General features: G+C 42.1%; 1 protein-coding gene across 1 annotated transcript; it reads right to left on the bottom strand.

Moving 5' to 3' along the window:
- Positions 1–3,519: 3,519 nt before the first annotated feature.
- LOC110489724 (heparan-sulfate 6-O-sulfotransferase 1-B) lies at positions 3,520–105,806 on the bottom strand. The gene is made up of 2 exons (XM_021562515.2): positions 104,742–105,806; positions 3,520–6,483 (listed from the first exon to the last, which is right to left on the bottom strand). The coding sequence occupies exons 1-2, from the start codon at positions 105,257–105,259 to the stop codon at positions 5,772–5,774; spliced, it is 1,230 nt and encodes a 409-aa protein (XP_021418190.1). The 5' UTR covers positions 105,260–105,806; the 3' UTR covers positions 3,520–5,771.
- Between the last annotated feature and the right edge of the window lie 12,387 nt (positions 105,807–118,193).

Below are 118,193 nucleotides of genomic sequence, written 5' to 3'. Positions count from 1 at the left end.
TTCCAAATGGATAATGCATACTTCCAAACTTGTGGCAAAATGGCTTAAAGACAAGAAAGTCAAGGTATTGGAGTGGCCATCACAAAGCCCTGACCTCAATCCTATAGAAAATGTGCGTGTGCGAGCAAGGAGGCCTACTAACCTGACTCAGTTACACCAGCTCTGTCAGGAGGAATGGGCCAAAATCCACCCAACTTATTGTGGGAAGCTTGTGGAAGGCTACACAACACGTTTGACCCAAGTTAAACAATGTAAAGGCAATGCTATCAAATACTAATTGAGTGTTTGTAAACTTCTGAGCCACTGGGAATGTGATGAAAGAAATAAAATCTGAAATAAATCACTCTCTACTATTATTCTGAGATTTCACATTCTTAAACTAAAGTGGTGATCCTAACTGACCTAAGACAGGACATTTTTACTAGGATTAAATGTCAGGAATTGTGAAATGTATTTGGCTAAGGTGTATGTAAGGTGTATGTAAACTTCCAACTTCAACTGTATGTGGTTATATAATGCAATTGTATATGTTGTAAGACTTGAAAATGTACAGCATCGATAAATAATATAATATAAAGCTATTATAAATGTGTATACTGCTTATACATGCTTATTACATGTTTTCTCTAAGTTAATCTTTCACTCAAACAATAAATGGGGACATGTCCAGCTAACATGAGCAGGAATTGTTGTTGACAGGCAGCATATAGCCAGCAGATGGAGACAGAGCCTAATCTTTGTTAAACAGTTCAATATTCAATCAACATCCACTCAAGGCTCAGTGAAAAGTTTTGGTGCAGTCACCCTATGTCACCTCACATAAACGATTTTGTTATGTCAATAAATACTTTGCTCAATGATATAAATACCGCCCAGAGTTGGAATGCTGTTGTGTTTGATTCAATTAATGTAACAGTTAGAATCACTCATCAAGGGAGACCAAATACACAAATAGTCTGAATCATTGAGACCATAACAAAAGCAGTCTTAGTTTTGAGGCAGTCTTTTTTTTATTTAACTAGACAAGTCAGTTAAGAATAAGTTATTATTTACAATGACAGCCTACTGGGGAGCAGTGGGTTAACTGCCTTGTTCAGGGGCAGAACGACAGATTTGTACCTTGTCAACTTGGGGATTCGATCCAGCAACCTTTCGGTTACTGGCCCAACACTCAAACCTCTGGGCTACATGCCTCCCCCTTTTGATCTTTTGGCATATATAGCTTTCTACGAAGTAAACCTGTTTTATCTCACATACACTAATACCTCTGCTAATTCAATTCTGTCCCCACTAACACCATTTGAATGTGATGAGAAGTATAAGGAAAATGGCATTTCTGGAGCAAACCGAAAAATGCACAATACTACATGGGTTATCTTCCTGCTATATCCTCAGCCTCTCTCTTTCTCTGCCAAATCCACAGATTTTTTTCAATGCAGTGTTTTGATGATATCTTTCTTTGGAGTTCTCTCCAGACACAGCCACCAGTTGGAGTTCTCTCCAGACACAGCCACCAGTTGGAGTTCTCTCCAGACACAGCCACCAGTTGGAGGTCTCTCCAGACACAGCCACCAGTTGGAGGTCTCTCCAGACACAGCCACCAGTTGGAGTTCTCTCCAGACACAGCCACCAGTTGGAGTTCTCTCCAGACACAGCCACCAGTTGGAGTTCTCTCCAGACACAGCCACCAGTTGGAGGTCTCTCCAGACACAGCCACCAGTTGGAGTTCTCTCCAGACACAGCCACCAGTTGGAGTTCTCTCCAGACACAGCCACCAGTTGGAGTTCTCTCCAGACACAGCCACCAGTTGGAGTTCTCTCCAGACACAGCCACCAGTTGGAGTTCTCTCCAGACACAGCCACCAGTTGAGCTGACTTATTCATTGTGATTCATACATGAAACAACATGTATATCTATATCAGTATAAAGACTAGTTATTCAGTTCATTCAGGATGTCTGGGGTTGAGGTCAGATATAGTAACAAGTGCACCTAGTTGTGTTTGTGGACACATGTTCATTTTAAACACAGTGGGAAATTGAGACACACACATTTGAAAGAAAACTGTAAAAATGGAACTGAAAGGTAGGTAAGTGGGAAACAAATTCAAGTAATGTTTCAACAGTCAAATTGAAGAAAAAAACAACAGAACCCTTAAAGATGGAATCTTTAATGGTGAAACAGACATGTCAGTTTGCAATATTACACCAACTAAGATGTTACTGCAAACAATAAACAGAGTTCTCCACCACAGACATCAGCAATAGAAGAGCACAATCATGTATTTCTTCTTTTGTTTCGCTGGGCGAGCAGCGCAACGCTCCTCAGCTCTGCTACAAAAACAATAACGTAGTGGGGCAGCCAGTGGCACTGTTTCCCTGTACTGCGGAGTCCATCTTTATGTTGATGTTCTCTCCGCATAGCATTCACAAGCACTACATATGACAACAAATGTAGGTTTACATTGTTTATCAAAATCATGCTTACACTAGAAAATACTAAAGCGTTTATGACTAACTTCACCTATAAATGACCCAATTTCCCATCAAGCGGTTTGCTCTACTGTATGTTCTGATAAGTTAAAACATGAACACAGTACCAGTATTCCAAGAGAACAGCTGTGGTGCTGTCGTGTGTTTTGTGGCAGTGCTTTTATACATTGTTAATGCAATGTTTTTCTGGAGAGAATAATTATACATAATGGGTGATTGAATGTGACCTCGGTATGCCCTCAGCTATGCCTCATGTGGAGCTCAACTCGAGCAGATTTCCCCCCGGGTTAAACCTGGCCAGCTGTTGCCATTTGTTTGCCTGGCTCTGCAGGGACAGGGAGGGCATGATAGTCCACAAACCCTCTCCGTTTCCACTGCCGCTTGTTCAAACCCTACACAACTGTACACAATCTCAAAACGTTTCCTGATTTCCGTTTCCTGACTTTGTGCAGACGACACTGGGTTGAGAACAAGTCCCTGTTCTCAACCCAAAGCAACTCATTCATCTGCGGATTATTAATTTAAGCCTAAGCGTCAACTTACCTTGGCAATGAGTCTGCCTGACAAAATGGTAAAAGGCCAGAGTGATTGTCTGCTATGTCTCTTACTTGGAAGATGTTTTATCTGATTTTTTTTCTCCATCTGGCCACAATGTGGCTGGACATTATTCATAAAGGGAATTACTTCTGTGTTGATCAAATGAAATGGGCTATGTTACTTATGAAAACATTTCATAGAGACGCTACCATGATATGTATTAGCGGCCTCATCCTTTTCATTGTGGGTCATTGATGAGGTAATTTGTGTGTGAACTGAAACAACCAATACTTACTTACTCTACCCTCTTCATCCCCTATGGGACATGACCACAATGTGCTCCCATGTCTTTGAGTCCTTGGCAACATGCTGTAGCTCGCTCCAAGAGAGGTTATCTCAGAGCTGTTTTTAGGATTCTGCCCGGTCCACTCTGAGTACAAATGATGCTGCCCGGTCCACTCTGAGTACAAGGAATAGGAGCAGAGACTGAAATACAAAGGAATATCTTTTTTTTATTTATTATTGTTGAATAGAAGATTCAATCTGCATGAAGAACAGAAATACTCACAGCAATAATACAATATGGGTAAAACCAGACCAGACCAGACTGGAGACTGTTTACAAATGCCCTACATCACTCAATTCTCACTCACAATCTTGTTTAACTAACCTTGTGGGGACACACAATTGATTACCTTTTAAAATCTTATTTTCCCTAACCCTAAACTTCACCCTAATCTTAACCGTAACTCGTAACAGTAACCTTTAACCCCTAATTTGAACCTTAACTACCTAGAAATATAAATTTTTCTTGTGGGGACTAACAAAATGTCACTAGTTGGCCAAAATGTTGTTTATTTACTATTCTTGTGGGGACTTCTAGTCCCCACAAGTATAGTTAAACATGTCCACACACACACACCTTTCCCAAATAAGATAAAACATTCTTTGCATCAGCGAAATCTTCTGGAACCCATTGTTTGACCTCTGCTCTGGAGACTGTCAAATCAAATCAAATGTTATTTTGTCACATGCACTGAATACAACTGGTGTAGACTTTACCATGAAATGGTTGCTTATGAGCCCTGGGACATAAGTAGAAGTCACTCAAACAAACATTCTGCTATTGATGACAAGACTATGAGTGATTTGCAGGATCTGCACACACTGGTCCACATTTCCTTAATAATAATAATAATCCCTTAGCATCTTAACACTCCCAAAACATTCAGATGTTTTTAGTACTGGCCATGCCTGTGGGGTCACAGTATTTGCTGTTGGATTGGAGACTTTGTGAGGAGAATTATAAATAGGATAAATATGGAGGTTCCATATACAACAGTATTTAATGATAATGGTTATATCATGTCCATACCCATTGTGTTTGAATTTTAATTAAACACACCGTTCTCCAGGGGATCATTCTATTTAGAAATGTTTTAAAAAAAAGATTATTAACAAAAAAAGAGTGTGGTTGGAAAGAGGCTGTCCAATCTTCAACTTTAATATTTTACCTGTTGCACTTTTAGACATTTAAATATGCATTATTAAAAATAAAACACATCTTGGGGAGCATGGCAACCTTGACTAATAATCCATCCATTACACATGTTCATTGTATTCTGGTTTTAAATGACACACTTGATCCCAAACAGAGAAGGGACAGCACAGAAACAAAAGCGCGCGCGCACACACACACACACACACACACACACAACTTTGTACAAGTAATAAGAACGACAGTGTTTCCTGTTTTTAGTGTCTCCCTTCAGTATGAGACCCCCAGTCCGTCTCCTGGTGAGCATCCATTGTTGTATCTAGATTCTGTGGTCGAAAATGTTCCTAGACAATCGCATAACAAACCTTCATGTCAATCATTTACCTTCTCATTCATGTACATCTCCTTTAGTGTACAGATCACAATCCAACGGGTGAATTAAAATACATCGGAACCAAAGAGACTGGCCTCTTCATAGACATTCAGACAAAATGGTAAAAACATACAAGTGTAAAAAAAAAATCTGTTTATCCGTCATTTATATTAAGATATATCTCTAAACTTTGATACATGTTAGTAAACTTTCAGCAAATTGATGGGTATGTTATGACAATCATGACTTTATATCACTTGCAAGTGCCATACTGTATATCAAGGTGGGCCAAATAGTCTCTCACATTGGAAAAATATCTATTTCAAATGATCAGAAGCAATTGAATAAATAAAAAGATAGCTTGTCGGAAATGTCCTTCGCTTAGACACTATTGAAATGCTTTTGGCCCAAAGTACAGGTCATTTCTCATCTCACTGCTTTGAAACTCCTCAAACAACTTATTAAGCACATAGGTTATTCTTGTGGGCTAAGACATAGAACGGCAAGTAAAACAAGTTTGTTTACTTTGTAAAGGAAAATCTGAGGAGTGTAGAGACAGTTGCTGCTTCTAGAACTCCAGAGGGTGACTCAGGTTTATCATGGGCTTCAAATCACAAATATCTGACCTCTCCTCATAGTCTAAGAAAACCAAAACGTTTATGTCATCCAGGAGCTAGAAGGGATATCATCTGGTCCGCAACCCACAGCTTGGCTCATACAAAGTCCATAGGTAAGTCACCCAATCCTCTGCAACAGTCTCCTTCCCAGACCACAAGTGCCAAATTTCAATGTTCCTAAACAATCACTCTGATGCAACCTCACCATGAAAGACAATGGGGAGGTCAGGAAAGTGGGTGTCTAGGTGGGTGGGGGCTACCACCTGTTGATGATGTGGTTCATGTAGTCCTCTGTGGGCAGCCTGGCTGTCCCTTCGCCCCCCATACCGCCCTCATCTCTGAGAAAATCCCGGGGGTCGAGACCGCGACCCCGAAGTGCCAAGCGGTGCGCGCGTCTCTCCAGCTGCCGAGTGTACTGATAGCGCTGCTGGAAGAGGTCGCGAGCGTAGTCATACAGCTGCATGTCCAGGTCGTTGAGCTCCTCGATGCGCGCCACCGTGTCATTGTCCAGGTCCACGCCAGCCGCCCGCGTGCTGTTGTACTGCACAAAGGGGCGGATGAATCGCAGTCGGAAGGTGCGCTCAAACAGGAACTGCGTCTTGCGCTGATACTCAGTCAGACCGAAGAAGGCCATGTCGCGCAGGTTCTTCTTGGCTGACTCGAGGAGAAGTTGCGAGCGCCGCTTATCGGGCACGGTGGAGAGGTTGTAGCAGCCCACCAGGCTGAGGTCGGCGAGCATGCGCACCTGTCGGTTGTTGGCCAGGTTGTAGGGGCAGTCCATGAACTGCTGCAGGGTGCAGCCGGACCAGTCTGTACCCTCATAGCAGGGCGGCAGCTCCTCGGGCGTGGGCGTGCGCCCGTCGCACATGTGGAGGGACGTCTTCCAGGTGGCACCGCGCTGCACATGGCGCCACTCGCTCAGGTACCGTGACACAGGGTCCCTCAGCAGGGTGATGTAGTAGAACTTCCTGCAAAACACAACAGATCAAATCACAGTGACTGAAAACTAAATCAACACAGTGGTATTTCAAGAAACACGAATGAGCGACGACTGACTAAGTCAGCAGGATCAAATCTGGTTTCGCTATGGTCTCCTCAACATGAGATGAACTACGGAAGCCTTCAAGGATCAACAGTGACCATATAAAGATTTCCATGCACATTCTACCGACCACTTGGAAGTTTTGTCAAAAACTGAAGTGAATTATGACGAGCACACCTGTGAAACGTATAAATGTACTCAAATGGGGGGGAGGCAGTCTGAAGAATCAGGGGTGCTTCGTGTCATCACAAATCACTGCAGTGAATGTTGACATTGACTTCAGTTTTGATATATTGGGGAAATTATTGTTGGCGCTTAACCAGATAGCAAAAATTCCAGACCTCAGGGGCTACGGGGTCCAGACCAGAGACCTGGAGTGACGCACATCTTGAAACAATCATCTCCAGAGGATAAAAGATGGGGAGAGCGAGAGAGAAAACAGGGGCGGAACATTCCTCTGCATCTGTGTAATCACAAATACCTGTCGTGCAATGGCAAGAGGCCTGACCTTGGTGTGGTATTCTACTGCTCTGCAGCGGCAGCCAGACATTCACAGACACCGAGACAACAGTAAATACATTCCAACTCCGGGGGGCAGTGTGTGTGTGTGTGTGTGTGTGTGTATTGTTGTTGACCAACCCTGACCCCAACATCCATAGCCCCCGCCTACACAACCCTGTTCTCCTTTACACGCCAGATGAACAAACTGTTCGCTATTCTTCCCATTAAACTCCACTGTCTGGCCTGTACTTATGTCATAACGACATTAAGATTCAATCTGACTAGAGAAACAGCCAAGGGTCACTGCCTTGGCAAAACAGACAGACCTTGGTAATAGGATTTGGGTTAGAGAGCTGGAGACAGGGTCTGATAATGATTCAGAGTGATCCCTATACTCTTATCTACATTTGCCGGGTCATAACACAACCTTTAAAACAGAGACAGTGGGCACAGTAATGCCAAGTTCAATTCAATCAACAATAGAGCCAACTGCTACTTAGTTTACACCCCTGGCTGGAAAAGAGAGACAGTGACGCAACAAGGCGGCCATTTTGTGCCAGGTAACAGATGGGGGGAAAGAGGAGCCCCTTGTTTTGGCAGGTGCAGGTGAAAAGGTCAGACTTTCAGGTCTTCGAAGGGGTACACAGGGGATGACAACTACTCTTCTTATCGTCTCTCATTCCGTGTCCAATCGCGCCCACCTCTGTCTAGTATCAGTGGAGTAGTCAAGGTTCAATACTTTTAGAGTTTGGAATTCTAGGCCTTTGGGGTTTCCGTGATTCTCAGGAAAATTCCAGGGGACTTGACCGCATTAGCGAGTTTTGTATAATTGGAGTGGATTGGGTGTGGAAAAAAATTGCACTTTCTCACGTTGAGAAACAAAAGAACTGTTAACTTTTTAAAAGTAGTTTATCCCCTTTAGCAAACAGATGCACAAAACAAAAGTAGAATAGAGTATCACACCTCAATTCCCTGCCATGCCCCCTGGTATGACTAGAGAAGATAAGAGGGGGAACTAATGCAAGAGAGGGGAAAAAATGAGCATTTCTTGATGAATGGCTGAGCTGTATTGGGGAGAACTGGAGTCTGGAGGTGGGTTTCAAGTGGGAGTTCTGATCTCATTACAAATTAGCGCTCTGCTCAGTCAACATTACGAGTGAATCATAGTGTACGACACGGCAGGATTTCCCCCCCCCCCCCCCCGGGGGGGCCTTCACTACACCAGCACACCTGGTAGAATGAGATATGATGGGGTTGGAATTGAGACACAGAGACTTTGTGTCTCTGCTCTCTCTCAGAGTTTTTGCTAGACACCACGCTGTTGTATTTGAGTGTGTGTCTTTCTCTTGCATACACACACAGACCATCTAGTTCACACTCACATTCACGCACAAGCAACCACACAGCAGGCGATAAAGTCGCACTCCCACACCCACCCACAGCGGAGCAACTCTGCATCACTGTTGATGGATGGGCCCAATACTGGTAGTATCTATCAGCCACAAATGCTGACTGCGCTGTTCTAATGGGATAGCAATAATGATGACAATTTGCCATAAGATGGGTATTTCAGAAACAGGACAGCGTCTCACAAGATGGAACGAGTGTTATAACACACACATGTTCTTTGTGTAGGAGACCAGCCATGACTGATTTTGGATTTGATTAGGATCCCCATTAGGCAACGCCAATGTTGACAGCTAGTCTTACTGGGGTCCGACACATAAAGAAAAAGACATTACATACAAAATACTTTACATACATTTAAAAACAGACACTTGGAGGCAGCACAGTATTAGTTAGGATGTAATTCATAACAATGCCACTTGATGGCAGTATGCACAAAATATTCCTTGAATCACTGAGAACATGTTGATTTACAATTACTGTATAGTAAATTAAGTCACACGGATTAAGGCGGCACAATTAATTGAAATCACATTCCAATATCCATATCGCAAGAGATATCCATACCACAATATTTTGACAAGCCCCTCAGCCGGTGTGACGTCCGTTTTTACAGTGTTCTCTAAAAAGATAAGTGAGGCCATGTTTTCTTATGTTCACAACATTGAGTGAGATAGATGGACAGAGTAGTGTTTCTCAAACAATTAGGTAACACTAAACTCAATAGATTCTCAAGTGCTAGTTTAAAAATCAACCAGTTCTCCAACTAACAACATAAAGACTATAGGTCGGCCGCCTTTGGTTGAAAAGATGAAAGACAAACCCGAGATTAAGAGAAGTAGAACAAACAATGTTGACGTTAAGATATGCACAGTAGGACGCAACAGCTACACGAAGGGGAAGTTAAAGAGAAAGAGTGGGAAGAGAACCGAGAGAGAGCGAGAAAGGGGGTGGGGGGGTAAATAGAGGACAGCTTCAGAAAAGGAAAGAGAAAACGTTAAATATAACCATGACAAAAGAGACAGAGGAGAATGAGAGAATGAAAAGGGAAATTAAACGGCACGAGGTGAAATGAGAAAGATTGAAAATGGCAAAGAGGAGGAAGGAGAGTGACCGGGGCCGGTGCTGTGCTGTGCTGTGCTGCTGCTGCTGCTGCTGTGCTGTGCTGTGCTGTGCTGCTGCTGCTGTGCTGTGCTGTGCTGTGCTGTGCTGTGCTGCTGCTGCTGCTGCTGTGCTGTGCTGCGCTGCGCTGTGCTGTGCTGCTGCTGCTGCTGCGCTGTGCTGTTGCTGTGCTGTGCTGCTGTGCTGTGGAAGCCTCTGAATAACGCTTGCATAGGCACCCTTTTACAATGGTGCCTGTTCCTCACACGGCGTGACACCACATTACACAGAGCCATTACGATGACATATCCTCCCATTCACCTGCCATCCGCGCAGGCACACACACTCCACCGCCCCGGCCATATCTGGACCAGAACCAAAGGCACTTCAGCCAAAGTCCCAATGCAGGGAGGGCGGGAGCGGAGCACTGCAGTGATACAGAGGAGCGAAGAGGGAGAATTAGGAGTATTTTCCTTCTAACCCGTCTCACTTCCAGAATCTCTCTCTCTTTCTTCTTCTCTATTTTTTGTCTGTCGCCCAAATGTTTTCTTCGCCTTCCCCCCAAATCGTTCACACTCCGTTCACACTCCTCTCCTTTGTCCACTTACCACCAATCTTCCCTCTCTCTCTCTTTCTCTCATTCTTTTCTAATCTCACTCTGTCACCCCTCTTTCTCCATCTCCTGCTTATCTTCCCATCTCTCTTGCTGCCAAGGGGAGAGGCCTTGTTCCATTCCGCTCTCCTATGAGGTCATTATGGTGTTGCAGGCCCCTGGAGCCCATTGGTGCGAGGCCGAGTCCTGACTACTGATAGACCCCCCCTCCCTTTTTAATCACCCATCTCCCCCTGTTTCCACAGTGATTAAACTGGGCAGCCGTGTGCATGCCCCGACAGCATTAGAGGGTGGCTGCATGAGCCAATAACCTGGTAATTACCTACCTGCCCGCTTTACGCGCGGCCAGTCAATACTAATACTGGCCAAGGCTTTAGCCTTATTACTGAGGCGTAGCAGGCTGGTCATACGGCTCAGGATTTAGCTCTGTTGACTGACACTTTGCTGAAGTAGTGCTGCTTCATTATCTCTCTAGAAGTCACCATTTTGCTCTCTCTCTCGAGCACTTTGGCGTGTGGCTCAAATGGGTGAAAAGTATAAGATCCTGCAGGTAAACATGGGGTTAGGAGAGAGGGCTGGGGGAAAGTCGAGACTCAGTGGCATCCTGCTAGCATTAGCTTGGAAGATGTGTGTCCCTTCTATGGCCATGTGACTTTTTTTAGGCTAGTGGCAAGGCTGTGATACCCCTACCTGAGGTAGAACAAAACACAACCATCTTTTCCCACCTCTAATGTCTCCCCTTTATGAAATGGATGGTTGTGTACAAATATTTCACTGCAAAAGTGGGTAAATTGATAGATATATTTTAGAAGGGTTTCATACGTCTCTTGGTATGAGAACTGTGAGTGGCACTGTCATGCCTCCGCTGTGTATGAAAAGCTGAAGCCAACTAGATGGTGTTCATGTCTTTCACAACACAAGTACATAGTAGCATAACCAAGTAACAGGAAAGCAACCTGTAATACAACAGTCAGCCACTCTAGTAGCGTATAGGTGGATTCAACGTCTTTGGTGGATTCAACGTCTTTGAGGTTACAGGACATGAGTGTGTCCTAACAGGGTTAGTAGACAAAGTAGCCAGTAGTGGTTGTAGTTCTGGGGCCTGACCAGCTTGCACAGCTAACTGACTCTGGGCAAGCTGCAGCGACAAGGCCAGTATCCTTCCTGTATGGCTGGCAGGATATTCAGGGCTGCGAGGTGATCAGTTTCCATTTCTACAACAGTTGGATTCAGGCAGATGCCGCTTCAATGCCAACGAGACCCATTAACAAACTGGAATGTTATCTCAGCCTGAATGTATAACAGTAATGTCTGTATTGGGGCGGCAGGTAGCCTAGTGGTTAGAGTGTTGGACTAGTAACTGAAAGGTTGCTAGATCGAATCCCCTAGCTAACAAGGTAAAAATCTGTCGTTCTGCCCCAGAACAAAGCAGTTAACCCACTGTTCCTAGACCGTCATTGTAAATAAGAATTTGTTCTTAACTGACTTGCCTAGTTAAATAAAGGTTAAAAAAAATAACTATACGTGTAAGTCTAATGTCTTTGTTAATGTTTTTAAAATGTAAATTGTGAAGTATTCTTTTCTGTATTGTCTTTTTCGTTATGTTAACTACTAATGTTAACATAATGTTATGTTAACATCATGTTAACATTAGAAGCTTTCTCCCTAAGTTTGTTTTATTCACTGCTTTAGCACACTCTGCCAACCCGGATGTTCCAGCCGTGTCTGAATCCTGGCTTAGGAAGACCACCAAAAATGTATCCCTAACTACAACATTTTCAGACAAGATAGAACGGCCAAAGGGGCGGGGTTGCAATCTACTGCAAATATAGCCTGCAGAGTTCTGTCCTGCTATCCAGGTCTGTACCCAAACAATTTGAACTTGTACTTTTAAAAATCCACCTCTCTAAAAACAAGTCTCTCACCGTTGCTGCCTGCTATAGACCACCCTCTGCCCCCAGCTGTGCTCTGGACACCATATGTGAACTGATTGCCCCCCATCTATCTTCAGAGCTCGTGCTGCTAGGCGACCTAAACTGGAACATGCTTAACACCCCAGCCATCCTACAATCTAAGCTTGATGTCCTCAATCTCACACAAATTATCAATGAACCTACCAGGTACCACCCCAAAGCCGTAAACATGGGCACCCTCATAGATATTATCCTAACCAACTTTCCCTCTAAATACACCTCTGCTGTTTTCAACCAAGATCTCAGCGATCACTGCCTCATTGCCTGCATCCGTAGTGGGTCAGCGATCAAGCGACCTCCACTCATCACTGTCAAACGCTCCCTGAAACACTTCAGCGAGCAGGCCTTTTTAATCAACCTGGCCGGGGTATCCTGGAAGGATATTGACCTCATCCCATCAGTAGAGGATGCCTGTTTTTTTTATTTAAATGCCTTCCTCACCATCTTAAATAACAATGCCCCATTCAAGAAATTTAGAACCAGGAACATATATAGCCCTTGGTTCTCTCCAGACCTGACTCCCCTTAACCAACACAAAAACATCCTATGGCGTTCTGCATTAGCATCGAACAGCCCCCGTGATATGCAACTTTTCAGGGAAGCTAGAAACCAATATACACAGGCAGGTAGAAAAGCCAAGGCTAGCTTTTTCAAGCAGAAATTTGCTTCCTGCAACACAAACTCAAAAAGGTTCTGGGACACTGTAAAGTCCATGGAGAATAAGAACACCTCCTCCCAGCTGCCCACTGCACTGAGGATAGGAAACACTGTCACCACCGATAAACCACTATAATTGAGAATTTCAATAAGCATTTTTCTATGGATGGCCATGCTTTCCACCTGGCTACCCCTACCCCGGTCAACAGCACTGCACCCCCCACAGCAACTCGCCCAAGCCTTCCCCATTTCTCCTTCTCCCAAATCCAGTCAACTGATGTTCTGAAAGATCTGCAAAATCTGGCCCCCTACAAATCAGCCGGGCAATCTGGACCCTTTCTTTCTAAAAGTATTTGCCGAAATTGTTGCAACCCCTATTACTAGCCTGTTCAACCTCTCTTTTGTGTCGTCTGAGATTCCCAAAGATTGGAAAGCAGCTGCGGTCATCCCCCTCTTCAAAGGGGGACACACACTCTTGTCCCAAACTGCTACAGACCAATATCTATTCTACCCTGCCTTTCTAAGGTCTTCGAAAGCCAAGTCATCAAACAGATTACCGACCATTCCGAATCCCACCATACCTTCTCCGCTATGCAATCTGGTTTCAGAGCTGGTCATGGGTGCACCTCAGCCATGCTCAAGGTCCTAAACGATATCTTAACCGCCATCGATAAGAAACAATACGGTGCATTCATTGACCTGGCCAAGGCGTTCGACTCTGTCAATCACCACATCCTCATCTGCAGACTCGATAGCCTTGGTTTCTCAAATGATTACCTCGCCTGGTTCACCAACTACTTGTCTGATAGAGTTCAGTGTGTAAAATTGGAAGGCCTGTTGTCCGGGCCTCTGGCAGTCTCTGTTGGGGTGCCACATGGCTCAATTCTTGGACCGACTCTCTTCTCTGTATACATCAATGATGTTGCTCTTGCTGCTGGTGAGTCTCTGATCCACCTCTACGCAGACGACACCATTCTGTATACTTCTGGCCCTTCTTTGGACACTGTGTTAACAACCCTCCAGATGAGCTTCAATGCCATACAACTCACCTTCCGTGGCCTTTACCTCCCTTATCTCACCTCATTTGCTCACATTGTATATATACTTACTTTTCTACTGTATTATTGACTGTATGTTTGTTTAACTCCATGTGTAACTCTGTGTTGTTGTATATGTCGAACTGCTTTGCTTTATCTTGGCCAGGTCGCAATTGTAAATTAGAACATGTTCTCAACTTGCCTACCTGGTTAAATAAAGGTGAAATAAAAGAAATAAAATAAAGAATGTGTCGGACCCCAGGAAAACTAGCTGTAGTCATTGGTGTCAGTTAATGGGGATCCCAGTAACATCTTAATCTACTCCAGTAGTGGAATGGTTGGTTGTCCACTTGTTAAAGAGAGAGTCTGTGACAGAGCTGTCAGAAACAGACCTTCCCTTAGATCTTTCCAACACCTAACTGACATGTGGTTGGAGTGTTGGTAACAGTTTATTTGGTTAGTCCATCTGTAGATGCTCTACAGACTAATCAGAAACATTTAAACTAACCATCTACTAACCCTAGCTCTAACCTTAACCTTATTCTGAACCTAACCCTAACCTTAGCATGCAGTTGCAGATAGTATGACCATCTGTAGAGCAGATGGGACTATCCAAATAAAGTGTGACCAGAGTTTGTTATGTTGAATGTGGCAAAAAGTCCTGCAGGTAAAGTCCTACATTTTCCTTTATATTCATTTGGAAGTCATGTAGGATGATTATTTGGCCAATATTTACTCTGGGTAGTTGGTTGTGATTAGGGTCTGGGGGCAGGATCAGCAGGACATGAGTAGAGTGACAGAACCTGAGGGTGACCTCAGGTTTCCTAGAGGTTACTTAGAGTGTAGGTCATAGACTATGAAGCGTTGGTTGTGAGGCGTTGGTTATGAGCACAGCCCCAGTCACATATATATTTGAAAATAATTCCTTTGCCAAGTATGCCATTATGTCCTTATAGAGGTGTTGGGATTAGTGCACAGTTTCCCAGATCAATGCATGAGTCACCCCAGCATGAGAGCTCATTCTTCAGGTGTCACATGGGCTGGCCAGCCATTGGTGGTAACAAAATAGGTACATATAAGGGCAATGCACAGCAGCACTATCCAGATGGCATCTTGGCTGGTGAATGGCCTCCTGACATGTCTCTGTCTCTAGTAACTGCCAGAGGGGAGGACTGATGGTGGCATGGGCCTATCGAGGACAGGGCAGACAGCTCAACCCAAACAGCATAAGAGTGCACGACAACGTCCCAATGCGCATCACAAATGCAGCGAGCCACCGGGAAGGTCATGTTGGATTCAGGCAGCCTTTTCGGACTAGCAATGAATCAAAGCTTACTTCTTAATAATAAGGAGGTGACTTAAGAGCCCAATCCTGGAGGTACAGGTTATAACACAGTTGGTACCAAGCAGTCAGCTGCCTTTTCTATATCCAGACGATGGTGTTTGAGTGTCATTATGGCAGGCCTACTGGATACCCAACATAGCTGTATTGGACAAAAATGTTATTGCGTACAGGTCATAAGTAGAGTACACAAATTTGAAAGATGTCTCATTTAAAACATGTAAATACAGCTGATTAAACCACCATTTAACGTTATCGTGGCAGTCAAATCTAGGGGGTCCCCTAACGTAATTGCAAGAAGCTTAACATAACATCTATAGAGGACCTTTTGACTGAAAATAAATGACAGTTTTCATTGTTTCAGCCCACTTGTTTTCCTTCAAGCCCATTAGATTACAATAACTACATCATCAAAAAACATGTAACTATGTGTATTTTTGTCTAGCAGGACCAACAAGCACTGAATGTCAGCACGTTTGACTTGGAAAGTTGTCTATTTATCAGCGACCTAAAAGTAAAGCTTACATTCATCATAAATAATTTGTAGTTGATATTTCCACCTATTCCATCTCTGTGTTTACAGGTCTATAATACCAAGAAGCATTAAGATCTCCTAATGCTGTTTGTTTGTGTATGTAGGGCAGACAACTGACTACTTGTATTCCAATTTTTGCTATATTAGAGCTTGCAATATTAGGTTACATGATCTTATGTGGCCCATCCCCGTCCAGCCAGACATTATACTGCATGTTTTGAGTTTAGGGGGTGGTCACAATATCTGTCAATTTAACCACTTTTGCAGTAAAATATTTTCCCACAACCATCCATTTCACAAAATGGGAAACATTAAAGATGTAAAATTGTTGTGTTTGTTATCAAAAACAAAATGCAAAAACTACAGCTATCAAAAACTAAAGGCAAAAACTACAGCTATCAAAAACTAAAGGCAAAAACTACAGCTATCAAAAACTAAAGGCAAAAATTACAGCTATCAAAAACTAAAGGCAAAAACTACAGCTATCAAAAACTAAAGGCAAAAACTACAGCTATCAAAAACTAAAGGCAAAAACTACAGCTATCAAAAACTAAAGGCAAAAACTACAGCTATCAAAAACTAAAGGCAAAAACTACAGCTATCAAAAACTAAAGGCAAAAACTACAGCTATCAAAAACTAAAGGCAAAAACTACAGCTATCAAAAACTAAAGGCAAAAACTACAGCTATCAAAAACAAAATGCAAAAACTACAGCTATCAAAAACTAAAGGCAAAAACTACAGCTATCAAAAACTAAAGGCAAAAACTACAGCTATCAAAAACTAAAGGCAAAAACTACAGCTATCAAAAACTAAAGGCAAAAACTACAGCTATCAAAAACTAAAGGCAAAAACTACAGCTATCAAAAACTAAAGGCAAAAACTACAGCTATCAAAAACTAAAGGCAAAAACTACAGCTATCAAAAACTAAAGGCAAAAACTACGGGTATCAAAAACTAAAGGCCTTTTTGAGGATTGGCCACTAGCCTATTTGATGTGTAGTGAAAATGTATGACTATGGTTTCAGTATGTTGTTTAAAGCATCTGTGTGTGTAAATCTGTGGATATAAATGTATGCGTGTGTTTCTCAAAGAGTAGGTCATTGACAGACTATATTATTGTTATTATTATTGGAATGTCTCTTAAGACTCCCATCTGATATTTAGAAGTCACTCCTCACGTCAGTAGTCACTCCTCACGTCAGTAGGCACTCCTCACGTCAGTAGGCACTCCTCACGTCAGTAGTCACTCCTCACGTCAGTAGGCACTCCTCACGTCAGTAGGCACTCCTCACGTCAGTAGTCACTCCTCACGTCAGTAGGCACTCCTCACGTCAGTAGGCACTCCTCACGTCAGTAGGCACTCCTCACGTCAGTAGGCACTCCTCACGTCAGTAGTCACTCCTCACGTCAGTAGTCACTCCTCACGTCAGTAGGCACTCCTCACGTCAGTAGGCACTCCTCACGTCAGTAGGCACTCCTCACGTCAGTAGGCACTCCTCACGTCAGTAGGCACTCCTCACGTCAGTAGTCACTCCTCACGTCAGTAGGCACTCCTCACGTCAGTAGGCACTCCTCACGTCAGTAGGCACTCCTCACGTCAGTAGGCACTCCTCACGTCAGTAGTCACTCCTCACGTCAGTAGTCACTCCTCACGTCAGTAGGCACTCCTCACGTCAGTAGGCACTCCTCACGTCAGTAGGCACTCCTCACGTCAGTAGTCACTCCTCACTTCTTTTCTTTCTCTGCAGAAAAACTAGCTCTCTCTGGGTGAGGAGGATTACCCATTCTCCACTCCCGATTCCATAGGGACTAGATTTTAAACTAATTATTTTCTACACAACAAACAGGAAACAGGGGAAGCCATTTCTAAGCGGGACGTCAGCGCCAAAAGGGACAGCAAGAAAGTGATGAAGTCCTTGGTTGTCCGCCTTGAATTGACTTGATGTCATCTTCAATTGGCATGGCGTCAACACCTGAATATACTGTTCCCGGGGTAAAGAGTTTGGCGGGTACAACGGCAAGGGAACAAAATTAATGCACCTACTACAACGTCCAAATGAAGTTGCTTCCTATTTAGTGTGACACCTTTGACTAACCTCAGCATCACCCAGCTGCAGTCTTATCCCCAGTTAATTTCTCCAGGCCACATGCAAAGGCCTCTGAGGCAACATCCTCTGACACCAACAGTCCAATCCTTTAGGTGGGGGGCAAGAGATCCAGCAGGGGAGCCCGCCCTGCCTATACAATGGCAGAGGAAACACTGTCCAGCAGGTAATATTCTCAGAAGGGTGGGCAGGTGAGAGAGGTCTGTGGGGCTGTGGCTAGTAAAGTCCTAGAGCAAGTGTGTATCTCAATAGTTTCCTCTCCTCTATCTTCTTTCATCTGCAGTGATCTGGAAACTGTCACTGAGTGGACAAAACATTAGGAACACCTGCTCTTTCCATGACATAGACTGAACAGATGAAAGCTATGATCCCTGATGTTACCCTGATGTTAAATCCACTTCAATCAGTGTAAAGGAGGGGGAGGAGACAGGTTAAATAAGGATTTTTAAGCCTTGAGACAATTGAGACATGGATTGTGTATGAGTGTCATGTCATTTCCTCTGTCAGGTTCTTCCACATCCGTGCAGATGGAAGAGCGGAGATGAGCCAGCTTAGACTATTGAGATGAACCCGCAGAGAGAGAGAAAGAGAGAAAGAGGCCCTGTCATGCTGATAGGAGAGACGACAGTCTACGGGATTTGAGAGGGGCTTCAGTGCTGAAGAGGACTCTGGGGGCCCGGGGCCAGATGTTAAAGGCACTCAACACACATTTCAGATTGAAGAACGAAAGAAAGAAAGAAAGGAGAAAGGAAAAACAGATGAACAGACAGGAGGTAGACTAGATTCGGACTGGTTCTGGACACGTAGCCTCCTCCAATCCACACGTGCACTTTCTTTGTATTTGCTGGGGCTTCATGGTTTTTCAATTAGTATGCAGCCTAGTGTCGCCAGACAGGGACTTAGTGGTGTACTACTTGGTTGAAGAAGGCCACCTCATAGGCACATATGCAGGCAGTGAGGCACACCCACACACAATTCTCCATCTCTATTCGTCTTCCACTAAGAACACCCCGCTGGCATTCTCAAACTGTGAAAATAGAGCGACGCTGAATAATTCAACACTGGGGGAAGAGACACTTCGTGGAGCACCACTGGGTTAGTTACACCTAAACCTGCCACCGCCGCAACAGTGAGGCGTCTAATTCCAACGTCACATTAAAACCCATTAAAGACCCTTTGAAGATTCCCGGGAACACAGGATTTCAAAGGAAAACACATCAATAACACTGGTAGTGGGAACACGGCAAGCAACACCGTCGTTTTTAGGCTACAGCGAGAGGCTGCACAGACTGGCTTCAGGGCGTCTAACCAAGCATTCAGCCGCAACAGCAAACAACTCAGAACGCAGTCTCTTTTCAGCTTTTCGGGGGCCAGAAGTACTTGACTTGAACGTGGGGGATATAGAGCAAGGATTTACATAGCCTTTCAGAGGCCTTGTCGAACACAACAGCGCTGTTGACTCTCAACGGAAAGTTTCTCTCAAAGAAAGCGCTTTAGATTTCCGGAGTGCATTAAGTAAGTGAGAGGGAGTTAAGTGTCTGTATCCCGAGGCCATTTGAATTACTATTGCTTCATCAGTGTCCATTTTGAGAAAGAGATTTAAAAAAAAGGCATCTATAGGAATTGAAGACAATGGTATTGGACGTACATTTGAAGTAGATACCTAAAAGATGGCTCATCTCTGGGATTATCAGTGTGAACAGCGGAACTTGACTCGTCTTGAACATTGCAATTATTTTTTATTCCGTGTTTATCAATGATAATACCATTGTGAGGTATTTGGACAGCAACATCTCAACACAGAAATGCGATACGACACCAAATAATCTTCATTAGAACATCAATAAGCCCATACCCTAAATAATGATATAATGGGTTGGGTGATACCGATATCACGGAGACCACTAATACATTTACAGCAAATTGCCTGTGCACTTCACCAAGATGGCCGCATATCATTAGCACTGTAACATCTTCCAGGTTGCTGTTCTTTCTACTCTGCGTTCCAGTGGAACATGTCATCTTAGATTAGTCTCAAATGAGCCTCCTCTACAGCCATAATATAATACTGTAGATATGGAGATGCAGAGGGGCACTATGACAGATAGGGAGTGGAGTATTTCCGTTAAATAGTATTTCCTGATCATAGATAATAAATAGGGAATGAACATTAACATTCAAAGATAAATACAAAATAGAAATGATAATCCTTCCCTACAGCCTTAATACTGTAGATATGAAGGGGAAGTACTTCCTTTAAATAGACACTATTGATCTTTGATTCTAAATAGACAAGAGATTGAACATGTAGCCTGGGGTTTGGAATTACACTTCTACTTAGAAACTATATTGAGTCATTGACTTAATCACAAAAGATGCTGTTATGTTCAGTGCCTTTCTCGATTCATGCTATTTTTGCATGTTGTGCATATTTGCATTTTTGAGTGTTGTGACATGCTAGTTATTATAAAAATACAAATAAATAATGTACTGTTTACAATTCAGTTTGTTGAGAAAACTGTTAATTCTATGGTATACAGCATAAGCAAATTATAAATATATTTAAGTGCCTGAAACAGGGGACGACTGTTGCCTCCGTTTTTGTAATTATACTTTCATTCTAAACCTACACTGAACAAAAATATTTTAAAAAACGCAACACGCAACAATTTCAAAGATTTCACTGAGTTACAGTTCATGTAAGGAAATCAGTCAATTGAAATAAATTCATTAGGCCCTAATCTATGGATTTCACATGACTGGGAATACAGATATGCATCGGTTGGTTACAGACACCTTACAAAAAAAAGGTAGAGGCGTGGATCAGAAGACCACTGTGCCTCGTGCAGCATGACACCTCCTTCATATAGAGTTGATCAGGGAGTGAATTGTAGCCTGTGGAATGCTGTCCAACTCCTCTTCAATGGCTGTGCGAAGTTCCTGGATATTGGCGGAACTGGAAGGCGCGGTTGTACATGTTGATCCAGAGCATCCCAAGCATGCTCAATGGGTGGCATGTCTGGTGAGTATGCAAGCCATGGAAGAACTGGGATATTTTCAGCTTCCAGGAATTGTGTAGAGTTCCTTGCGACATCGGGTCGTGCATTATCATACTGAAACGGGAGGTGATGGCGACGGATGACTGGCACGACAATGGGCCTCAAGATCTCGACACGGTATCTATGTGCATTCAAATTGACATCGATAAAATGCAGTTGTGTTCATTGTCCGTAGCTTATGCCTACCCATACCATAACCCCACCACCACCATTGGGCACTATGTTCACAACTTTGACATCGGCAAACCACTTGCCCACACGACGCCATCTGCCCAGCACAGTTGAAACAGGAATTAATCTCTGAAGAGCACACTTCTCCAGTGTGCCAGTGGCCATCAAAGGTGAGCATTTGCCAATTGAAGTCGGTTACGATGCCGAACTGCAGTCAGGTCAAGACCCTGGTGAGGACGAGGAGCATGCAGATGAGGTTCCCTGAGACGGTTTGTGACAGTTTGTGCAAACTAGGCTTGTGTGGTATACCTTATACACTATATACCGGGGTATTTAGAAAAAGCCACAGGATGGTTTTTCAATACCGTTGAAAGTCTTAATAAATGTGAATATTTGTGTCTACTTTTTAAGTAGATACCTGCAGTCAAATTGAGCAATACGTTAGGAGATAAAGAACATCGCATTCTTCATTTCACCTGTCACATTGTTATGTAGTTTACGGTAGTCCCCCTGTCACGTGGTGATTGTTTACAGGCACACAATGATGAGACCGGATTATTGAGTCACTTACTGTCGTGCAGCATACGCCGGGTGATATAATTACAGTATGGAATTCACAACTAAATGTTTGCCAGCTAGATATCTTATAAGCTAACAGTCTAATGTGATAGATGTTCTTCAGTTGTGCATTTGGTTTGCTAATTTAGTAGCTAGTTAGCTTCTTCCAAAAGCAGGCATTTGCTTGGTAACCGCAGATAATCAATCCTCTCCTGGATCAAGAGCCTTGCTGGCTAATATTTGTTTTGTGCGCGCAGCAAACCCTGTAGCATTCTTTAGTTAATTGTATACTTTAGGTCACAAAATGTTCGCAATGCACTCGTTAGCATTTAGTTATCAGTTCTCTGAGGATTCCTTAGTACTTGTTAAAATGTTGTTAGCATTCTGGTAAGTGACATTTTCTGGGCTTTGAATACTAGTACTTTTTAAATAACCACCTCCAGTCAACTTGTGCACTAGGTAATAGATAAAGCTGATCGCGTTCATTTCACCCATTAGATCATTTTTCAGTATGAAGCTTTCCAGTACTAGTTTCCCAAAACAGCGGTTTGAGACAGCTATGTGTGTTTGTTTACAAAGAAGTGCAACAAGCAAAATGTGAGCTTCATGAGGTGAGTTACTCCTGCAGCGCAAACTTAAGTGAGGTGATCAAGTTACACTTGTATGACATTCACTACTTATGTTTGTAAGGTATATATCTAAATTCTCTCCAGCTGGGTTTAGCTAATTGCTAACATTAGCTTGCAAGATCAAGCTACTTGGTAACAATTCCCTCCTGGATTAAGATCCCTGCTGACTAATATTTGTTTTGTGCGTGCTGCAAACTGCATTTTGAGATACTTGCATAACTTTGAGGTGGGTTGTCTGTCGTAGTAGTAAAAGTTTGCAAGCGGGGATCACGTGACCCTTGAACGAGATGGCCGCATGAACTAAGAGCTCCTCACAAGTAGTTTCCCATTCCTAATCTTACCTCCACTTCAGGTTTAAACTCCTTTAGCTTTAGTCAAAAAGTCATGGCAGCTACAAAAGGCAACATTTTTACCTGGACTCGAGCATTAGCGACAGAAAAGGCCTCCAAGAAGCCCCCCTCTATTATTACTTGTGGTTCCCTGTGGGGGAGGTATATGTAGGCTGGGCTATTGATTTTATTTTCTCCCTCTTTTAATGTGGTCTGGACGGGGCTACGTTGTCATTTACTCAATGCGGGGTGGAGAGGAGAGAATGAGGCATTTCTTTGGTGGGGAGGGGGAGACGTTCCCGTTTTTTAATTTTTTTTCGGAACACAGAATTGAGACTGAGCGGGGGGTAATAGATCTAACGGGATATGTCTAGTTGTTTGGGAACTCGGCTGGGGTGTTCAGAAATTGTTATTTTATGTACACCATTTATTTTCCTTTTATGTGAACGCAGCTGTAATTACTATCCACTTTTACCCAGAGATGACTTGCACTAAAGTTCAATTACTGTTCGATGACGATGACTAGCACCTTAAATCTATTGACATGGAACTGCCATGGTCTAGGTCATGCAGTAAAACGGAAAAATATACTATGTGCTCTAAAAAAGGAAAAAGCAGACATCTCGCTATTACAAGAGACACACCTCTGTGATGCCGAACATGCCAAACTCCGCAGAGCTTGGGTGGGACAGGTGTATTTCTCATCTTTCAAATCAAACAGTAGAGGCACAGCCATACTTATCCATACGAATGTTCCATTCATAATTGACAAAAAACATATCTGATCCAGAGGGGAGATTTATTTTGATAACTGGGTCACTGTATGGTCAACCAATTACTATCTTAAACATATACGCCCCTAACACAGATAGTCCTGCTTTCATGTCAAAAATGATAACCCTGTTCAATGAGCATTGTGTTTCCTTTGGCGTGGTAGCCAGAGATTTTAATTGTACCCTTAACCCAACCCTAGACAAATCATCTCAAGTCCCCACCACAAATCCTAGATCTGCAAAGATGTTGAACTCTCTTACTAAAGAGATGGGACTGATAGATATCTGGAGAGAGACCAATAGCTCATCTATGGACTATACATACTACTCTAATGTCCATAACACCTACTCCCGTATAGATTACATTTTTATCCCAAAGATTTTCATAAATTCAGCCACATGTTCAATCGGACCCATAGCACTTTCAGATCACGCCTTTGTCCTCCTTCGATTTGACCTCTGCAAAAACATCCCGAGGTCAAAGAGCTGGAAATTCAACACCTCCATGTTATCAAACGAAGCGTTCCATACATTGGTAACTACATGGATAGACAACAACACACACGGCAACAAAGATTCTCCTGTTTCTCCGGCCACAATGTGGGATGCTGCTAAAGCCACACTAAGAGGTCATCTAATTGCATATGCTACCTCTAAGGAAAAAGCAATGGAAGCACACAGGCTAGATCTCGAGAGGGAGCTGGAATGCTGTGAATAGTACATAAACAATCCCCAGACAGCACCTCCTGGAGTCAACTTAAAGCAGCCAAAGCCGAACTGAATTTGGACTGAAAAATGTTTCTTTACTAAACAGAAATACCATGAGTATAGCAATAGGCCTAGTAGATTGCTTGCTTACCAATTAAAAAAAGAGCTGTCAGAACGTACATTCATGGCTATCCGAACAGCAGAGGACGAGGTCACATATGATGCAAAAAAGATCCAATTGAACTTTTCATGATTTTTACTGCAAACTATATACCTCAGAGAAAACACACAGAGGCAGAACTCCACTCTTTCCTAGAGGGAATCTCTCTACCTAAACTATCAGAGACCGACCAAGAAGATCTCAACTCCCCCTTTACTCCTGAGGAGATCCTGGAGGCAATTACCTCCATGCCCCCTAATAAGTCCCCAGGCCCAGATCGATTCCCCAGAGAGTTCAACAAAGCTTTTTGGCCCCAGCTCAGCCCTATCTTCATGCCAATGCTGGAGGATTTTTGCAAAAACTGAGTTCTCCCAGACTCCATGCACACAGCTCGCATTACAGTGTTGCTCAAAAAAGACAAGGACCCTCTATCCTGCTCATCCTCCCGGCCCATAAGCTTGTTGGATTTCGACTACAAGATAATTACCAAATTGCTCGCCAAAAGACTAAACACTCTTCTTCCCAAAATAATAAAAGCGGGCCAAACTGGATTTATTAGAGACAGATTCTCTTCTGATAACATTCACCGTCTTTTTGATATTATTGATCAAGTAAACGCACAGAAGATCCCTGTCTGGGGTCCTGCTGGCTTCAATGGATGCTAAGAAGGAGCTTTCTGTTCCCAGTCTTAGAAAAGTTCAATATGGGCCCAAGGTTTATTAAATGGATCAAATCACTATACTCTCATCCAAATGCCATGGTGACTACTAACGGACTGAACTCTGACAGATTCCCTTTGGGTCGGGGCACAAGACAAGGGTGCGCGCTGTCCCCGCTGCTCTACTTGTTGGGGACGGAGCCTCTGGCAGAGTTGATAAGGAGCAATCCAGGTATTATGGGTGTTTCTGCAGGCGGCCTGCAGCACAAGATTTCGCTTTACACGGATGATGTCTTGCTCTACATATCCAACCCTGAGAAATCCCTCCCATTTTAGACACAATTGCTCAGTATGGCAAGTTTTCAGGTTATAAGATACATTTTAACAAATCCACTGTCTGCCCTCTCAATATTACACTCACCAGCTCTATGAAGACACTATGTCCATTCCAATGGAAGACACAGGGGTTTCAATACCTTGGGATCTTCATAACACCAGATCTGAATAACCTTTTCAAGGAAAATGATCTTCCACTCCTGGATCGAATCAAGAATGATCTCCAAACCTGGATCTCCCTCCCAATTAGCTTACTATTAATGTCATCCGTATGAACATCCTCCCTAGACTGAACTATTTATTTCAGATGCTCCCATGCTATCTCCCAGTTTCCTTTTTCAAAACAACTAACCAAAGCATCACCAAATTTATATGGGGCAATAAAAGACCTAGGACCAAGTTCTCCACTCTATCGAAACCTGAATCTAAGGGTGGTCTTGCCCTTCCCTCCCTTCAATTGTACTACTGGTCTGCCCAAATCCGCAACATGCTAACATGGATCACAAACAGACAAGAGTCAAAGTGGATTCAGATAGAAGCCCAATCCTGTGGTTCATTGCCCCTAAGCTGAATTATATTCATTAATAACTTTAGTGAAGTGGGCAACATAGCCTAAACCTTTGATTTACAGCATCCTACTAGCGTGGAGGGACTGTAAGAAATACCTGGGCATTTTCTCCCAAATATGTTCTCACTCGCCTATAGTAGGCAACCCAGACTTGCCAAAAGCCCTGAGTGATGCCAACTTTAATCTTTGGCATACTCTAGGAATCAGGACCTTTTCAGACCTATTTCATCAGAAAACCACTACACTGAAATCCTTTCAAGAGCTCTGCAGTGAATTCAATGTGCCAAGATCCCATTAAAAAAAATATATCTCTTCAAATTAGACATGTCATTTCCTCATTTACTTTCAAGAGGAGGTTTAGAACTCAGTTGAATGAAGTTGAAACCCTTCTTGTCACAGCACAATCCATTAAAGGCAAAATATATTTTATTAATATATATATATATATATATATATATATATATATATATATATATATATATATATATATATATATATATATATATATATATATATATATAGACTCCTTTATGAGAAAGGAGGCTCCTCCTTTACTCCTTTGAAAATAATCTGGGAAAAGGACCTTGGTCTGACTATCAGTGATGAGAAATGGGCGGAGGTTTGCAAAAGGGTATACTGCTCCTCTACTAATGTAAAAATTAAAGAATCTAATTACAAATGTTTGTACACATTGTATTACACTCCTTTGAGACTCCATAGAATGAAAACAGACATTTCTCCTAACTGTAAAAGATGTACCTCTGAAAGCGGAACCTATATGCATGTATTTTGGAGCTGTAGGGAGATTGCCAGAATCTGGCAATCTGTACATACTGCTGCACAGAAAATACTAGATGTACAGTTTGATATGACCCCGTGTATCTATCTTCTTAATGTCCAGCAGGACTTTGTTCTTGATCCTGACAGACAAAATGTGCTTATGACTATTACATACTTTGCTAAGAAATGTATTCTTCTATTGTGGGCCTTTAAGACCTCTCCTAAATTTTAAATGTGGATTGACCAGATTGTTGACATTCTCCCTCTTGAAACGCTCACTTATGACATCCGCAAGAGACAGCCCAAGTTTGATAGACTCTGGTCTCCACTACTCAACTATATTTCAAATTGGACAGAGTGAATGGGGTGATTAGGGAAATGTAAGGTGCTGTAAAATCTAAAAACTAATTATTTGCTCATTGTCTCAGCTAAGGCTGGAAATAGCTAATAAGAACCTTGATAGTGCTGCTGCAAGTTTGATATATATGTATATATATTTATTTTTTAATAATGGTTCTTTGTGTGTATGTACAGTGGGGCAAAAAAGTATTTAGTCAGCCACCAATTGTGCAAGTTCTCCCACTTAAAAAGAGAGAGGCCTGTAATTTTCATTATAGGTACACTTCAACTATGACAGTCAAAATTAGAAAAAAAAATCCAGGAAATCACATTTTAGAATTTATAATGAATTTATTTGCAAATTATGGTGGAAAATAAGTATTTGGTCAATAACAAAAGTTTCTCAATACTTTGTTATATACCCTTTGTTGGCAATGACAGAGGTCAAACGTTTTCTGTAAGTCTTCACAAGTTTTTCACACACTGTTGCTGGTATTTTGGCCCATTCCTCCATGCAGATCTCCTCTAGAGCAGTGATGTTTTGGGGCTGTTGCTGGGCAACACGGACTTTCAACTCCCTCCAAAGATTTTCTATGGGGTTGAGATCTGGAGACTGGCTAGGCCACTCCAGGACCTTGAAATGCTTCTTACGAAGCCACTCCTTCGTTGCCTGGGCAGTGTGTTTGGGATCATTGTCATGCTGAAAGACCCAGCCACGTTTCATCTTCAATGCCCTTGCTGATGGAAGGAGGTTTTCACTCAAAATCTCACGATACATGGCCCTATTCATTCTTTCCTTTACACGGATCAGTCGTCCTGGTCCCTTTGCAGAAAAACAGCCCCAAAGCATGATGTTTCCACCCCCCATGCTTCACAGTAGGTATGGTGTTCTTTGGATGCAACTCAGCATTCTTTGTCCTCCAACCACGACGAGTTGAGTTTTTACCAAAAAGTTATATTTTGGTTTCATCTGACCATATGACATTCTCCCAATCTTCTTCTGGATCATCCAAATGCTCTCTAGCAAACTTCAGACAGGCCTGGACATGTACTGGCTTAAGCAGGGGGACACGTCTGGCACTGCAGGATTTGAGTCCCTGGCGGCATAGTGTGTTACTGATGGTAGGCTTTGTTACTTTGGTCCCAGCTCTCTGCAGATCATTCACTAGGTCCCCCCGTGTGGTTCTGGGATTTTTGCTCACCGTTCTTGTGATCATTTTGACCCCACGGCGTGAGATCTTGCGTGGAGCCCCAGATCGAGGGAGATTATCAGTGGTCTTGTATGTCTTCCATTTCCTAATAATTGCTCCCACAGTTGATTTCTTCAAACCAAGATTCAGTCTTCCCAGCCTGGTGCAGGTCTACAATTTTGTTTCTCGTGTCCTTTGACAGCTCTTTGGTCTTGGCCATAGTGGAGTTTGGAGTGTGACTGTTTGAGGTTGTGGACAGGTGTCTTTTATACTGACAACAAGTTCAAACAGGTGCCATTAATACAGGTAACGAGTGGAGGACAGAGGAGCCTCTTAAAGAAGAAGTTACAGGTCTGTGAGAGCCAGAAATCTTGCTTGTTTGTAGGTGACCAAATACTTATTTTCCACCAGAATTTGCAAATAAATTCATTAAAAATCCTACAATGTGATTTTCTTGATTTTTTTTCTCATTTTGTCTGTTATAGTTGAAGTGTACCTATGATGAAAATTACAGACCTCTCTCATCTTTTTAAGTGGGAGAACTTGCACAATTGGTGGCTGACTAAATACTTTTTTTGCCCCACTGTATATATGTGCGTGTATGTATGTATGTATGTATGTATGTATGTATGTATGTATGTATATATATATATAAAACAAACAAAAAACAAATGTAAGTTAAAAATATATTATTATTTAAAAAAATATATATATTTTTTTTTAAAGTCTGTCACATCTGTGAATGTGGAATGTGTTTTGTTGGTTGATTGAGAAACAAGAAAACTTAATCAATAAAACTTTAAATTGAAAAAAAAAGAAGTTTGCAAGCACTCATTAGTATTTACCTAGCATCCACTATGAGAATTCCTTAGTACTTACTTGTTAGCATTCTGGTAAATTATGTTTTGGGGCTTTTTTAGCCCCTTGTGTGCACTACCGGTAATACCATATATATCCTGGGATACCACAGGTACGAAGGTGTGCAAATCTGCATACTGCCCAACCTTAGTGCAAACCCACAGTTTCAAACCCACTTGATATGCCACACCTGCCATGTGGATGGATTATCTAGGCAAAGGAGAAATGCTCACTAACAGGAATGTAAAGAAATGTGTGCGCAAAATTTGAGAGGAATAAGCTTTTTGTGCATATGGGAAATTTCTAGGATCTTTTATTTCAGCTCAAGAAACATGGGACCAACACTTTGCATGTTGTGTTTTAGATTTTTGTTCAGTGTACACTACTGTTCAAAAGTTTGGTGTCACTTAGAAATGTCCTTGTTTTTGAAAGAAAAACAAACAATTTTGTCCATTAAAATAACATCAAATTGATCAGAAATACAGTGTAGACATTGTTAATGTTGTAAATTACTATTGTAGCTGGAAACACACAGAACAGTGCAAACTGCCTCTAACCAGAATAGAAAGAGGAGTGGGAGGCCCCGGTGCACAACTTCTAGGCAGTTGCAAAGAAAATGCCATTAAAAGAAAAGATTAAGACAGACAAAAAAACACAGACACTGAACAGAGGAACTCTGCCTAGAAGGCCAGCATCCTGGAGTCGCCTCTTCACTGTTGATGTTGAGACTGGTGTTTGTGGGTACTATTTAATGAAGCTGCCAGTTGAGGACATGTGAGGCATCTGTTTCTCAAACTAGACACTAATGTACTTGTACTCTTTCTCAGTTGTGCACCGGGGCCTCCCACTCCTCTTTCTATTCTGGTTAGTGCCAGTTTGTCCTGTTCTGCGAAGGGAGTAGTACACAGCGTTGTAGGAGATCTTCAGTTTCTTGGCAATTTCTCACATGGAATCCCCTTAATTTCTCAGAACAAGAATAGACTGACGAGTTTCAGAAGAAAGTTCTTTGTTTCTGTACATTTCCAAATAATCAACTAGTCTAAAGAAGGTCAGTTTTATTGCTTCTTTAATCACAACAACAGTTTTCAGCTGTGCTAACACAATTGCAAAAGGGTTTTCTAATGATCAATTAGCCTTTGAAAATTATAAACTTGGATTAGCTAACTCAACATGCCATAGTAACACAGGAGTGATGGTTGCTGATAATGGGCCTCTGTACGCCTATGTAGATATTCCATAAAAAATCTGCCGTTTCCAGCTACAATAGTCATTTACAACATTAACAATGTCTACAATGTATTTCTGATCAATTTGATGTTATTTTAAAAATGGACAAAAAATGTGCTTTTCTTTAAAAAACAAGGATATTTCTAAGGGACCCCAAACTGAACGGTAGTGTATATTGAGTCATTATTACTGACAGTACACCTTTTATTGTTTAGCACTTAAATTATTCCCAGAAGGCACCTGTGCGTGTCCACAGGGAAAGAAAATAGCTTTTGATGTTGATGTGATTCCTACTTGGCTGTGTTATTGTGTTTGGAGAACTAATACAAGATAAAGTTCTTTACCCGTTGTCACTGTGAGTTATTTATTGTAAGACCCACAAGTCCTCGGGAGGAGATTGAATATAATAACCATAATCAAGAAATGAAGGTTACAAACACACATCCACAGAGATAAATATAATACAGAAGTCGCCCAGGATCATAACATCCATTTCTATATTAAATAGAAACAACTGGATGGTTGTGCAGGTGGGTGTTTCACTTAGATGAGAAATATTCACAGTGATAAAGACACAGTGGCATTTTAGGAGAAGCTGTAATCCCCCCACGCGGTTACATGGATAGCGGACGGTGTGCTCTGCTCTCCCACTGAACCGCTCAAAGAGTGGGTGCAGAGTTGGTAGCGGTGGCAGCAGTAGGCGGAAATTTCACAGTGTCAGCAGCGAGGCAGTAAAGTGGGTGAAATAAAAAGAGGGAGAGGCGAGAGAGAAAGAAAGGCAGGGAGCAGAATTTCAATTAGGTTTCCCTCTACTATCAAAGAAGCTCAGAACATTTTCTTTTTTGGGAGCCAGAATAATTTATCAGTTCAGGCTTTTCTTGGAACTGTGAACATGTCCAGGGTTTTTTCTGGTTTAAAAAAACGGCTTAATTGGTGGGTGTGGAAGGGGCGTGGCAATGGGCGCTGTCGGCGTGGCTGAATTTTAGAGACCATTTTAGAAGCCCCCAACATGTTGGGTTTTTGTGAAATGTTTGCTTTTTTAAGCCACATTTCCTGTAATTCTCTGAATTTGTTCATAAAGCTAAGATTGTTTTCTTACAAATTTAGATGACATTTCCTGCAAAAGAAATAAGGTTTTTCCGACATGTTTAATACGGCCAGGGTTTCCAGTACTGGGACCATTGGTAGATAAATAACCTTAAAAGGATAAAAAGGATTGGCTTCTGTCACACCGGGGTCTCATAAACACCAGCCATGTCCGATACTGGCAGATGCCCCCTTGATGCCAGAGAACCCAGTGTGGTGAAATAAAAGATTATCCATTTTTTTGTGCAGATAGGTGTGCCGAATAGAACTGCATGATAAATCCGGACACTGGTGGAATTCAAGATCGGCTCCCTGTCACTCAAGGGGGAGGAAAGGGGGGGGGGGGGGTCGTTAAATGGCCAACGATGCTCGACAGTGGCAGGTGTTCTGCAAGAGAGAGAGTAGGTCATAAATAACGAGGCAAAAAAACAAATCAGGTCTCAGTCTTCCAGCCCGAAATTGTGTCGAACAACAATTGTCATAAAATCAGTGGATGACTTTGGTTGTATTGATCATCTTAGTCTATCCAATATACAGGGAAACCAGCCCCAAATCATCCAGTACATGCTAGACACATTTGATAATGGCCAGTATACAAAAGCTCTGACTGCAGTACAGAAGGACCAGAGTACTTTTTTTTTTTTTTACGTAACCAAATACCCAACCCAGCAGTCGCCATCTTGACACAACTGCATAATGACTGGCTATTAGCATTAGCAATTAAGGCTTACACTTAGCTAGATACAGCCTTCAGGGTGAGTGCAAAAGTACAAAAAGGACAGATAAAGGCTACTTGGTATGAGCATTAGGTCTACCTTCATTTACATTACACCATTGCCAATATACAAGGCCAGGGGAGAGAACAGCTAACTAAACTGCATTACACAGCCTATTACTTAAAGTAACTGTTCGGCGTTTCCAGATTTCTATGAAATATGACCTATAATTAATTACAATATGAGTGAAATAGTTTTCCTTCCAAAATGTTTTAATTAAGTATGTTAAAAAGCAGCTTTTCTGTGTTTGAATGGTGTGGAGGATGACATGTTCAATTAGGAAAGAGCAAACATTTCTGAAACTGTCTGAGGTACAAGTTTGAGGTGTGTTTTTGAAGCGTTTTTTTCTCCAATGTATGCTGTGGCCACAAGTATGACTATAGGACGAGTCAACATTATTTGTGTATGCATTAATAGAATATGAACGTTTAAAAGTGAGATTTTCACTTGACAGTTTGTTTAAAGAAATGTATAGTCTTTCCTTCCTTTCTTCTTTTGATCTTTGCACTTACAAAAGCTACCTATCTGTAGTAATACCAGTGATTATCTAGAGTTCACAGCAAAGTATAGGTCATATCTAACCTTTCTAGCAGTTTCTGAAAGCTAAGGGCAACATACTTGGCAACAGGTGCCGTTTAACTCTCCTTTTTGGCCACTTATTGGAGATTGCCATTTTAACTGGGTACAGTTGGGGGTCCATGTGAGATTGCCATTTCAACTGGGGAAAGCTGGTGGAGGGTGCCTGGAGGAGCTAGGGAAAGTGCCGAGCTCGAGTCAAGCAGAGATATAAATGTGCACTAAACTGAACCATTCTGTCGAGACGACGTGAGTAGGTGTCATGGCGGTGAATCATGTCCAGAGCCCCGCAGAATAATATCTCCAAACTAATGAACAGGAACGCAGTAGGGAATGTACATGGGAGAGAACGAGAAGACATGGGGGGGGGGGGGGGGGGGGAGAACAGAACAGAGGGAGGGGGCTTGGAATTACAGTCAGACTTGATATACTGCAGAGGTATGGCTACTTAATAAAGACATTTGTTATTCTTCAAACTCGACAGACCCCGAGTGATATACAGAGAGCTTCATGGTTAACATTATGGTTATTTATGACTAACTCCTGCCAGGTGGAGCCTGGCGGAATAATAAAGGATAGGAAAATGAAACACTTCCATAAATCCAGGAGATAATAAGAGCGGTGGTGGGACACCTCTCGGCAACCTTTGACCCGCAATCCATGAACTTCAAGGTTTTTCATTTCGGAGATCCTGCTTGTCATGCAGGGAGAGGTGTGTGTTCTAAACAAGCTTGCAGGAAGAGACACGAGAGGAAAAGAGAAAAAAGGAAAGCCTTGGATCTCAAACGTCATATTTTACACGCATATTACCTCAGAGGTTTCTTGCAGAAGCAAAGGGATTTTGGCTTTGTACATTTTTTAAGATTACACGCTTTAGAGGCGTGCTGGCTAGCCGGCTGTGTGGAACTTTTCAGAGCCAGAATGCGTGTGCTTGTGTCTACAGCAAGTGTGTGTCTGTTTTTAAAGGGGGAAAGTGAATGAATGAATGCAAGTGAGGCATAATAGTTTAAGTATTGATGCTGTGTTACTTTGCTTGAGATCTGTAGAAGGGTGAAAAACAAGAAGCTATTGCCTGAAGAGCACAGTGAGTGTCTTTGTGGGTGCAAACTGCTGTGGTTTGCTGGTTCAAATTCAGGGCAGGGCTGATTCACAACACATAGAGACAGCGATACGGTTGAGAAAAACATAGTCGGGGACTTACATGACCGAAAATATTTCCTGAATTTCTACATGAAGAGGTCGGGAGATGTACCTAACACGATTATATCTATCTACAGATGCAGGACTTACATTTGAGTCCCTTTGCTACAGCAGCAAAATAAAATGTGAGTTATTATGTGGATTATAATTAATGGACATTTATGTAGGGGTTGATGCATTTGTCGTAAGGTAAAATCAAGTCAAGTGATGAAGTGGAAATGACAACTTCAGAAGCCTTTTTAAACCTCAAATACAGTTCAAGTTTCAATGGAAAGTTGTCCTGCAACAGGGTGATCAAATTAAGATCCAACATGTGTAGGGGTTTCCACCCTCCTTTCTCTGTAATAACCTTCTCCGTACCCTGGCCTATACCATCTGTCACAGTCAACCATCTTTGCCCCAGCGTTTGGCATTCCCCTTTCACCCTTAGGTCCCTTTCTATTGGCTTTCTAATAGGGTTGCCATGGAAATGTACCTCCATGTGAGGTAGCAGGCAGTTGATAGCAGCCGTGCTGCTCCCCTTCCATCTGAAAGGAACGTGGCTCCTTTTCCCCTATTTTTTTTGAGAATCGATGAAGCGAGAAGCAGATGCCTTTCCCCTGCTTTTTCTCCCCCCTCTCGCCGTCCTCCATTCTCCTTACTAGCTCTCCTTATTCTTGCCTTCTTTGGAGAACTGCCAATTTCTTTTCTCCCTCTCCTTTTCCTGGCTTGCTCAGTCGCTTAGCTCCTGTCTTGTCAGCCTAAACAATATGGAGAGAGTGGGTGGGCTGCACATGAAGAGAAGTGTGGGAGTAAAGAGGGGAAGGGGGGAAAACATTTGCTGTCAAAATGCTGTCATTTTCTTGGGGGCCAGGGCTTTCAAGCTTTAGGGTTGGTTGGGTGGTTTTGGCAGAGCTCAGCCGTGAGGGTGAGCGACAGGCACAACGGGGAGCCCGCCATAGCTTTTACCACGCCTAAGGTTTCTCTCAGACAGCCTCTCTCCCTCTCTCTCTGTCCATTTCACTTTCACCATCTCGGAGTCCCTCTCTATCAGTCGTCTATTCTTTCTCTCCCGCTCTGTCTCCCCCTCTCTCTCTCTGTCTGGCTGACAACAGCGTACTCTTGATGAATGACACTAATATCTCATAAGCTTCTGAGCCAAATTAGATTCTCAAACTCCGCAATAACAACAAAATTAGGAAAAATGATTATTCTAGCAGTCGACCACAGTTCCTGCATATCCATGTGTATTATGGAACTAGCTAGCTTCGTGCAACGCTCGGAATGACTCCCAAGTGGAGTCAGGGTAAAGCAGCCGCCTGCCGCACAGGCGAGTTATCACATAAGATGAATGTATGGTGGGTTATGTGCTTATGAGCGAATAAACTCTGTTAGGACAAGGAGCATCAGATGCACACTGCCTCTTTGACACCTCAGAGACAAATGCTAAGGCACATACTGTACACATGTGTAAACAAACACTCAGGAGGAGTGCTGAGATCCCAGCCCGCGGGGAGCCTGTCACAGTAACACAGTGATAATTGGAAGCACCAAGTCTTGCTGGGGAAAACATGATTTTTTTCCCCCGAGCTCATTATGCGGCAGGTTTGTTTATTGTTTCGCTCCTTGGGTAAGGTGAGAAATCTGCTAACAGAATCATTGGAGTGCTCACGTCCAGAAATAAAGGAGATTTGCATACAGAGCCAATAGATATAGATGGGTACTGAATCAATGTAGTGTGCACACACACACCATGAGGGGCATAAAAAAAGGTGTTAAAAGGCTTTTGAGTTTGATCAATGAGCGGCCTGGGGCATGTTATGGTGGGGGAGGCCTTGGTGTGGAGGGCCAGGTGAGATGAGCAGCGAGGCCTTACCGACTGGCCTAATGATACGTGACATAGCAAAGTAAACAGTTGGAGCTCTGCCCTCCGACATCCTCATACTTCACATCCCTTAAACATCGCCACTGGCCTTCATTGACGGGAGAGTCCAAAAGAGCAGGCCTTTTGACATTTTAATACTATACGGCTCAAATCGCACAGAGAGAGAGAGGAGGGAGCAAGGTAAGGAGGGATGGAGCAATGGAGGGATAGATGGATGGACAGGGGGAAAGGAGAATGGGAGAGCAATAATGACGGTGGTGTATTATTTAGTGACTACTGACTGAATTGGCAACATTATGATCCTAAAAAAGAAAATGAGGGTGATGGGAGAAGGTAGTAGAAATGGGTAGGTAGTAAAAAATGACTTGAGAGAGAATGACAGTATATGACAATATAGAACATCTTGAACATCAAATCTGGTTGTGTGTACATCCTTCAGTAACATTTGGCTCCTACATTGCCTCACATCTTGGCTCATACATTGTCATCCCACATACTGCGGGTGGATGAATGACGGTGTTTTAGTGCTGTACGCACCACAGCTGTAGAGCTCACTCTCCCACTAGCTGTACTCTGGCTTTGAGATGATTATCAGTTCATCTGCACATTAACTTGGGTCTTCGCATTTTGTCAGCCCTCCCTCCTCTCTAAAATCGACTTTGTTCTGCCCATTTCCTCCTGGGCGTCAGGCTTGGCTGAGCACGTCTCCCACTATCACACGGTCAGGTGCGGGGGGGGGGGGGGGGGGTAGAGGAAGGAGGACAGACAGATTTGGGCTTTGGATCGATAAGAGACTGTCCCTTTCAAAGAGAGGTAGTTTGTGGCTGAGTATAATAGCAATGCCTGCATTGAGAGAGAGAGAGAGAGAGACCATTATGGGCCGAGCCAAGCACTAATGTTGACATTAATTACATTGATAAGGCAGACACCACCATCACATAGATGCAGTGTGTGTGTGTGTGTGTGTGTGTGTGTCTTTTCTCTGCAGAACAGTTTTCCATTTCCCCCTATAACACTCTACCAGCCTGCCTTTCCCCAGATGTTCCCGCAAACACTCCTTCAGACCGGGAAGAAGCCAGGGGCATTTTCTCAGAAAGATGGAGCTGCCGGAGATGTGTTCCCTTTCGACGCAAGTGTCTGAGTCAGAGCCAGGAAATGAACAGCTGTCACTTCCCCGCAGAGGGAGGCAGCGTGGGGCCAAACATGTGTAATTAGAAACGTAATTAAGCCAAATATATTATTATTAATGTCTAAATACAGGGGGTAAACACATTAGATACACACACAAGACAGTCATACAGACGCACGTAACACACTGTACTACGCAGAAATCAACACTCGCGAGGCCGCAGGGACAGACGGATTACTAGGACGTGTACTGCGAGCATGCGCTGACCAACTAGCAAGTGTCTTCACTGACATTTTCAACCTGTCCCCGTCTGTAATACCTACATGTTTCAAGCAGACCACCATAGTCCCTGTGCCCAAGAACACTAAGGTAACCTGCCTAAATGACTACCGAGCCGTAGCACTCGCGTCTGTAGCCATGAAGTGCTTTGAAAGGCTGGTCATGGCTCACATCAATACCATTATCACAGAAATCCTAGACCCACTCCAATTTGCATACCGCCCCAACAGATCCACAGATGCAATATCTATTGCACTCCACACGGCCCTTTCCTATGTGAGAATGCTATTCATTGACTACAGTTCAGCATTCAACACCATAGTGCCCTCAAAGCTAAGGACCCCGGGACTAAACACCTCCCTCTGCAACTGGATCCTCGACTTCCTGACGGGCCGTCCCCAGGTGAGGGTAGGTAACAACACAGCGCATGCGTCTAATCAAATTTGATTTGAAATGTGGACAGACACACACGGACGTACAGACCGTTACGTTCCTCAATCATTCCCTCTCCCATACCGTTGTGGCCGGTGTGTATAAAGCGGCCTATTTATTTGACAGAAGCCAGAGATAAGTCAATCCCAGAGAAACCTATTTGCACACGTGATAAGATCAACTAGCACAGGGACCTCTGGTGGCGCTGCCCAGTCTGTACCATGGCTCTCATGGCTGTTTTCATAGATTAATATCAGGGAACATGCTGTGCGTTTGGGAAAGAGAGATACCTAGTCAGTTGAACAACGTACAACTAAATGCCTTCAACTGAAATGTGTCTTCCGCATTTAGTTTGTGTGTGTGTGTGTGTGTGTGTGTGTACATGCGTGTGTTGCCCAATACCAGGAAGGATTCCGATCAAGCGGCCTAGCACTTAGAAACAACTGCCTCTCACTGCCTCGCTGCTCGCTCATCTGTGGCAATAGATGACATCCTGACTTCTCTGAAAAACTCATTCCATTCATTCAACGCTGCTTATTCACCATTTCCATTCCCCTCATATTTCAGAGCATGTGAAGTTTAAAGTACAGTGTAGGGCCCCAGCTGCACTATGTGCCAACACATACCATGGTTGGGAAAAAGTTGCTTGGCCCGGGGCATTGACAGTCTTGTTCCTATAATACAGGGCATGTGTTGGGACATGAGGGAGTCGGTGCACGACCCTTACTTTAGATATCCACCTTGAGCTTGTCTCCCTAGCAATTATACTGAATATGAAATTATACTGAAAATGACCACAAACACATTTTCAAATGACTTTTGACCCCAGGTCTGTACAGGTTTGATATATCCCGTGGCCGTGCTGCGTGGTGCACTTGTAGAGGTGTTGGAATATGGCCCCGGGAAGGAGTGTAGAGGTGGTGAGTCACCACTTCCTGAATGGCGGTCATATACACACACACATACACGCACAAAGGCTAGAATGGCATTAACAGAGGTGTCAAAGAGAATGTCAGCAGGACAAATGAGAAATTCACAGTTCCTTGACGTATTGCATTAGCCTTGTCTCAGAGCTCTACATAGCAAACTCCTATGGTCGTTGTCATGCCAACGCAATGACCATGGCAAGACAGCACAAACAGAACTGGGAAGACTTTCTGACTAGTACTGTACGGGGCAAATCTGTCAAAAGGGACTGCCGTGGCCAAAGACAACGACAATGTCATCTGACGATGGGAATGTGATGCAAGACGTATTCAATGGTACAGCTACTTCACACAGGTCTCAGAAAATGTTGTCAAATCTCACAGTTCAGACCTCACTGAGGAAATAAACACTGAAACTGAACGTAATTCCTTTCACCCAGCATCCGAACCGTATCTCTCACACAACTATTGTAGGAGCCACTTGTTCTAGATGGGCTCCAACACCGTCAATAACCGGACTTTCCCTGACAGCCGATAGCCCCCACAGTCTACCAACCTTTTGCTTATTTTTCATAATACAGTCACCTTGGAAACGCCAGATGGCTGCGGCAGGCAGGTATAGTATATCATGCCTTTCTATTCCACGGAAGATTCCAGATTCCCATTGTTGTGATCCATCAAAACAAGAGACGGCGTTACTAACAATTTTCAAGCCGAGGAAAATATAGCGAGGTGGCAAGACATTTTTCCCTCCTCTTAAAACAGTCAGTAAGTTATAAACATCCCCCCTATTGGAAAGCCTGGAGTGGGTACCTGTCAAGTGTGACAGCCCTTTCTGTCTTCATTTACACACACACACTGGCTGTGGATTAACAGGTCATTATTTTGTCCTTGGGCAGCATTGACTTACTTCAGCACACTTCTCCGTGATGTCAGCAAACACACCAAGCCTGTATGAACTTTTATGGGAATGATATAACGCCTGCCACTTTCACACACACGCCAGACGTAGTAACTGTGGCGGTATAACGTCACGGTGCACGGTCATAACTGTTCTATGCGTTATAACAGGGTTGCGTCATGTGACTTTAGGGCAAGGTTCCGTCAACACGAGTAATGACCTGTCTAAGCAGACGTTGTCTTACGGCAGTATACAGTCTACCGCAGGTACCATTGACATAACTCTAATCAGAACTTCTCACAAAAAAAAACACCACTCCATAAACATTATTATCTTTACATGTATAAGAGCACGCGTACCAATAAAATATCATTATAAGCAACTCCCAATATAGCCTATAGCTACCAACGCCCTGGGGAAAAATGCCTTGCACACACAAACCCATAAAAAAAAATTAAAAACTATTTTTACACAAGTCTTCTTAAAATGATAGCAATACAAATTGACGCTATTAGATGAATCTGCATTATTGCTACCCGGGTTCCTTTTCTTAAGAGCAGCCCAGCAATTAAACACCTTTTAGTGGTGGCGGATTAAACTTAATGAAAGTCGTCGGGAAATAAATCATCAGGCATTTGATGTCGCTTAATGCACTAAATGCCAGTTAGCGCTGGCAAAATGAGCTGTTGGCTATTTATTTACGCACCGCCACGATGGGGTACACCATCTGGTAGTAATGTGTTGGTCTGTTTGGTTCTCTTTTGTTGTGTGTCATTAGACACATGTGAACAGGATGCTATATGCCTTGTTGATAGAAATATTCTGCCATTACTTTAGCAGCCTTGTTGATAGAAATATTCTGCCATTACTTTAGCAGCCTTGTTGATAGAAATATTCTGCCATTACTTTAGCAGCCTTGTTGATAATACTATTCTGCCATTACTTTAGCAGCCTTGTTGATAATACTATTCTGCTATTACTTTAGCAGCCTTGTTGATAACACTATTCTACCATTACTTTAGCAGCCTTGTTGATAACACTATTCTGCCATTACTTTAGCAGCCTTGTTGATAATACTATTCTGCCATTACTTTAGCAGCCTTGTTGATAACACTATTCTGCCATTACTTTAGCAGCCTTGTTGATAGAAATATTCTGCCATTACTTTAGCAGCCTTGTTGATAACACTATTCTACCATTACTTTAGCAGCCTTGTTGATAACACTATTCTGCCATTACTTTAGCAGCCTTGTTGATAATACTATTCTGCCATTACTTTAGCAGCCTTGTTGATAACACTATTCTGCCATTACTTTAGCAGCCTTGTTGATAATACTATTCTGCCATTACTTTAGCAGCCTTGTTGATAGAAATATTCTGCCATTACTTTAGCAGCCTTGTTGATAACACTATTCTACCATTACTTTAGCAGCCTTGTTGATAACACTATTCTGCCATTACTTTAGCAGCCTTGTTGATAATACTATTCTACCATTACTTTAGCAGCCTTGTTGATAACACTATTCTACCATTACTTTAGCAGCCTTGTTGATAACACTATTCTACCATTACTTTAGCAGCCTTGTTGATAACACTATTCTGCCATTACTTTAGCAGCCTTGTTGATAATACTATTCTGCCATTACTTTAGCAGCCTTGTTGATAACACTATTCTGCCATTACTTTAGCAGCCTTGTTGATAACACTATTCTGCCATTACTTTAGCAGCCTTGTTGATAATACTATTCTGCCATTACTTTAGCAGCCTTGTTGATAGTACTATTCTGCCATTACTTTAGCAGCCTTGTTGATAATACTATTCTGCCATTACTTTAGCAGCCTTGTTGATAATACTATTCTACCATTACTTTAGCAGCCTTGTTGATAACACTATTCTACCATTACTTTAGCAGCCTTGTTGATAACACTATTCTGTCATTGCTTTAGCAGCTGTTTGCTAAAGCAATTCAGTCTAGTCTATGCAGGTCTGTTTCAAATCAAACTTTTACAATTAGAAAACAAGTTAGGTGGAATTTTATTAAATCAATCCAGGATTCTTTTGATGGGATTTTAGATATTTTCAGTAGTGCCAAATGCCAACTGCTAAAGAAGTCTAGATTTGGCACACACACACTATACTGTATATAATGGCGGTATGCAAGAAAAACCTCTTTCTCCTATTTTAATTAAAGGAACAATCAGCTTTCTGTTCAATGGTCATTTCAATGAACGATATAGCTTATGAATGATATACCCATTGGTTTTACAATTCACCAGCCCCATCCCTCAGCTTCCCGAACAAAGTGGCAGGGCTAGGATGTTGAAATTACAATGAACATCTATTGCCAGTAGTGGCCACTGTTGCAACGACAGGACGAAAACGAGTGCCATATTTCATCACAGTAGCTGGCTTTATGAGAGGCAGGAGATTAACAAGTGACTTACCTACAGCAAACCAGGGCCAAGGACAAGGCCAGCGAGGGTGTGACATCATCCAGCAGAAAGCACACAGAAAAACAGCAAAAAATTATAAAATATTACAATTGTGTTAATTGCTGCAGTGCAAATGATACTAGGGCTGGGAATTGCCAGCGACTTCAGGATACAATATGATCACGTTACTTAGGTGCCGATATGCATTGCGATTCTCACGATTCTATACTGAACCATAATATAAACACAACATGTAAAGTGGTCCCATGTTTCATGAGCTGAAATAAAAGATGCCAGAAAGGTTCCACACTCTCAAAAAGCTTACAGAGTGCCCCATGCTGGAGGTGGGGTTATGATATGGGTAGGCATAAGCTACAGACAACGAACACTATTGCATTTTATCGATGGCAATTTGAATGCATAGAGATACCGTGACCCGATTCTGAGTCCCGTTGTCGTGCCATTCATCAGCCGACATCACCTCATGTTTCAGCATGATAAAGCACAAACCTCATGTCCCAAGGATCTGTACACAATTCCTGGAAGCTGAAAATGGTCCACTTCTTCCATGACCTGTATAGTCACCACACGTCACCCATTGCGCATGTTTGGGATGCTCTGGAATGGATTGAGGTGTACGACAGCGTGTTCCAGTTCCCGCCAATATCCAGCAACTTCGCACAAACATTGAAAAGGAGTGGGACAACATTCCACAGGCCACAATCAACAGCCTGAAATGCTCTGTGAAGGAGATGTGTCGCGCTGCATGGGGCAAATGGTGGTCACACCAGATACTGACTGGTTTTATGATCCAACCCTTTCCTTCTTTGGTATCTGTGACCAACAGATGCATATCTGTATTCCCAGTCATGTGAAATCCATAGATTAGGGCCTATTGACGGATTTCCTTATATGAACTGTAATTCAGTCAAATCTTTGAAATTCTTGCATAATGCATTAACATTTTTGTTCAGTGTGATCTGATACTGCGATTTGACAATCTAAACATATTGCTCTCTATACATATTCTGTAGATAGACAAAAGAGACCATGAGAAAATGAGTTTCAGTCAGGGAAATAAAAGTGCTGAAAACACGTTGGCTCACTATTTAAAAATAAGATGGAGAACAAGCTGTAGTGTAAGATGAAAAATACTAGTTTTGGGGCAGGTACAGCCAACTAGCACAAGCTAACGCTAAATGCAGTAGCAAAAATACACATACACACAAATATACTACCATCCAAAAATAGTATTGCAATTTGTTACTATGGATTTTTTTCCACCAGAAATCAACAAAAGCTGCATGAACTTAAGGATTAAAATCATGAAGCAGCCTTGCTATAGAAATTAATTTTCTTTCTTTCACTACCACTGACAAAAGACGGAGAGTGAACTAGATACATAGGTATTTAGAGAGAAAAGGCCTGGGTATTGCGGTCTCCCGTCAAGTGCAATCAAATCAGTGGTTGTGTAGGACAGGAAGCTAAGAGATGCTCTTTTACAACCCAGTGGGAGAGAAGAGGCACAGACCTGTGTGAGTTCTGGAGGGAGAGGCCAGCACCTCAGAGAGACCAAGATGAGTGGATTACCATTACACAATTACAGTGCGGCACTGAACACTGCACCAAACAAGAGGCCTGTCGTGACGTGTGTGTGTGTGTGTGTGTGTGTGTGTGTGTGTGTGTGTGTGTGTGTGTGTGTGTGTGTCAGAGAAGTGACAATCAGCCACGGGGTAACTAAGTGCTAGTTAATGGGGCTAATGATGAAACAGATGGTGCAGTCAGAGCTCCAAACGACCGTCACTCTCAAGGCCTTGTGCTGTGGATTATGGGAAAAGACAGTCTTTTGATTGGTGGGCGTGCGTTATGAAAGTGGCCTGCTCCGATAAGGCTTCTAAAGACTCGCTAACACAACCTGGAGATTTAAAACCTTCAAAACCAGCCGAGGCAGATCCAGAGACAGAAGCCTGGGCATAAACATACAGTGGGGCAAAAAAGTATTTAGTCAACCACCAATTGTGCACCACTGGATCTGTGGCTGACTAAATACTTTTTTGCCCCACTGTATCATGGCCGGACTGAACAACAAAACGCCCCTGCCAAGTACACTGTACGCCTCGAGCGCCGACAAGACTCTTACGACGACTGAAAAAAAATCTTTACATTTGTTCCTTCAATCCCATTCAGCGTTCTCTTTTCTTTCCCTAAGGGATTGCAGCTGTGTTTCTGATCTTGAGTACCCGGTGGATTAAAAACATCTCGAACAACTCCTAATCTCCAGACATCACAGAAACATCCAAATAACACCACCAAAAGCGTGTTTTAACTTGAGCGATGTATGAAAAGCTCAGACTACGTCATCATCTGCTGCTCCCACTGTAATCGAGCTATTGTCCTTCACTTGTCATCTACGTGCTTATCCGTTTGCACAGTGATCACCTATCGCCCTGCCTAGGGAAACACAGGCTGTTGGGGGGAACATGATTTGATCTGAGAAACCCTCGAAGATTCTCCAACCCAAACTCAACATGCCACCTCAGCTAAAGAGAGTTAATGAGACGATGGTGAGGCGTGCTCTTTGAAATTCTCTAAAAATGCTCCCGCTCTCGCTGGCTCTCCTCCCCAACCCTCCATCTCTCCTTCCCTCCTTCTCCCCTGCTCAGTATGCTAATAGGTCTCATTTTTCAGTTTTACCTCCCTGTGAAGCTTTGACACAATTACCTTCCATAGCTTATGTTTAATTCAAATGTGTGTGTGTGTGTGTGTGAGTGAGTGAGTGAGAGAGTGCGACTGTTTGTGCATGTGAGGATTAAATCCCATCTCATGACACACAAAAATACATGTTTTTCAGGATGCGTGGCAGGATGCTACTGCACACTGTAAGCCAGTCAAGATGAGGTAGGGGGTAGAGAGCGAAGAAGGTTGGGGGGAGCAAGACACAGCAGGAGCACTGGGGCCCAACAAGCAGCCGGGCCCCCAGGATATGGAGGCTCCTTACTGAGGCAACGCCGGATGGGTTTATGGGAGAAGATGTGTACCTAATGAGAGAATGAATCTGACAAATCGCCCTGGAAAACTCCTGGGATGAATCCACTATAGGAATGGAAAAGAAAAAAGCTCTAAAACTAAAAACTAGAATGCACACAAAAGAGATGGGGGGGGGGTGTCTGAGCAAGAAAACCCCTAGTCTCACGGAGGCATCCGTGAAAGATTGGATGACTCAACCACACAGCCCTGTATCGATCGAGATGGATGCCGGCGTTCATTTGCAGGGGAGTACTCTCCCAAATTGCAATAGCAATCCTATAAATGACCGTTTTGGCCTTTAACGACTCAATTATGTTGCAGCGGTCTTGTGTTTTGATTTATGAGCATATCGAAGAGGAGAAAAGATCACCCCCCCGAAAAAAAAGATACAAGAAATATCACTATTCCTGGGGGAAGAGCGAGACAGACATACAGAGAATATAGTCTCTATCCTTTCTTTGCTTATTGTTGAGTCTCATGGGGTGACTTCAGCGGGGGCCATATTAACATGCAAATCAAAGTGTTGTGATATTGAACAAGATGCAGTCGAGCGTGTACGGCAAAAATCCCCCGACGTGGCCCTATTCTCATGGTAAATCTGCAAAGCCCTGTAAACATAGACTTGAGGCGCAATAGGATAAGCCGTGAAAACGCCAGAATAAAGGAATGTTGTGGCAGGTTAAAGATCCCCTGCCCTCTGCATCGCCCCTCTTTAGGGGAAGAATGGGTCCAGCAGAATGGAAATACTGTTGAATGTAAGATGGCTGACTGTGGAGAGTTTTCCTCTGGGCTCATTCAGACTGTGGCCCTGACACAATCACCCATTTCCTGATTGGTTCTTATTCAAGGAAGTATAAAACCTTAGCAATAGGCTATAACAGGACTTCATGTCCAACTCTCTACACCAGATTTAATTTGGATATTGCTGTGCTAAGAAAGTCGGCTCTAAGACGCATTCTTCGACAAAGGAAATCGCAATCATCTCGAAATTGTTAGGTGTTAGTACTCTTCATTATGGAATGGCCTTGCAAATAAGAGAAAACAACACTAAAATCAATTGACAACCTAAAGTGCTTTTAAGTAGGCTAATTCCCCACAGCAGAAAGAATTCCAAAAAGTAAATAGTTTCAGTAGGTTCAAATAAATGATTTAAAAAAAAAACACTGCTTCAAGGCACTCAGTCAGTCGCGTCCTTTGGGTATTATTAGGGAGCGATTTGTGTGTTTACTCACTCTAAACAGCTTCAACATTTCCATAACAGACCATTAGTGTAAAGTAGTGGGCCATAAACTTGGAAATGTATTATCAATTCCATACTAAAATCCTTTCAATCCTCAAGGATGTTCGGAAGTGTCCATTTATTAAAAATATTCTAATAAATGATTCTGTCATAAGAAGGAGAGCGTGTGGGGATGCGTAAGAAAGGGCAGTTGGATAGAAATGGTCCGAGGCCTTTGTTCCAATATGCAGTGCACGCTGCAGCGGAGACCTTGCACCATCTAGCCTACTTCTGCACACATACACTCTGTAGCAGCAGAGGGTACAGGTGGAGAAAATCACTGTGGGGAGGCTTTACTCAAAACACATTTCCAAGAGAATCTAGAACTGTGTCCATAAGGAATGATCACCTTGATACAGCAAACATTCCCAGACAGAAGAAAGTATGCTTCCCATACCAGTATTAAAATAACAGCTGTGTGCTACTGTAGTACAGCCAGCTCACTTTTCTTAGAATGTCAATATGGAAAGAGGTTTTCGTCACAGGGGAATGTGCATGTCGGTCTCTTTCACTTACAGAGAAAATAATTACGGGGAAAGAGCGGGGCGTAATAGATCTAGTTCCATTCCGTTGCCACTCTGTTGGCTGTGTCGTCATTCCTGGTATCCGGGGAATGCCACCATGCCTGTCTGGCGCAGTGGATGACAGCTGGGAATGAGGGTGGAGCAGCGGGTGGAGCAACCTGCTGGGGCTGACCCTGCTCCCGTCATGTCAGTCCGTCACCTCAGCTAATGGGCAACACTTACAATGGCCAGAAGATATCTCCAGGATGGTAAAACAGCTTAGACTACTCCCACCTACCAGGCTAGTAAATCATCTTACAGAACCACTCACCATATAGAACAAGGTTATTTCAAGGAGGCCTAACTAACAACTGAAAATAAAACTACTTAAAAGTAGTTAGTCGGGCCTCCCGGGTGGCACAGTGGTTAAGGGCCCTGTACTGCAGCGCCAGCTGTGCCACCAGAGACTGGGTTCGTGCCCAGGCTCTGTCGTAACCGGCCGCGACCGGGAGGTCCGTGGGGTGATGCACAATTGGCATAGTGTCGTCTGGGTTAGGGAGGGTTTGGCCGGTAGGGATATCCTTGTCTCATCGTGCACCTGTGGCGGGCCGGACGCAGTGCACACTAACCATGGTTGCCAGTTGCACGGTGTTTCCGGGTTGGATGCGCACTGTGTTAAGAAGCAGTGCGGCTTGATTGGGTTGTGTATCGGAGGACGCATGACTTTCAACCTTCGTCTCTCCCGACCCCGTACGGGAGTTGTAGCGATGACACAAGATAGTAGCTACTAACAATTGGATACCACGAAATTGGGGAGAAAAAAGGGGTAAGAATTCAACAACAAAGAAAGCAGTTAGTCATTTCAGTTATGTGAAAGTTCAACTAATTGACTAAGCCAAATAACCTCTAACCCTAGCAATTTGACTGGTAAACTCATGGGTGCCTGGTATTGTGATGCAATAATTTCCATGGTAATTTTTTATTTATTTTGCCTTTATTTAATTAGTTAAGAACAAATAGTGGGTACTAGTCCAACGCTCTAACCACTAGGCTACCCTGCCTCCCCATAATGTAGAATGTTAATTGAAATGATGTGTGCTCATGCAATTGAATGTATTTCTTGTAATGTCAGTTGAGTTTAATCATTATCGGGCTTCGGAATCAGTGAAATAAGGCCCCGGGGCCGGATTCACAAACATTACTTACGAAAAAAAATTAAGAAGCTGCTTAAGACAAAAAATAAGAAGTTCATAAGATAGTTCGTAAATGCAATTCCTCAAAATGTTCTTAGGAATTCGTTGTTTTCTTAGGAACTTCGTAAATATCTTCTTATGTGGCATTGACATTAGTGACACACTTGAAACGAATAAATAAGCCTATGTGACAGGGATGATGGGATTTGGCCCACTATAATAAAAAGTGTTGATTTACATTTCATTACATTCATTTTTTTGCTTTGTCTTGAGAATAAAAATGTTGTAGTTGGCTCGCAACACACACAAAAAAAACATTATTTTTCACACATTACAGTTAGACTAAACGTTAGCTACAGTACATCAAAATCAAAAATAGATAACCAAGGAAAGCGCAATAAAAACTTCAGCAAACAAGAGCGTGAAGTGATGATGGAGGAAATAGCAACCAGGAGAAGGTTGCTGTTGGGGAGACTTGATAACTGCGGGGTCACTGCAGACACCAAAAAGAGAGGGTGGGCCAAGTCTGTCTCTGCCGTCGGGGGTATGGCAAAGGACAGTGACGCCGTAAAAAAAAGAAGTGGTCCGACATCAAGTCGGCTGCTAAGAAGAAGGGAGCTGAGAGACCATTCATGTGGACCAGCTAGAGGAGAAGGTGTCGTCCATGATAGGAGAGATGGTGGTAGAGGGACTGCACAACCGGTAATTTAGGTAGCTACCTTAGCTAGCCAACGCGTCCCGACATTATAGCCAACAACATAGCTAACAACGATAACTAAGTTAACCAAGTTCTTCTTTGCAAATTGACGAGCTAATGCTAGCTATTTAACACTTCTCAAATATTGTTAATTACTAGCTAGCTAGATAATGCATGTTTAATTTGTTTTCTTGCTGTATTTAAATATCTGGTAGGCAACTGTGTCTGTGATGCAAGAACATTTTCATGTTTCCAAAAGTATCCATTCGTCTCAAGACAAGGGTTTAGCCGTCATAAAGTTAAGTACATTTCCAAGAAGAAATCCTAAAGCATTATTTTCAAGAATCCCATTTATTTTTCATTCCAACTTTTTTCTTAGGAAGAAACTGAGGAAAAACCCTAAGAACATTTCCAATAACTTTATTGAGGAATGGCAACTTTGCTTAACTTTCTTCTTAAGTCTACAGTTAAGGAAAAGATGGCAGTTAAGAAAAAATGTAGTCTTAAGAAGGTTTGGTGAATCTGGCCCCAGTTTCATAGTGGAGACCATTTCCCCATTTTTAATGCAATCTTGAAACATTAAAAATAGGGTCTTCTGGTAACTCAAACTGTCTATAGAATTTCATTGAATTCAGGGCCTCTAATTTCTTCAATCGACACAGGTGAATCGCAAACTGAGTGGAATACATCCTCAATTACAGGGACATAATTCTGAATGTGGCAAATGTAGCTTTCACAGCCATCTTCCTGAAATTGTGAGTTGTAAAGGTTTTCATAAAAGGAATGTTGATATGTGTTGATATTGTAATGGGATCTTTGCCTAACACATCATTAATTTTGAGTGCAGTCTTTTGTAGTTTCTCTTTTCAAGTGCAAAAAAGTAACTAGTGTTTCTTTCCCCCTCTTCAATCCATTTTGCTCTTGATCTTTGCCAGATCTGTGTAAAGCTGTTCTAATTCTATCTGTAAAGATGTAAATGCAGACTTGAGATAGATGATCTTTTCTTTAGAAAACTGTCAAGCTATCTCATCAACCATTATTCTTTAAGGTTCTTTAAGTGCATCAGCTCTTTGGCACAATATAATGGCTACAACTCTGATTTTATATTTTGAAAAATTCCCATCTATTTCCATGACCCAAGTCTTTTCTTGCAAAAATATATTTGGCTAATAATTTGATGTTTCAATTTCGCCATTTTTATTCATTTTGGTTGTGGAACTTCTATCTCTAGATATTCTGAATAATGCAAATCTGCATGGCGTAACCATTTTTAACAAAGAAATACACATTTCCCAACTGGCTGATGATACTACTCTTTTTTTAAGAGACAAAGACCAGGTCGCTCATGCCCTTAAAGCGATCACTGCATTCTCTATTGCATCAGGATTCAAACGGAATGATTCTAAATGTTAAATCTTATGTTTATATGACTGATGATAAAGAAATAGAAGATATTCATGTAAAGGACTGTGCTAAATATTTAGGAATACATCTGTCAAAAAAACACTTAGTCAAACAACATGTGCATTTCTCTCCTAAAATTAAGAAAACCGGGAATATATTTAATAATTGGCAATAAAGGGATCTTTCTATACTCTATGGGAGAGTGCTTCTGTCCAAGGCAGAGGGACTGTCTCGCTTTGTGTACCCCTCATTATTTGTATTTGTAAATCCCTCTACTTGTAAAGAGATCAACAAGACCTTCATCTGGAAAAATAAGTCAAACTAAAAAAGTCGGTCCTCTCTAACTGAAAGAGGTCTGGAAGTGTTGGATTTTGTTGACATGAATAACACTTTCAAGAAGATGTTTGATCAATACTGAATCAATTTGGTATTTCATTCCAAATCATGTGTTTAATAAGTTGGGAGGTCTTCAATTTTTACTGAAATTTAATTATATTCCTGAAAGATTACCTACTAAATTGGCTAGGTTTCACCAACAAGCTTTAATGGCCTGGAAAATGTGTTTCCTGCACAATTCTTCCCCACATAAGGCTATTTTGTGGAATAATTCAGACATAACTGTAAGGAATAAGTCATTGTTCTACCCCAGCAGGCATGAGAGGAATATTGACTTTGTTCTTGATGTTTTTGACAACAGGGGTAATATTCTTACATATGAACAACTTATAACATTGAATGAGTTTCCAATACCTTTCAGATAATTTATTTCTGTGATCAAAGCCATTCCCAATGGTCTAACTACACTAATAAACTCATCTTAGCTTTGGTGATGATCACAAAGCGTATCCAGAACTCAGTTTGGAAGGCGTGGGCTTACTCGAGAAATCTTGTTGTAATAAATATATAAGACAAATTCTCCATTCACGGAACCAACTTACGCCTAGAGGAACATTTTTCTGGAACATGGTTAATCCTGACATTGTCTGAAAAAAAGCTTGGTTAAAGCCTTACAGATATTGTATACAAAACAAATGTAAGATATATCCATGTAATTCTACATTGTCCAAATTTGTGGCTATTGATGATATGAGTTTTTTTTTGTGAAAAGGGTGAGAATATGACTCACTTGTTCTTTGAATGTAAATTTGTCAGAATTTTGTGAAAACCTTGCAGAATACTTATTTACCATTATGAACACTACCCATGTTTTTGACATGAAGGATATTATATGTTACTATTGCAATGATAACAAGACCATTGAAATTATTGTGATTTTTTTATTTAATTCTTGTTGCCAAATACTTCATACAAAAAACTAAATTCTGGAATTCTATACCAAAATGACACATTTTTGATTGAATTTAGTTATCTGGTTAAGACATTATCCCTAGTGAATAACAACAAGAATAACATGTTCCTGAATCATTATAACAAGATCTTTTCAGAGTGAATACAATTGCACTAGAAATGTTTATTCTTATTTGTATTCATATTTTTTGTACGTTTTAGTATTTTCTTGTTAATACCTTTGTTTTGTTAGACATGTTTGATGTAGCAATGTTAAGTTGTTTTTTTGTTATTTGAATTAAAAATATATAAAAACAACAAAACAGTTGAGTTGAATCAACAAATCACAGCACATATTTTACTTCCTGCTTTGCTCCTATTGGCAAACTCGCCTAGGTCAAAAATATACAGGTTAAGACAACATCGTCACAAATCTGGGATCAGCACCGTAGCCAATTTGTATTTATTTATTTCACCTTTATTTAACCAGGTAGGCCAGTTGAGAACAAGTTCTCATTTACAACTGCGACCTGGCCAAGATAAAGCAAAGCAGTGCAACAAAAAACACAGAGTTACATTTGGGATAAACAAAGGTACAGTCAATAACACAATAGAAAAATCTATATACAGTGTGTGCAAATAGAGTAAGGAAGTAAGGCAATAAATAGACCATAGTAGCGAAGTATTTACAATTTAGCAAATTAACACTGGAGTGATATGTGCAGATGATGATGTGCAAGTAGAAATACTGGTGTGCAAAAGAGCAAAAAAGTATATAAAAACAATATGGGGATGAGGTAGGTAGTTGGATGGGCTATTTACAGATGGGCTGTGTTCAGCTGCAGTAAATTGGTAAGCTGCTCAGATAGCTGATGCTTAAAGTTAGTGAGGGAGATATGAGTCTCCAACTTCAGCAATTTTTGAAATTCGTTCCAGTTATTGGCAGCAGAGAACTGGAAGGAAAGGCTTTGGGGATGACCAGTGAGATATACCTGCTGGAGCGCGTGCTATGGGCGGGTGTTGTTATCGTGACCAGTGAGCTGAGATAAGGCGGAGCTTTACCTAGCAAAGACTTATAGATGACCTGGAGCCAGTAGGTCTGGCGATGAATATGTAGCGAGGGCCAGCAGACAAGAGCATACAGGTCGCAGTGGTGGGTGGTATATGGGTCTTTGATGACAAAACGGATGGCACTGTGATAGACTGCATCCAGTTTGCTGAGTAGAGTGTTGGAGGCTATTTTGTTGAGGCTCAGTAAGATAGTCAGTTATACGAGGGTGTTTGGCAGCGTGAGTAAAGGAGACACGTTGCGAAATAGGAAGCCAATTCTAGATTTTATTTTGGATTGGAGATGCTTAATATGAGTCTGGAAGGAGAGTTTATAGTCTAGCCAGACACCTAGGTATTTGTAGTTGTCCACATATTCTGTAGTTGTCCACAAGTCAGAACCGTCGAGAGTAGTGATGCTAGTCGGGCAGACAGCGATCAGTTGAAGAGCATGCATTTAGTTTTACTAGCGTTTAAGAGCAATTGGAGGCCACAGAAGGAGTGTTGTATGGCATAGAAACTCGTTTGGAGGTTTGTTAACACAGTGTCCAAAGAAGGGCCAGATGTATACATAATGGTGTCATCTGCGTAGAGGTGGATCAAGCAGCATGAACGACATCATTGATATATACAGAGAAAAGAGTTGGCCCAAGAACTGAACCCTGTGGTACCCCCATAGAGACTACCAGAGGTCCGGACAACAGGCCCTCCGATTTGACACACTGAACTCTATCTGAGAAGTAGTTGGTGAACCAGGCGAGGCATTCATTTGAGAAACCAAGGCTGTTGAGTCTGATGATAAGAATACAGTGATTGACAGAGTTGAAAGCCTTGGCCAGGTCGATGAATACGGCTGCACAGTACTGTCTTTTATCAATGGCGGTTATGATATCGTTTAGTAACTTGAGCGTGGCTGAGGTGCACCCCTGACCAGCTCTGAAACCGGATTGCACAGAGGAGAATGTACGTGGGATTCGAAATGGGCGGTGATATGTTTGTTAACGTGGCTTTCGAAGACTTTAGAAAGGCAGGGCAGGATGGATATAGGTCTGTAACAGTTTGGGTCTAAAGTGTCACCCCCTTTGAAGAGGGGGATGACCACGGCAGCTTTCTAATCTTTAGGAATCTCGGACGATACGAAAGAGGGCTTTGACAGACTAGTAACAGGGGTTGTAACAATGGCGGCGGATGATTTTAGAGAAAGAGAGGGTCCAGATTGTCTAGCCCGGCTGATTTGTACAGGTCCAGGTTTTGCAGCTCTTTCAGAACATCTATCTCGATTTGGGTGAAGGAGAAGCTGGGGAGGCTTGGGCAAGTAGCTGCGGGGGGTGCGGAGCTGTTGGCCGGGTTTGGGGTAGCCAGGAGGAAAGCATGGCCAGCCGTAGAGAAATGCTTATTGAAATGCTCGGTTATCGTGGATTTATCGGTGATTACAGTGTTTCCTAGCCTCAGTGCAGTGGGCAGCTAGGAGGAGGTGCTCTTATTCTCCATGGATTTTAGTGTCCCAGAACATTTTGGAGTTAGAGCTACAGGATGCAAATTTCTGTTTGAAAAAGTTAGCCTTTGCTTTCCTAACTGACTGTGTGTATTGGTTCCTGACTTCCCTGAAAAGTTGTATATTGCGGGGACTATTTGATGGTAGTGCAGTATGCCACAGGATGTTTTTGTGCTGGTCGAGGGCAGTCAGGTCTGGAGTGAACCAAAGGCTATATCAGTGAGGTCAATATCCTTCCAGGATTCCCGGGCCAGGTCGATTAGAAAGGCCTGCTCGCAGAAGTGTTTTAGGGAGCGTTTGACAGTGATGAGGGGTGGTCGTTTGACAGCGGACCCATAACGGATGCAGGCAGTGAGTGCTGAGATCCTGATTGAAAACAGCAGAGGTGTATTTGGAGGGCAAGTTGGTAAGGATAATATCTATGAGGGTGTCCATGTTTACAGATTTAGGGTTGTACCTGGTGAGTTCCTTGATGAGTTGTGTGAGATTGAGGGCATCTAGCTTAGATTGTAGGACGACCGGCGTGTTAAGCATATCCCAGTTTAGGTCACCTAACAGAACGAACTCTGAAGATAGATGGGAGCAATCAATTCACATATGGTGTCCAGGGCACAGCTGGGAGCTGAGGGGGGTCTATAACCGGCGGCAACAGTGAGAGACTTATTTCCAGGGCCATTGCAAACTAGCATAGCTGGTTCCATTGTTGCAAAGAGTTATGGGATATTGTTGTCCTGTTGTCTTAAAGATGCACTATGCAGAGATCGCGTTGCCATTTCCTGTTTACCAAAATGATAGTTTACCTCATTTCGATTTATGTAACAAAACAGGCAAGTATAGAGAATCATTGTACCATCTAAACCGCTGTGAAATATCTTCTCCATAACCAAAAATATTGTATTTTCAGCTGTTTTAAGCTGGTGTACAAAACCGAAAGTAATACACAAAAACAAAAAACTTAGAAACGGGAAACATAGAAATAGCGCACATAGAACATATCTACCACTTTTTAAACTTGCTTTCAGTGAGAATGACAGATCTATAACTCACATGTGAATTTGGTCGGGTCGTCAAAAAGTTACATATTGCAGCTTTAACCTTTGTCATCTACAACGTAGACACTCGCAATGGCTGCCAGTACAACCATTATGCTATCATTGACTTGAATGGGGACGCATGTTCAACTTATATGGCAGCACGTAGTCAGGAGCGGTGAGAGAAGAACATTTTCATTAAAAAATAACACTTAATTGTTTATTTTGAACTATTATTACGGTGACCGCGGTCATTTGGCTGGCCAAAATACTGTCTTCCCAAATTCCATGACTGTCACAGCCCTACTACATTATTATGAACCCCAGCCGCCTCCTCCCCCTCTCTTATATATCTCCCAAGTAGAATCACCTAGCAAAAAAGGAAAGAGACAATCCCCAGTGGGGCTGTATTTCACTAAAGGTGCTGATAGGATTCAATAGTTGGTTACAGTATGTTATTACGTGAGAAAAGGGTGGGCCTGACTGTCACGCTTCAGAGTGAATAACCTCAGAAGATAAAGTCTCTTTATTCCCCATGCACAGCTCATCCCTCGGGGACAGGGACAATTCCGGTTTAATTCCGCATGCCGATAATTAATATGCCAAAGGAGTACATTATTTTCATTCCAGTTCATACAGGGACAGGGAGAGAGATAGAGGGAGATATCCAATCCAAAGAAGCATACATTGATTAGGAATGCTCCTTTAGAGGAGGAAAGAGGCCCGTATTGATATTGGGCATAGCTGCATGAGGGTTTGTGCCTGGCAATTGTTTGTGTAAGTCGATACAAATAGCACTCTGTATTTCTGGGGTGATACTATTGCTCGGACTCAAGCAACCGAGGCTGCTCGGACATACAGTACCAGTCAAACGTTTGAACACAACTACTCATTCAAGGGTTTTTCTTTATTTTTACTATTTTCTATAATATAACAGTGAAGATATCAAAACTGCGAAATAAAACAAATGGAATCATGTAGTAACCACAAAAGTGTTAAATAAAGTAGCCACCCTTTACCTTGACAGCTTTGCACACTCTTTCCATTCTCTCAACCAGCTCCACCTGGAATGCTTTTCCAACAGTCTTGGAGTTCCCACATATATTAAGCACTTGTTGGCTGCTTTTCCTTCACTCTGCGGTCCAACTCATCCCAAACCATCTCAATTGGGTTGAGGTCAGGTGATTGTGGAGGCCAGGTCATCTGATGCAGCACTCCATCACTCTCCTTGGTCAAATAGCCCTTACACAGCCTGGAGGTGTATTGAGTCATTGTCCTGTTGAAAACCAGATGATAGCCCCACAAAAGCGCAAAAAATATGTGATGGCGTAGAGTTGCAGAATGCTGTGGTAGACATGCTGGTTAAAGTGTGCCATGAATTCTAAATAAATCACTGGCAGTGTCACCAGCAAAGCACCCCCACACTATCACACCTCCTCCGTTATGCTTCACGATGGGTACCACACATGCGGAGATCATCCGTTCACCTACTCTGCATCTCACAAAGACACAACAGTTGGAACCAAAAATCTCAAATTTGGACTCATCAGACCAAAGTACAGATTTTCACCAGTCTAATGTCCATTGCTTGTGTTTCTTGGCCCAAGCAAGTCTTTTCTTCTTGGTGTCCTTTAGTAGTGGTTTCTATGCAGCAATTCAACCATGAAGGACTCCTCTGAACAGTTGATGTTGAGATGTGTCTGTTGAACTCTGAAGCATTTATTTGCGGGGCTGTTAACTCTAATGAACTTATCCTCTGCAGCAGAGGTAACTCTGGGTATTCCTTTCCTGTGGCGGTCCTCATGAGAGCCAGTTTCATTACAGCACTCGATGGTTTTTGCAACTGCACATGAAGAAACTGTCTAAGTTCTTGAAATGTTCCAGATTGATTGACCTTCATGTCTTAAAGTCATGATGGACTGTCGTTTCTCTGTGCTTATTTGAGCTGTTCTTGCCATAATATGGACTTGGGCCATCTTCTGTATTACACCCCCCCCCACACACACACACACACCACCATGTCACAACACAAGTCATTGGCTCAAACGCATTAAGAAGGAAAGAAATCCCACAAATTAACTTTAAACAACACATACCTGTTAATTGAAATGCATTCCAGGTGACTACCTCATGACGCTGGATGAGATAATGCCAAAAGTGTGCAAAGCTGTGGCTACTTTGAAGAATCTCAAATATATTTAGATTTGTTGAACACTTTCTTGGTTACTACATGATTCCATGTGTTATTTCATAGTATTGATACCTTCACTATTATTCTACAATGTAGAAAATAAAAATAAAGAAAAACCCTGGAATGAGTAGGTGTGTCCAAACTTTTGACTGATACTGTATTTCAGGAGGCTTAAGGCAGTTGAAACATTTATGAACAATATACGCTTTGGGTGAGTTGTTAGACACCCTCGTTGACAAGTGCTTACTCGCACATTGTGGTTAGGCAGTCGGATGGAGGAGAGTTCGGGTTGGTTATACTCCGGCAGGAGCGGCATGGAGCTTCAAAGGAAAGCCTGCAGCCTGTAGTCCCGTTTACAGAACGAGGTGCCACATTCCCCGAGGTTAGACAGCCCTTGCCGTTCCTGAACGGGGGATGGGGTAAAAGCGGGTATGCCAGGGCCAATCTGACAGGCTGTGACCGCCCCGCAATTAGAGTGACAGATAGCCCAGCTAATTAAATGACAGATTAGTGCTCAGGGGCCCGCTAGACTGAAAGTCTTTCACTCTGTAGACACACCCACCCTAATCAAAGGAACCCAACATCACATCGCACCTCCCTCTAATCTGCCAGTGCCAACAATGCAACAGTGCCAAGTCGTTGGCACTGGCCCAAGATCTGACCTGTGGCCACTCGGAGCCTTTTGCCATGTAAACAGACAACCTACTGTATCAGCATCTGCCAACCAAGCATCACAGGCCTATAATGGCAGAAGTGGTCACATCACTGAGGCAAAACAACCAACCAGCCATGGAGAAACCAGGGAGTTTATGAAGTGGCTAAAACTTCTTCCGAGCTTCGTCTAAGAACACCTTGAGGGCACTCATCTCCACAAATTCTATTTATAGCATCAAAACAGTGGGGGGAAGAAACGTTGGCAAAAACAACAAGGGCCCTTATGAGACTTTGAACTGTCCGCTCAGACTCAGACAGACTGGGCTGTGTGAGCAAAAATTGTTTTAGCAGACACACACTTATAGCCGGGTAGTAAACTCTCTCCAGAATCAATATTGGCCTCCCACGAGACCATTCCGCTGGCGCGAGATGAATCAGAAACCTACAAGCTCTAGGTGTTGTGCACTGATAACTTAAATGTCTGTACTGTAACAGAACAATTCAGCAACAATTAAAACCTGTGTAGGAACACAACTGCATTCAAGGCTGAGTCTAGGTTTAGACTGCGCCTTTGAGTTTTGTGAGTCATCGGCTTGGGCGATATACCGTTTATACCAAATACCGGTGTATTTCAAAATACCTACTAGAGGTCGACCGAATATGATTTTTCAACGCCAATACCGATTATAGGAGGACCAAAAAAAGCCAATACCGATTATTGGAGGACCAAAAAAGGCCGATACCGATTAATCGGCCCATTTATATTTATATATATATTTATATATATATATATATATATATATATATATATATATATATATATATATATATATAGAGAGAGAGAGAGAGAGAGAGAGAGATTTGCAGTGGAAGAATGTGCAAAGTAGAGAGAAATAATGGGGTGCAAAGGAGCAAAATAAACAAAAAAAATAAATAGTGTTTATTGTTCATTCAGTATTGTTCATTCAGTATTGATATATATATATAAATACATCTTTATGGAACAAAAGGAACATTTGTTGTGTAACTGGGAGTCTCGTGAGTGAAAACATCCGAAGATCAAAAGGTAAACGATTCATTTGATTGCTTTTCTGATTTTCGTGACCAAGCTACCTGATGCTAAGTGTACTTAATGTTTTGTCTTGCGATCGATACATTTACACAAACGCTTGGATTGCTTTCGCTGTAAAGCATAATTTCAAAATCTGACACGACAGGTGGATTAAAAAGGCTAAACTGTGTTTTCCTATATTGCACTTGTGATTTCATGAATATAAATATTTGTAGTAATATTTCTTGAATGTAGCGCTATGCTATTCAGCGGTTGTTGATGACACTTATCCCGTTAGTGGGATTGCAGCCATAACAAGTTAACATCGTTTGACATGTTTCAAAGAACTTTACCAGTACTTTTAGTATGTATTCGTCTGTATTCGTCTGTCTGCTGTGACCGCCTTGGAGCCATTGGATTACTGAACAAAACGCGCCAACCAAACTGAGTTTTTGGGACATAAAGAGGGACTTTATCGAACAAAACAAACATTTACTGTGTAACTGGGAGTCTTGTGAGTGCAACCATATGAAGATCATCAAAGTGATTAATGTTAGCGCTATTTCTGACTTTAGTGGCTCCTCTACTTGGCTGGTAAATGATTGTATGCTTTTTTACACGGGGCGCTGTCCTCAGATAATCGCATGGTATGCTTTCGCCGTAAAGCCTTTTTGAAATCTGACACAGCGGCTGGATTAACAAGGAGTTCATCTTTAAACCGATGTATCACACTTGTATATTTTATGAATGCTTATTATGTGTATTCCTGTATTTTGAATTTGGCGATCTGCAATTTTACCGGATGTTGGCCAGGTGGGATGCTAGCGTCCCACATACCCTAGAGAAGCTGAGTTCCTTGCTCAAAACATGAGAACATATGAAAGCTGGTGGTTCCTTTTAATATGAGTCTTCAATATTCCCAGGTAAGTTTTAGGTTGTAGTTACTATAGGACTATTTCTCTCTATACCATTTGTATTTCATATACCTTTGACTATTGGATGTTCTAATAGGTACTTTAGCCTAATCCAGCCTAATCTCGGGAGTTGATAGGCTTGAAGTCATAAACAGCGCAATGCTTGAAGCATTGCGAAGAGCTGCTGGCAAACGCAGGAAAGTGCTGTTTGAAAGAATGCTTACGAGCCTGCTGTTGCCTACCACCGCTCAGTCAGACTGGAACCGTTTTGTATTTTATCTAACGGGTGGCATCCCTAAGTCTAAATATTGCTGTTACCTTCTACAACCTTCAATGTTATGTCATAATTATGTAAAATTCTGGCAAATTAGTTCACAACGAGCCAGGCGGCCCAAACTGTTGCATATACCCTGACTCTGCGTGCAATGAATGCAAGAGAAGTGACACATTTTCCCTAGTTAATATTGCCTGCTAACATGAAATTTCTTTTAACTAAATATGCAAGTTTAAAAAATATACTTCTGTGTATTGATTTTAAGAAAGGCATTGATGTTTATGGTTAGGTACATTCGTGCAAAGATTGTGCTTTTATCGCAAATGCCCTTTTGTTAAATCATCCCCCATTTGGCGAAGTTGGCTGTCTTTGTTAGGAAGAAATGGTCTTCACACAGTTCGCAATGAGCCAGGCGGCCCAAACGGCTGCATATACCCTAACTTTGCTTAAACAGAGCGCAAGAGAAGTGACACAATTTCCCTAGTTAAAAGAAATGCATGCTAGCAGGTAATATTAACTAAATATGCAGGTTTAAAAATATATACTTGTGTATTGATTTTAAGAAAGGCGTTGATGTTTATGGTTAGGTACACATTGGTGCAATGATAGTGCTCTTTTTGCGAATGCGCTTGTTACATCAACCGTTTGGCAAAGTAGGCTGTGACTCAATGATAAATTAACAGGCACTGCATCAATTATATGCAACGCAGGACAAGCTAGATAAACTAGTAATATCATCAACCATGTGTACTTAACTAGTGATTATGTTAAGATTGATTGTTTTTTTTAAAGATAAGTTTAACGCTAGGTAGCACCTTACCTTGGCTCCTTGCTGCACTCGCATAACAGGTAGTCAGCCTGCCACACAATCTCCTCGTGGAGTGCAATGTAATCGGCCATAATCGGTGTCCAAAAATGCCGATAACCGATTGTTATGAAAACTTGAAATCGGCCCTCATCGGCCATTCCGATTAATCGGTCGACCTCTAATACCTACACTATGATTTTCAATACCATTGGGGGCATCACCGCATCGCAGGGGATGCGTTCTATGCCACTGCTTATAACTATACGTTAAGTATAGCTATAAGAAATCTAAGATGTGTCAAATAAATTATATCCAGTTGCGTGTAAAAATAATAATAATAATAAAAATAGCGTCCCTTGTGTGCACTTCTGGTAATACTGTATAACCCTGTATGAAAATCTGGATACCGCACAACACTGTACCTCACAACTCACATATCACATTCAGTGCATGCTAATTGGCCTATCAAGTTGATGCATAGTAAAGGTCGACCGATTAATCAGAATGGCCGAAATAATTAGGGCCGATTTCAAGTTTTCATAACAATCGGAAATTGGCATTTTTGGACACTGATTTGGCCTTTTTTTTTTTACACCTTTATTTCATCTTTATTTAACTAGGCAAGTCAATTAAGAACATATTCTATTTTAAATGACGGCCTGGGAACGGTGGGTTAACTGCCTCGTTCAGGGGCAGAACGACAGATTTTCACATTGTCAGCTCGGGAGATCTAATCTTGCAACCTTACAGTTTACTAGTCCAAAGCTATAACCACCTGCCTCTCGTTGCACTCCACAAGGAGACTGCCTGTTACGCGAATGCAGTAAGCCAAAGTAAGTTACTAGCTAGCATTAAACTTATCTTATAAAAAACAATCAATCATAATCACTAGTTACACATGGTTGATGATATTACTAGTTTATCTAGCGTGGGAATATTGAAGAAAAAGGAAGCACCAGCTTTCATATGCTCTCATGTTCTGAGCAAGGAACTTAAACGTTAACTTTCTTACATGGCACATATTGCACTTTTACTTTCTTCTCCAACACTTTGTTTTTGCATTATTTAAACCAAATTGAGCATGTTTCATTATTTATTTGAGGCTAAATTGATTTTATTGATGTATTATATTAAGTTAAAACAAGTGTTCATTCAGTATTGTTGTAATTGTCATTATTACAAATTAAATTATTTAAAAATATATATATATATTTTTAAATCGTCCGATTAATCAGTATCGGCTTTTTTGGTCCTCCAATAATCGGTATCAGCGTTGAAAAATCATAATCAGTCGACCTCTAATGCATAGTGATTATTTTTTCTTTTTTTAGAGGGTAGATGTGCTTTAATAGTGCAGATAAATTGTGGCTTCCATCAATGTACTTGTCTGCATAATTTCCAATCCCCCATATATTTTTGTTTGTAAATATATACAGTACCAGTCAGAAGTTTGGACACACCTATTCATTCCAGGGTTTTTCTTTATTTGTACTATTTTCTACATTGTAGAATAATAGTGAAGACATCAAAACTATGAAAACACACATATGGAATCATGTAGTAAGCAAAAAAGTGTTAACCAAATCAAAATATATTTTATATTTGAGATTCTTCAAAGTTGCCACCTTTTGCCTTAATGACAGCTTTGCACACGCTTGGCATTCTCTCAACCAGCTTCACCTGGAATCTTTTTCCAACAGCCAAGACAACGCGGGAGTGGTTTCCGGACAAGTCTCAATGGCCTTCAGTGGCTCAGCCAGAGCCCAGACTTGAACCCGATCGAACATCTCTGGAGACCTGAAAATAGCTGTGCAACGACGCTCCCAAACCAACCTGACAGAGCTTGAGAGGATCTACAGAGATGAATGTGAGAAACTCCCCAAATACAGGTGTGCCAAGCTTGTAGCGTCATACCCAAGAAGACTTGAGGCTGTAATCGCTGCCTAAGGTGCTTCAACAAAGTACTGCGTAAAGGGTCTGAATACCCAGCGTCGTCCGGGTTAAGGGAGGGTTTGGCCGGTGTAGGCCATCATTGTAAAATAAGAATTTGTTCTTAACTGACTTGCCTAGTTACATTTTTTTTTACATAATGCATACATGGCTGTCTCTAAACAAATGTCAATGAAAATATTCAAATGTAATGACATTGAACTCAAAAGATGCCCAATGACTGAACTGAGCAGTAGCTGAGTTTATCTGTGGATCAAGTGCCATTCTGTGACTTTGGTTAATATGCCTTCTTTTTTGTTGTTGTGGTATCATAATCAAGTATCGGGACACTAAACCTGGTACTGGTATCGAAGTCAAAGTTCTGGTATGGTGACGTGACAACACTAACGTCTTTGGGTCTGTTTTCATCTCTCCCCAGCACATATTAAGCCAATTCATTTCTAGGTCTAAACCAGTTAATCAAATAAACTACATTTGAAGATCACAGTTTTGTAGATAGTAGGCTAATACCACTGTTTCCCCTTTAAGATCGGGAGTTATGTCTGGCATCCGTAACCGACCATTTAAAAAAAAGACGGACAGAGAGAGAGAGTGAAAAGGACAGGTTGAGCGAATGTGAAATCAAATTATACCTCCATAATCATTAGGAGACATCCAGCCTGCCATTTATCTTTTGTCCTAGACATGACACCCGCGTTTGTAACCTATGCTTTGTTTGGAATTCCCTAAACCTGGTACTTGTGCATCTTTCTCATCAATTTTCCTGTTTAATTTAGACACAATGGCCATCATTTAGATTTCTCCCTGTGTCCACCTTTGTCTGCGAAAGAACAAGTGTTTACTCGTTGTCTCGGGTCTGTATTGGCGCCATCTGTTAGTCAGCCTTTTGTTCTGTGGTAATATATTCACCTATTCATGTAACGTTTTCATGTAAGGCATGTTCAAGGTCATAGCCTTTTCTAGCACTATCCCTCTGCTACTCTCCTTCAGTGAAGCCAACAAAAAACAGCTGACGTCTCAAGCGCTCAGGCTTCACCTTTTATATCGGAGAGGTCTCAAAGTGTGAAGGAATAAACAAATGAGTGCATGCAGAAAGATATTAGCCGAGACCCGGCGGAACCGTAGCGAAGAGCTAATCTCCATTATTGTAAATACGGGGCAGAGAAGCGCACCGCTCCACTGAGATTAACCTCTGAGACGAAGAGGGCCTGAACCGAGCTATGTAATAGCCGCTCCCCGATGACCCCTTCTCCTGTTCTCCTTTAACTCGCGAAGAGACATAAGCTAAATCCCACTAGTTAATAAGGGCCTTTACAAGCATAACCACCCTCCCCGGTAGCCTCAGCCTCTCAATCTCCATCTCGCCATCATTCCTCAGCACCTTCTGCCTGACTTGGCCACTACACTAATAGACCAGGTTTACCGTCAAGGCCATATGCACCTTGAATCATTTTGCTTAAACATAATTGGTGCATAATAATTATGCCGTGAATCACTGATGGAGGAATCAAAGCGCCAGGGAATGGATCCCCATTTGGTGCAGGTAGATCTTGGTGACCGACCAATTCCAAGAGACGCAACTGCCCACAAAAAAAAAGAAATACTTATTCAGGGTTGGTTTAGGCAGGTGCAGGCTGGGAACTGTGCCAAACGCTTGCACCTGCAAGGAGGGGTTATTAGATTATGGGGCATGCCGATATCTGTGAAATGTATTCACATTCCCTCTCGTCATAGCCTTCTTGCCAACCCCCACGCACACATAAGAGAGAGTCTGATTCCGACAAGTTTCGCTTTCATAGACTGTAGAGACAAAGCATTGTCCTGCAAGATGGCGTGGCTCCTTTGATCATTATTCATGTTGTTGATTTTGGCAGACTATAACGCGGAAGCTTACGCAGTGGGTTTAGTTGATAACGGCTCACAGTACAAGGTAAAAAGTAGAACACAAATCACAGTTTGATCCTAACTGGTGTCTGTCTGCTACGCTGGGGAAGCGCCGAAGAGCACAACAATATCACAGCTGGTTTGAACCGGGAACAAAGAAGTCAATTTCAGGACAACAGACCAAACAAAATGGAATGAAAAAGAAAATTACAAATCGGTTTCATCCAGGTGTTCTCCAGTCCATCGAGAGAAAAGGGGGTCAAGGAAGTAATCTTTTCAAACTGGTTGTAAACAACAGAAATGTTGCTGGCCTCCATTCCCAGTTATAGGGCATTTTCTCTTATCTAGGCTACAAAGTGGGAGAAGGAGCTGACTAGTTTGAAATTAGTGGGATTCCTTCCAACTCGGTTCATCATTTTTTCATCCCCTGAAACCGCTGAATATTTCATCCATTCTGGAGGTGCTGGGGACATGTATTATGCACAGATGGCGCTTACTCAAAGAGGTCTTGCTCTGCTCTCCACATTATGTCTCAAGACATGCCCACAAGGGAGTGATGGGACCATGGGGAACGGTGGGATGAAGTAAGGAGTGGGTGGGATTGTGGGGCGGGGGGTCTCTTCTAAGGTTTGGGGATGTGTCGACTGACTAAGCATGTCTAAAGAATAAGTGCTTAATACATGCCAGACCCTATATTGAAAGTTGGCTTTTCTACTCATCTCAAGATATCTTTGTTTAAATTTAGACCCATCTCTGTTTAAAGGGCAGGGTGTCAAGTTGGAAACAGGGTCAGTAGCTTCTCTTATCTCTCAATACTCCTACACACTGTGACTCATCCTGTGGAGTTAAAGTGATGCATGATGGTCATTAAACAGTGGCAAAATGTTCTCTCTTTATCTCAATTTACATAAAGGAGAGAGGGGCATTGGATTTTCCCATGCAATACATACACCTTTGTATGAAGTTAAGCATCTATAACACCCAGGTCTTATCACCCACCTTTCATGGGCTGAGCAATGAGCTCGACAATAGAGCTGGGACGATAAACCGAACATGATCGACACGACCATACCGATCACTAACAGCAGGAATTTCGCTGATATCCTTCATTATGGTAAGCAGCCTATACTAGAGAAATGTGAAGTTTAAAATGAAATAAGTTTGCTAATATAGGTGATTGTTAATGTGACAAATAATAGCTTAATTAATAACAACCATCAAACTAGTAGTAGTATTTTCAAAGATAATACATAAAAACATGTGGTGCACATTAATGTTAAACTTATCTTACCATTTATCGTTGTCCCATCAACTCAGGCAATTTATTGCCATATGGATTTTTGTCCATATAACCAAGCTCTACCTGACACTGCAAAAAACTGGCTTGCAAAACGTACCACCATAATTCTGTTTCTATGGCGATAGCTGGTGTTGCTTTCCACTGTCAGGGCCCATCCTCCTAATCATAACGCATTGAATAATCTGTGGGAAGGTCACTGCTGAGAGAATTCTAACGCAAATGTACAGGAGAAACACAAATGCTCAGAGCCAGCTAGGTTCCGGCCACAGTGACACGTCACAACACAAATGCCAGAGGGTCGCAAACTTTCTCTGGGGGTCACAGAAAGGGCACGACCTTTCAACATGTCTCTGTGAACAAAACCCTAGAGTCAAAGCTGGAGCTAAAGGAAAACTCAGAAGTAAAAACAAAACACAAAGGAGAGACAACACAAAACACTCAATACTCACACAAACCCCTTAATCTTTTCAAATTTGGTTTTCGCTTTCCCTCCCACATTGACTCTATATTAAACTATTCATTCAAAGGGTTATTACCCGTTGGCTCATGACAAGAGTATAGGCCTAATCTCACATATGGAAAAGGGTGGTTTTCCAATAGATACATACTCCTTATGACATTTATGACAAAAGGCATCAGCAGTCCAGAGAAATTGGAGAAAGGTGAATTTACCATACAGAATGTTACCACAGTGGTCACGACATCTATTCCTTATGATATCTGGGAGCAGCAATGGTTGTCCATAATACATGATGGCATGTTCCCAATGCTAGAACATCCATAGGGTCAGTGGCATGAATCTCTCACTGGCAAAAATAAGCATGTCAGAAAAGAAACATGGTATAGGCCAACTACTGCTTGACACCACTGAGGTACTGGCGAAGAGGCAGAGTTACACAATAGATATATAAAAGTATGGGGACACCCCTTCGAATTGTGGATTCGGCTATAGCAGCCACACCCGTTGCTGACAGGTGTATAAAATCGAGCACACAACCATGCAATCTCCATAGACAAACAATGGCAGTAGAATGGCCTTACTGAAGAGTGTTCTGGACTGTTATAGCTACAAAAGGGGGACCAACTCCATATTAATGCCCATGATTTTGGAAGGAGATGTTCGAGAGATTACGATCAGGTGTCCACATACTTTTGGTCATGTAGTGTATTTATCAGCACACCAAAGAGCTATTAAACACATGAAAGTGACACTTGAAACTCAAATTCAAAAAATTACTTTCCCATCCACTTCTTGACATTTCATCCCTTTCAACTGCTTTGATACTGTTAACAGTGAGGTAACTTTTCAAGAGAGAAGACAGCTTTGATGGGTGATTAACCTTTAAATATGTTTTCCTCGATAAGACAACGTGGCAGTGTTTTGAGATCCATTCCTTGATGAACAACTTCGATAAATAGTTGACCTTATTTAGCTTGTATTTTTTAACCAAGAGTTTAAAAAAAGGATGTTATCCTGAAATATAGAATATCTATTTAGAAATACCTGGCCAAGAAGCCAACTCAAAAACCTCAGAGAGATGCTAGGATAAGTATAAAAGAGGACACTGACTGGAAGATATGAAGAATAGCTTGGCTTTGCCAATATGCTTTCATCTTTGTCACGAAAACAAATTGAAATTGAAAAGTCAAATTGAGCAATGCCGTTGTCACCCTGCTTCTACATCTTTGTGCTTATTCCCTGTCCACTTCACCACTTCCTCAGCCTACACTTTCTTCTCCTGTTGTCAGCCCTGGTATCTTTCTGACTGTGCCTCCTTCCCTCCACACAAGTCATTTGTCTTCCTCCAGCGTCCCCTCCTCCACATCAAAGAGCACCAGTTCATTCAAGGCCTCGGCGGTGCTTGCTGTCACATGTCCACCTTATTTGGGGCCCATATGGTCAAAAGGCAGTGCCACCGAAGTGGAATGGGACACTGTTTCCCGTGGGGCATTCCTATTGGCATCCACATGAGAAAATGTTTCAAACACTGTTTCAATCAAATTGACACATCCACACCAAACTGCTGTTGAATGAAACGAGGGACGAAGGACAAGAAAGGGACAGTGATGTGGAAGTACTAGGAAGTAGTATTCTTACCTTGACCCGAGGTAGTAGGTGTTACACCACAAGGCAGGAAGCAGCCAGCGAGCAAACCAAATAGGAGAGAAAGTCAGAAAAGAAAAAAAGGGTGTAAGAGAATATGAATACAGTCACCAAAAGATGTTTACGCTTCATCAAAACATGTCTTTTGAAGCCAGGGTTGCGCCAACGGATTAACTACAGAATGCATAAAAAAAAAAAGGAATTTCAGTGTGTGTGTGTGTGTGTGCACACATGCGAGTTCATTTAAGAGAGTGAAACAATGGCGCATTAAAGATTTAGGAGGTGCCAGACCACATTAAGCGATTCTATTCTTAGGATGTGTACAATACATCTCATTCCCATGTTCATCTGTATTCACTCTGTACAATTCTATGGGATTCTGAGAGAAAGGAGTCTATGCAATATGCATGGCTCGTTGTAACACGGGGCAAGCGGAGTGGTATTCTCCTGTTCTCCCGAGTGCGAGAGAGACCCTTGTCAGCTGCCCTTTGTCAGCTGCCGGTAAGAGCTGCTGTTCTGACCAGAAGGAGAGCAGCATGGGGAAGGAAAAGCTGCCGTTGTAGAGAAATGGATCACATATTTTCCTCCCAAATGCACGTTTTTATTATTTTCTACCTTCCTGGCAGGAAGTGTCCACAAACGACGCCATGTTTTGCTTAGTGTTGAAAGAGGCTGCAAATGAAGCTGTACTACTGCATGTTGTAATTGGACAGAGGGGAACTGACACTGGGATCAGTGAAATAGCTTATTTGAGAAATAAGCTCAGTGCAGCTTTTTTTTGTGCTAATGGCAGCTTGAACTGCATTTAAAAACATATCTCATTCATAATCCATCCGATTCCTGTTGACTAATCCCAGACCAGGTAGCAAGAGAGGGGGGAATGATGCTGGATGTTGGAGAAGTTAAAGGCTGGATAGCCTATATTAGCCTCAATCTTTACCTTTATGTGTGCCAGTGAACCCCCATTGGAGCAGTCTGTGTGCAGTACAGTATATCATCGCTTTATAGGGCCCCTAAATGCCACACAATATGCTGTGGGGGACAGATTAGTAGTATTTACAATGTGCAAAGGGGATCTCACCGAGGGATAATCTTAACCACCAGGGACTGACAATCCACAGAAGCCCTCCTGAACTCTGGGTGTGGATTTACAAAGAGATACCCACTGAGTGGAATATCCACCCCGTCATTTGATCTAACAAATGAGCCACAATCATAATCACCATCATCATTATAGTAATATAAAACACTGTCAGTACCACAGCTGTTGTTGGCATTAACTGTCAGGAGTGGATGCACCAAACCTTGTCTTAACGATGCTAGGCACTGTTGACAATGCTATCTGACAGGACTCTATTTGGTCTCATGGTTGATTGCATCATCACTCCCTTTGGTACCCCACAACCACTATGATTCCTCCACTATTACGAGGTAGAGGACCAGTGGATGGGTACTTTGATCTCAAGTTCTTGCGACATGAATGACGACTGGGCACTTGACCCCTTTCTGACCCCCTTTGGCTGAGTATAAAACAGGGTGATGGGGACCAGTGGGGGTCAGGCTCATGCAATGACACCCCCATCCCCAAGAGCCAAGACACCAACCATCAATCAAGATGATTACCATAACGGTATTTTAGTTAGATGTTCCCATCCAGATTGGATTTGGGATAACATGGACATAGTACTATGAACTGATTCAACAAGGCTACTGGTTTTTATCAAGATTCGAAGAGAGTGGTCATATACGATAAACATCAGAGGAAGGAAAAGAGCGATAAATCCCAGGCATCCTGGGACCGTGCTGGGACCGTGCTGGAACCGTGCTGGAACCATAGCTAGGCCCCCTGCCTTGTCCGGCTGGACAGTACCTCACCACCAAGGTCTTGATAAACAGTAGCGTTTGACACGAGATGCCTCCCCCTCCGGAGCGGTAATCTAATCACACCAATAAAGGAGCGCCCCTCGGAAACGTGTCCCCATGCTGACCTTTGACCTTTCTCCTTCTGTTGTCTGGCGGCAACCACTCAGGCAACCATGCTAAATGAACTGTGACCTTCTGGATAGTGGGGGGCTACAGAAAGGGCCAGGCTTGATGAGTCAGTGAGTAAATTCAGACTGTACAGAATCCAAAACAAGGATTATCCAAGACAAATAACAACCTAACTAAATGGGAACCTGAACGGCGTAGCTACGCTAACCAGGCTTTCAGCCTTCTTTGAAACAAAGAGGGAGGGCATAGTGTGTCTTGTGTGGGTAAACTCTTTAATTTGTCACTCCATGAGCTCTCTACCATAACTATCCCATGCGCCACTAACCTCAAACAGATGCTGGCCGAAAAAACTTCAGAGCAGACTTTCTGCCTTTTGGCAGAGACTCAACCACCAGGCGTATGATTACGAAACTTTAAGAAAAACCAGAGCAAGAGTTCAGCTGTCATCCCTATGAGATAAAGTCATACAAGTGCCCCTCTTAGCTTATTGCGGAAACAGTCACAGTGTAAGATAGCTCTATTGACTAGACAGTGGCAACGAGGCAGATATCCTCTGCACGCCAGTGTGTAAGACTTGGTGAAGTGTACATCACAGACAGTGAGTGATAATGTCTGCTATACGTCGGATGCCTAGAAGTCAACCATACACCCGGCATACACTGCATTTGTAAAGTATTCAGACCCATGACTTTTTCCACGTTATGTCACAGCGTTATTCTAAAATGGATTAAATTGTCCCCCCCCCCCCAATCTGAATACAATACCCCATAATGACAAAGCAAAACGAGATTTACATTTTTTTTGCAAATGTATTAAAATTAGAACATTCAATATTATGTTTGCATAAGTATTCAGACCCTTTACTCAGTAGTTTGTTGAAGCACCTTTGGCAGCGATTACAGTCTCGAGTCTTCTTGGGTATGACGCCTCAAGCTTGACACACCTGCATTGGGGGAGTTTCTCCCAATCTTCTCAAGCTCTGTCAAGTTGGATGGGGAGAGTCACTGTACAGCTATTTTTAGGTCTCTCCAGAAATGTTAGATCGGGTTAAGTCTGGGCTCTGGCTGGGCCACATAAGGCCATTGAGACGTGTCCCGAAGCACACCTGCGTTGTCTTGGCTGTGTCCAACAGGTCGTTGTCCTGTTGGAAGGTGAACCTTCACTCCAGTCTGATTTTCTGAGTGCTTCTGATTTTCTGAGTGCTTTTTACTGAGGAGAGGCTTCCGTCTGGCCACTCTACCATAAAGGCCTGATTGCTGCAGAGATGGTTGTCCTTCTGGAAGGTTCTCCCTTCTCCACAGAGGAACTCTGGAGCTCTGTCAGAGTGACCATTGGGTTCTCAGCCACTTCACTGACCAAGGCCCTTCTCCCCTAATTGCTCAGTTTGGCCAGGCAGCCAGCTCTAGGAAGAGTCTTGGTGGTTCCAAACTTCTTCCATTTAAGAATGACGGAGGCCACTGTGTTCTTCGGGACAATTAATGCTGCAGAAATGTTTTGGTACCCTTCTCCAGATCTGTGCCTTGAAACAATCCTGTCTCTGAGCTCTATGGACAATTCCTTCAACATCATAGCTTGGTTTCTGCTCTGACATGCAATATCAACTTGGGGACCTTATATAGACAGGTGTGGGCCTTTCCAAATCATGTCAAACAAAAGGAATTTACCACCGGTGGACTCCAATCAAGTTGTAGAAACATCAAGAATGATCAATGGAAACAGGATGCACCTGAGCTCATTTCCAAGTCTCATAGCAACAGGTCTGAATACTTATGTAAATAAGTTCTGTTTTCAAGTTTGAACAAAAATTTTTTTTTTTAAACAACCTGTTTACGCTTCTTTATTATGGGGTATTGTGTGTAGATTGATGAGGGGAAAATAGATTTAAACCATTCTAAAATAAGGCTGTAACATAGCAAAATGTGGAAAAGGGGAAGAGGTTGAATACTTTCCGAATGCACTGTGTATGCTAAGGTACCAGAAGATTGGACTACTTAGCATGGAGAAGAAGCTTTGGCATGTTAAAGTGTGATCTTCCAGGAAAATAGACAGGTCTGAGCTGTCGGATAACACGCGTCGGTCTGTTGTGTCTCACAGACCAGCCAAGCAGTTTCTCTGAGCTGTAATTACGTTGCTTTTTTTTTTTACACAGGGTCAAATTAGATCAGTAAATTAAATCATTGGGCCTCATTCTTTCTCAAATGTTCTACTTGAATTTTTCCAAGTGCCATGTTACTTTAGGGATGATAATGGTTAAGTGCAGCTGAAAGTTATGTTTTATGTAAATTGTTCCCATTGACTACACTTAAAAAATATATTTAAATCATAACGGACAATCATCATTGACCAAACAAGAACACACAGTATATCATTAAGTACTCACAAAAAAATAACAATCTGACACCATCCGGAGAACCAAAAAAAATCAACAAACGTAAGATTGATTTCTAATAGTCCTCGTGTTCCACTTAATATATATATATATATATTTTAATGTATTCCTGCCCACAGGAGCCCTGGCCGGGCCTCATTGAGGCTATACAGTGGTGTAAACCTTCAATACCCCAGATGTGTCTACACACAGTAGAGCAGACCATTAGCAATCAATACATTGTCCCCCAAGGCTTTGTGTTGGAAATAGCACCGCGGAATGAGACGTTAGTATTTCTAGGAAATACATAAGCATGATTATGGTAGTAGTCAGGGTAAGGCACAATCTCTACTGATGCATGAGCTTGTAAGTAGCCATACTGTTATCAACATGGCATTTGTCTTCTAATAAGACTCCAGGCAGCTATCCATTTGATGAAGACTACACAGCCTGTGTATAGGAGATTAAAATGTCTCATACTATCAAGAAAAACGCTCGGAAGAGAAACTCCTGAGTCAACAATCCAACATGTCTGAACGTAAACACTACAGTCAAGATGTAGCAGGTCCTCTTTCTCCTTCTATGTTGTCCAGGTCATAATACATTGTCCATATTAGGACTGAACATGGACACCATAGTCCTCTTTTTCTATTTCAGAAGCCAACCTCAGGTGTATTCAGACAGAGATGGGCAGTTTTTCCATTTAAACCTTTTCAAGGAAACCAGTGCGCGTTAAAAGGTCCCATAAATTTGATGCCCATGTTAAAAGCTTTAAATTGACCTCTCACCCCCTAATTAGTTTTAAAGGCTTGAGCTGCTGTTTGTTTTTAAATGGACACATGGCAGTACGTTGAAGATTCGGGGCTTTTTGTGGTAGTGTCCAGGGCCTTACATTAACCACCCGTTGGTGCAGGGTTAACAGCTGTCATTGAAAGGCTACCTGGGTACTGTGACCCCACTAAATGATAATGAGGTACAGACGCCACCTTTTTGATAAGAAGCGTCCATTCCCTCTGTGCGGCAACTACCCTCAGCTACCAAACATGTAATTAGCGCTTTCTAATAACGTGACCATTTGGGAAGGGGAGCTGGTACACAGAGTGATTACTGCCATAATGAACCAGTGGTCGTTTCCTGTATTTAATGGCCATGGGGGTGGCAGGGGTCCTTGACCACAACAGTCTATAATGTCAATGTGTGTCTGTGGACCCCAAGCACACACAGACATTCATACACTGACACATGCAAACAAATGCAAATGCATTTGGTCAATATTGTAATGAACACACAAGCTAGTGTTAAACTGCTAAGAGAGCTTCATGACATTTTGTGTGTGGGTAAGGGGGTCAGGGCTTTAAAGAAAAACGTTTTGCACTGAGGGGGATATGCTACACAGCCACACGAGCGCCATACATATTTGAACTGAGCTTTTAAGTTCACAAAACGGAGAGGATGCGAAGGAATGTGGAGAAAAAAATGACAGACAACCAAAGGAGACAAAGAGAGAGAGAGAGAAAGAAAAAGATTGAGAGGTGGATGAAATGGGACAAAAGCAAGAACTTGTTAAGCCAGCTGACACGTGTGGTGGTAGGAGGACAGCGGTCTACACAATGTGTAAAGAAGCAGTGGAGTCTCCACTACCCACTACTACGTTCCATACGGTGACCTCAGAATAACTTGAGGCTCAGTAAATCACAAAGAGGGGGATTCCCCCCTCTCTCTTTATCCTGTCCATATCCTGTTTCCTTCCTGCGCTCCTTTTCCGTGTCTCTGGCTGAATGAGGGATGAGCCTGGTGGCCCTTTGAAGTGCACGGCCTGGAACATACCAAATCCACATGGAGAGAGAGGGCAAGAGTGAAAGAGTAAGCAGGGGATGTTGTGGTGTTGGAGGGGATGCTGAATTGGAGAGACCTGCTGCATGTTGGGGATGGAGAGAGACCCGTAGGAATCTGTATGCAGTTTGGGTATGCAGGCCTGCAGCATGGTGGTGTTTCACAAATGGCAGATCAGGAGGAACGACCGGTGGAACATGACTAATTCTTCCCAGGTTCTACTGTATGTATGGACATGAACATGGCTCCCTGGAAGCTTTTGCTTTGTTTATTGCGTGGTGCCGTGATCACTTGCACAGCTTTGGGTGGGTTATGGCCTCAACCCCAACAATTTTGGGAACCACATTATCAGGGTTTAACTGCCATTTCAGTTGAAACCAATGGCGCAAATCCTGACTCAAGGAGGAAAACGTTTAACTACGATATCTATAGTCATGAAGGTGTACTTCCGCATACATTATAAAGACTGAATGTGCATGTGTACTGTACCTCAAAGGTGGATTTTAGCTCATGTCGCTGTAGTCTGGAATGACAGGCTCTTGCCATGGCCAGGTTCTGGCCCTGAGACTGTGAAACCCCTTTGTCCTTGAGATGAAAAACGAGTGTTCAGCACTGCAGTCTTCCTCTGACATGAAACATTTGAGGTGGGAACAAAAGCTTAAAAGATGTGCTGAAATTCACACTGAGGAAGAGATGCATCCCGCAGATAAGAGCGGGGGTAGTGAAATAGATATCCCATTTCCTTTCTCTGCCCTGGCACATGACTTTGTCTGGTGCATGTCCACACCCTGTGCGGGTTTGCGGCACGATAAATAAATAATTTACAGAAAAACATGCAAACGTTTTACCCCGCCCCTCTGTTCATTACAAATGCAGACAAGACTCTGGGGGAATAAGGCTTTTTTTCCCCTTCCATGAGAGGCACATTTCACACCCCCGCCCCCGGGGCATTCCATTCAGTCCATGCACTGTGCATGCTCTGAGAGCGGAAGGTTCCAAGAGAGAGACATGGGGGTGGGGGGGGGGGGTGTATTGTCTGGGTTCTATACCTCCCTATGAACTTCCTGTGCACTGTTCTTACTCAATCTGCTGAAATTTCTGTTCACTCTGTGTTTGTGTGAGAGCAACGCCAATCTGACTAGGCTACCGCCCCACGCCTGTCCTCTCAACTCCCGCTGTAAAACGGAAACAGTGTTGAGACGGGGTTCTTGTCTCTTCCAAAGTTTAATTCATAACCTGCTGAGATGGAGAGGGAGCGAGAATACGAGACAGCAAGAGAAACAGAGCTCAGAGGAAGAGAGAAAGGGAGAGCGGGATGGGGTGGGGGAAGGCCTAAGAGCTAAGAAGATATATCTCTCCCCCTCAGGTTCTCAAGGGTTCCCATTACCGTGGGGTTATGTTGTGTGACCTGCAAATATCATCCACTAGTTATTGCTGTCACACTTCCACAGAGAATACATTTTGCAGAACCATGCCAAAATAAATAGCATTATGCAGTAGGCCTACATTGCGTACAAAAGCATGTAAGGGAATACGGGTAAGCAATGCAGAAGGCTAGAATAAAGTGGTTAACAGAGGTCACACATTTGTCCATTTTCCAGTTTTACAAATTAAAGCTCCTATTGCAATACAGAGGGGTTGGGTTCAACTCCATAACAATTCCAGCCAATTACAGGGCTAACATTGGCCAGAGGAATTCAAGTATAAAAATGCCCCTAGGTAAACAGTATATAATGAATTCAAAGACCAGAACTGAATCGTCAAGCCCCATAGCTGTGCATTCAAGACATAGCTGCAGGGGAGAGTGAAACGCCTGAAATCGACTTCTCCACGACGCCACCTGCCTAGCAAGTTTGCTTGCAGCTGCTGTTGTCTGTGGTCAGTTGAAGAGAAAAATAATTAATGAATCAATGGGAGGTAGTGCATCACGGTTTAAGAGTGAACCCAATACGTCCCTCGGTTTGGCATTTGCATTTTTCCACAATTCAATTAGCACGGTTGTCAGACGCTTGAGCCTGTTCACATGCCGTCCAACTAAGACTGGCACCCCGCGACTCACACTGACCCTTCTAAGCTTTTTGGGGAAATGAATGCTGCCCCTCCCACCCCTTCCAGCTTTCTCCCCACCCTAACACTCTCAAGCTCGCCCAACACAACACTTAGTGGGTTGCTATGAATCCAACTTGAAACATTGACCTCTGAAGGGGCTATTTAAAGGTGTTACCTTGTGACACAAAAGAGCGTACAAAGGAGGGCACGGAACGAGAAACTCACCTCAAATACCCTATGCAAGTACTCTTTCTTTGAATCTCTTTCAAGGAACCAGTTCTGGTAGCCGCTCAGTAGTGCACTAACAGAGGATTATGCCGGTCTCTGTTCTGTGTTCTCAAAAACATCTGTTTTGGAAGGGCGCCAAGATGGCAGCTTAAAGAATTCCCTCCACCAGGGCTCCATAGGGCTAATAATTACAATGCAGTGAGAGGGAGAGGAGGTGGAGGAGTGGACTGAAGCCACTAGTCGAGTGCAAGTCAGATCACATTCTTAAACGTTTTTTTTTTTTTTATAGGAGTCTTTCAATCTTCTATTTTAATGTCGGTCTGCCCTGAGGCAATCAATCAGACAAATCCCTCAACTTCCTATCAGACGGTTTTAAAATCTTAATCTTCATATGCATTTTTTTGGGGCATGGTGAAGTCTTCTCCAAAAAACATAAACTATCTGTTTTGTTGATGTTCCCTGGGAATGTTGCCGGTGAAATATTCCAGGCCAGAGCAGATATAAGCGAAACAATGGAACCAATCGAGTATGGGCAATCTCAAAATCAAATTAGCTTCTCCGGCTGCAGTTTCATGTCTTTTTATACAGCCACTACTACATCTTTTATCTCATTAATACAAAAAATGTAATCTCCTCCGAGTACGGTGTTGAGAGAGAGAGGGGAGTCCACCATATGGTGGTTTAAAAAATGAAAGAAAAACACTGAATCACATTTCAACTCTGGAGAGATGCTGGACCGGCGCCAGAGTTTGCTATTGAAAGTAATTCAAAGCAAAATGTTTGAATATTGCAGGACATGGAGCTGCAGTATTTCGCAGATAGCGCCAACTGGACTAAAATGAAGTTGCCTGAAAAACCTTGTGTCATCGTTCAGGTTCTTAAAAGCATGACATAAGATTGTTGAATTGGAATCTCCTGATGTTATTTGCTACCTTGCTAACACATTAGCCACAGCGTGTTCCATTTCCAATGAAACTCAATAGTAATAATGCTACAGCAGCAGTCCTATGTGACCAATGTTCCCTCTAAGCTGCACGCGTGCAGTACCGCCGCACAGCTTCCCCGGGACTGCCCCACAGAGAAGCACGAGATTGAATTTCACTCAACTTTCTAGAGCAGTGGTCACCAACCGATCGATCGTGATCAACTGGTCGATCTCCGAGGCATTCCTAGTCGATTGGCAAACATTTCTGTAAAAAAAACAATAAAGCCTTGTATTCATATTTTATTTGTCTCGGGCTGTTAACGGTAGGTGCACCCGATTCAGCTGCCCTGTGTGCAGGCTAAGCGAGTGGTTGCCATTTTGAACCATTTCATGTGTCTGAAGGTACTAACTCTGCCTTCACGGCGGGGCCAGAGAGCAAATCAAGTGCACTATAGGCCTAACACTGGCCAATCGGATTGCTCAGATTAACAAGTCTGCAGTAAGTAGCAAGCATAAAATAAAGCTACAGCAAAACTGATACTGTGAGATATCAAAATGTTTAAAACCATGACTAGAGAGACCGTCAACACATTGTATTCAACACTTTTATAAGCCATAAAAATGTTTGTTCCTATTTCCACTCAGCGCTACAACAAGCACTGCAGCAGTAATGAAGGAGTAGGAAAGTGTATCTATATCATTAGAGGCTTTGGTCTTTAATATTGAGGAATATTTCACTCGCTCTGTTCATAGGAGTAACAACATGAATTTGTGCAGGAGGCAGAAATAAAGCGGTGTGACTCGAGTGTCGCCATCATCTGCAAGACGGTGTGGCTTTTTGGTCAGTGTCAGTGGAGGAAAGGGAGAGCGCAGGGATGTTGAGAGGCCGCTGCTCTCTCCCTCTGCCGATACTGACTATCAGATGCAGGCATCATCAGCCCAGTAAAATAAAAAAGCAAATTATTTAAAATGTATGCTCACTCAGCTGTGCCTCACAAGTAATAAAACAACGGATCTATTACCGGTGTGATTATATAGCCTACCTCAAATGTGGATATTTATTTATTTATTTTAACGGCCCAAAACGACAATGCATTGGCAGGGCAATTCAAGGAAAGTTGATATGCGGTGATAATGTATTGGGCCTATAGCTTACTGCACAAACCTCATTGCTACAGAACTGTTTTTAATTGGCTAATGTTGCATAGGCTTACACGGTAGATCTCGGCTTTCATCTTGAAAAAAAAGTTTGGTGACCACTGTTCTCAAGTTTTCCCTGTTAACACTATCAACATTTCCCTTTACTGTGACAATTGTGATCGAATCAACGCAAAGTTAGCCACTTTCAATGCAACATACCGAAAACAAAATTATTTATGCAAGCAATTTTGTAGTAGGCAGAACGCATCAGAGTAGGCTTCTATTGCATTGACATGCACTAATCAGCCCCGACTCTACACAGTCCTGTGCGTCATAAACAATCAGAGCTGCAGTAGGCCTATATGCAGATAGACCATTGCCATATCACGGACCTGTCACATTTACTTTGAACTGGATTGTGTTTACAGCATGAGTGGTCGTGAGTAGATGGATTTATTTTGAGATTAAAGTAAGAGCTGCATGTAGCCATGTGTGCAATTGTTTTTCATATCCTTTGCTAGTTAGGTAGTTATTAGCACAGTTATAGATAATTTGTAGTCAGCAATAGGGGAGTGATTGCTTCCTACAAGAGAACAACACATGTAGTCAGGTAACTAGCTTTTTTTTGTCCGAAAGGGGCAGGGTTGTATTTTGAGCCAAGCTTGAATAAGCTAAGTAGCAGAGGAAAGCATCATTTACCTGATTCTCTGTAATAATCAATATGAGAATAATAATGCATTTTATTTTGTAAAGTGGTTTCTTGCATCAAACACAACAGAATTTTCAGGCACCTTATCTGAAGGTCAAGTGGTTAAACAGGTTAATGTCAAGTCCTGCATGTTTTTTCAAAAGTCTCATGGAATGTTGGCCTACATTGAGCACCACATATTGGCTGCTACTGTAGGCTGAATGATAGAACAGCTATTTACATGTAAAAATGTTTTGGGATGCTTTTTCTCTATTGTTTATGATGGTAGGCCACTCTGATAGACCTACATTATGATCAAATAGCCACAGTAGCCTACATGACCACTGTAACTTAAAGGGGTACAGACTCAGTGTTTACAGTAAAACGCACACTGGAAGTCACGTAAACTTTTCACAACTTTCAAGTTTGTGCTCAGCAGACCTAAAATTTGCTCTGTGCCGGAAAATATGTTTTGCGGGAACATTGTATGTGACTATCAAAATGGAATTAAGAGAGTAGTCAAGTTATCAGTCACTATTCTTTAAAAAAACATTAAAGATGAGCGATAACTTGTCAGATTTCTGAAGGTTTGAATAAAAAAGGTGACTTGATTTATGCCAGAGTTGACATGGATTTCTTGCGTAGGGGAAAACACATCTGGGTTTTGATGGACAGCTCATTCACGGCGAGCTATAAAGTGAAGCAGGGTGGGGGTATGGGGGAGACACACGGACTGGATTGAAGACATGACTTCCTGGAAGACTGACGCCGACACTATCGGCCCGGCAGACAGAGTGAATGAGCACCCCTCGGGAAGCTGGGGTATAGACAACTATGAAAGGCGGCAAGTTATTTTCCAGAGCGACGCCTTTGTGTACCCTGATGAAGAGGAGGAGATAAACGATTGGTCGCTTTTGTCATCAATTACTCTTCGGCAACAGTTTTAGAGGTCAACGTGGAGCCTACAGGACTGTACATTCGGTCTCTCTCTCCCCCCTCCTTCATTTCACCAGTCTTCCTACTTTTTTTTTCTTGATCCATGATTTCTTGTTTGGAATTTTTTTCTGCACTGATGGGCACATTTGCGAGTCATCCAATAGAACAGCTGTGGGGAGTGGAGGCTGGGTCCAAGAATAACTGCAAATAATATCGGCGGGAGGGAGGGAAATAGGATAAATGCTGCACAATTTCTGGCTTCATGCTGACTGAGTCACAAATGGGGTCCACAGATGAGCGAATGCATTCTCCGTTCAAGGGCTGACACAACGAATACCACCACCTACAGCACTGCATTGTTGGTAAATCGCAGTGGGTATCATGCAAAGTTCCCACCCCGACCAAGGTATATGCATTTCCAAAATACTCCGTCATCACATAAGTTATCACTGAGCAACCTTTACTGTGCTCTTCTGCAGTTATCTGCCATGACGTTCTGGCCCTTGATCGGCAGTAATATACACTCACCAGACAGATTATTACGTACCCCACCACATTCACAAAAATGGATTGCTCCTACAGATAGTGAATCACTTTGTCGTGGCTTGCTATATAAAGCAGGCAGACTGGTATCAATGCATTCAGTTACTGTTCGATTGAACGTTAGAATGGGAAACACGAGTGACCGAAGTTACTGAGCGTGGTAGGATCGTCGGTGCCAGGCTCGACGTATCCAGTATCTCAGAAACATCCGCCTTCCTGGGTTTTACACGCATGACAGTGTCTAGGGTTTCCTGAGAATGGTGTGTCAAACAAAAAACATCCAGTCTAGCGGCAGTCCTGTGGGTGAAAACAGCTCGTTGATTAGAAAGGTCGAAGGGCCATGGCAAGAATCGTGCCTGCTAACATGGGGGCCACAAATAGAAATAACGGCGCAGTACAACAGTGGTACGCAGAAAGGCATCTCGGAACGCACAACTCGCCAAACCTCGCCAAACGAATGGGCTATTGCAGTAGACGACCACACCGGATTCCAACTAAAAACAAGAAGGGTCTCTAGTGGCTACAAGCTTACAAACACTGGACAATTGAGGAGTGGAAGGGGGGAAAAAAAACATTGCCTGGTCTGATGAATCCCGGTTCCTGTTGGAATTGGCATAGGAAGCATGAGTCCATGAACTCATCCAGCCTGGTGTCAATGGTACAGGCTGGTGGCGGTGGTGTACCGCCGTCCAATCTGCAGCAACAGTGTGATGCCGTCGCGTCAGCATGGAACACGCCTGTGGATCGTTTCCGACTCGTAGAATCCATGCCCCGACGAATTCAGTCTGTTCTGGAAGCAAACACAGTACTAGATGGGTGTACCTAATAAACTGTCCGGTGAGTGTATATCATGCTTGGTAGAGTAACTCACCCTCTGGCAATCCCCACATATCTGCCCTCGGATCCCCCTTGTATAGAGCAATAGCACCGGTATAAATAGTGGCCCACATAGATATTAATATCTTTGCTGTGGAATGCGCATCAATCTTTTCTCTAGTCCCATCTCCCACTCGTGTCACATTTCGCTGCGTACCGGGTAGGAGATCTCTCGCCTACTTGTCAGACGCTCGCTTCCCTCAGATTTCTCTCCTGGCTTTGGTTTTCTCCTTTACCATAGCCTCTTGTCTATCAATGCTCTTGACAGTAAGCTGGAATTGAGTATGTAGCTTGGTGAGACAGACTTGTATCCCAAGTCAGCCATCGCACAAGGCATGAGTGAGGCATAGAACGTAACCAAAATTGCTTCCGAGTCTAGGTTGCTTGTCAAATGCTATAACCCCAGTGGTATGTACAGTATGAGCAATGCCTCTCTAAGGACAAATTGGTTAAACTCATACAAAATCGGCCAAATCAAAATGGCTGACACTTTCTGTAGAAGTTACATGATGGATGGCTTTCATTTCCCCACATGTATGATTTAAATGGGGACCCTTTCTGTCAGAACCCACATCATTTGTTTTAGTAGCCCGGGGTGGTCCCATTGAATGATGCACACTCTGAGAGGAGTGGATCTCAATATGTAACCAATGGATACACACAATTTCCTCCGCTTATTTGCATGCCACAGGTTTTAAAATGGGAGCACCTTCTTACAGAACCGACCATAGGTCTCCTCCAACCCACAGGGGTTCTGTTGATGGCTGTGCTCTGTGAGGAGTGGTAGGCTAGGTCGTGGGCGTCATAAGCGGCGGTAGCAGCACCAGCACGCAGAACTGAAGGGTAATCTCACTCAGCTCTGAATGGGAGGCATTAGGATACATGTCAGACGAGGGAATAGGCAACCAGGCCTCTCCTGTAGGTTTAGACCCTAGGAAACTAGAAGCCACTGCACTGACATATACTCACACACTGAAATGGGGGGGGGGGGGGGGGTAGGAACACACAAATGGGGCGAATACAGTCAAGATGCAGACACATTTGGAAACAATTGTGTGAATGGAGTACCATTACAAACTAAATGTGAAACCCTTTAACAACCATGCTGTAACACTGCAGCAACTGTCCCTGGCTTCACTCTCCCTCTCTTCTTCTCCCTCCCTCTCTCCTTGTCCTTCCCTCACTCTCCCTTTCCCTCTGCAGCAGATCATCTTGAGTTGTCTAACACTGCAGGGGCAATACATCACTACAGGCATTTTCTCCTTGCCTCTCCCCGTCCCCTTCTCATTCACATTGTGTAGTATGGCGCGACCATCACATTACTAGAACTACAGCGGTGATATGATGAGAAGTCCATCACATCAGTGAGATGGATCAGAATAGTATTCATCCAATGTCATATATAAAGGCCAATAGGCAGTGGTGTGTATTCATGGATGTCAAGGGAAGCCAGGCTTCCCCCCAAAAATGTTTAAAAAAAATAAAAATAATATAAAATCATTTTTATTTAGTCTCTCTCTCTGTGTTTGTCCTTCATTCCACAAGTGGCTGAATGTATGTCACCAGAGAAAGCATCCGATTGAGCAAAACAGCGTCCCTCTGTCTCAGTATGTGTATTCCCATCTATCTGATGCTGTCTGGTCAAAAACAGTATGACATTGTTGCCGCCAGTAGCACTGAATTCAATAGCAAGGGAAGCAAGCAAGCATTTGGCCTCCCTGATATTTTTTTATTATTAAAAGAATAGCCAATTAGCGTTGAGTTAAGCTGAGTGAGCCCAACTCTGAATGGTCCTGGCGCACCAAAAAAAGAAATTGTCAAGGGAAGCCAGATTGAATTTGGCTTCACATCATAGGCAAAACGTCAATGACAGAAAAAAACGTGAATTGTTGCATCTTGTTGTGTCGTCGTCCTCTCGGGCAACCATGAATGGGGATAGGGATTTGGACGTGGTGTACCGGCCAATGATAATAATGCTGATTCAACCATAAATTCATACATTGTGCCCCTGGCCTGAGAGAACGGAAGTTCAATATGTAGGTAGATGTAGTAGGCTAACGTTAACTAGCTGGCTCATCGTTGCCAATTAAAGATATGCTAACTAAAAAGCCTTTTAGACAGGTAGCCTCTTCTAGGACGACAACAAAACATGCGCACACACACAGGAATCAGCACCATGGACAGCCACATGATATTTAGCTTACGTTGATTGAACTACAATGTTTTCGGTATGCAAGTTGTCACTGTGTTAGTCTAAGCATAGGTGATTGAAGGATGTTGAAATGGTGCAGAAATGACGTTAGCAGAGGCAGCTCCTGTTTTTTTTTGCGACTTGCGGCAACTCTGTGGTTCTACAGTAAATCAATAGTTGTTAAGCAGTCTTAAAATGTCAGAAACATTAACTTGTTTGACCATGTTGTAGGTTATTAGTGATGGGGGGAAAATCGATACAGTTACATATCGGGATATTATTTTTGACGGTATATCAATGTTGCAATATTATTTTTGCGCTAGTTTGCTGTACCTGCACCAAAAATCCCATTTGTTTTTAGCACTTCTTTCCATGACTGATCAAAACTCGTTCTCTCGTGGTTCTCCTCTTGTCCCTCCGCCGGAGACGTATGGTGAGCAATATGTTTGGAACATCGAATCGCAACAAAAATAACAGTATCGAATCGCAATACATACAGAATCGTTAGCAACGCAATGCATATCGGCACCTAAGTGTTGTTATAATATCATATTATGAGATCCCTGGCAAATATCAGCCCTATGGGTCATGTACAGCACCTTCAGAAAGTATTCACACCCCTGGACTTTTTCCACATTTGGTTGTTACAGCCCGGATTTAAAAAGGATTACATTGAAATTTGTGTCACTGGCCTACACACAACAACAAAAATGGAATTATATGTTTTAAGAAAAGTTTTAAATGAATTCAAAATGACAAGCTGAAATGTCTTGAGTTAATAAGTATCCAACCCTTTTATGTCAAGCCTAATAAACCGTCACAGTGTTTCATGGCTGTAGTAGGAGGAAACTGAGGATGGATCCACAACATTGTAGTTACTCCACAATACCAACCAAAATGACAGATCGAAAATAAGAAAGCCTATACAGAATATGCCAAAAACATGTACCCTGTTTGCAATAAGGTACTAAAAGTAAAACTGCATAAAATGTGTAAAATAAATTAACTTTATGTCCTGAATAGAACACGTTATGTTTTGGGAAAATCCACTAACACATTACTGAGTACCACTTCATATTTTCAAGCATGGTTGCGGCTGCATCATGTTATGGGTATGCTTGTCATCGGCAAGCACTAGGGAGGGGTTTTTTAGGATTAAAAGTAATGGAATATAGCTAAGCACAGGCAAAATCATAGAGGAAAACCTGGTTCAATCTACTTTCCAACAGACACTGGGAGACTAATTCACTTTTCAGCTGGACAATAACCTAAAACACAAGGCCAAATCTACACTGGAGTTGCTTAACAAGAAGACAGCATATGTTCCTGAGTGGCCGAGTTACAGTTGACTTATATCTGCTTGAAAATCAAGGGCAACGCTTGAAAAATGCTGTCTAGCAATAATCAACAACCAACTTGACAGCGCTTGAAGAATTTTAATAAGAATCATGTGCAAATATTGTACCATCCAGGTGTGCAAAGCTCTTAGAGACTTACCCATAAAGATTCACAGTCGTAATCGCTGCCAAAGGTGATTCTATTGTTTATATTCTATTGACTCAGGGGTATGAACACAGCAATATGTAACTTTTTGGGTGACCCGACCAAATTCACATTGACATATCTATAACACACATTTCTTTCTCATTAAAAGCAAGTCTATGAAGCGGTAGCTTTGTTCTATGTGCACTTTTTCTATGCTTCCCATTCTTAAGTTTTGTTTTTGCGTCTTTTACTTTCGGTTTTGTACACCAGCTTCAAACAGCGGAAAATACAATATTTGTACTTATGAAAAATATAATTCTATAGCGGTTTAGATAGTACAATGACTCTCTACATTATACTTGCCTGTTTAGTCACATAAACCGAAACTAAGCGAACTATTAGACATCCTGCTGGCATGTGCTCAATTCCCATCAGAGTGTTTCCTTGACACAGCGGTGGCCTCTGAGGACCTTACCCTTCCAGGGGAGTTGGAGGAGGAACATTACCTCAGATTGATGTGATAGGCCTCTTATCTTTTATTAGACTGAACCATTTGAGGACTCTTTATTCAAGTTTAGGTCACAGAAAAAAAGATGGGGAAGAGAGTAGAGAAAAAGCTACAAAATCAGTTGTTATTTCACTGTCAACTCATGAACACAACCAAACCATGCGATGATCGCTCCAACGCTGTCCTTCAAACTCATACGTTAAGGCCACAAAGTCCTAATTAAAGAACCCTTTTCCGGCTAATCCGTCATCTCATTGCAATTTGTCCCTTGTCGGGAGAATCAATTTAGTGCACACAGAAGATGTCCCATTTACCATGTCTTTGTGCTATAAATGACTACCGGGTGCCATTTTTCAACAAGTTAGCCGGCGTGTGATAGAAGACAGAACGCCACTCCATCAAGGCCTGGTTCAAATATTTTCTTTTGAGAAAGACACCCCACCACCAAGGTCAAGTTCATTTAGCAAAAAAAGCCAAGGGGAATGACATTTTCCAAAGGCTTGCTGACATGTTGCGCTGATAAGATAGGCAATCCTATATGATATCTACTGTAATCGATGGCAGCGTTGACAGTGGAGATATCATGAGGCAACATTTTCCGTGAGCTGTCAGTCATAGGCACATAGAGCCTATAAGGAGGCTAGAATTACTCAAGGAGAATCAATTGGGTTGAATCAGTCAATGGCTGACAGAAAATGATAACCCTTAACAGAGCTCTTAAGCCTTGTTTCTTCAAATTGCTACAGTTGAGTCAGGTATATCTTCAATTGATAGATCTAAGAGGTAAAAGCAGCTTGTTTGTGCAATGGCCTGGGGAAAGTCAATGCTGCTTGCTTTTCTTCTGTCTAACTCAGCAAACAGATAAGGCAGGGATTCATTGAATGTTTCTGTTTAGCGACGTGTGTCGTCGTGTGTTTAGCGACCGAGGTCGATATCTAGCTACCTTTTCTGGGGCATTTCATGGTAACGCTATATTACAGAAAAGCTTTAACAGTAGCGCTCAGGAATGATAGCTGGGTCCATTGAAACTAGAATCAATTTCTATGGCTGGGTCATTCACACGCCGGCATGCTCTTTCTAGATTGTTACAGATTTCTGTGGGTTAACCACACAGCACATTTGGTTAGTATTCAGACCCCTTGACATTCCATATTTCGTTACGTTAAAGGCTTATTCTAAAATTGATTCCGTTTTTTTCTCTTCTACTAAGGGCACTACATTTCTATGATAACCACGCACAAACAGTTCATTTTATTTTTGCGAATGAAAAAGTGTGCCGAGTGGCACAGAGGTCTAAGGCACTGCCTCGCCGTGCTTGAGGCATCATTACAGACCCGGGTTCGATCCCAGGCTGTGTCACAGCCGGACGTGACCAGGAGACCCATGAGCCAGCGCACAATTGGATATCACGAAATTGGGGAGAAAAGGGGTAAAAGTACAATAAAGTACAATTAAGTATTCAGACCCTTTACTCAGTACTTTGCTGAAGAACATTCAACAGCGATTACAGCCTTGAGCCTTCTTGGGTATGACACTACAAGATTCCCTAAATACAGATGTGCCAGTTTCTCCCATTCTTCTCTGCAGATCCTCTCAAGCTCTGTCAGATTGGACGGGGAGCATCGCTGCACAGATATTTTCAGGTCTCTCAAGAGATGTTCGATCAGGTTCAAGTCCGGGCTCTGGCTGGGCCACTCAAGGACATTCAGAGACTTGTCCCGAAGCCACTCCTGTGTTGTCTTGGCTATGTGCTTAAGGTTGTTCACCTCTTGGAAGGTGAACCTTAACCCCAGTCTGAGGTCCTGAGCGCTCTGGAGCAGGTTTTCATCAAGGATCTTTCTGTACTTTGCTCCGTTCATCTTTCCTTCGATCCTGACTAGTGTCCTAGACCCTGCCGCTGAAAAACATCCCCACAGCATGATGCTGCCACCACCATGCTTCACCATAGGGATGGTGCCAGGTTTCGTCCAGACATGACACTTGGCATTCAGGCCAAAGAGTTCAATCTTGATTCTCAATGTCTGAGTTCTTTAGGTGCCTTTTGGCTGTCATGTGCCTTTTACTGCGGAGTGGCTTCAGTCTGGCCACTCTACCATAAAAGCCTGATTGGTGGAGTGCTGTAGCGATGGTTTTCCTTCTGGTAGGTTCTCGCATCTCCTCAGAGGAACTCTGGAGATCTGTCAGAGTGACCATCGGGTTCTTGGTCACCTCCCTGGCCAAGGCCCTTCTACACAGATTGCTCAGTTTGGCCAGGCGGCCAGCTCTAGGAAGAGTCTTGGTGGTTCCAATCTTCTTCCATTTAAGAATGATGGAGGCCACTGTGTTCTTGGGAACCTTCAATGCTGCAGACATTCTTTGGTACCCTTCCCCAGATCGGTGCCTCGACACAATCATGTTGTCTCGGAGCTCTACAGACAGCTCTTTGACTTGATGGCTTGGTTTTTGCTCTGAAAACTGTGGGACCTTATGACAGGTGTGTGCCTTTCCAAATCATGTCGAATCAATTCAATTTACCACAGGTGGACTCCAATCAAGTTGTAGAAACATCTCAAGGATGATCAATGGAAACAGGATGCACTTGAGCTCAATTTCGAGTCTAATAGCAAAGGGTCTGAATACTTGTGTAAATCAAGTTTTTTTTATTTTTTTTATATACATTTCCCAAAATTTCAAAAAATCTGTTTTTGCTTTGTCATTGTGGGTTATGGCGTGTAGATTGATAAGGGAAAAAAATATTTCATCCATTTTAGAATAAGGCACTAACATAACACAAGGTTCTGAATACTTTCCGAATGCCCTGTACTCATCAGGCACATTTCTTGTCCTTGTCCTCCTAGTGAGTTTATGATGGACCATGTTAAAAAAAAGCCTAGAATCTGTGAGCTGAGCAATGTAAGCCATTATAGCATGCCTTGAGATAAGCTAACACCGGTAAAAATGTTTCTCAATTAGAACATAGCAAGCAAGTATCAAATTATTTGTTTAGAGGATCAAGTCGAACAGGTGGATCTAAGCCCAGTGTCTTCTCACGTTATTATTAGTGCATCGCTTATGCTGTAATATTCCACAACTCTATAATCAAAGGAAATCCTCCTCCTCCTTAGGCATGTACTGGATTTACTGCCTAAAAAATAAACTACTACTAACTTGTCTTGTATACAGTATAGGCCTACATGTACACAGCAACAGAGCAGTGAACACTGTACAATCCTTGCCCAGGCAAACAAAGCTGAAGGATTTTCAAAGCCGCAGAGCCTTCTTTGGTGCCGACGGCCTTTAATCCCCACTGATCTGATAGGATTAACACGAGGACTATGCTGGCGCTGGCTCAGAGAGCCATGGCTTTGCTCCGGTGCCTTGGGCTCGCCTAAAAGTCAGGTCAGACGGATTCGACGGGGAGAAATGATTTAGGCGAAACTCGGGTGACCTAAAGACTGTCAACTGGTATCCAGTTCGCAGGTTATCGTGAGGTAGGCTAATACTGGCATTTGGTTAGCAGGTTATCGTAATACGAGAAAAACCATTGCAGGCGGATTGACCGCACACAAATAGGGCACAAAGGGCTCTATCTGATATGAAATCCCATTATGCATTCCATTTCCATCTGCACTTCCATTTTGAAGCCAAACCCTCAGATGCGCCAATGACCGTATTAGCTTGCCCCTGACTGACTAACCCACTAACTGAAGGTTTGGCAACAGATGCACGGCAAGAAGACCCGCACTCTCCAATACATAACGACAGAAATCAAATATAAGCTTGAAATAGATTGTCAAGATGCCGTGGCACAGACCCCTCTCTCCACTCTGCTCAGAGACAGAGCAAAACAAGGTTCAGAGGAGCAGCTAAATTAAATCCAGAGGAGTCAGACCTAAAATAGTTTGGGTATGACCTCCTTCTGCTTATTGGCAGTGGCGAAGTGGGCCTCTTCAATAATTTACTTCAATTAAGCCATCCTCCCTCTCCTATCTTCTCCCCTTTTTAGCCACTTTAAGCAGTTTCTCCTCAAAGCTAATGGTGTTATAGCGGGCAGGCCATACTTGACTGAACAGTTCATGCACTGTTGCCAAAAGGGATTGGGTGGGAGTGAGAGTGACTAAGACTCCCAATTACTTGGAATGTGTCTGCGGTGGCCGTCCTCATGGACGGAGGCTAATGCGGATAGCCCACTGGATTTCTTTTTTAGCAGGGGTGGCAAATTCAGCGCAGATTTTGCTGCGAAGAGACAGAATAATTAGATCATTTGTTTTGGTACTGTCCATATGTAGCTTGTTTTTTGGTCGCAGCAGGTTCAGGAATGGCTGAAGAATTTGAACTTTTGCCTGGAGCTAATTCGAATTTCCTGCAATTCTAAAATAATGTTGGTCACAGATACCTTTAAAAAAAAGAAGTAGGTGTGTGGATCAGAAAACCTGTCAGTATCTGCTGTGACCACCGTTTGCCTATTGAGGCACGACACATCTCCTTTGCATAGAGTTGATCCGGCTGTTGATTGTGGCCTGTGCAATGTTGTCCCACTACATTTCAATGTTGTGCGAAGTTGCTGGGTATTAGCGGGAACTGGAACAAGCTGTCGTACCTCGACGCAGAGCATCCCAAACATGCTCAATGGGTGAAATGTCTGGTGAGTATGCAGGCCATAGAAGAACGGAGACATGTTCAGCTTCCAGGAATTGTGTACAGATCCTGGCAACATGTGGCCGTGCATTACCATGCTGAAACATGAGGTAACGGCAGCAGATGAATGGCACGACAATGGTCCTTGGGATCTCATCACGGTATCTCTGTGCATTCAAATTGCCATCGATAAAATGCAATGGTGTTTGTTTCCCGTAGCTTATGTTTGCCCATACCATAACCCCACCGCCACCATGGGGCACTCTGTTCACAACATTGTGAACATCAGCAAACTACAAACGATGCCATTTGTGAAGAGAACACTTCTTCAGTGTGCCAGTAGCTATGGAAGGTGAGCATTTGCCTACCGAAGTTGGTTAAGACGCCAAACTGCAGTCAGGTCAAGACCCTGGTGAGGAAAACAAGAACGAAGAGGAGTTTCCCTAAGACAGTTTGTGCAGAAATTCTTTGGTTGTGCAAACCCACCGGTTCATCAGCTGTCAGGGTTGCTGGTCTCACAGGTGAAGTAGCCGGATGTGGAGGTCCTGGGCTGGCATGGTTACACGGTTGCGAGGTTGGTTTGATGTACTGCTATATTCTCTAAAATTACGTTTAAGTTTACACTGAAAACCTTTTACCATCCCGAAAATTATTATTTGTTGGAGTGGCGGTAATGATTTTTCAGCCACGACCCACCCCTGCTAAATGAATACAGGGGAAACACTTGATAGCCTAACAAATGCCTCGGGCAATGGCTCGGGCAATTTAATCAAGTCAGCTAAATGCCCTCTCCTAAATAACCTACCACAGTCAAAATCCCAGACTGACCACACATGCTAACTGTGGCCATTTAAAAAAATAATAAACAGCAGCTATTGAACACATCATCATCTGGATAAGCACTTTGTTTTCTTATTAGCAGAACAGTGTGGGTAAAGAAATGAGCAAGAGAGATTGTTGTCTACACATGCTACAGGGTTAGGATAACACACTTGGGGGTCAAGATCCCACAGTAAAGAATTTACTCATAAAAATATGGTTGGGTTAAAACCAGTCGCTCGCTCACACACACACTGTTTTCACTAGGATTTGTGCCGTTTTAGAGGCCCTCCTCTTGGTGGCAGAGCCAGAATACTGCTGTTTTAAAGCACATTTTCCACATTTCTATTCATTTTGCAATGGGGCAGATGTAAAATATATTTTACAGTTTTAATACAGTTTGTATTCTTAACCCAGTGTACAGTGCATTCGGAAAGTACGCCTTCACTTTTTCCACATTTTGTTACATTAGTCTTATCCTAAAATTCATAAAATAAATGCTTTCCCTCAATCAACACACAATGCCACAAAGTGAAAACAGGTTTTTAGAAATTTGTGCAAATGTATGAAAAACAGAAATATCTTATCTACATAAATATTCAAACCCTTTGCTATGACACTTGAAATTGAGCCCAGGTGCATCCTGTTTATATTGATCATCCTTGAGATGTTTCTACAACTTGACTGGAGTCCACCTGTGGTAAAGTAAATTAATTGGACATGATTTGGAAAAAGGTACACACCCGTCTATATAAGGTCCCACAGTAGACAGTGCATGGCTGAGCAAAAACCAAGCAATGAGGTCGAAGGAAATGTCCGTAGAGCTACGAGACAGGACTGTGTTGAAAGGCACAGATCTGGGGAAGGGTAACAAAAAAAATGTATTTAGCTGTGAAGGTCCCCCAAGAGCACAGTGGCCTACATCATCATTAAAATGGAAGAAATGTCCTAGCGCTGGCCACCTGGCCAAACTGAGCAATCGGGGTAGAAGGACCTTGGTCAGGGAGGTGACCAATAACCTGATGGTCACTCTGACAGAGCTCTAGAGTTCCTCTGAGGAGATGGGAGAACCTTCCAGAAGGACAACCATCTCTGCAGCACGCCACCAATCAGGCGTCTATGGTAGAGTGACCAGACGGAAGCCACTCCTCAGTAAAAGGCACTTGATGAAACCAAGATTGAACTCTTTGGCCTGAATGCCAAACTGCGTGGTGGTGGCAGCATCATGCTGTGGACATGTTTTTCAGCGGCAGGGAATGGGAGAGATCCTTGATGAAAACCTGCTCCAGAGTGCTCAGCCATTCAGACTGGGGTAAAGGTTCACCTTCCAACAGGAGACTGACCCTAAGCACACAGCCAAGACAACGCAGGAGTGGCTTCGAGACAAGTCTCTGAACGTCCTTAAGTGGCCCAGCCAGAGCCCGGACTTGAACCTGATCGAACATCTCTGGAGAGACCTGAAAATAGCTGTGCAGCGATGCTCCCCATCCAACCTGACAGAGCTTGAAAGGATCTGCAGAGAAGATTGGGAGAAACTTCCCAAATACAGGTGTGCCAAACTTACCCAATCGCTGCCAAAGGTGCTTCAACAAAGTGCTTAGTAAAGGGTCTGAATAGTTATGCAAATGTGATATTTCAGTTTTTATTTTTTACACATTTTCAAAAATGTCTAAAAGCCTATTTTGATTTGTCATTATGGGGTATTTTGTATAGATTGATGAGGGGGGAAAACAATTGAATCCATATTAGAATAAGGCTGCAACATAACAAAATGTGGACAAAAATCAAGTGGTCTGAATACTTTCAAATGCAGTGTAAACTAAATGTATAGAAGTTACTATACAAGAGACAAAATAAGTGTAAAACTAATAATGACTCACTCCATGCTTTTTGGTAACACTACAAAGTTCTGAAGTTTTAGGCGGAGCTAGAAAGTTGGTTGTCAGAAGTATTACAGTATAAGCATACTTTTAATCCATCTGTCTGCATATTTCAAGACATGACATATAGGTGTGTAGTGAGATACTCGATGGGCTGGACTATTCTTTTTTGTCGTCACTCATTTAGAAAACATAGTAAAGTCAATCAATCCACTATCATTGACACAATGGGAATATCAAATGATTTATTATTGAAATAGCATGGGCGACTGAGGAAAACACAATTGGTACAATTTAAGACCAGGTGGCAAACAATAACGCAGGCATTAGGGATGGGGGGGGGGGGGGGGCAGGCGGGGCTGGGCTGGGCAGATGTAGTCGTTGTTTTTATGTGTCTATAAGTTGTCGTTGACATGTATAAAAGTTTGTTTACAAATGTAAAAAAAAAAAGAAAAGGTAAAATAGCACTATATACAGTTGAAGTCAGAAGTTTACATACACTTAGGTTGGAGTCATTAAAACTCATTTTTCAACCACTCCACAAATCTCTTGTTAACAAACTATAGTTATGGCAAGTCGGTTAAAGACATCTACTTTGTACATGACAAGTCATTTTTCCAACAATTGTTTACAAAAAAATTATTTCATTTATAATTCACTGTATCACAATTGCAGTGGGTCAAAAGTTTACATACACTAAGTTTCCAGTGCATTTAAGCAGCTTGGAAAATTCCAGAAAATGATGTCATGGTTTTAGAAGCTTCTGATAGGCTAATTTACATCATTTGAGTCAATTGGAGGTGTAGCTGTGGATGTATTTCAAGGCCAACCTTCAAACTCAGTGCATCTTTGCTTGACATCATGGGAAAATCAAAAGAAATCAGTCAAGCAATTTCCAAACACCTGAAGGTACCACGTTCATCTGTACAAACAATAGTATGCAAGTATAAAAACCATGGGACCACGCAGCCGTCATTCCGAACAGGAAGGAGACGCGCTCTATCTCCTAGAGATTAACGTAAATTGGTGCAAATCAAAGTGCAAATCAATCCCAGAACAACAGCAAAGGACCTTGTGAAGATGCTGGAGGAAACATGTGCGAAACTATCTATATCCACAGTAAAATGAGTCCTACATCGACAGAACCTGAAAGGCCGCTCAGCAAAGAAGAAGCCCACTGCTCCAAAACCGTCATAAAAAAGCCAGACTACGGTTTGCAACTGCACATGGGACAAAGATTGTACTTTTTGAGAAATGTCCTCTGGTCTGATGAAACAAAAATAAAACTATTTGGTCATAATGACCATCGTTATGTTAGGAGGAAAAGGGGGAAGCTTGCAAGCCGAAGAACACCATCCCAACTGTGAAGCACAGGCGTGGCAGCATCATGTTGTGAGGGTGCTTTGCTGCAGGAGGGACTGGTGCACTTCACAAAATAGATGGCATCATGAGGAAAGACAATTATGTGACAATATTGAAGCAACATCTCAAGACATCAGTCAGGAAGTTAAAGCTTGGTCGCAAATGGGTCTTCCAAATGGACAATGACCCCAAGCATACTTCCAAAGTTGTGGCAAACTGGCCTAAGGACAACAAAGTCAAGGTATTGGAGTTGCCATCACAAAGCCCTGACCTCAATCCCATAGAAGAGTTGTGGGCAGAACTGAAAAAGCGTGTGCGAGCAAGGAGGCCTACAAACCTGACTCAGTTACACCAGCTCTGTCAGGAGGAATGGGCCAAAATTCACCCAACGTATTGTGGGAAGGTTGTGGAAGGCTACCCAAAGCATTTGACCCAAGTTAAATAATGTAAAGGCAATGCTACCAAATACTAATTCAGTGTATGTAAACTTCTGACCCACTGGGAATGTGATGAAAGAAATAAAAGCTGAAATAAACCATTCTCTCATTTCACATTCTTAAAATAAAGTGGTGATCCTAAATGACCTAAGACAGGGAATATTTACTAGGAATAAATGTGAAAAACTGAGTTTAAGTGTATTTGGCTAAGGTGTATGTAAAACTTCCGACTTCAACTGTATATGTATATTATATAACACACACATATATTTAAATAAAGCTAGTTTACTGCAATTCTACACCTTTTGTCATGGAGCTGAGAGAAAAATGTCAGTTTCAAAGCTAATTTCCTTCAATTAAACACATTTTTGACATAGCATAAGAACAAGGCATAAGCCATCGAAATGGAATTTTACATTTTTGGAATTTTATATTCTCCCGGACAGTGAATGTTAGTTCTCAAAGATGATGTTATTAAAAAATATAATACTCCATTATCTTTTTACATGCTTTATCTGGTTTTAGTCATTTTAGTTTACACTGAAAACCAGTGGTGTAAAGTACTTAAGTAAAAAATACTTTCAAGTACTACTTAAGTCATTTTTTAGGCATCTGTACTTTACTATTTATATTTGACAACTTTTACTCCCTTACATTCCTAAATAAATGTACTTTTTAACCCTATACATTTTTCATGACACCCAAAAGTACTCGTTACATTTTGAATTCTTATTAGGACAGGAAAATAGTCCCATTCACGTACCTATCAAGAGAAAATCCCTGGTCATCCCTCTGATATGGCAGACTCACAGTGTGGAGTGTGCTGCTGGCAATCCGTAAATTCTTAATATTAGGAATTTAATGATTTATACTTTTACTTTTGATACTTAAGTAGATGTTTGCAATTACATTTATTTTTGATACTTAAGTATATTTAAAACCAAATAATTTTAGACTTTTACTCAAGTAGTATTTTGACTGGGTGACTTTCACTTGAGTCATTTTCTATGAAGGTATCTTTATTTTTACTCACGCATGACAATTGGGTACTTTTCCCACCATTGCTGAAAACCTTTTACCATCCCGAAAAGTATTATTTGCACCACTGCTAAACACTGCACACAGAGGGAAAGCAAGCCAGAGAGGCTTTGGCTTTTCATTTGTCTCCACAGCCCGTTAGTAGCTTAACCATGGCCCCCATACCCTGCCACACGCTGGCCGGGCCCTGTCCCACAGCCATGCACTAAATCACATTCGTAAACCACCGGTGCTATTATTACCTCTAAGGAACACCTTTCAACGGGATTACAGGGGTAGGAGGATTCCCCAATTGACAGGTTATCTATATCTGCTCATCCCCCGTACCCTCCTGACCCCTTTTGAAAAATCAGCCCAAGTTCATTGCTCAAGCTAGCCTATATTTTAATTCACCAAGCACGTTATCCCACCAAGCCTCTATAGGTGATATTGTGTAGTTACTAGCTCAACACATTATCCTTCATCTAGAATAGGCTACTGAATTCCTGTTCTATTAAGAGGATGGTAGAATATGCTATTCAAAATATCTAGGGTCTCTCTTTATATTTGCATCAATTAAGCATCTGTCACCTAATGATTAATAAATACAAGGTGACTAGTCTATTTGATTATTAATGATTATTGGCACCAGCATTCAAATCTGAGGTGGTAAGTGTGGTACATCCAATAAAATGTCCAACCCCACAACCACTCACTAATAATCAGATCTGGGGGATATACAGTGTCCTTTAATTTGATGAAATAGATCACCTTCAGTTCCAAGAAAAGCTACAGTGTCAAATCTGGAACAATGGCATCACTTGGACGAAAGGCAAGCTGCTATTGTGGCAGTAGTTACACTCAACACCAATGTTGTTGCACAGTCTGAGCTGCTGGACTAGTAGACGACATTTGTCCTTTGCAGGAATACCAGCGCATTAGCGAATCGTTGTTCATACAAGACATTCTTAGGGTCATTACATTTTTCTATTCATTAACATGAGGCCAAATTTGTAAATGCACGCAGCAGTCAAGTTATGCAGAAATGTTTCAGCAAACTGATCCTCTTCAGTGTGCAGGTTGAGTAGGTAAACGCCACAAACTGTAATTCTTCACTTCAATTTCTAGGGGGAAGAATTGTTGATGTCTGTCTAAATGACAAAGCAAGAGACTAGACTGACAATTTTAAAACAGCCACACCAGTAGAAAGCTTAAAGATGATGGCCAGATCTTCTCCATGATGTTGCTCAACTATTTACATCAATAAATACAAGTTTTTTTCAAAGTATGATATATTTGGGCTTGAAGTGACAAATCTGAACTGCCCACTTTGCGAAAATCTGTTTAAATGAGGTGGCTTTTCCTATATGACATTTAAATTTTTTCAGCCTACATTTAGTTTCAGCCTGGCAGTGCATATTAATCAGAAACAGATGCAACGTCAGTCAAAGGTCAATTTTCCTTTATTTTTTAGTTAGTCTGTATTAAAAATTCATAAACAGTATCTGACCATTTTACAAAATTGTATAATTGCATGATACGATAGCATTTTGCAAACCTACTCCCCCAGTCCCCCCAAGATTAATGTTTTTTGACCACTAAAGATTTGCTTCACTAAATGCTCCACTGCTTTCATTGGTGTATTGTTAGCTAGAAAAGGCACCCACAAAATAAAATCAGAAGGTCATTGTAGCCTATCATTTCACATCCCCTGTGAGAACCATGAGCATGGACTGACTTGGCTTTTCTGGGCCGCAGCCGGCAGACGTTTGAGGTGTCCATTTCAATGTAGAAAAACACATATCAGACTTCAGAGATAGGCCAGTGGTTTCTATCGGTGGCAAATATTTCCATAAATCAATGCGTTTGACAAATCCAGCTCCAGAATCAGCCAGAGCCAGCTGGCTAATCTTTTGAACATGGTGTAGTAAAAATAAAGGGAAAAATGCAACAGATAACATAAGCTCGCTCGATAAAAATTTGCAAAATAGTGAGATTAGGTTAGCATGCTAGCTAGCTACACCGAAAGCCGTCAGTGACCTATTTGTTGATGTTTATCAACTCCACCTGGAAATTCCCACACCCAATTTGTATAAGTAGCCTTTGTCATTCTTCAGAGCTGGAACCTAAACGTGCATTTTCTCTCTAGGACAGGGAATTACGTTGAAATAGTGTCAGCAACTTCCTCGGGGAGGGTCATTAAAACCCAAAGGCTATAGGGTAATTGTACCTGTTTTCTAAATATTATGTTTTCTGTTGTTGGCAGACAAAGGACAAGACAGTCAGTCCCACAGGGAATCCAAACAGTCTGTTGCCAAGGGATACTTAAGAGATTAGTGCTCAAATAATCAACCATTGTAAGTGAATTTGGTAGAGTAGAGACACAAACTTGTTTCTAGGTCGGGGATGTTTTCCAGGAACTAATCATTTGTGCTGTGGGGGGAGGAAATGTTGTTGAATGCATTTTGAAGGACATACTTCACAGATTAGGCAATATACTGTAAAATTGATATAACAACTATCCTGACCCAGTCCCACGCAAATATAGACACAGCCATTCTAGAAAAAACATATTGCAGAATCTGAGAGAATGTGAAAGAAACTCGGTCTGCCAAAGTTCACATACCTACGTAAACCGATGCAAGCAAAAGCGTTGACACACCTGGGCAACTCTGTCTTCATTCTTGAGGGACTCTATAATTAATCATGCAAGCGGATTAGAAAATGGGCCCATTTCTAATTAAGGCAACAAGGAGGTTAGGAAAACATGAGGGTCGTTCCATGTAATTTAAGCAAGCCATGACACCCACCATCTCAGATTGTTCTGAAATCATTTCTGTAGTTAGAAACAGATATGATTAGCATTCCTGCAACATTATTTTGTTGAAATATGATTTGATCTCTGAGAAATTAAGCTAATTGTGTGGCTTTTGACCATTTCTTTGGATTCCTCATGTCAGCCTACTCACTGTTAGAAAAAAGTCTAAATCGGATGTTAGGTACTATATATTTATTGAAAATTACATGAATCCTATAAATTAAAAAATGGCAAATTTGCATACAATCAGTTAGCTTAATTTCTCAAGAGATCAAATTATATTTCAACAAAATAATGTTGCAGGAATGCTAATCTTATCTGTTTCTAACAGAAACATTTTCAGAACAATCCGAGATGGTGGGTGTCAAAATCCTCTTTCTTGTGGAATGACCCATGACATATGGAAGAGATTAACATGGGTGATATGAGCATACTTGTGATGAGATAGGGTGATGGTCCATGCCTCAGTTAGTTTGAGGTACTTGTCGGCTCGCAAGACCTCATTCACTGCAGCTGTTATTGCCACAACGGTGATGAAGCTTGACTTTGGGGGGAAAAAAAGACACCAATACTTGAGGGAAGCACTTTTGATATTTCATGAGTACCCTGAGAATCCTACTCCCCAGAGAGGTTTTGCTGTGAGAACACTCAGGGATCTTTTTTCATGTTTTCATTCAGAGCCTTCAAGACCTTAATGCCACAGACTGCTCTTTCATCAAGGGAGATTAACTCCAAAGCACCCATTCATCACCTTCTTCCCCCCTGTCACGTGTGTGTACAGTACACGTGTTTATGTAATATATGCATGAGTGCGTGTGATAACATATAGGCCAGGGGTCCCCAATTACATTCAACCGATTTTTCCTTGAGTGGATGGTCGGGGGGCCGGAACATAGTTCTAAATCATTTGTACACTGCAAATTGACCACTAGAAACCCAAACAGACATAGCATTTGACAAAACCAGAAAAATGGCAAACATTGATTACATTACAAATCACATATGCCTCTCTAGTTATGCATGGGAATACTTAGGAACAGATTTCCTCATTTAAATGTGCTTTGAGGTGATGCCCTGGTGACTTTACAGTCTTATGACCAGCAACAACAAAAAGAGGTTTGCTTTTGCGCAGAAAATGTGTGTGTGTGGGGGGGGGGACCCGCCGGCCACCGATAATGAGCCTTTACTGTGGACTTTATGATGGCCATAATGAGTTACTGCCCCCTCCATGAAATCCATTAAAGGCGGATATTAAAAAAAAAGTCTGAGCTCTGCACTGAATTACATCAGTATCACATGACCACATTACCCACATATAACTAACAAGGAGGATTAATCAGAGGCATACACACAGTCTACTGGAGCCACTTTCAAAACTGCAAAAAAGGGTCATCGTAGTGATCAAAACAACAGACAGGTTTTGAATGCCCTGTATGATGTGATTAGGACATTTCTTTCTTTTCAAATTCACAATTTAAATGGCATTGATGCCATCACTCTTATCGGCTATTTGATTGAAGTACTTGCATTACTTTTCTAGAGGTTCTGAATTAGATGTGCAAAAACACATGAATTTATTTATTTATTTAATTTATTTTACCTTTATTTAACCAGGTAGGCAAGTTGAGAACAAGTTCTCATTTACAATTGCGACCTGGCCAAGATAAAGCAAAGCAGTTCGACAGATACAACGACACAGAGTTACACATGGAGTAAAACAAACATACAGTCAATAATACAGTATAAACAAGTCTATATACAATGTGTCTATATATAAGTCTATATACAAAAAAAATTTATTTTGTAAATGACATTGCCAAAGTCGAGGATTGGTAGGATGGTCAGTTTTACAAGGGTATGTTTGGCAGCATGAGTGAAGGATGCTTTGTTGCGAAATAGGAAGCCAATTCTAGATTTAACTTTGGATTGGAGATGTTTGATATGGGTCTGGAAGGAGAGTTTACAGTCTAACCAGACACCTAAGTATTTGTGGTTGTCCACGTATTCTAAGTCAGAGCCGTCCAGAGTAGTGATGTTGGACAGGCGGGTAGGTGCAGGTAGCGATCGGTTGAAGAGCATGCATTTAGTTTTACTTGTATTTAAGAGCAATTGGAGGCCACGGAAGGAGAGTTGTATGGCATTGAAGCTTGCCTGGAGGGTTGTTAACCTCTTTATCCTACCCCCTCCTTTTTCGAACATTCTGTTAAAAATTGCGCAACATTTCAGAGTCCTGCTACTCATGCCAGGAATATAGTATATGCATATGATTAGTATGTGTGGATAGAAAACACTCTGAAGTTTCTAAAACGTTAAATCACGGCTGTGACTATAACAGAGCGTGTGTTTCATCGAAAAGCGCAAGAAAAACTGGTCACTGAAATCTGAAAAAAGTATCCATGCGCCCCTTTCATGGATTATTTCAAGGAAACCAAATTTAATATGGAGACGGATGCAAATTCCTACAGCTTCCACACGATGTCGCCAAAAACGTCATTTTCATTGACAAAAATCCTTTGAGACATTACAAATAGATCCGTGATTCCATCCAGCCTACCTCAATCGATTTTGGAAGATGGAAAATGGACACTGTTTTCTTTTGTAGCTGCTATTGAATACAGATCGCCCAGTGATCAATTTGATCGCTTATTAACGTTTACAAATACCTAAAGTTGGGTTATAAAAGTAGGTTGAAGTGTTTTGTCAAAGAATATAGGCAACTTCTATAATTTTTAAACATGACGTTGCGTGTTGGAAGAGAGCTTTTTTCGTGATGCAGACAGGCTATACAAATGGATATTTTGGGCATTCATGGACGGATTTAATCGGGAAAAAGACCAATTTGTGATGTTTATAAGACATATAGGAGTGCCAACAAAGAATATCATCAAAGGTAATGAATGTTTTATATTTTATTTCTGCGTTTTGTGTAGCGCCGGCTACGCTAATTATTTTGTTTACGTCGCCTTCAGGCATTTTGGGGTGTTGCATGCTATCAGATAATAGCTTCTCATGCTTTCGCCGAAAAGCATTTTAAAAATCTGACTTGTTGGCTAGATTCACGACGAGTGTAGCTTTAATTCAATACCCTGCATGTATATTTTAATGAACGTTTGAGTTTTAACGAGTACATTTAGCGTAGCGCATTTGCATTTCCAGGTGCCTACTTGAGACGTCTGCGTCTCAAGTAGGAGCAAGAATTAACACAGTGTCCAAAGAAGGGCCGGAAGTATACAGAATGGTGTCGTCTGCGTAGAGGTGGATCAGAGACTCACCAGCAGCAAGAGCGACCTCATTGATGTATACAGAGAAGAGAGTCGGTCCAAGAATTGAACCCTGTGGCACCCCCATAGAGACTGCCAGAGGTCCGGACAACAGATCCTCTGATTTGACACACTGAACTCTATCAGAGAAGTAGTTGGTAAACCAGGCGAGGCAATCATTTGACAAACCAAGGCTGTTGGTGAATAGCATGCCCTGGCTGTGACCAGTCCCTCAAACCCAGCAATGATGAGGTTGAGGTACCTAAACATCACGCTCATGTTTACTTCACATTACCACACAGATAATCATGTGTCTATTTTGAAGCGAAATGTAATGGCAGCTGTCTGATAATGAATATGCTAGATGCACATGTCATGCTGTGTAGAATATAATACAAAATATGAGCTGCTAGAGGGGACCGTAATCAGTGGTGCATTCATTAAGCCAAAGGGTAAGCCAACTCACTCACACAATCCATGTTGTTAAAAACAGAGAGGTGGGTGGGAGGGATACTTGTTGATGTGGCTCTATTGGTCAGAGCTGCAGGTTGTGATGCACATCTGTAATAACTATGAGGCTTTGCTGGCAGCAGAACCAGATTAGACCCGCGCTTCAGGACATAATTGATGCGCTCAGCCAGCAGTGTGCAGCAATAGACCACTTGAGCTTGTATTTTTACCCCCTTCTCAGCCAGTGATTGGACATAATCATCCATGAAATGCCCAATTTCCATCAGTATAGCCTGTGGTGGACCATCCGTGATGGTCGGCCATTGTGCCGCATTCTAAAAAGGCCCCTTTTCATGTCTTTTGGGGCGCTCACAATCCAGGGCTTTGTTTTTCACGGTGGTTGGGAAAGGAGGGATATAGTCGTTATTAAAATGCGTCCGTGATACAGGCACATCAGAGACTAGAACAACAACAGTCAGTGGTATCCAGAGCTCATATAAGGGAAAGAGGCCAATCACTCACACTGAATGGTCAACGGTAGAGATGAAAACACCCCCAGGAAATAGAGCTCCAATTTTTTTTTGCCATACACATATAATAAGCATTTCTAAGATATGAATGTCTCAATATACATGGAAATGTACATAGAAAAAACAGTAAACCAATCTCAGATGTTGGCTCCGTCTGCCACGACAAAATAAAACTAACCAAATGTATTACTGTTCACCGCCATGTATATTTGACAGCATGTCAGGAGACCTTGAATCAGGGCAACTAACACTGGCCATGGAAACACGGGTATGCAACATGCATGCGGCATGCCTTTTGAATGATTACCCCAGACACAATTCTATGTTCCAAACCACTGCGCTCCTAAAACTGTGGCTCAACTTTCATAATACTGCATGAGGGCAATTTCATGGTAGCATAGTGATGCCGAGACTCAAGATTTTTCACTTTAAAAAAAATGTAGGTATGCCAAACAAAAACCAATGATTGCAAAGATAATGGCACTCCAGTCTGCTTTTCACCTCATTTACTTAAAATTAACACAAGGCACATCTCAATAGGCGGTCCAGATAAGTCATGACATAGCACAAGTGGGGGGGGCTTTCCTCTTTTGTTCTCCATTGTTCCTCAAGGAAGGGGGAAGGCCGATGACATCAAGTATTACCATTAGACAAACTCCTTGAATGCCCTACTCCTAGAAGTTTGCAGTTGTGTCTAAACCCCCCCCCCCCCCTCTTTTGTTAAAAACATATTTTTTTTTACCCTTTAGTGTGTGTACTTTACTGTATTTATACTTGGGATATCGCTTTTCGATAGTAAAAGTTCAAAAATCGCTGTGCATAGATCTTTTAATTGAACAAAAACACATTTACTTGAAGAACAGCGCAGATGTAAAGTTTCGTAACAGAACGACCGTTTGTTCCGTCATTCTGTTACCTAACTTTGTATGATGATTTGATAGTAACATAACGGACAGGTGTTTTTTTTTTTTTAACAACGTATTTAACTAGGCAAATTTAACTAGGTTATTAGTGATTGTTAAGCCCCAATGTGGAACTTGGTTTTCACCAGGCTAAACGAAACCAGCACTGGGACTCTGGCCATTAAAACTACTACAAAGATGGCCCTGGAAGCATAGTGATAGGTGAAACTACACCCATAATAGTGTGGTCCACAGCTAGGGAGCATGCTGATTACTGTGGTACCATGTGCCAGGAGACCCGCACTCAGAGGGAAACCCTCGCACCACCCAAATGAATGGGAAGAATTCTGCAGAGGGTCTCTGTTGTCAAAATAGCATTGGAAGTTGCTAGAGTGTAACAAAGCCTCCCAAAAAAACTGCAAAGTTTGCACTGCAGCCAGGCCTGTGCCACACATCTCAACAACACTGAGGTGAAAACGGGCATTTATGAAGCATGGGGTGGGCCATATCTGGTCCAAACCTAAAATGTGTGAATTCATGGTATGTGTGTGCTTTTTTGCAGCACTCCATGAACAACAAAGGTTTGAAGTCAAGTGAATCCATCAGGTAAGCTACAGCAATGTGATAAAACCGTAGAGAATCATTATATTGTTCAGTGTGCTAAATAATGTAGTCATAGAAATAGACACATTTAAGTAGCCTATAATGTCATGATAAAAAGGTGGCAAAAGTGTACTTTCTACTCCAGAGGACACCGATGTGAACATGTACCCTGGTGTGATATTGCAACCACTTAAAACAGAACAGGAATCCCATCGGTGTTTACAAGAGCTGTTGATAACGCAGTAATTTTCCACTTTCACTTCACAGTTGGGAGCAGATTGCCCGTGTTTACACCGCCCGCTGGGTTGAGTGGGGCATAGGGTCAACAGCATAGGCTGTGGTTGTGTGGCTCTTTATTCGAATATAGCCTACGGCATCACTGATGAGATGGCAAACGGAATGTCAAAACAACATACCTCAGTTTTTTCGATTTGTTTTCCTTCTTGTTGAGCACTCCAGGAACGCAGTTTGTGAGCTCGGTCCAATCTGCATGTAACCCGCAACTCCAGCCAGTGGAGAACCTCGAAAACAGCCAGGTCTCCTTTCTGTTGGGACGGTAGCATGTACACTTTTTCTGCCCTGGTCTGCAATCACATGGGACTTCTAGTCTAACATTTTGCACTAGATGCCTGCCAAAAGTGGTTCCGCCAGTTTTCTGTATGTGAAGAAACACTATCACGTCTTCACCCTTGATCTCGAAATCAACGGTGCGTTCCAAGTCTCTGACAGGGAAGTAGTACTTTTTTATATAATGGGGATCCGGAGTGGGGAAAATATCCATATTGTCCTCGGCGAGGTACCCCTGTGGAGACCCGAAGTTCATCACCCCAGGAGCCACGTACTGATATAAAATCATCATGAAGAAGACGGATCCGACGACGATCAACAAAAATTTGCTGGTCCTCTCAACCATGTTCCCTCCAGTGCCGTTCATTTGTTACCATCTCCCAGATAACCGAAATGGGGGTACTTGGTACCTGAGCGTTGCGCTCTTCGTTTGTCCCTCCATAGACAGTGGGGTTTTAGCTCGTCAGAGGACCAGGGAGCAATGAGAGAGCAGGCTTGGATACATTGTATCTCGCCCGCTTTCACAGAGCAACCTCAATCCGAGTTGGCAAAATCCCAAAGCTGCGGATCAGAAGCAACTTTGAACCCTGGTACGCCGACAGTCACAGCACTCTCAGCTCCTGCAGAAGAACTGTTCGCTTCTTACCAAAGTAAGCAGCATTCGAATCGTCTTCCCCCTCTACACTGTTGTTCGGTCGTCACTAGTTACCACAGCCACAAAATCATAAATCCCGCCCATTTCTACAATTTATCTTCTTAAAATCTGATTTTCAAATCTTAACCTAACCTCAGCCCTAACTTTAAACACACTGCTAACTTTATGCCTAACCTCAAATTAAGACCAACATTTATTTTAAATAATATAGCCAATTATCACTTTGTGGCCGTGGTAACCAGTGAAAACCCGGTTGTTCTGTTGCTCTAGGACCAGCATGCACAGCGACACCCACTTCTCAACACACATTTACGTTCATCTCACACACGCAAGAAAACCTACCTATAGGCCTACACGTGTAATTATTTGTTTACAATACAACGCCCACAGTGGAATTCCTTGTCTCTAACACCATATTAAATTACTATTATAAACTGAATTAACAACATATTCTATATCATATATGGTATCTACAATGTGTTCTATAATTAGTCTAATGTGTCTAATTTATCCTAAGGAATGAATACAAAGGAATAAGGAATGAATACAATGAGTGTGATTACATGCACACAATAATACGATGTGAATAGTAATAGTTCGATTTTAACGTTTACATGCTTTGCAAGAAGAATGATTGCCCTAATAATCCTGTTTGCATCGACACATCTCAAATCAGGCCACCTGATGCAGAAAATTGCCAATCAGAATAAATGTACCACAGCAACCATGTTATTTTTGCGGTGCGGAGTTCAGACATTTATGGTTTGTATGTGAAAACTATTTCTTAAATGCCTACTTTTAGTTTCTCCGAACTAATTTCACTCGCGCAAAAGAAGGAAACTCGCGCTGCTCGTGCGCAGATTAAATGTTTCGCTCTAACTCTGATTAAAGCGTTTACATGTCCTAATATTTCAAAATATTGCTCAGAAAACCAGGTGTTTTAATAAACGTATGCTTACTTCGATTATGAGTTTACACGGATTAAGATAAGAAGAGTAAGGTGTTTACATGACTAATGCCATACTCGGCCTACTGCCATAATCAGTTTATTAATATCAAATTATTAGTGTTCATGTGAACGTACTCAATGAAAGGCACTGTGACAAAATATGTAATTATCTTCATCAAACAACAAGCATTTGTAGGTCTAATGTCAATGAAACACTTCACAGTGAAAAACAGTGGTGTCATACACCACAACATTTTGAGGGTGCATTTATGGCCAAATCCCCAGATTTACATAATTTCACTGTATTGTATAATTGTATTCCAAAAATTGTCCCCTCAGTTTCAACGGGCATGTGATGAAATTTGTTTTAACAAGGTATAATGTTTACCTGGATACACTGTAATAATGTCTCTGAAATTATTGTATCAAGCAACAAAAATTTAACCGAAATGAGAGTAATGATTATCAATACGGTAGTAGAATGTTAACCAGAAGATCAAACCTGCAGAAAACCTTGGAAGCTTCAGGTATGTAAAAGGTTGGTGTTTTACATGGGTGCATTAGAAGGGGGCGATACTTCTTTTACCTCAGACACACAAAACAGTGTGCTATATTACTCCCAGGGCTATGTATAGGGTTGCACAATTCCTGGAATGTTCAATAAATTCCCTGGTTTTCCCGAATCCTGGTTGGATTATTCCCAGTCAGGAGTGACTAAGCATTAAATCCGCAATCCTCCGAACAGGATTTTGGGTAAACCAAGTAATTTTGTGAAATAGTTATTGCCGTCATAATCATGCAGTTCTTATGTACCAAGAATGTAACACATCCATAGATTGTCCAGATTAGGCCTATAGTATTCTTACTTCTTCTAATTCAAATGCAAATTGCTTTCTTGATGTGATACGGATGAGATTGGTTAAATGTACTCTACTTATGATTATGGAATGGGCATGTAGCTTATCACAGAGACGAAATATCCATACTTTTTGCCCAGATATATTGATACCTGTACCTTACTCTGGTGGTTTGTGTGTAGGCTACACCACTTGGCTATACATCACACACTTAAAGCTGCAACTCTTTGTATTTTTTAAATATTCAAAAGCTCCAATAACTTGCTAGTGGTCATCCAATGTGTGATGCAACAGGCATCAGTGGCGCAGCGGTCTAAGGCACTGCATCTCAGTGCTAGAGGCGTCACTATAGACCCTGGTTCGATTGTATCAAAACCGGCCGTGATTGGGAGTCCCATAGGGCGGCGCACCATTGGCCCAGCGTTGTCAGGGTCTGGCCAGGCCAATATTGTAAATAAGAATTTGTTCTTAACTAACTTGCCAGGATAGTTCTTAACTGACTTGCCTAGTTAAATAAAGGTTAAATGAAATAAATAAAACCGCTACCTTTATTTATTTATTTTATGTTATTTCACCTTTATTTAACTAGGTAGGCTAGTTGAGAACAAGTTATCATTTGTAACTGCGACCTGGCCAAGATAAAGCAAAGCAGTTCGACACATACTGTACAACAACACAGAGTTACACATTAAATTAAAAAACATACAGCCAATAATACAGTTGAAGAAAATCTATATACAGCATGTGCAAATGAGGTAGGATAAGAGAGATAAGGCAATGAATAGGCCATGGTGGCGAAGTAATTACAATATAGCAATGAAACACTGGAATGGTAGAATGTGCAGAAGATGAATGTGCAAGTAGAGATACTGGGGTGCAAAGGAACAAGATAAATAAATAAATACAGTATGGGGATGAGGTAGATTGGATGGGCTATTTACAGATGAGCTATGTACAGGTGCAGTGATCTGTGAGCTGCTCTGACAGCTGGTGCTTAAAGCTAGTGAGGGAGGTAAGAGTCTCCAGCTTCAGAGATTTTTTGCAGTTTGTTCCAGTCATTGAGAGCAGAGAACTGGAAGGAGAGGCAGCCAAAGGAACAATTGGCTTTGGGGGTGACCAGTGAGATATACCTGCTGAAGCACGTGCTACAGGTGGGTGCTGCTATGGTGACCAGTGAGCTGAGATAAGGCGGTGCTTTACCTAGCAGAGACTTGTAGATGACCTGGAGCCAGTGGTTTGGTGACGAGTATAAAGCGAGGGCCAGCCAGCGAGAGCATACAGGTCGCAGTGGTGGGTGGTATATGGGGCTTTGGTGACAAAACGGATGGCACTGTGATAGACTGCATCCAATTTGCTGAGTAGAGTGTTGGAGGCTATTTTTGCAAAATGACATCGCCGAAGTCGAGGATCGGTATGATGGTCAGTTTTGGCAGCATGAGTGAAGGATGCTTTGTTGCGAAATAGGAAGCCGGTTCTAGATTTAATTTTGGATTGGACATGAGTCTGGAAGGAGAGTTTACAGTCTAACCAGACACCTAGGTATTTGTAGTTGTCCACACATTCTAAGTCAGAACCATCCAGAGTAGTGATGCTGGATGGGCGGGCAGGTGCGGGCAGATATCGGTTGAAGAGCATGCATTTAGTTTTACTAGCTTTTAAGAGCAGTTGGAGGCAACGGAAGGAGAGTTGTATGGCATTGAAGCTCAGTTCGAGGTTTGTTAACACAGTGTCCAAAGAAGGGGCAGAGGTATACAGAATGGTATCTTTCTGGCTGATAATGTAAATATAACATGTATAACTTTTTTAGTACTGGTTCTGACAACATTGTTGCTCAAATTGAATTGGGTTATCTTCCATCTTGTACGTAACTGTTATCGCATCGACAGTCTCACATTTCCAGACTCTGTTGGGTTGTCACTAGTTACCACCGCCACAAAGTAACAATTGTGTACACTGAGTTTCAGTTAGATAACACAGCCACAAAGTCTCAGAACAGATGTTGATGCTACATCATCCCAGCGGCAACTACCAATGTAATATGAGGTTTCTGGGATATCGTGTTCAAATCTAGAAAAAAATAAAATAAATACTCAATTCTTGCCAGAGGGGTCTCCAAAAACAGCTGTACAAACGTATTTACACAGTGCAGGTTTAATCAAACCATGAACATTTTTTTACTCTGTATGTTTTTGTTGAATCATATGCTAAACGCTGGCCAGTCTGCAGACCATGAACCATAGAAACGGCTGGTGGCAGACCGTGTGTAGCATGATCACAGCAGTGCCATGACAAAATGCCACACACTTGTCAGTGAAATGAACTGAAATCGGCAACATAATCTCTGCGATTGAGTGCTGATGCTCTATTAGGAACATGCACTCTTCTGTGCCGGCGCTGTAAGAGTACTTGTGTGCAGCCGTTTATTCATGCTTTAACCCCATTTGTTTAGCAGTCACTAGTGGGAGGCTTGACTCTGCTCCCTTTTAGCACACACAATGATAGTTATTTTGCAGCTTGAAACGTACTAAGAGGCGGCATTATAGCTCTTTTAACGTTTAAGAATGCAAATAAAGGATGTTTATGCAATGATGCCTTCAAATGTCGTGCCTATTTGTTCCCAAAATAGCAGCCCACGCATTTACACTCATTATTTATGATCAGATTGTGTTCCGCAACATGTCTAATTGAACTATGCAAATCTATTGGTGCGTATCTGGATTGCATTATTAGGATGCTATGTGCCTCACAGTGCTGCAGTATTACAACGCATCCAGTGCCGTACATGAACTCCTATCTGCCTCCTATCTTTTATGCAAATATGAACTATTTGGTGCAGAGAGGGCATCAAGTTCAGTTTTTGATAATTTTATGTGTTAGTAGTTCAATGTCACAGGTCAATATCAAACCTCATTTGGCGCGATCTCTGACTGTTCGGGATAATTTGGGTAATTTTCTTACAATCTATGGCTGTTTAAGTGATCATAATAATAATAGCCTGCTCAAAATACATTTTTCATCTCAAGTAGCCTAGGGAAAGTGTCCTTGCACTGTATCCATGCATAAACGTAAGAAGAATAAACCTGAAATTGATCTTATTCAAGGAGAAAAATATGAATTAACAAATAGCATTAACGTTATGTGATGTTCAGAGCAGATTCATACAGGTTCATATCTTCCCAAGATAATGACTTATATCGATTTTTGTACACCATATGGTTTTCTAATCTGGAGAAAGGAAATAGCTGTTAATTGAACGACTAGGCCCAGTGTGAAACTGGACTGACTTATATCCTGGGATAATTTCCCTATCTCCAATGTGCAAATTATGTTCCCTGACTGCTGGGAAACTTTCATTTTTATACTGTGATATGGCATTTTCTTTAAAGGGCATCGAGAGGACAGGCCGAGAAGAAGCCTAGGCTATCATAGCCCTTTCATTAGAATGGGATCAATTCAAAACACCATTGTATTATAATGCAGTGGGCCTAGCATATAAACCATTTGCGTGTGTTGGTCTGTCAGGTAGTCTACCACAGTGAATATACTGTTGCAGTAAGGAGGCACACACGGATAGTATTGTTTTTCTGCCCAAGGTGAAGTCTTTTATTTTGCAAAGTGCAAATAAACTAGCACCAAATACTTACAATATTTACAAAATAATAAACAGAACGAAGAGCAACATACTGTAAGTCAGAGCACTAGCCTGACCCAGGCCTCAATAAGAACTGATAGCACTTAGCACGAACACAATGATAGAGATACAGGCTGACTCCCACCTCACAGTCAGATAGATCATTCAGTTGTCAGGATAAGGATGTGTATTTTGCAGTTTCGTAAACAGACATTTGACTTGTTTGGTTTAATTGAAGCTATATCAAACAGAGTTAACTGTGACTTTCTATAAAAAAAAAACATGTTAATTGTACTCAGCAAATGTATAGAAGTAAAAGCCACTATTTGACTTACTAAACACGCCATTCAATGATAATTAGCTAGGGCACTCAGTCCCTATGGAGGGTTGAATAAAAATACTCCACATGCACATGGGGCTCTATTGCTAATGAATGACCATTGGTGCAAATGACCTCGTCGCACAGGACTGTCCTCAGTTTTGTACATTGGTGGACTGTTTTGACATTAACCTTAGCTATTTGCCTGTAGGGATTGAAGGCAGTGGAGCATGTTAGCTAGTACCTTAAGTTCCTATAATGTGCTAGGACAGAGCACCTAGCCTAGCCTGCTCCAACCCCTCCGTAATTGCATTTAATTAGTTCTCTTGTTGACCAAAGATCTGAAGTCAGCTTCCTCGATGGAGAGGAGACATACAATAAATCAACATACAATAAATCAAGGACAGGTAAAAAAAAAAGTATCCTAAAGTTCACTGGAAGGGCATGGAGCAATACCAATACACACACAGGCACGTGTTCTCTCTCTCTCTCTCTCTCTCTCTCTCTCTCTCTCTCTATATATATATATATATATATATATATATATATATATCTGTCTCTCTATCTCTCTCTCTGTCTCTCTATCTCTCTCTCTATCTCTCTCTATCTCTCTCTCTGTCTCTCTCTCTCTCTATATATCTCTCTCTATCTCTCTGTCTATCTCTCTCTCTATCTCTCTCTCTCTGTGTCTCTGTGTCTCTCTCTCTCTCTCGCTCTCTCTCTCTCTCTCTCTGTCTCTCTCTCTGTCTATCTGTCTCTCTCTCTCTGTCTCTCTCTCTCTCTGTCTCTCTCTCTCTGTCTGTCTCTCTCTCTCTCTCTCTCTCTCTCTCTCTCTCTCTGTCTCTCGGTCTCTCTCTCTATATATCTCTCTCTCTGTCTCTCTCTCTCTGTCTCTCTGTCTCTCTCTCTCTCTCTGTCTCTCTGTCTCTCTGTCTCTCTGTCTCTCTATCTCTCTCTCTCTCTCTCTCTCTCTCTCTCTGTCTCTCTGTCTCTCTCTATATATCTCTCTGTCTCTCTCTCTCTGTCTCTCTGTCTCTCTGTCAATTCAATTCAATTTCAATTCAAGGGCTTTATTGGCATGGGAAACATGTGTTAACATTGCCAAAGCAAGTGAGGTAGATAATATATAAAGTGAATATATAAAGTGAAATAAAAAATACAAATTAACAGTAAACATTACACATACAGAAGTTTCAAAACAATAAAGACATTACACATGTCATATTATACAGTGCCTTGCGAAAGTATTTGGCCTCCTTGAACTTTGCGACCTTTTGCCACATTTCAGGCTTCAAACATAAAGAAATAAAACTGTATTTTTTTGTGAAGAATCAACAACAAGTGGGACACAATCATGAAGTGGAACGACATTTATTGGATATTTCAAACTTTTTTAACAAATCAAAAACTGAAAAAAATTGGGCGTGCAAAATTATTCAGCCCCTTTACTTTCAGTGCAGCAAACTCTCTCCAGAAGTTCAGTGAGGATCTCTGAATGATCCCACGTTGACCTAAATGACTAATGATGATAAATACAATCCACCTGTGTGTAATCAAGTCTCCGTATAAATGCACCTGCACTGTGATAGTCTCAGAGGTCCGTTAAAAGCGCAGAGAGCATCATGAAGAACAAGGAACACACCAGGCAGGTCCGAGATACTGTTGTGAAGAAGTTTAAAGCCGGATTTGGATACAAAAAGATTTCCCAAGCTTTAAACATCCCAAGGAGCGCTGTGCAAGCGATAATATTGAAACGGAAGGAGTATCAGACCACTGCAAATCTACCAAGATCTGGCCGTCCCTCTAAACTTTCAGCTCATACAAGGAGAAGACTGATCAGAGATGCAGCCAAGAGGCCCATGATCACTCTGGATGAACTGCAGAGATCTACAGCTGAGGTGGGAGACTGTCCATAGGACAACAATCAGTCTTATATTGCACAAAGCTGGCCTTTATGGAAGAGTGGCAAGAAGAAAGCCATTTCTTAAAGATATCCATAAAAAGTGTTGTTTAAAGTTTGCCACAAGCCACCTGGGAGACACACCAAACATGTGGAAGAAGGTGCTCTGGTCAGATGAAACCAAAATTGAACTTTTTGGCAACAATGCAAAATGTTATGTTTGGCGTAAAAGCAACACAGCTGAACACACCATCCCCACTGTCAAACATGGTGGTGGCAGCATCATGGTTTGGGCCTGCTTTTCTTCAGCAGGGACAGGGAAGATGGTTCAAATTGATGGGAAGATGGATGGAGCCAAATACAGGACCATTCTGGAAGAAAACCTGATGGAGTCTGCAAAAGACCTGAGACTGGGACGGAGATTTGTCTTCCAACAAGACAATGATCCAAAACATAAAGCAAAATCTACAATGGAATGGTTCAAAAATAAACATATCCAGGTGTTAGAATGGCCAAGTCAAAGTCCAGACCTGAATCCAATCGAGAATCTGTGGAAAGAACTGAAAACTGCTGTTCACAAATGCTCTCCATCCAACCTCACTGAGCTCGAGCTGTTTTGCAAGGAGGAATGGGAAAAAATTTCAGTCTCTCGATGTGCAAAACTGATAGAGACATACCCCAAGCGACTTACAGCTGTAATCGCAGCAAAAGGTGGCGCTACAAAGTATTAACTTAAGGGGGCTGAATAATTTTGCACGCCCAATTTTTCAGTTTTTGATTTGTTAAAAAAGTTTGAAATATCCAATAAATGTCGTTCCACTTCATGATTGTGTCCCACTTGTTGTTGATTCTTCCCAAAAAAATACAGTTTTATATCTTTATGTTTGAACCCTGAAATGTGGCAAAAGGTCGCAAAGTTCAAGGGGGCCGAATACTTTCGCAAGGCACTGTATATACAGTGTTTTAACAATGTACAAATGGTAAAGGACACAAGATCAAATAAATAAGCATAAATATGGGTTGTCTTTACAATGGTGTGTGTTCTTCACTGGTTGCCCTTTTCTCGTGGCAACAGGTTACAAATCTTGCTGCTGTGATGGCACACTGTGGAATTTCACCCAGTAGATATGGGAGTTTTTAAAAATTGGATTTGTTTTCAAATTCTTTGTGGATCTGTGTAATCTGAGGGAAATATGTCTCTCTAATATGGTCAAACATTGGGCAGGAGGTTAGGAAGTGCAGCTCAGTTTCCACCTCATTTTGTGGGCAGTTAGCACATAGCCTATCTTCTCTTGAGAGCCTTGTCTGCCTACGGCGGCCTTTCTCAATAGCAAGGCTATGCTCACTGAGTCTGTACATAGTCAAAGCTTTCCTTAATTTTGGGTCAGTCACAGTGGTCAGGTATTCTGCCGCTGTGTACTCTCTGTGTAGGGCCAAATAGCATTCTAGTTTGCTCTGTTTTTTTGTTAATTCTTTCCAATGTGTCAAGTAATTATCTTTTTGTTTTCTCATGATTTGGTTGGGTCTAATTGTGCTGCTGTCCTGGGGCTCTGTAGGGTGTGTTTGTGTTTGTGAACAGAGCCCCAGGACCAGCTTGCTTAGGGGACTCTTCTCCAGGTTCATCTCTCTGTATGTGATGACTTTGTTGTGGAAGGTTTGGGAATCGCTTCCTTTTAGGTGGTTATAGAATTTAACGGCTCTTTTCTGGATTTTGATAATTAGTGGGTATCGGCCTAATTCTGCTCTGCATGCATTATTTGGTATTCTACGTTGTACACGGAGGATATTTTTTGCAGAATTCTGCGTGCAGAGTCTCAATTTGGTGTTTGTCCCATTTTGTGAAGTCTTGGTTGGTGAGCGGACCCCAGACCTCACAACCATAAAGGGCAATGGGCTCTATGACTGACTAAAGTATTTTTAGCCAAATCCTAATTGGTATGTTGAAATTTATGTTCCTTTTGATGGCATAGAATGCCCTTCTTGCCTTATCTCTCAGATCGTTCACAGCTTTGTGGAAGTTACCTGTGGCGCTGATGTTTAGGCCAAGGTATGTATAGTTTTTTTGTGTGCTCTAGGGCAACAGTGTCTAGATGGAATTTGTATTTGTAGTCCTGGTGACTGGACCTTTTTTGGAACACCATTATTTTGGTCTTACTGAGATTTATTGTCAGGGCCCAGGTCTGACAGAATCTGTGCATAAGATCTAGGTGCTGCTGTAGGCCCTCCTTGGTTGGTGACAGAAGCACCAGATTATCAGCAAACAGCAGACATTTGACTTCGGATTCTAGTAGGGTGAGGCCGGGTGCTGCAGACTTTTCCAATTCGTTGATATATGTTGAAGAGGGTGGGGCTTAAGCTGCATCCCTGTCTAACCCCACAACCCTGTGTGAAGAAATTGGTGTGTTTTTTGCCAATTTTAACCGCACACTTGTTGTTTGTGTACATGGATTTTATAATGTCGTATGTTTTACCCCCAACACCACTTTCCATCAGTTTGTATAGCAGACCCTCATGCCAAATTGAGTCGAAGGCTTTTTTGAAATCAACAAAGCATGAGAAGACTTTGCCTTTGTTTTGGTTTGTTTGGTTGTCAATTAGGGTGTGCAGGGTGAATACATGGTCTGTTGTACGGTAATTTGGTAAAAAGCCAATTTGACATTTGCTCAGTACATTGTTTTCATTGAGGAAATGTACGAGTCTGCTGTTAATGATAATGCAGAGGATTTTCCCAAGGTTACTGTTGACACATATTCCACGGTAGTTACTGGGGTCAAATTTGTCTCCACTTTTGTGGATTGGGGTGATCAGTCCTTGGTTCCAAATATTGGGGAAGATGCCAGAGCTAATGATGATGTTAAAGAGTTTTAGTATAGCCAATTGGAATTTGTTGTCTGTATATTTGATCATTTCATTGAGGATACCATCAACACCGCAGGCCTTTTTGGGTCGGAGGGTTTTTATTTTGTCCTATAACTCATTCAATGTAATTGGAGAATCCAGTGGGTTCTGGTAGTCTTTAATAGTTGATTCTAAGATCTGTATTTGATCATGTATATGTTTTTGCTCTTTATTCTTTGTTATAGAGCCAAAAAGATTGGAGAAGTGGTTTACCCATACATCTCCATTTTGGATAGATAATTCTTCGTGTTGTTGTTTGTTTAGTGTTTTCCAATTTTCCCAGAAGTGGTTAGAGTCTATGGATTCTTCAATTACATTGAGCTGATTTCTGACATGCTGTTCCTTCTTTTTCCGTAGTGTATTTCTGTATTGTTTTAGTGATTCACCATAGTGAAGGCGTAGACTCAGGTTTCCGGGTCTCTCTCTCTCTCTCTCTCTCTCTCTCTCTCTCTCTCTCTCTCTCTCTCTGTGTGTATCATTAACCACATTATACTTTGTGGATTTCATTCACATTCTATTAACATCTTTCACTGTATTTAAAGATGCAGTCCGGGATCTTAAGCACAACAAATTCTTAACATATTGACAATACTATGTCAAGAGTGCTCTTGTGAAATCCGGATGGTTCGGTGCTGATGTGTTAAAGTGCCATTATTGTATGTTTGCCATGTAACTGTAGCCTAGTGGTTAAAAGCTTTGGGCCAGTATGCAAAAGGTTGCTGGTTTGTTTTCCCCGAGACGACTAAGTGAAAAATCTGTCGATGTGATCTTGAGCAAGGCACTAAACCCTAGTTGCTCTGGACAAGTGTCTTCTAAATTACGTAAATGTAATATCCTTTTTGGGGAATTATGGTGCCACTAGTTTACAGCCTACACAGAATGAAACTGAAAAATGTCCTAAAAGCGAAGTCAACAGGGTAACAGGGTAGAGGTGCCTATATTAGAGTAAAATGTATATGCTTTTGTATTTGCCTGTTTGAATTAATTTATTGTGTGGTCTGATTGGGTGCAGGACTGACTGGAGAATGCTCCACCTGTTTCCGCCAAAATTGTGGTGCATTTCCTGGAAATGCTGCTATCTCCACGTCCAACATCTGCTTTTCCTGTTTGAACCCAAATTCAATCACGGTTGATAATCTTCTGTATTGGTAAGAGCAAATACTTAATTGTGTTACACATCTGATTCATGAACATAACCTAATAGGGACTAGTTAGCATTTTTCCTATCCAAATCTCTTCCTCCAGTATTGAAGCCACATCACACAGCTAGGGTGAGAAATTACTCATTAGATTTTGGCAGTATTGAAGCGTGATGGACAAGGGACTGCTGAGGGCATTTTTAATCGGTATGTTAAGCCACTCAGTGAAGGCCTTATTTCAACATAATTCCATCGGTTTCCACTGTGGCAGGCAGGTATAGCCCCAAATCCCCACAGAGCACATTCCTCTCTAGTTCATCCCATTTTTCTAAATAGACACAGATCCCTATACCCTAGACATCACTCGATAGCCTTGTATCTGTCTCCTTCCTTCCTTACTTCCTTCCTTACTTCCTTCCTTCCGTCCTTCCTTCCTTCCTTCCTTCCTTTTTTATTTTTATTTCACCTTTATTTAACCTGGTAGGCCAGTTGAGAACAAGTTCTCATTTACAACTGCGACCTGGCCAAGATTAAGCAAAGTACGACAAAAACAACAATAATGACAATTTATCATTAACACTGGAGTGATAGATGTGCAGATGCACCTCTACCCTTCCTTCCTTCCTTCCTTCCTTCCTTCCTTCCTTCCTTCCTTCCTTCCTTCCTTCCTTCCTTCCTTCCTGTAATTTGAGATAGTTTACTGACATTCATTTTTAGATCTTTAAATCTAGTTCTAAAAGTGTGCAAGCCTTCATTGAAAACAGAGAGAGACAGTTATTATGAAATGAACCTAGTGGTGGATCGGTGTGTTTAGTAGGACATGCATTTTCTTTCCTCCCCTTGAAAAAAAGTTAGGAATGATTTTAGTTATCCAGAGCCTATGCGCTAATTGAATTAGCAGTATGGGAAGCACCACCCAAACAAATGCCTTTCCTCCCCCAAATCACTCTTTG

Source organism: Oncorhynchus mykiss, chromosome 15 (assembly GCF_013265735.2).
Source record: "Oncorhynchus mykiss isolate Arlee chromosome 15, USDA_OmykA_1.1, whole genome shotgun sequence".
In the NCBI taxonomy this organism is placed as follows: Eukaryota; Metazoa; Chordata; class Actinopteri; order Salmoniformes; family Salmonidae; genus Oncorhynchus; species Oncorhynchus mykiss.
This window is presented reverse-complemented; position numbering and strand designations above follow the sequence as displayed.

Coding starts and splice junctions, on each gene's coding strand:
- LOC110489724 (XM_021562515.2), bottom strand. CDS start 105,259: ATGAACGGCACTGGAGGGAACATGGTTGAGAGGACCAGCAAATTTTTG. Junction 6,484..104,741: donor AACAAATCGAAAAAACTGAG/GTATGTTGTTTT, acceptor TGTGTTTTGCAG/GAAGTTCTACTACATCACCC.